Here is a 142,335-nt window from a genome sequence, read left to right as displayed (position 1 = left end):
TCTTTAGAGCATGTTGCTACCTTTAATAGGCATACAACGGAGAGGGGATACAGCCACTGAGAACATATCTCTTCCTGTTACAATGGAAAATTCCCGGTGAGTCGAATGTGTTCCAGTGTAGAACGTAAACCATACTTATCGACAGCTGCATTAGCAGCCCTATATCCTCCTCCATATGCCGGGGAAGTATCGTTGGCGATTTGATGCATGAAAAAGTCACCCAGTTTATTTTCGACAATGGACTTTCCACCTTTCTTTGATGATGATGATGAGTAAGAGGACGAAGCTGCTGATGTAGATGGCATGGCATTAGACCTTGGCATCACTTCTGACTCAAGCCACATGTATGACAGCAACTGACAGATACCTTCCTCTACCTCAGGGTCAAGATTCCGGTAGCCTGCACAATTCAAAGTTAATGAAGTGATGTACATCCAGATGATGATCCAAGGAGATTGGGAAGGGCATCCTACCTCTGAGGCGTAACCAGCCATGCATCAACTCATGGGCAAGAATAGCACCTGTGAGTAATCTGAGTCCAGCAAAAAGATATCAAAATAGTAAGATATGAAAACGCTTCTTCCTCTTCTTTTCCTTTTTAGCAGAGGTAGATCTTGTTAGTTAATATGTTTGTCAGCTCGATAAGCATAATTGGTTTGATTTGGATCCTAACATGGTATTGGCCGAAAGTCCTTGGTTAAAATGTTGGCGACCCTATTTCTGTAAATTTCGTGGGTTTTGCAGCTTAAGGCCTGTGGTTGTTCACTATTTTTCTGAGTCCGTTTGTGTTTGAGCTTTTTGGACAATCGTTCAATACAGAGAACAAAGAAAAGATTCAAATTGCAATGTCTCTTCGAGCACGGCTAAAAGCAAACTTAATGAGTGTGGCCTACGAAATCTCCAAACAAGGCTATCAAGTGGACATTTTCTTATTGTTCTAAGATTTCGACCATTGTAGATGGATTATACACAAAAGCATAATGCAAAGATTTTATACCCAGTGCCAGTGTACTCTGATGTCACAAGTATTTCTAAGCATGGAGACTGAGTTTTTCTTTTTGCTTTAAAAATAAAAAAAATAATAATAATAAAAAAAAAAAAAACCACATACACAGAAAATGCATTGGTTTAGAAAATATACAAACCCCTTCTCTAGAAAAAATAAAAAATGGCGAAATTGTCATTGACCATCACCTTGGAAGACCATAGAGAACAAGAATGGCTGTAACTTCACATTTTCGAGTCAGTTTTTGGTGTTGGGTTTTCATTCCTACCTGTCGGTGGACGCCAAATCTCAGCCTTTTGTGTATCTGAATGACAAAAAATAATAATCACAGGTAGAGCAGCTAATAAACAATCAGCACCATTACTCGTTATCTTCTTTCAAATTTAAGAAAAGCAAAACCAAGTGGTATAAGATTCTGATTACATACACTGGTGACTGTCTGCTCTTCGGAAAGACATAAACCCCTTGTCTCAGGCATGTGATGAAAGCCCTGGAAAGAGCAACGTCAGAATCTGAGAAATTCCATGAAAAAGTAGATAAAATACAGACACCAAGAGCTCATTTATTACATTCTTCTCCCCAACAATGGCTTCATTAAGTGCTTGTCTTTCAACCAGAAGCATTGGAATTTGCTGATCTAATTTCATGTTCAGTCCTTCATAATAATCTCTTATGGCATGGTAAAGGGGTTGACAATCACCAGTATCCATGATAGCAGATTCCATGCACTCTAAGCATAAACGTCGCCCATCTTCCAGAGAGTAGTATCTTGTGTTCCAAGACTTCAAGGAGACAAAAATAGGGGGGAAAAGGTATGCAGATCAATTTAAATTAATATTCATCTCTTCCAATTAAGAAAACATTTTGGAGATAAGGTAATAGAAGAAAAAATGTTCTACATCTTGGATGATTACCTCTAGACGTTCACAACTACAGCAACGAGCTGTGTTATCATGCTCATGTGATGGACAATATTTTTGAGACCAAAATGGATGGCACCTATACTCGATCAAACCAGCAGCATTTGTTGGGATCTGAATTTTTTAATATTTAAAAGTAAGATTGTAGATAAAATTCATGATGGTTATCAAAGATCCAATATAAATAATCTCAACTAGATGGGAACATGATCAATATTTTTCAATCTAGCTCTTCCCATGGGAGAGGTTAACTAGCACTCCTGATACTCGACATTACAAACCACTGTCGGCATGCACCGGTCAGGTGGCAACCCAGACTTAAAAGATTGGCCTGAAATGGTACTTTGATTACATAATTATACAGGTAGGACACAACTTTTTGATTGACTGAGAACCAACAGTATGGCCAGAAGGGGGAAAAAAAAAAGCAAGCATTAAGCAATATAGATTGAATCAAGTATAGTAACTTCTCTTACAAATTGGTGGCAAACTTCACATTTGGGATGGGTCAGCTCTTTAAAACAAGACTTGTGATAAGGTTCCCTTCCTGACAAAGAAAACTTGGATCAACAGAAAAAACTGTAAGAGCTAGATGAAGGAGAAGCTGTATCATCATTACTGGAATATTTAACCTCTAACTTTAAAAACCTGAATAATAGACCGATACGATGGGAAAATTTAGAGAGACAGAACAACTGATTACCTCATGCTCAGTAATTGGGTAATTACAAGCACGACAGCAGAAGCATTCCGGATGGAAAAATGTTCCCATGCAGCCCAGATAATTGCCATAGCCTATGTCACGTTTGCAACCACCACATGCCCTGCAATACACAAAAAGACATGACAAATCAAATTCAAGATTGTAAAAAGTTCTGAATCTCAGACAATCAATTGAATTTTATATTGTTATTGAAATGGTTATGCTGATATTTGACAAATCCTGTAGCAACTATACCGAAATAAACATCAATATGGGATTCAAGAACACCATGTATGACTAGATAATCCTCGTCACAACTGTCAATTAAAAACCAAAATGTTTGGCAAACTGCAATGACTTCATCACCCAAGCGGCAAAAGTAAGTTATTTTCTAGGAGAGCCCAAGGGAAACAAAAAGGTGATAATCCAACAAATTTGAACATTTTCCAGAATGTGTGACAAGTAATGTGATATGGTCTTACAGATATGTTTGTATATATATATATATATATCTGTGTGTGTGTGTGTGTGTGTGTGTGTGTGTTAATTCTCATTACTGATATTCATGAATAAATAAACTTTTCAGTTCCAAACTGAGCTATATGTTCATAAAAAATTTTATAGACTGGGAAGAACCAAAGAACTTTTAACTTATCAAAATTAGAACCAAAGAAATTTTAATGGCAGAAGATCCGTTAATTTCCAAAATCAGGTGGCATGAAAACTGCCTCGTTTTGGGAAACAGAAACCAGTCATAAACCTCATCTTACCACTAGGACTTGTCATGTTCATGACGCAAATAATTATAACTATGACTGAGAAATCTTACCTAAATTTCCTCGGATGATATGGTACAGGAGAATAAGGAGGATATGAAGATGAATTTAGGCTACCCTGAAGTGCTCTAGCAAGCTCTTCGTCAATGTTAGTCCGCTGACCATATCCTGGGGAGAAAGAGTTGGGGGGGGGGGACTCAATTGGGTGCGAGTGTAACAGAGAAGCAACATTTCTTTCAGGTATTAAATATTGTTAACCTACCATTACGTCTCTTCAAATCTTCAGCCTGGGAAAGTGCATTTGCATGATCTTGTTCTTCTTTTTCCTTCTGAGCCCCAGAGCGATCATTCTGATTACACTACTAGAACTAGTAACAAAATCTTTCTTATATAAAACAAGCAATGACGTAAGAATTTGAGCACCATAATGTGATGTGAATGAAGTCGAGTTCCTTTTATGGGTTAAAAATTAGCATTGCCATTGAAAAGATTAAGAGACATGTATACGAAACCATTGTATTATTAATCAACCACAATTTCTCAAAAGCAGAAACAATCATATCTTACAGGCTATGGTAAGTATTCTTATCCTGTCCACCAGCTATACACCGATTATGTGTAGACATATTTAACACCAAAACAATTGGGAATAACTTGCTGTGTGGTCTAGAATCCCAATGACTAATTTCTGCGCGACGATCCATACAATGCTGCGAACTTTTAATCCATGTAACATAAGAATGATCGTCATTCCAAAAAATCTACACTACAATAACAAAGACACCACTAGGAAACCGCGGTTAAGATGAAACATTTATATCGTTAATAACAACGATTTATTTTTAAAGAGTTCAGAAAATTGTGTAACGCGGTTTCATGCACGAGTGGGCTTCTCCAAGTAAGCAAATATGCAGGAGGAGCTTCACAGAATTTTGTTGCATAATCTATGACTTTGCAATAAGAAATATCAGCATAGTAAGGAACTGTTTACCAAGGATCTAGGGGGTGCACGCCAAATCAGGTTTTCCTCGTCAAGGAGCTCAGGATGATGGGCACCACCTCCACCCTCTCCTCGATTGGAAAAATTCTTGAGAAACTTAATCAGCCATTTCATAATGCTAGACTTTCTCTCCCCGTTTGAAGAAATAAAGTCCCCTGCCACCACAAATTATTCCAACCCAACCCCCAACCAAAAACAAAAATTCAGTATGGTAAAAGGGGGGAAAATCACCACGTACAAAATGCTGTAATTATTAGAACTCAATACGATTCAACTTATATAATCCATATACGTTTACATCGAATATATGTGGGAATGCATTCAAAACGATCCTTTCGCGGTATTGGTAGCAAGTGGAAGAAGGTATACATAAATTAATTGGGTTAGGGACAAGTACCGTAAATACAGGGCTGAGATATGTGGTTGACACCAGAGGGAGCCATAAGGACGGAGAGCTATGTGGAAGTTTCCCCGGAAGAGCAACGGGGGCAAAAGGAAGCGCAAAAAATGTGAAAAAGACAGAGAGAGACAGAGAGAGACAGAGTGACTTCTTTGTAGGATATGAAAGAGAACGAGGATCAAGGCAATCGACATAGTTTATAGTGGCTGGTTGAAAGAGAGAGATAGACAGGGAGAGAGAGAAGGAATATGAGAGAGGGAAAGGAAGGAGTTCAAGAGGAAAAGAAAAAGATGCTTCGCTTGGAAAGAAAATGAAGGGAAAGTAGAGAGAGAGAGATCGGATCGCTGAAAGTTGTTGTTCGGTAAGGAATCTGCTGAGGCGGACAAAAATAAAGTAACGGCGGAGGCCCGAGAGAATCCCTCTGCTTCAACTTCAAGATGATTTTCTCAGAGGGAGATGGAAAAGAGGAATCGATCGATGCGGTCATATCAATCATTTTCTCTCTCCTCCTTTCTGATCTAAATTTTGGAGTGATTTTTGCCGGGAAAAAGAAAGACTTTGAAAAAAGTGCCCATGATGTTACCTTGAAATTGCACAATTGCCATGGACTACCTTAAAATTCAGAAAATAATATAGTTATTTTGGCTTCAAATTAACAAACTATTCCGATCGAGGTTATAATTGTCTCCGAAAATATTTATAATATAATATGAAGTTTCCAACGTGAAACATGCAGTTTTAATGGATTAATTAAAGTTAAAATGATATTTTGATGAATGTGAGATAAATTTAATTTTTGATTATTTCATTTACACAAGTCTTTATATTGAAATAATTATTTTTTTATAAAATAATATAAGGAAAATTTGGTTTTGATTATTCATTTTAAATTTTTCTATGAGATTATCTATTTATTCATTATATGCTATAAGTAATTAATAATTAAAAAAATATGTAATTTTTTTAATAATAAATTTATTTTATTTTATCATATTTTACCATTCTATCTATTATATGTTAATTAATCATATTCTAAACAAAAAAAGTGAAGGTCTAGTATTGTGCATTAATGGTTATTTAGAAAATATAGGCATTTACTTGAATCCGTGCCCCCCAAATATAACCTGGTAAACATTACTTTCGTTCAACTTGAAAGTAAACATGGAAGCAGATAGATAAATAAATGATAAAATATATATTTGGTGTATCTACAGCAACTAGCAAATTTAAAAATGATTTTGATGTTCACTGTACCTTAATTTTAAATATTTGAATTTTAATTAATCCATTGTGATGATATTTTAGAGTCTAATAGCTAAATATGTAATGAATTTAACTTTTAACTAATCCATTGAATGCTCTAAGAGCATTGTTAATAGATTATGCATATGTAAATGATACTTTTGATGAATGTAAAATGAATTTAAATTTTAGCTATTCCATTCACATAAGTCTCTATATTAGAATCGCTATTTTTTTATTATATAACAATAAAATATTATGAGATAAATTTGACTTCAACTGTTTACATCAAATTTTCACAATGAATTATCCATTTATTTATTATATAGTAATGAGTAATTAATAATTATAAAAATATTTAATTTTTTAATTATTAATTTATTTTATTTTATCATATTTTATTATTCTACCTATTATATGTTAATTAGTAATTATATTGTAATTAAATTATCTAGATGTTTGTGGATATAGATGGAGAGAAGAGAGAGTGTTATAAAAAATAATAAAATATATATTTGCTCATTCAACAGTAACCATCAAATTTGAATTTTGGTTTACAAATACTATAGCTTAAAATTAAATTATTTGAATTTGTATAATTCGTTGTGAGCCCTTTTTCATCCCTAATAATAGTTAAAAAGTACATTTTTTTTTGCATATAGATAATTCATTGAGAGTGCTATAAAGGGTGCCAATTAATAGAACAAATTATATATTGGCTATCTGCCAGCGGGGAGACACGATGCTTAATTGAGTCATGATATCATTGATATGTACTTACGTTGATTATCATATGATACTGATAGGAAAGAATAATGTGCTAGCTTTACAACCATGTCAATTCCCTTTTATAAGGCAGTATTATCTATAATCATATACCTCATCTGAAAAACAGCCTTTTAGGCTGTCGTATCGATTAATTTCTTAATAAATAAATTATGAATAATGTTATACACACTTATGATTATATTAAGTGTCACATATTTTTTTTTTTTAAATGAGATCCATCATTAAAAATTAATTTTTATATATAAATCTCATATTTATTAATTTTATTTTTAATTATACAAAGTGACGTGAGTTATTTTTAAATTTCTACCCTCTCTTGTCACACGCAAGGAAGTGAGCCTCGGCATTGAGACATAAACGGGTCAGCATCAATGGTAATCCTCACGTGTTATTCCACGATAATTCTTAACAGTTGCAATGACCCGTCATTGGAGAAGGTATAATCTCAAGTCTGAGCCAAACCATCAGACAATTAGAATATTCTGCGTTTTGAACAGCTCTGGGAATTATCTAAACCATACCTGTTGAAAGCTGCTGACCTCGAAACTCTGCTGGCAAAGAAAGTATGAGGGACAATTTGGTAATTATAATCTTTAAGCTTCCAACTTAATTTGCCAAAGGGAAGATGGCGATCAAGCTGTTGGGGTAGTGGACCGTAGATGCCATGTTTTAGCTAAAAGCAAGCCACACGTATGTAAGAGAGCACCATGCAGATACCTTCCTTTATTTAGGCTATTTTCCAACTATGGTATAGCTTTTATCGTCAGAAAGAGAGGTCGGTTGGCTTAGAAAATATTTATAACGTACGTAAGTAAATTATTCCACTTGACAATATAATCTCATTCAATTGATTAATTGAGTTTTATGGGTAATTTATTAAAAACCATCTCAGACTATTATCATGTTTTAAATTATATACGAAGAGAGTACTATACAAAATTAAATCCACATAGATATGAATAGGTAACTTTTTTGCTTTTAGCTAATTATTACTCAAAACTTAAGCCTACATCACATTAGCCATCACACTCTATGATAATAAAATTTTATTATTTTCTATTATTTATATTTCTTTAATTATTTTATTATTTTTCAATATATTTTTATTTTCATAATGTCTAATAGTCTCCAACAATTATATTCATTTTCATCAATTGAATCTAACAATCTATAAAATTAGCATATCTAGTTGACAGTTTTGTAAATGTTAACAAAAAGAGTTATATCAATTCTCCTTATAACCTCCTTGCTTGAAAATACATGTCAATGCTCTTAATGGCAATAATATATTTTTAAATGGCTGCACTTAAATGTCTGGAAATGAAAAGAAGCACTGGTAACCAATAAGCAGCTTGTTCAACATATACTCTTAATGCAATGAATTGAATCAATGAAATCAATAACAGACATAAACAAATTTCAGGCAGTAAACAACCTACTGCCCACGTAAAAATTTTGGATTGGCTTCAAACAGTCACAAACAATGACACCATAATGTACAATAATGGAAATCAAGATCTGCAGGAAGGTAGATGATGCCTCCACAGCAAGCAGCAATTATAATGTACAACATCATGAGAACAATCGAGCACGTCAATACTGCCATATAATGACTAAGAGAGAGATTATATAGATTATAGACGAAAACAATATACAATTAAGGTCAAATATTTGTATCTTTCACTTTGCAAATTGGTTTCACTAGAAGAAGTGAGAGCTAACTGTTTTCGCCCCAGCTGATAACAACAAAATAGATTTACCGATCGATGACTTTGAACCAGAATTGTCTTCCAACTATCTCTTTCTTTGGTGGGGTTGCCCAAATAAAAATTGGTTCAACAACAATGGGAGCTGAACATTCCTGAAATGTTCAAGCCTCTATACTATCATCCACTGATCCATAAAAAGGTTTTCGAGTTGTTGCTGATCTAGCCAAAGGACTTGAAGCTTGACCTTAGAAACATATCCATTTGTGAATTGATCTAACCTAAAACATAAAGCTAGAGTTGCTATATTATTTATGGTATGTCTTGTTATATAGCATCATGTTTAAGGTTTCTGACATCATCTGCCTATAAATTTGAATCGATATAAGGTCTTGATTCTTACCCTTGATAGGGGAGCTTTGTATGGCAATTAGAAATAGTGCAGCACTGATCAAAGAGCTCTGTGTAAATAAGAGGATATAAATGAACCCAAGATGCAATAAAACTGAACGAATTTATGAAAATGGCAAATTAAAGATGTTGAAAATGGCGAAACAAAGATGGCAACGTGGATGATGGAAGAGTTCAAGCAATGCCAATGCGAGTGGATGGAGGAGTTGCATCAGTGATGGAGGCACAATCACAACAAAAAATGATTAAGAACGAGTTGTGAAGAACAAGGTGTGAAGAAGAAATTTTCCTCAATTTGTGAAGAACGAATTAGCCCTAGGAAGAAGAAATTTCAAGAGAGTGGAGAAGACGACAGAAACCTCACTAGTGACGGAGAGGAGCTGGCGATGGGGACGACCTGACAACAGGAATGAGATAGAAAGTAAAAGCACATGAAGAGGGAGAGGACACGAATAAGCCGCGGGAAAAATATATGAGGTAGGGTATATGAGGAAATAATTTTTAAAAAATACATTTCTCTGCTATGGTGCCAATCATATATGACTTGTGGGATAGATTTATTGTAGCTCATATAGTGAATAAATTTAGTTTGACTGATTTAATGTGACTCAAATAGTGTTGATATTAATTAAATTCATAAGTTCATTGATATTTGGCTAAGCCAATACTGATACTATTATGGTATTTAAAATGGATGTATCTTTCGATTGGGCAACATCATCCCCTTTTTTCTTTTTTTTCCTTTCAAATCGCAACATCATCCTTTTAAATTTATCGAAAACACACAAATCTAGACATGTGTCTTTTTTGGAAGGATGGTCTAGCATGCAAAAACTTAGGGTGCTACCTGCATATGTGGGGGCAGGGGCACCCCTTCCTTGTGCACACTGCCCCCGCATATGTGAGGGGTGGTATTTTCACCCAGCACTTGCCCAGTGGGAGGTGGAGGCAAGGCGAACATCCCATTCGTCTCGCATCCCGCCCACTTCAAGAACACTAATGCTTCATTGGGCCTAAAAATTATTTTTGGATCCAAAAATATTTTTTAGACTCAAATTATTATATAATTAAATCCTAAATTAAAATTTATATATATAATAATTAAAAAATTGATAATATAAAAATTATGTTATTAGTTTTTAAATTTATTAAACTTGTTTACAAGAGTCACAAGAGTTTGAGACTTCTTCATAAGATTGCATATGACATGGGCACAGTAAGTCCGACATTACTCAAGTAAGACTCTTGTATGATCTTGGAGTTCTATATAAAGTTGGTGTAAGGTGCCCATGCCATATACAATTTTGTGAACAAGTCTTATACTCTTATTAACAAGTGTGACAAATTGCAATATATATTTTTATATATAATTTGTAAAACATAAATATATATTTATAAATATAAATATCGAGTACGGGGCGGGATTAGGCCCTGCTCGCCCCCCAACCCTGCTTAGAGGATTTCATGCAGGGGCCAGTTGCATGGGCGATGCAGGATAGCCCGTCAACCCATGCAAAGGCGGGGCAGACGGGGGTGGGGTAGTGAGAGTGGGGTCTGCTGCCCATCCTAAGAAAACTCATTGAGGAGGCTATTTAATTTTTTATATTTTTTAATACAGTTTTCTACTTTCAAATCATTTTTAAAAAAAAATTATAATATTATTAAAAAATGATTTTTTAATTATTAAATAAAAAACAATCAATGGATAAAATGTTGAGGTACAATGTCTCGGTGACACAAATATTTTCTTTTTGGAATGGTCAGAGCCAGAGGCAGCCCATCACAAAATTCCTAAAATGACATCATCTGAGATTACGATTAAGTCCAATAAAAGCATTGGCAATGGCCTCGCCATTGCCATATGCAAGTGTAAAATAGATATAATTTATACAATAATTGTCTGCAATGACCTAGTCAAACTTTAAAAGTTTGACATAAATGCTACTGTGATTGTAAGCTACTCGCCAGACTTGGAGAGCCACTATACCGAGTCCAAAGATTAAATTTATCATTTTTCTTCTACCCGCTCTCCCTTCTTTCCCTCGGTTTTTCGTTTTTCCCAAAATCTTTGATTTACCTTTTGGCTTCTCCCGAACGAACTGCTCCACCCTTTCTGCCTTCTTCTTCAGTCGCAACCTCAAATCAGGTCCACCGGTCGCCTTCTCCAGCAAACGCCATCGTCTCCGAGCTGTCGAAAGTAAGTCTCTCTTCCTCTCTCTTCTCTCCCTCTTCTCTGTTGCAGTGGCTGTCCGTCAGATACTCGGCCCTCTTCTCTGATTTACTGAGTAATGTTCATAAGCTTTATTATTCATTAAATCATGCCCTATTTTGCCCAGCCAGGTCGAATTAGTTGGAAGGCATCAGCTTGCTCCACGATTCACGCCAACGATTCTTCCTCCACGAATCCGACACTACCGTAGCGTCTGTTTGGGTAAATGCATAGTTTCTTTTTTTTTTTTTTTTTTTTTGAAGATGAAATGGTATACGGTAGCTTTTTGATTTTATTTTTTTCCTGCCTTTGAACCCTGATCTTGAAGTGCTTGGACCCTGATGTTGTGTTTGACGTTGCTTGATCATGTTGTTTGGGGTTTTTGCTTGACATTGTTGTAAATGGACTGTTGTTTGGTTATTTTATTTTTCTTCAATGTGTTATGCAATTCTTGGTCTGTAGTTGTTGGCATGAACTCTTGGTTTGTAAAAAGTGGATACATATATGAGTAGAAGATCTGTTTTTTACAACTCTCTTGAATTAATTTAATGTTTGGACTGTGTCAGTGTTTAAAGTTACAAAGCAGGAGTTCAGTTAGGTTTTTTGGAAGTTGGTTCATGCCTCTATTAATATGTAAATAGAGCATAATCGCTCACTGGTTTCACCGGGCCTGTTTGGTTTGGGAAGGAGGATTTGGTAAAAGGAATGAAACTCATATTTCTCTTTTTAACTGCTGTAAACCAACATATATCGGATATGGGTTTCTGGTTGTATCGTGTCATTTTCTCTCTTCATAAGGAAAATGTAAATGAAAACATCTCGCCCCTCAATTTTTGAATACTCATGAATATGTATTGATCATCATCTTTCCTTCACCTATTTCCCTTCATATGTGATTTACACCTACTTGGATATGTCTCTCCAAACAATGCCATCTACCCTTGCATTTTTACATCATGTATCCTTCTATAAAAATGAAAACTCCCGGTCCATATGTGATAATCATTTATTGTGAAAGGATCAATAAAAATAAAAACTGGTGTCTAATTAAAGCTCATTTAAATAATTGGTTAATCAGGTTAATGTCAAGACTTGCATAGTATAGTTGTATAGAAAAATTGCCTGTAACAATGTTGCATATTTGATTGAAGCAACATATATAACCTCATACTTTTTGGTGTGTGGTTTAGAAAAATGCAGTTTGAGTCTGGTTTTTGTTGTTGATACTTCTCACAAGTGTTTTTCATATGAGGTTTTTGAGATTGCTTAAAATAGTTTGGATTAGGATAAGTTTTCAAACTGAAAAACACAGAAGGGGGAAATTTTCTAGAAGTATGGGGGCAAATGAAGGAGATAGAAAACTGCCTCAAAATTTTAAGACATCAAAAGAAATATTTAATGCTGTTTGCAGAGCAATTAAATATAATTAACTGGGCAATAGATATGCTGATACCATTGGAGTTTTTATTTCAAATATGACCTTTGATTCTATAATGTGATCAAGCACTTAAATAGCCCCTGCTACAATACAGACATATTATATAAGGATCAAACTATATTTGGATACAGTTCAGTATACATGTATTTGGTTCAAACACACACTTATATATTTCATGCATTTTATTTTCCCTATTTCTTTATACTTGTATTTGTTTCTATATGTTTCTAAATCCCTCATTGATGTTTGTAATTGTATCATGTTTCTGAGAATGCATTCATAGTTTGTATTTTCAGTTAGTATTTTTCTGTCAATTAGTATCTTTTTCTTTTTACTCTTTTTTATCATTTAGTAATTGTATCATGTTTCTGTCAGTTAGTATTTTTTTTTTTACTCTTTTTTATTCTTTCTTTCCTTGTTTGTATGTGTAAGGGCTGACTTTAGTAATGATGTTTTCTATATGTTCTTCAAAACCCTCTATATGTTCTCATTTGGTTCGATGGGACGGTGTCGTAGTACACGAGTGAAAATTTCTACGAGACGGCGCCGTTTAAGAAATCTTTCAGTTGCTATTGGCACGGCAACTCCGCCACATAGTAGTTGCAGCCGTATCAATTTTCAATGCTTTTGAAACCTTCCCTTTCCCATCCCTAGGTCTCAAGTCGTAGTCGTTGAAGGGGAGGATCTAAATCCAATGGCGGCGCAAGGCCAGGGATCAATGGATCCTGTCCTAGTCGACGACATAATCAGACGGCTGACAGAGGTCCGATCGGCGAGGCCCGGGAAGCAGGTCCAGCTCTCAGAGACTGAGATCAAGCAACTCTGTGTTGCTTCCAGAGACATCTTCATTCGACAGCAAAATCTGCTCGAGCTCGAAGCCCCCATCAAGATTTGCGGTGAGCGTTACTTTCCTCCCCTATATTTATTTTTTATTTGGCGATTTTATGTGTAAGCGTCTAGATTTGATGGTGTCTATGAGATTATTCTATGCTCTGGTGTGTTGTATTTTTCAACAGTTGAGTGAATAATTGATCGTTAGTAATAATAATATTGTTCGAGTCTAGGATATGGAGAACACTCGAATATGTAGTGTATATTTTGGACTAGTCATTCCATTTTAGGACTCAAGAAATTTGAGTGCAAGCTTTTTAATGGCCTAAGCTTCCATGATTTTCTTGCTTCTGTTTCTAGTTCTTCAATAGGTGTATGCTCATGTATACCTCCAGTGTACCTGGGCTATGCCCATCTTTATCTTAATAAAGCTTTCTATTACCATAAAAAAAAAAAAAAAAAAAAAAAAAAAAAAAAAAAAAAAAAAAAAAAAAAAAAAATTGAGTGCAAGCTATGGCGAAGTAGTAGTTTGTGGTTTTTTATTTTTTTATTTTCTCTTCGCCAAACCACCAGGCTTTGAGTGGATAAATCTTATTAATGCTGCCAATATGATCCAAAGTAGCATGAATTTACTCTACCTGTTGTTTCCTCTCTACTCCATGCACTGTTTGATGGCTGATAAATGTGGGAATATAAGTGTTTTTTTTAAAGGAATAAGAAATGCTTTTTTAAAAGGAATTCCCGATGCGTGTTTCGTGTGTGTCCTCTCAAATACCCTTGTCAATTCACCAACATGCATGGCGAGAATAGTCCTAAGTTATGTTCTTTGTATGCAGTGGGGGTATCGACTTTCTTATAGATTATTATAGTTATTTCCATAAGTTGAAACTTTGATAGTCCCACACTGGAGGCTTTGATAATCCAAATTTTTAAGAACTGCATTGTAACTTGGAGGAAAGTGGACAAAATGTTGTTTTTGCTACATTTTGGGGGATAGGGGATGCAAGAGCCTGATTTTTGAGACCATAGTCTATTGAATTTGACTCCTTAGCCTTTGGATTGATGAGTTTATGATGGAACCATTGTAACCAGTGACATTGGTGGTTTTGAGTAAGCAATTTCTGAGATCCTTGTTATGTCTCAGCTAACAACATTGGAAAGATTGGGACAAGAGATATCCTGGTTTATAATTAATGAGTTTATGATTGTAATCAGTGACAGGTGGTTTTGGAGTAAGCACTTTCTGAGAGATATTTTTGTTATGTCTCAGTTAACAGCATTGGAAAAATTGGGGCAAGATGATCATAATCAAACTCATTTAGTTTTGATCGGATCAAGCAGCCTTGGATCTATGTGTGTCAAACAAACAATTTCCAGGAGGAATGAGGGTTAATTTGACCTGTCTGCTCATGCTCGGGGCATTCATAATTCTTCATATAAGTGTTGTAGTTATCCTAATTTTCTGGATTTCATTTGTCTGACCTCGACAGTTTTCCTTTCTATTTTCAGGTGACATACATGGGCAATACAGTGACTTATTAAGGTTGTTTGAATATGGGGGATTTCCTCCTCATGCCAATTATTTATTTTTAGGGGACTATGTGGATCGTGGAAAGCAGAGTTTAGAAACAATATGCCTTTTGCTTGCCTATAAGATTAAATATCCAGAGAACTTCTTTCTTCTAAGAGGAAATCATGAATGTGATTCTATTAACCGGATATATGGATTTTATGATGAATGTAAACGCCGATTCAATGTAAGGCTTTGGAAGGCCTTTACAGACAGTTTTAACTGCCTTCCTGTTGCAGCTCTTATAGATGAGAGAATATTATGTATGCATGGTGGTCTTTCCCCTGATCTTAACAACTTAGATCAAATTAGAAATTTAACTCGTCCGACTGCTGTTCCAGACGCTGGATTGCTATGTGATTTGCTCTGGTCAGATCCCAGTAGAGATGTTAAAGGATGGGGAATGAATGACAGAGGAGTCTCATACACCTTTGGCCCTGATAAGGTGGCAGAATTCTTAGAGAAGCAGGATTTGGACCTCGTCTGTCGTGCCCATCAGGTCATCACTTGCTCTTTCTTTCTTTTCTATAAGTAGTTTACCTCTTGTACTTGTCAAAAAATAATTTACCTCTCTTGTTCTGATCACTAATGCGACTCATTATGGATTCTTAAATAATTACTTTGGTATAGGTTGTGGAGGATGGGTATGAATTCTTTGCCGACAGGAAACTTGTTACAATATTTTCAGCCCCCAATTACTGTGGTGAATTTGATAATGCTGGTGCAATGATGAGTGTCGATGAAAACTTGATGTGCTCCTTCCAGATTCTTAAGCCAGCAGAGAAAAAAGCCAAGTTAATGATATCAAACAAAATTTGATGGTTGCTATATCATTGCTCTCTTGTCTTAATCAAGGTCAGCTGGTTTTGTGCTTCTTTATCTTCTTTTGGGACTAATTTTGGTCTTGGTGGTTGCTGCATACACACCCATAGGCACATGAGCGTGTGCATGTGAAGCTTTCTTTGTTGCTCTAGCATTTAGGGCTCGTTCGGACACTTAGAGCTGGGAAATGAGATGAGATGAGAAATCTGCGAATAGTAGTAAAATGGTTTGTGAATAGTAGTGAAATGATTTGAGTTATGATGTTTTATTGGGTTTGGGGAAATGAGAGATAAAAAGCTGAATAAAAATATTATAAAATTAAAATATTGTTAGAATATAATTTTTTAATATTATTTTGTTTTTGGATTTGAAAATGTTCAATTGTTTGTTGTGTTTTGTTTGAAAGTTCGGGAAAATTGTAATGATTAGCTGAAAAGGTTGAAAATTTGAAATTGAAAAGTGTTTATGTTTAAGTAATGTTTGGGAAGGAAATGAGATGAGATGGAATCACATGAAACCTATTCCCAAACAGCCCCTTAGAATATCTCAGAATTTTGTGAATAGAAGTGAAATTGTTTGAGTTAAGATACTTTATTAGGTTTTGAGAAATGAGAGATAAAAAGTTAAATAAAAATATTATAAAATTCAAAATTGTTCGAATATAATTTTGTAATATTATTTTTATTTTGAACTTGAAAAAGTAGTTTTGTTTGGAAGTTTGACAAAGTTGTATTGGGTTTTGTATTTGGATAATAATTAGGTAATGATTAGATGAAAATGTTGAAAATTTTAAATTGAAAAATGTTTTGTGTTTGAGTGATATTTGGGAAGGAAATTATGAGAAATTTTGAGAATATATGAGAATGTTGAGTGTCCAACTGAGGCCTAAAGTTCGAATTCTATTGACTTGCAAACCTAAGACAAACTTGACTGCTTACCTGTCACGAGCTGAAGTTCCTACTCTTGAATCCGTAAGCCTGGGCTTATTTGAATGCATAACCTTTCATGAGTTGAAGTTCCCATGTAGCCTAATGTTGACTTATCAACATTGTGTACTATGGTAACATCAAATATTGCATAGGTCTCTTGTATATGTCCTGTGTGCTCGGGCTTTTGCCTATTCTTATTCTCGATAAAATTTTGTTAACTGATAAAAAAAAAAAACAAATAGTTTGATCATTGGAAGAGTCTTAAAAAGGATCTCTTATATGTTAATGGGCATTCTAAATACAGGACTTATTTCTTATTGCTTGGCATCTCTTGACCTGTACTAACATGAAGTTTTAATATTCAATCATCATGTCACGTATACTCAATTATTGCTATATCCATTCTCCTTTGTTAGATTATTTGTTTTTTCTCCTGCAGATATTTTCCCTTTTTGCCTGGGGCATTGCTGAAATGAAGATTGCCGGCTTCATAACTTTCCTCTTAAGTTGAGGAGATGCAAGTGCTATGATTTATACTAATGATGAATCTTTTGAGTCTGAGAGGAGGAAATCAGGTCTTAGGAAGAGGCAGAAAAGTATTATATGCACGTTTAGCTTTCTGTAGCAATTCATCTGTGACACGATGTGTACATATATATTGGGTTAGGCAATTAACGGTTGTGCTTTCCATTGTGGGCAACAGAAATGACCTTATTTATTCCCGAATTCTTCCGTAACTATGGTTATTAACTTTTTGTTCTTTGAAATGTTTGAGAGCTGTTTATCTCTTTTTATCTGAAGGAATTTAGGCTGATTTTGATGCTGAGAGGTAGTAAGTACGTGATTGGATGGTGTTTGTTATTGTTCTTCATATTTAGTTGAGGTGGTAGTAGAGTGAGCAGCAGCTGATGGAGGCGGCCACAGCTGATTAGGATAAATTGTAATCGATTGCTTTGGAGCCTTCTAAAAAGAAGGTTAATTTATTGTATAATGTATAGTATGTATGCCGTTGGTATGATAGTGGCGTGTTGCTGGGTAAGTCGTATACATGACTATTATAACCTTGCCAATTTTAAAAAAATAATAAAATAAATCAAAATTGTTTAACCGTTGTTCACTTTTTCCTCACATGCTTCATATATTATAATTTTGTAAAATAAATGTGGTGTAGCACAAAACGATTATGACAGAATATTGATAGTTTTTCAATATCTGAATAATTAAATGGAAATAATTAATATATTTAATCAAAAAGGGGGAAATCTGCATTGGTTTTCAAATTGTGTGCTTGTGTAATTTTTCGACAACTAGAAGACGGTGTTTTTACTTAGAAAACCCTCCCTGCAAGGATAATGTTAATCAAATGATGCAGGCAAAACATCCTATTTTACTCAAATGTTTGCAATAAGGTCATCTTTATAATTTTAAGATTCATGAAAATTGTATTGTTGTTTTAAAATTCTCCAAAAAGGCATATTTGTAATTTGATAAATGATATTTGCAGTTGTAGAATGTACAAGTGTTGCATAATCTTTTTGAAAAAAGTGAGTAAATACATGACCTACACGAAATTTTTTTTTATTTTTTTAATAATAGACTTGATTTTTTAAAAAATGATTGTATGGTGCTTAACAGCTGTATATAACATTACTTTTATAATTTAATTCTTATGTGATGAATTAAGGTTGTAATTAATATGTGTATCTGCATGAAGAAATACAAAAAGTAATAAGGGGTATATAAGGTTTCAGTTCCTAATTGTGTAATAATTTTGTCGTGTCAAGTCGATTGGAAAATCTTGTGTAGGCTTTTAGGGTTAATTTTAACTTGACTCATTTAAATAAATCACATTACTCAATCTTAACTTGCTAAATTTCGTGTCAAGTTTATAAATTATACATAAAATATTTAAAAATTTGTCAATTCTAAATATTTATTATTGGATTCTCAGATCTTAATTTTAAAATTGTCAAACATTAATTTTTACATTTGCACACCACCGTCTGTATATATTTCTGTATTCTTGAAAAATGTAATAACAGGAAGGAAGAAAGAGATGGGCTCCTTGATAATAAAGGCGCCCAGTTATTGCCCCCCCTTTCATTTTAAATTTTCCTTCCCAACGGCCCAACCTATTTTCTCACCAGTGTAGGGTTTCCAAATCCGAGAATGTTGAAAGCGATCTAGCTTTCCCTTGAATTATCAACAAAATAAAATGTCTAGATTCCATTGCGTAGTTTAATTTTCTGTAAAGCCCGATTTGATCGTGCCCGTAATCGTTTCATCGGTAAAGTCTGCACAAAGGGAAAGAGAGGAAGAAAGAACAAAAAGCGACGATGAATTTATCGGATCCATCAATGGCGTTACTGGCATCGAGCGGAGGAGATACCGTGAAGCTCTTCGATGTGTCGGTCAAGGCCGGCGATCCCTGCACTTTGAGCTACACTCCCTCTCCTGGTTGCCTTGTCAATTCACTCAAGTGGAACCACACCAGTTACTCTCCCCCCAACCTCTCGTTCATAAAATTTTTAATTTATTTTTTCTTGTTTTTGGGTTTATAGGCTAGCTGCCCTTGAATTCCCTTATATTGATCATTTCGAGACCTAATTTAATAGTGTGTTATATAACTATTTGCAACTTCGGAGCAACTGAGCGATTTTTCAGTTAATCCAACTGGGTTTGTGATTGTTGCAGATTTGGTTGTGGCCAGTGCGGGAGATGATAAGAAGATTTCCTTGTGGCGTAAGAATGGGCAGAGCATGGGGACTATTCCCGTTGCTGGAACTGACAGTGGAGACAACATCGAGGTAATTCGGTTGTTCAGTGAAGTAGGCCCTTACATTTACAGTGCTGTAGATATTCGGAGTTATTTTAGGTTTTAAGAATTTCGGAGCTCTTTTAGTTTAGGAGTTGCGGGCTGTTCTTTTAGATTTATTTTTAGGGTTTATAGCGCCTATATCATGTGCTTATGTACTTATAAAAAAAAAAATCATGTGCTTATGTGAATGGATACGTGTGTGCAGATTATCATATCTCTAAATAAATTGCGGTGTCCTTGAAGTAATTTATAATGGCTGTCCATCACAGGCTAAAATCCATGGAGTGAGATAGAGAACTAAGTTCTAACACCCAGCCTAAAAGTTGATGGATATTTTTTCAAGGAAAAGGCTATATACCGTATATTCTCATCTCATTGTGTTGATATGGCCCTATTCATCAACCCTTAGATCAACTCTTATTTTTTTAAAATAATAGATTTGGGGGTTGATGCATGGTGCAGGGTGCTACGTCAAACTAGTGGGATGTGAGTGGGATGCGGGTGTATTATGCTATTTTTTTTTTTTCGATACCAAACTCTGCATTGGTATTATGGAGGACCCAAGGTTCACTTTAGCAGTATGGTCTTCTCAAGTAGTGATTAAGAATGTTTATGTCTCTTATATTTTTATACAAGGTCCATAACCTGAATAGGACCTGAGCCCAGCTTCTATACATTTAATTAAGGAAATGAAATAGAGGATTTTACCAAAACTCCACCAACCCCGTATTCTGTTACGAAAGATGTAAGCTACATTATGCTTGAGAGGTGGGGCCTCCACCTGTCAAAGATCATGTTGTTTCTAGCTTTCTAGGGCATAAATGGAGAGCCGTTGTCCATATATGACTGTTGTGTATACTTTCTTACATCGTGGATCGAATCTTCGAAGGGCTACAGGACAGTATGAGTTATGAATTGAATAGCAGAACACCTGATGGAGGGCATATAAGTTGCCAAATTCTTGCATCACCAAAAAATGATCTGGTCATTCTGATGTGTCTGTGTGGTGTTTTTTTTTTTTTGGGGGGGGGGGGGGGGGGGTTGTTTGCTTTTGTATTTTCTTGTTGCTAGTGAAACCCTTAAATTATAGATTTTGTGACAATACGAGGATCATTGTAGTGATTAGTCCATGGTTGTCTTCATTTGGGACTTAATTCCGTACTAGTTGTGTAGCTGCAGTCTATCTTTTAAATTTCTATTTTTATTTTACAGGAGTCTATAATGGCTATCAGCTTCAGCAATAAGGTATCCCGGTACATATGTTCTGGTGGAAGCGGTCAAGTTGTAAGAATATGGGATTTGCAGAGGAAGAGATGTATTAAATGGTTGAGAGGCCATACCAATACAATAACAGGTGCAATGTACAACTGCAAGGATGAACACTTGGCTTCCATCAGTCTTAGCGGGGATCTCATACTTCACAACCTTGCATCTGGTGCCAGGGCTACTGAACTCAAGGACCCCAATCAACAGGTTATTCAGTTTGTTGTATCTTGGTGCTTTTGTTCAGGTGTTTATGGTATTGAGTTTGGGTTTTCAAGCTGATTGTCTATCTTTGGGATTGTAAGATTAGGTATTGAGAGTGCTCGATTATTCCCGAATTAGCCGACACCTTCTAGTGACTGCTGGTGATGATGGGACCGTACATTTATGGGATACAACAGGTCGCAACCCAAAGGTTTGCAGTGTGTTCTCTCATAATATGAATTGTTAGTAATGTTTAAAACCATATTGTTATTAGTGTTGTATGAGTTGTATGCCTCTTTGACTCATAAAAATGTTGTATACTTTGAAAATTTCATATGCAATGGGTCATAGATAGGCTGCTTTGATTCTGGGAATAAATTGTGTTTTATGCTCAAAAGTATGTGCTACAAGTGTGTTTGCATTGCCAGTTCTGTGCATTTTTCAGATGAATGGAAATAATGATTTGCTACTACACAAAGTTACATTCCGTCATTCTTCATTATGCCTATTGCTTTTCTTCCAGCAGAGTAGCGATCTTCTCCATACACAATACTAGTGGAATTTTGGACCAGTATTCTTGGACTGATTTTCTCATTTACCAACTGGAGCCTTATAAAATCTAGGCATGTTAATTAAGTTGTAAATTGGTATTACCAACCTCTTGTGTTATCCAGATTTAAAAAACATGACTTTTTTGTTCATTCCATTTGTTTTTTGATATTCTTTTTAGGTTTGCCACTGATGGTTTAAGGGGAACAAAACTTTTGTAGGTTTCTTGGTTGAAGCAGCACTCAGCGCCAACTGCTGGCATTAGCTTCTCACCATCCAATGACAAGGTCTTATTTTTATGGCCCTGTTATGTTTTAAATAGTAAGAATGCAGTTTTATTGTACGCTCCGAAATCATGAATATTCATTAGCAGTCAGGATATCTTAAATGTATAGCTAAGCATTTTCTCTTCCAAATCTTTTCCTCGTGACAGATAATTGCTAGTGTTGGTCTGGATAAAAAATTATACACTTATGACTCAGGGTCTAGAAGACCCTCATCTTGCATTTCTTATGAGGCACCTTTCTCGTCGTTGGCATTTAGAGATGATGGTTGGACTCTTGCAGCTGGAACAAGTAGTGGTCGGGTGGTATTCTATGATGTTCGTGGAAAGCCACAACCTTTCGTCGTTCTTCATGCTTACAGTAGTTCAGAGGTAGATTTTGGACCCTGATCTATTTACCTTCACCATCTGTCTGGTTGCTCATAAATTGTCCTTTTCTTGCAGTCTTTCCCATGTAAGCATGTTTGTTGCTATATGCTCAGAAGTTGATTTTCTGTTTGATGTAGCTTTTTTCCAGCATTAACTTAGTGTACGATTTTTTTCCCTAACTTTGAGCTTAAAGAAGTTGTCTTTAGAGGGTTGCTATTTTTGTCTTTTGATAATATGTTCATTAATTTAATTTTTTGAAAGTTATCAATGGCCGAAATAGACATCCAGGTTGCTGTTTTCTATTTTAAATCCAATTGAACCAATACCACAGTCCCTAATATTGGTGGTGCTTCATAAACGTGCAATAATCTTCTCTTGTTTTTGCAAGTTTATGAGGTCTTTTTTTTAGGCCTTTTCAAATACAGATGATTCCAAACTCTACTGCTGTAAATCTGCCCAACCATTTGCATGGGATGATTTGTTTATGGGCCAGTTATTGGGAAAATCTCACCCCAGATACTGAATTGAATAAGGGGCTTCTAATGCTTTAATTTTGAGGCTTAAATTAGGTAAAACTCTGAGAGTTTATGATAGGAATACTGTCTTTATGACAATTGGGTCATATCCGCTTGGCTGTTGGCCATTAAAGAGTTTTGGCTCTAAAAACCAAGAAAGAAAGGTATTTTTGTTTTTACTTATCATTTAAAGTATTTGTCAGGCTGTTACAAGTTTATGCTGGCAGAGGTCAAAACCTGTTATTGTCAATGAAAGTAATTGCACCGCTGAGACTGCTCTTGTTGGAGATGCTGTTGAAGATTCGATACTTATGCCTGATCCACTTCCTTCTGTGACTTCATCAAATGTTCTTCTTTCTACATCAGTATCCAGTTCTCGGAATTCTGGTCGATTTGGTACTTCCGTTGAAGCATCTTCACTGACTGCAGCTGGCTCGGGGTTTGCATCAAGCACGCTCAATATTGCAGAGGAAACACCGCAAAGAAGCCATTTGTGGCCAGGGGGATCTTTGGCTAGATTACATGCTCCTCGCTCTAGTTTTAACTTCAAGGATGAAATGGAGGTGTTTTCCCCTCTGGTGGATGTTCAGCCAATTACACCCTCACTTGACAAGCTGTGGGAAGACCGTGAAGGAACCAAGAAGGATCATCTTCTTCTTGATAAGAAGCCTTCATCTCTGTTGTTTCCTCAATCCAGTAGGAGATTCCCTATTGCAGAAGATAGTGGTGGCGATCATCCAATATTCGATTGGAAACCCAGCTTGACTTCCAAACAGGTCTGGTACTCCCTTATGGTCTTAGTTCTATGGATGACCGTGCACTACGTGAAATATTGAGCTTATGAATTTCAATATAGAGCTTGAAGTATCCTGACCTAGATGCTCATATCTTAATTTTATGCCGTTTTAGTCATCAGTGATTATCATTATGAACTAATGGGAAATAAACAATATTTTTTTGAGTTGGAAAATACTTTATAGTTATAATTGATGAGATAGCTGCAAAAGTTTACTTGTTCAGGTGTCTCTCAATTTGCATTGGCCTAAAAGCCATTCGAATGGAAGTTGTAAGGTTTGGTGTTGTAGAGTATAATCTGCATCTTGATTAAACCTTCTTGTTAACTGTCTTGTTTCTTCTCTATTCTTTTGAGAGACCAGTTGAAATTCCTGCGAGTATGAGTAATCTCATTCCATTATTATTGAACCACGCAACTGCAAATTGATACCTAAATATATAGACTGAGTATGGAGTGTGGTTGCACCTGTGCAGTATGCTGGTTTTTTTATGTTTTCCCAGGATTTTACTTATATTGTTTTGCCGAGTATGAGTAATCTCATTCCATTATTATTGAACCACGCAACTGCAAATTGATACCTAAATATATAGACTGAGTATGGAGTGTGGTTGCACCTGTGCAGTATGCTGGTTTTTTTATGTTTTCCCAGGATTTTACTTATATTGTTTTGCTTAGTTTGACTGCCCAGCAAAGGTCTGGGTAAAACCTCTATGCCTTTCGGTAAATTGAATATTGTTAATGGTGATTATGTTTTATCACTTTATATAGGATGACAACCAATCTTCCTTCACACTGTTGGGTTCAACACCTACCCCATCTTCAAAAAACGAAGACTCTTCTATCACTCCTCCTGAAGCTTGGGGTGGTGAGAGACCGTCTGAAAAATATGCTCACATGCGTCAGCCAATCACTTTGCCATCTCGGTTTGGGATGCTGGGTTCTGGTGGTCAGTCATCAGGGTCAATGTTTAGTGGATTACAAGACCTTTCCTCGTCAACAAGTCAGATGAGTATTAGCTCCTTCACAAATTCGAACTTAACTCATGTGAACTTGCGCACCAAAGATGTTTCTTCAAATCAGGAGATCTCATTGGGATTTCCAGATAACCTATCATCTAGTTCTGTGTCTCTGTCTCTTGCTACAAAAGGCATTTCTGGACAGGTCAACCTTGATTCACCATCTTTGGCCCTGCCTCGAAGATTTTCTACATATGCAGAGAGAATTAGCACTGCATCTTCCTTCAGTGATGGGACATCCCTTTCAGTGGGTTCACCAAAAATGAAGAAAACGGGAGCTGAAACCAGGGAAGAACTTTTGAATAGCTTGTTGGCAAAATCTGATACAGTGGTTGCTACAGAGGCAGGAATTCTTCCATCAATGAATGTATGAATGCCGCATGCATTTGATAAATTTTTGTGTTCTTGAATGTGAATGGCCAGGTGCTTGCCTTTATAGAAGATTGCAAGCATTGGCTGATCATCTTTATGCTTTATTGTCTTGGATACCTGCAACATTGTGCTTTGGGTAAAGCAGAAGTGTCCTCTGGGTCTTAGTTGATATGTGTAGTTTTAATTATGTACTGTGTCATTCAAGATGCAAAATGGTGTTGGAATACATGATGAAAAACATCACATCGATTCGGGCGAGTTTTGTTCTGCTTTTTTTTTTTTTTTTTTTTTTTTTTTTTTTTTTATCGTGGCCGTTAATAGAGTTGCATTTTATGTTTACAGGGAGGAATCTCACAACCCCAAAAGGCCCCACAACCAGATGCACAGCAGGGATCTTCCTTTACTCTCCAGCTTTTTCAACGCACTCTTGAAGAAACTCTCGATTCCTTTCAGAAATCCATACATGAAGATATGAGGAACCTTCATATAGAAATTCTTAGACAATTCCATATGCAAGAGGTAAAACTGGCATCAGTTTCAGCATTTCCATTGCTTGCGTACTTTCACCGAATTGACTTCTGGAATTATTGAGCAGATGGAAATGTCGAGTGTTATGAGCTCAATTATGGAAAACCAAGCTGAATTAATGAAAGAAGTCAAGTCACTCCGGAAAGAGAACCAACAGCTCCGGCAATTGCTGTGAGCATGGGGAAAAGATTGTGTTATTATTGTGGTTTTTGTCTACCCTTGATGTTTATTTTTTGGGAGAATTTAGGGCCTACATGTTGCTTCCATCCATAATTCACACTTTAGCGGTGGCCTCTTAATTGATTTGCGCTAGGATTGCATTTCTCAGCAATAGCAGTGGAGTGGAGCCTGACATCGACATAGAAAAGTGAAGTTTAGAGAGAGAAAATCAATGGAAGAAAGGTACTCATGTGGGAGGCGAAGATCTTTCGAGCATGTACGTACAGAGGTGAATAGTTCAGCTTAGGACTGGAAGCTTTGAATTGGGTGGCTTTTATGACCAAAAAAAAAAAAAAAAGTGTTCATATTGGTATCTAAGCGGTTTGTAACAAGGTTTTTATTCTGTTTTTGGTGGAGGATATGAAGCTCTGAAATTTATGTATAATCAGTTCTACTTTGGTTCTGTCAAACGTGATAGTTGAGTTCAGTCAAAATGTTAGTACCATTGATCCTCGCGATTAAATCATTAGATTGGGAATGGTGTTCGGACAAAACTGAAAATAGACTGTGTTGGCAGTTGTGGGTTAGGAGTCCAGGAAGGAAATAAAGAATTATATAAAAATAAATTTATAAATTAACATGAATAAATGTAAAATTATTTTTATTTTAAACTAAAGTAAACGAATTATATAAAGTTTTATTGTCATATATTTACTAAGATTTGGGTAGAGGTGTCAAATCGTGTTAACGGGTTGTGTTTGTGTTGTGTCAAATCGTGTTAACGGGTTATATAGGTCAATTCTAACCCGACCCGTTAAGTTTATCGTGTCAAAATTTCAAATCCTAACACGACCCATTAACATAACGGGTCGTGTTGTATCAACTCGTTTTGACCTATTAATAAATATTACGAAATATGTTTTTTTTTTTAAGTAAACAAATAAATTAAGAAAATATTACGAAATAGGTTAATACGACACAATACAACTTATTTTAAATTATTTATATAAATGGGTTGAATAGACCTGAAATTAACCTTTTTAACCTGATTAAATTTAGCATAATTTTATATAAATGTTAAAATTACAATATTTATAAAAATTATAAAACTAATTATAAGTCTAAAACTACAATCCAAATAATAAAAATATCGAAATTGAAATTCTAACAATTTTATTTTTAGATATAAGGGTATAATTGTAACTTTAACTTTCTTAACGTGTCATAACGGATTATAACGAGTCAAAACGGGTTAATCCGTTATTAACCCGTTAAACAATCGTGTCTTAACGGGTCAATTCGTTTGACCCGAACCCATTAAGACTAAACCCTAACTCGTTATTATCGTGTCGTATTTGTGTTGGATTAACGGGTCGTGTGACATATTGCCACCCCTAGATTTGGGTCTGCTTGTGAAAGGGTGATTTCAGGAAGAGAAATTCGTATGGCTTGTCCTTTTTTTGCTTTTTAAAGACAATCTCGTCCTCTCCCATTATTACACGTCTGCAGAATATGACACTGCGTGCACTAGAACAGTAGAACGACCTAACGTTTCTTAACTTGAACAATTGAAAAGCGACGATATTTACAGGACCAAGGAAACATGAAGCTTTGCACAAACAATTATTTCGAATTTGAGTTGATATACGTAATTACATATTTCAGGAAATTGCGTTAAATATTTGCTGACTCATCAGGAAATTACCACAATCTGATGTCCTCTTTGATAAATCGAGCTAGCAATTTGTATACAACATTATTCAAGTGGGTCCACCTTAAACCGTAGACCTCCGAGGGTATCTGATGGTATACCGTCTCCGCCACAGCTGATACATCACCGTATGGAATGAATCGAACGGCTGTGGTAACTCATTCCACACAAAGTGCTTACTCGCCTCCACGCCTAACTTCCTCATTTGCTCGTGCCGATCTCCGTACGTGCGAACCAAAACATGCTTCAGTTCCTTGACCACTCCCAGGGGTACAAACACCGCGATCTCCTGCCACCTCAGCACATCCATGAACGGCAGGTCCTTAATCGGATGGTCGGTAATCACTGCCGGCACGCACCCGAATCGCAATGCCTCTCCTATTCCCGAAACATCTGCTCCGTATTCGAACAAACAAAATTTACTCGTCGCTAGTCTCTCCTTATAAGTAAGCAGATCTGACGGCTGGGATTCGATCAGAAAGTCGGGATCGTTGACCAACTCCTTAACCAAAATCGACTCTTTTATACCGCCGTGCCTGAAATAACACAGAAAACTGGCGGTTTTGTTCGCCGGAGCGTACGGGGCCTGAGAACTAGCAAGTGGAGGAAGGGATATGTCCTTGTGAGGGATAAAGTTACCATCGGGTGTAGGGAAGCACGAGATCTGGACCGCGTTTTTCTTCAACTCGACGAGATTTCGGTCCGATTCATATCCCAAACCGGCACAAGAGAGGTAAAAATGGTCGGCACCAAGCGTACGGTTCCAGTACGGTATCGTTTCCTTGAAGCGTCTAATGACGCGGGCGATGGAGCGTGTGGAGAGATTGGAGGAGAAAGGGACGAAGAAGAGGTGAGCCTCTTCGGCGTCATGGGTGACAAATGGGCTGTTTTGAAGAGACGCGTAGAAGAGTGATTCAGCTGAGGAGTTGAAAGTGAAGGCCTCGTCTGGGGTGTAGATGAAGATTTTGAAAGCTTCGAGCATATTCTGGTAATGGGGGATGATTGTGGTTGGTGAGAGGTAAGGGGAGGTTAACTGAGACAGGAGTTTGGAGTGGACATTTGTGTAGGTGAAGAAAGAGAGGCATAAGAGGAGAGAGAAGGAGGCGGTGGACATTTCGGACAACAAGCAAACAAACCCTCGTACTGGATTGACTAGATCAGAAAGAGCTTTGAGCTTAGGTCGAGGACGAACATAACACAGGACCGGAAGCAAGGTCTCAAACACAACACAATTGACTTCTTAGCGTCGGCGCCGCGAAACTTGTCCGCTTAGGGAGTTGGTTTGACGATGGTCCCACACGCTCGTAAAACCGGATTCGGACATCCCTATATTTTGAGGTTTTGTTTCTCTTGTCAGCTCTATCTAGCAAAATTTATATATAAATACCAATTATAAAAAAATACCAATTATTTTTATAAGCCATTTTGTATATTATCTACTTATTAAGATTTTATATATTACAAAAGTTTAAATTAAACTATATTGCATATTAAATCTTACCATATAGATGTTCAAATGTGCATTCTTCACGTTAACCGTTTGGTTATACAGATGAGATGAAAATGTTTTAAATAGTAATGAATAAAATATTATTATAATATTAATTTTGTATTGAAATTTGAAAAAGTTAGATTATTTATTATATTTTGTATGGAAATTTGAAAAAATTGTAATGATGAGTTGAGATGAGATGAGATTTTTAGTTTTGGTTAAACAAACAAGGAAAGTCATTATGTGTAAATCTTTCACTCGAGTTAATATAAAAATATTAATCTTTTGACTTTTTTTTAATCGTAGCAAACTAAGAGTTAATCATGAAGAGTCACACAATAATTTACCATGATGAGTAATGTTATATACAATTATAAAGTGTATAAGTGCCATACAGTCATTTAAAAAAATAGCAAGGTCTATTATTATTATTATTCATGTAGATTACGGATTTATTCACATTTTTTAAAATAATTACGAGATACTTGCGTACTCATGATTGTAATTATAATTTCTCGATTAATAGAATTTGAAATGTATTTTTATTGCATAGGCTTGATGAAAAACATTTTTTCCATTATTTCTTATATTTGGATGTGATATTATTCGAATAATAAATAAATTTGTAATTAATTTGAGGTAGTATAACAATACTCATTGTCTCTTTGGGTCTAATGGTTGTGTCAAAACCTTTTTATTAGCTGAACGTTTTTGGAATCTATTACATGATGAATGGTTTGTTGGTGCGCGCGACTTGTAAGTTGTAACAGAACCGGGTATGCGTGCCTATTCTGTTATAGCAATTTCCTGCTGCTATAAGTTTTGGAACGGCTGCAAAAAATCAACTCGTTGGGTTATCTTTGGGCTATGGACTTAGCGGTTATTGGTCCAATCCAAATTATCCAATAAGTGTAGAGTCCTGTCAAGATCGACCAGTCTTATGGAAAAGTATCGGCCAGCAGTCATACCCTCGTTCGGTTGATGTGGTCCGTCTCCAATCGATCAAAGCCTCGTTTGATTATATAGATTAAAAGATATGAATTAAAAATTAAATAAAATATTATTATAATATAATTTTTATTTTAAATTTTAAAAAAATTAAATTATTTTTATATTTTATTTAAAATTTTAAAAAAATTATAATGATTAGATAAAATAAATTAAAATATTTTATAAAAGCTAACCAAGCTTTATGCGTATTACGTCCTCTAGTTTATTGTGGCCTTGTTGTCTCTAATAGCTTTGGATGGTCAATTAACCTCAATGAAGATAGATCTCTATTGAAGTGTGGATACTAAAATTTTGAAATGGTTGGACAAAAATTTTGAAGTGATTTTTGTGATTAAGGTGGCACAAGCCAAGTCTACAATATGTCCTAACTCTTGCTTTTCATGTCTCGAAATTATTTACCCCCAATCATTTATCTAATTCTTCGTTTTAAAAGCAATCAAAACAAAGAAGAACGTTTAATAAATTTTTAAAAAGTTTATTTTCTTCATAAATTTTTTATTTTATTAATCTTTCTTAATTATTATTATTATTTTTCATTTTAAAAAAATTATTATTACTTATATAATATCTAATAATTATTATACAATTAAAATATAGCAAATAATAATTATACAATTAAAATACAGCAAATATTTAAGGAGAGGATAACGAGAGTTACTAAGAATTTTGTACTCTAAAAACTTTATTCTGTATTAAAAAAAAAAAAAATCGGATATTCGTACGGCGTACCGGTCAGCCTCTGGTCCGCGGCGTTCCTTCCAAACCACGAAAAGCAACGTTTAGGGCTCGAGCCTCGTGTCTGATCTCATAAACCTCATATTCTAAATCCAATTTTTCAAGACGCATTGACTTCATAGGCAACAGATCTTACTTTCGCTCTCTCTACAATGGACGAGTCCTACACAAGCCTCCCCACCAGTCATCTGCTTGGCTCGGTTCCTGTAAGTTCCGTTCCGTTTCTATTTAACTTTTCTAATATTTCAGTCATAGACTGCCCCTATAAGCGGGTAATTCTTTGTTGTTTCAATTTTCCTCTTCCTGTCTTCAATTTATAGACAATTGATCTAGTTCATGTACAGAGAGAGATCAACCATGAAGTTAATGAAATGGTTCTACGATACAAATGAAGAGTTTAGACTTTTCTGTCAAGTAGCCTGAACATTTGGATGAAGAATTTTTATATAGACATTTCATAATTTCTCCCATTTGTTTGTCGCAATTTATGCATTCACCCCTTGCCCAACTGTTCAAATTATTATCCTATGACTATATTTGGCGATTCGTTAATTAATGACAAAGTTATTAGCCAAAGTTACCAAATCTGTAGTTTTGCTGTAAATTATTATCTATATCAATTATATATAGATACTTTTATTGAGATGGATGCCACCAAGGCAGGGCCCTATGGGCTGCTGCGACTGTTATCATCGTAAAAGTTCTATTTTTTGGTGCGTAGGCTGCGATCAACGAAGAAAAGAATGCTTCAAACTATGAGGGTATGGGGTTATATGCAATTGTTTTCTTATCAACATTTTCCATTGAATCTTAGTCATTCTCTTTTCCTACTTTTAAAAACTTATTTCTAAACTCGCTTGCAGTCCCTGGAGCAAATATGCAAATATTCCCTCCCAATAACGGAGGAGAAAGAGGGAAGGGTTATCAAACTCTTGGAAGTCCACCTGGTATGGTTATTAATTTTCAGTGATTTATCGGGCAGCTGCATATATATGATTGTGAGGTTTTTTTGGACATGTTGGATCTTCCTTCCGTCTTATCTACCTAATGAATGCATTGTACTTATAAGACCAAGTTGATTCTCAATTCCAAATGCCCAGTCATTTTGTAATGCACCATTGACCTAGTTGTCATGTATGGAACTGCAACCATTTCCAAATTCCAATGTTCCTACAACATTTGCTTCATGTTTAATGATCTCTCAGTCTTCCTATCCTTGCAGAAGGATTTGAGCAACAACCGGAAAATGGCTGGAAAGGGGTGTTTAGTATCTCATCATACACACAATATTTCAATGTCGATACAGACATTGTCTTAAACAGACTGATGAGTTCTTTGTATCCCATTGGCGGAGACTTTTTTAGCAAGATTGATGCTAACCCTGACCTGTGAGTTCTGCATCTTTTTTTCTTTCGTTACTCCATTGAAAAGTTGAAAGTAACAAACTTTCAGAAATTTTTATTTTTATTTTTTAAAGTAATGAACAGTTGTTATCTGTGTGAAAATTGTCTGAATAGAATTTCCTCTGATATTGCAACATTTGCTGCAGGGTTGTGAACTATTATGACCAAGAGTTCATTTGAAAACGTGGTTTCATACAAATACATACTGAATACTTGTTTGGGCAATATGAAATCACAAACTGGATCTAAATATAGTCAGGATAAATGGTTGGACTGAAGCTTTTTAAGAACTAAGAAATTCCACTAGAAATAACAAGATTGGGGTAAAACAGACCAAAAAACTTGGGTTAACAAAGTTACCAAGTCAATGAGAATGCTTCTTTGTTTTGAAAAGATTTGCTGTGGCCTGACTTTTCTTTTCTTTTCTTTCATTTTTTTTTTTTTTAAATTTTCGGTAAATAGGAATTTTGTTGATGATAGAAAGTAGGCATAGCCCAAAAGAGCAACACCATGCATCATTGTTTAGGGATACAAGAAAGTCATAAATATTCATATTGTTTTTCTTTTTTATAAGCGATAAGATATTTCATTGATATGAAGATAGGCATAGCCCAATATTCATATTGTTAAAATCTGTTACAGTCAACCAATGGAATTAAGTATTAAAGAAAAATATTTTAAGCTCGTCCATTGACTGCTCGCGATCTTCATAATATTTGGTTTTTAATTTCTCTCCCTCCAAAGGCACCACCATAGATGAATCGAGACCATCTTGCAAATTGTTGTGATTTGTGAGTTATCATGAAGGCTCTCCAATTTGCTAGAAACTAAACCAGCCTTCTTGGCATCACTCAAGCTAACTCGACCCTAGCAAAGCTATCTTTCCATAGAGTCATGGCAACTTCACAATAAAGTAAATAGATGGTGACAGATTCCCTAATCTTTTTGCTCATACAAGACCAATCCATAACAATATTTCGGCGTGTTTTGAGATAGTCTAACGTTAGGAAGTAGGGTGGTCTGTCCTTTCATCTGTCTTTTTCTTCCCTCCCCACCTCCCTCCCACGTTCCTTTCTTTTGTGAGTGACTTCACACGCCAATACTTGAAGAACCATATCCATCTATTTAGGGAGAAATGAACCAAGATTTAATACTCAAATATATCATTATATATATTTCAATTTCTTTTACATAGTAAGGGTTGCAGTGATTGCTTGAAAGGTAGATTGCTTGATGTGGAACAAGTTATTTTCTCAATAGTGGTGTCTCATGAGCGGTGTTGGTTGAAGATTGCTGCACTTTGAGCTTTCACCATGCGTCTCATGACCCTTTCTTCTATTGTTGGTCTGTTATATGCAAATTTAATCACACCTGCAATGCCGCTTTTTCATTTTTCATTTTAATCTATGCATGAATCTAAATTCTCACAATGGAATTCTACGAGTTCTTTTAGTTTATTTTTTCATAATAAAATAATTTTCTGGATATTTGATTGTTCAAGTTATATGGATTTTAAGATTTTAAGGTTTGCTTTCTGATTTTGACAAAGTTACAGTCATGTGCATGTAATTCTGTGACTTCTTTCAATGAGTGATATAATTATCCTTAGAGAAGTTAAACCACAACATTTTTTTTTGATAAATTAAACCACGACTTTCTAGCTTATAAAGATGGGCTATCTACTGAACATCCGAATCTTTTGAAAATATGATTGTAATTTATAATTCTTTTTGGTGTTCTGATGGTTAGATGACAAATATGGTACTGATCTCACGTGAGAGCACCTTGTATTTGAGCCTTTTTTTTAATTTTTTATTCTCTTGATGTGGTAGATATGGGCTTATCTGGATATCCACTACATTGGTATTTGTGCTTGCTGCTTTTGGAAATTGTGCCACCTACCTCATGGAGAAACACAGTGACAGCACTACTTCATGGAACTTTGATGTGAGCTACGTAAATTTGGCAGCAGGTTCAGTCTATGGCTATGCAATTGTGGTGCCAGTGGCATTTTACTTCTTGCTCCAGTATCTAGGTTCAAATGCCAGCCTTGTTCGATTTTGGTGCTTGTGGGGATATTCTCTCTCTGTCTTTGTTCTGGCCTCGGTAAGTTGACAGTCTTCTTTGCTTCGCTATTGGTTTTCCCCCTCCCCCTTTTCCTTTCTTTTATAGATCAATTAGAGGCTAGATGCCTTTGGTTGACACATGTTCCCTCTGGAATATTTTTTCTGCATTGAACCGGAATGACTTCTGTTAAGCTAAATTTAACTGCCTTCTTCAGGGTGATTGGTGGACAGTGGACACCTAGAAGTCACCCTGAAAAGATTGATGATCATCTAGGGGAATCTAATACTCATGCTTTGGAATATTTTCCAGTTTCTGTTGCTCATCCCGGTCGAGTTTCTTCGGTGGATCATTATAATTCTTGCTGGTACTGCCTCAGCATGCTTTGTAGCCCTGAATCTCAGGTCGTATACAGCTGGAAGTGATCTTTCGTTGATGGTGGTTGCTGCATTTTTCTTGCAATTGGCTTTGGCAATCTTCATCAAGGTCTGGTTCTTCCCATAAGCTCATGCATTGGGGCCTGTGCGGTGACCAGATCTGAAAACAGTGTTTCCTTTGGTCGAGATGGGGATTCGCCGGAAGGAGAGTTTACTGTGTGTTGGGATTACTCTTACTCACTTGGTTGCATTTGTAATTTAGTAAAGAGTCTCGACTCTTGAGCCAAAGAAAGGGAGAGAGAATTATGAGGAGTTTAGTACCTTTGATGAGTGGGAGTGTTTTTTGGCACCGGTTTCAGAAACACCAACACTACCGAGAGGAGAGAACGATACCATTGAAATTTACCACGTTTTGACCTTGTATAGATATACTCCTTATTTTTAGTACCCTCGAGCAGCAAGCATTCAAGGCAAATATAATTATCAACAAAGCTTGTGCTCGAAGCTGAGCACTCCCAATGGCTGATTCATCCTATCTTTTAAAATATATTATTAAAATTTATTTTTTCTATATTACATATTGATTTTTATAATATATCATATATCAACTTATCTATTTTTTTCATATTATTTAAATATTATCATTTTTAATATTTTTTATTCATTTCTGATATTATCTCTAACTATTAATGATATCTTCATATTTTTTGATATTTACAATATCTCTCTATGTACAATATCATATAATTATATTCTATTTTAAATTAATCTAAATTTATAAGCTAAACTAAAATATATATTAATTTAAAAAATAAAAAAATATAGTAAAAATATTCTTAAAATATATTATGAGAATGTCCGTTAAAAAAGAGGCCTTCCCAGAAAGTTCTATCAATGAACAAAATACTGTCTATTACCCCCCCCGCCCCCCAAAAAAAAAGGGAAAAAAAAATATGTCCCACCGGAGGATCTGGCTTGCCTCCAGTTTCAAAGTAACAAAACATCTCCTGTTAAGTGTTAAGACTTGAACGGCTAGCATTGTATGTTGGTAAGTAAAATTTAACCATGTTGAAAAAGTACTTATAATTTTAATAAAAATAAATTTAAAGAGACCATTGTTATGTTATTTATATATTTGTATATAAATATTATATTAAAAATATATATAAATATATTTGATACTAGTTACTATGTTTAAGTTATAAATAGATGGTTTTTATTATTATTAGCGTTTAATGATTAAATAAATAATTTTATTTTTATATTTTGGTTAAAACAATTATAGTTAATGCAATGTATTGGGAGTAAAGTTTAAGTTATTGCAAGTGCAAGCCTGGAGGACAAAATTTCTTTAATTTTTAATATTTATATTTTTGTAAGTGCAGCACGGAAGACATTAATATATATTTTTTTACTATTTATAATAAATAATATATTTATACATCAATACATAAATAATATAGCAAAAACAAGAATCTTTAAAATTAATTTGTAGTAATATTTTGATAAAAATTAACAAATAAAAAATAAATAAAACATGCGGCTCTCCAACATAGCACTAGCACCCTCTTTTTCGTTTAGGAAAACACTAAGGCCACTGCTGGTGGCTCCCGCTGGCCCAATTTTTTTTTTAATTTTTTCTTTTCCTTAATGATTAAGAAATCTTTTTTAATATTATTATAATTTTTTATATTTTTTTAAAATGTTTAAAACTATTAAAAAATGATTTAAAAAAAAAAAACAAAAAAACAAATTTTTTTTTTTGCCTAACGGTGGCTCCCAGCGGGAGCCACCAACGGTGCCTGTAGCACCATCCTTTCATTTAAAAGATGCAACAATAGCTCTTGAATCTTATAATAGGAGATGTCCTATTACTTTGCAACTGGAGGTAAGCCAAATCCCCCACCGGAAAAGTGCCAAGTGTAAACCATTCTATTAACAACATAGCATTCAGAAGGCACGATTCTTAACGATAAGTCATAAAAAAGGCTCAAACAAACCAATTGTCAGACAAAATGGTAATACTACTTTAACCAAAATGAGGAGGAAAAGAAAATTAATTAAAAGCATTTACATCGATATGCAGGATTCTCTACATATAGAGGGATCACAGTAGCAAAATGTAAAGTTTTTTTAAAATACAAAATCCAATGGAGTTATATTTTGAGAGCATTTCTATATATTTTTAAAAATATGTATTTTACAAGAACTATTAAGAGTGCTCTATGTGCGAAGCTTGTTCGAGTGTAAATGAGTTAGATTTGAGTCATTGACTACGAAAGTTGTTGGAGCATATAGCCTCTCATATTGATAGTATGGAGTTGAAATCTAAAGAAGAAAAGTTAAAGGCAGAGAATGAACCAAGGAAGACTTAAAAATACTGTCATTTTCTGTTATACAGTTATTTCTCTATATAGTATAAATATTACAAGACCTTCATGTATTTGATATTGAGTAAACTCATTTTGTTCAGATCAGATTACACAAACTCTCGTATTCTTTCTCTGTTTTCAATTTTTATCCTCTGTTCATCAAGTTCTCAACATGGTATCAGATTGAAAAATCATACTTACTTCCGCATATTTTCTTTTCTCTTCTTGCGATCTACATTGCAAATTCTGCTCAGGAATTATCTAGAGAATCTTGCTTTTCTTGGTAACATGATAGAAGAGAATTCTCTTAATTCTTCAGAATCCTCTTGTATCCTTAAACCTTCAGATGATTCTTCTAGCCCATATTATCTTCATCCTAGTGATAATCCGGGTTCTCTGTTAGTTTCAAAAGTCTTTACAGGAGACAACTACATTGCTTGGAGTCGCTCGATCACTATCGCACTAACGATCAAGAACAATGTAGCTTTCATTGATGGCCCCATTATTGCTCCTCCTACTAATCGACGTATTAATCATACTGCTTGGCTTCGTGCTAATAATTTGGTACTCTCCTGGCTCATGAATTCTATTTCTAAATATATTAGAAATAACTTGCTTTATATTGTATTTACTGTAGATCTCTGGAATGAGCTAAAAACAAGGTATTTGAAAAGTGATGGACCAAGGGTTTTTCATCTTGAAAAACCCCTAAGTTGTTTAGACCAAGGTTCATCTTCGATTACAGAATATTTCAGTGCTTTTAAGATTCTATGGGATGAGTATGTCAATTATAGGCCATTCCCAACCTGTACATGTAGCAAGATGGCTTCTTGTATCTACGATCTATTCAATTTCTTGCTACTTAGACAGCAGTCAAATTACATATTGAAGTTTCTTGTAGGCTTGAATGACTCTTATGTCTCAGTAAGAATTCAATTGTTACTTGTTCCATTGCCTAGCATGGCTAAAGTGTTCTCTTTGCTGCTTCAAGAAGAAAGTTAGAGACAATTGACTAATTTCACAAGCACTGACACACATGCTTTGTTTGCAAAGCATTTTACTCAGCCTAATTAGACTACTCAGTCCAAGTTTTCTAAGACAAGTTGAAGAAGTCCTCACTAGATTGTACTCATTGTGGCTATAATGGTCATACAATTGACAAGTGCTTTCAATTGCATTGTTATCCTTTTGGATGGACTGGACCTAAGGGAAAAAGAAATCTTCCCTCTGCACATGTAGCCATTTCAACTGAAGAGGTCTACATTAAAAATAGTAATGAGAATCAAAGGTTTAGTTTAACTGCTAAAGAATTCAATAAACTCTTAGCACTTGCCAATTCGAGTTTTTCTACTCAGAACATTGGTACATCTATAGCAACAGTAAATCTAGCCACTACCCCTTAATTTTCTACTCATTTTTCTGGTAATCCCTTTAATCAATGTAATTCAGTCTCTACCAAGTTAAATTCTGAATTTTCTTGGATCCTAGACACTGGTGCAACAGATCATATGATTTGTTCACCTCTATTATACTCTAGTGGGTTTGGATGTTGAGAAGTGTTGAGGAGAGTTGTGAATAATAATAAAAAGTAAGTAAAAAGTAATAATAAAATAATAAATAGTAATAAAAAATAGGTAAGAAGCAAAGAATAGTAGTAAAAGTAGGCAAAAAGTAATAATAAAGTAATGAATAGTAGTGAGAAGTGTTGAGGAGAGTTGAGGTACTCCTAAACTAGTTTCAAATTCTATAAATCTTCCTAATGGACAAATTGTTCCAGCATTATATACTGGAACTGTAAGTCTTTCTAGCAGATTACATTTACAAAATGTCTTGTGTGTTCCTAGCTGTTCATTCAATTTATTATCTGTTTTTAAACTAACCAAAGAATCTAATCTTTGTCTATCTTTCTTTGATTCTCATTGTCTTTTACATGACCAATCAATGAAGAAGATGATTGAGATTGCCTTTGAAAAACAAGAACTTTATTACCTATCTCAAGCTTCCTCAAAAGCTAATTCCTGCCAGCAATAACGGTTTAATTCTACACCAATTTTTGCATTAGCTATTACTCACAATCAGTCAAACCTTTGGCACTAAAGATTAGGTCATGTCTCAAATTCTAGAATTCATTCTCTTAGACAAATAGACAATTCAATAACATTTGATTGTACAAATGTCTGTGAAATTTGTCCACTAGCAAAGCAGAAAAAGCTCCCTTTCCCTGTATCACAAAGTATGTCTAATAAAGAGTTTGAATTGATTCATTGTGATATATGAGGTCCATTTGCTACTGTCTCATATTCTGGCTTTAAATTTTTCCTAACTATAGTAGATGATTTTACATGATGCACTTGGGTGTATATGCTTAAAAATAAATTTGAGGTTTTACTGCAAAATTTTTGTAAAATGGTTGCAACTCAGTTTAATACTTTTGTAAAAACCATACGAATAGACAATGGTTTAGAATTTATACTTACAAAATTTTATAGTAAAAATAGGATTTTACATCAAAGAAGTTGTGTGAAACTCCACAACAAAATGAAGTGGTTGAAAGGAAACATCAATATTTATAAAACACAGCTAGAGCTTGGATGTTTCAAGCAAACCTACCTTTAATTTTTTGGAGTGATTGTATCTTGATTGCAGCCCATATTATAATTCGAATTCCAACTCCTTCTTCAAAACAAAACACCTTTTGAAATGTTATTTCACAAATCACCAAAATTTTCTCATTTAAAGGTTTTTGAATGCTTATGCTTTGCATCTACAATTACTAGTCATAGACAAAAGTTTGATCCAAGAGCAACCAAATGTCTATTTTTAGGATATCCTTCTAATGTCAAAGGTTATAAACTCACGGACTTAAACACAAACAAAATCATTATTTCCAAAAATGTTGTGTTACATAAAACCAACTTTCATTTCAAACTCTTCCAACTAATTCTGCCATACCTACTTTTTTGTTTCCTCCTCCAGAATTTCAACATAATTCCTCTCATATAAATAATTCTATACCTTATATCTCTTCTAATCAAAATAATTCCTCAAATAATCCTCCTGTCCCTTCTGATCAAAATAATTCCTCAATAATATTGTTCATTCTGATCAAAATAATTTCTCAATGAATTCTAGTGAATCAGATTTCTCTCATATCAACAACATTCATCAAACTAATTTAGCAAATCCTATTCCTACTGATTCACATATCAGAAAATCATCAAGAATTAAACAACCACCAAAATTTTTGTAAGATTACTATTGTGGTAATGTGTCATTGTTTCCTCATGCAATCAACTCATCTGCTTCTATTGGTTGTTCCTCTAACACGGGTAATCTCTATCCTATATCATCTTTCATTTTTGTCAATAGACTTTCAGTATTACACAAAGCTTTTTTAGCTTCAATTTCTATTACCAAAGAACCCAAAACCTATCAACAAGCTGCAAAATCACATGAATGGCAAGTTGCTATGAGAAATGAACTCAATGCTTTAGAGTTGAACAAAATCTGGAAATTTGTTACTCTTCCTAAAAATAAAAAGACCATAAGTTGTAAATGGGTTTTTAGCGTGAAATACAATGCTGATGGAACTATAGAAAGACATAAAGCAAGGTTGGTAGTTAAAGGTTACACTCAACAAGAAGGATTAGACTTCTTTGATACTTTTTCTCCAGTGACAAAACTTACTTCAATTCGATTATTGTTAGCTGTTGCTACTATTAAGGGTTGGTATATTCACCAGTTAGATATAAATAATACTTTTTAACATGGTGAATTACATGAAGAACTTTACATGGAAGTGCCCCATGGTTTGGATGTTAAACAGCCCAATACAGTTTGCAAATTGTTAAAGAGTCTTTATGGTCTGAAGCAGGCCTCTCGACAATGGTTTGCAAAACTCTCTTAAGCCCTTCTTCACTATGGCTTTACTCAAGGCAATTCTGATTGCTCACTTTTCATTAAGAAATCTGCTACTTCTTCCATAGCATTACTAGTATATGTAGATGATGTTCTACTAGCTAGTGATAGTCTAATTGAGATTCAGCAACTCAAGGTGTTTTTGCATGATAAGTTCACAATCAAGGACTTGGGGTAGCCGAAGTACTTCTTGAGATTGGAAATAGCCAGATCAAAATATGGAATCTGTCTTTGTCAGAGAAAGTATACTTTAGATATACTTCAAGATACAGGTCTAACAGGTTCCAAGCCAGCTGCATTCCCAATGGAGTCTAATCTTAAACTTACTGCGGATGATCCCAATCTTTATGAAGATGTCTCGGGTTACAGAAGATTAATTGGCAGACTACTTTATTTGACAGTCATGAGGCCTGATCTAGCCTATTCTGTTCAAGTCCTTAGCTAGTTTCTTGCTAAACTAGCAGCGTCTCATTATCATTATCTAGCTGCCATGCATGTGCTTAGATACTTAAAAGCAACACCAGGACAAAGGTCATTTTTTTCTTCATCTTCAAATTTTAAGTTAAAGGCTTTTTCTGATAGTGATTAGGCAGGTTGCTTAGACACTAGAAGAAGTGTTACAGGGTATGCAATCTTTCTAGGAGACTCATTAGTCTCATGGAAATAGAAGAAACAAGCCACAATTAGTAGATCATCTGCAGAAGCAGAATATAGGGCTCTTGCAGCCACAATATAGAGCATTATTGGCTAAGAATGATCAACACTAACAACAAATCAGCTTTGTCCAGTGCAACCAATCCAATACAACATGAGAGGACTAAGCATATTCAAATTGATTGTCATCTTGTTAGAGAAAAATTGCAGCAGAATATTATAAAGTTTTTTTATATTCCCTCAAGATTACAACTAGTAGATATCTTTACAAAACTTCTGGATCACTTCCTTTTTATCATAATTTGTGCAAGATGAACATTATAAATATACATGCTCATCTTGAGGGGGGTGTTGGAGTATTGCCTCTAGGGCTGCAAATGAACAGAGCTGTTCGTGAACAATTTGAGATCGATTCGTATAAACTCGACTCGGATTCGGTTCATTTAATAAATGAGTTGTTCATGAACATTAATATTGGTTCGAATATTAAACGAGCAAAACTCGTATAATCTCGACGCGATTCGGTTTAGGCTCGTGAACAATATTCGTATAAACTCGATTCGACTCGTTTTGAACTCGTCACAATACTCGTAATATTTATATATATATTTACATATATACTTACATGTATTCTTTTATTATATATATTTTATATGCTATGTATATTATTTTTTATACTTTGTATAAGTAATATATATAAAAAATAATATATGTTGTTATTTTAAGTTTATGTATAGTAACATGTTTTATTATTTTACAATAATAATTTATCTAGTTCATAAAAGAATTATTTAGTCAAATATAAAAATTTTATAAAAATAAACAACTCTAATTGATTGCGACACTTTCTTAACTAATCATATTTTGATTATTTGGCCATATTTAATATTATATCAATGATAATCGAATATTTAATATTAAATTAATATTTTAATTATGTAATTTTTAAATGACTTTAATGTATTAGGCATTCTTGATGCCATATGTATTGGAAAGTGACAATGAATCAATGTTACATTGATATCTAGTTAAAATTGATTAAAAGAAATAATCTCATTTATTTATAAAAAAAAAAAAAAAATCTCATTTGTGCTTCAGCCAACCAAAAATAAAATAAAATTATGGATCAGATTTTAACCGAGTTCAAGTCGAGCTACTCGAGCTCGTATAAACTCGTATATTTTTTGTACTCGAGTTCGAGTCGAGTTCGATCGTCATTTATTTTATACGAGTCGAGCTCGATCAGAAATTTTCAATATTTTTCGAGCTCGAGTCGAGTTCGAGCGGATATATATGCTAAACGAGCTCTTGACCCCCTGCTCGAATTCGACTCGATTCGGTTCGTTTGCAGCCCTAATTGCCTTTGCCTCTCATATTGACAATATAGAGTTGAAATCTAAAGAAGAAAAGTTAAAGGCAGAGAAGGAGCCGAAGAAGACTTAAAAATACGGTTATTTTCTGTTGTACAGTTATTTCTCTATGTAGTATAATATTACAAGACCTTCATGTATTTGATATCAAGTAAACTCATTTTATTCAGATTAGATTACACAAACTCTCGTATTCTTTCTCTGTTTTTAGTTTTTCTGCTCTGTTCATCAATTTCTCAACAAAAGTTGCCAGAAATCAAATGGCAAGTCCAGCAAACAGTGGCAGGGCAACTAGCTCCAGTAATCATGACTTATATAAACGCAATATAGATTACTTCCCCTGTATTCGGGTGAAATCTCAAGAAGGTGAAAGCAAACGCATGCGACCTTTCTTTTGACACGGTTCCCTCCAACCGGGTCCCAAACCCGCGGGGATTTACAAAAGCACCTATTGAGTACTGACCCCACCGGCCCACCCCCTGCTGGGTTGGGTTCACAAGTGAAGTTCCGCCCAACATCACAGTCGCCCTGGACCTGCTATCCGGTTCTTGTACGTGGCAACGCTCATTGGATCTCCAAACTCGGTTCAGGCCACCCTTCCACCTGCAAGCCAGCGTCCAAGTCGACGAAACTCGTTTATGTGGGATGTCGACGACCCACCGCAAAACAGATATTTCAAAATAAGCTTAACTTTTGATGGGTTCACATTCTAATATCATCATCCTCATGTAATGCTGTTAACACCTAAGCACTAGATATTATGTGTGATGAATTGTTATTATGGTTACTTTGTTTTTTCCTTCAATTATTTTTACTATCTGAATATATTGAACGGAGGAAAGGAGGCCAGGGGATCAAATGCAATTTTACGCAAGGTTTGATTCTTAAATTTAAATGACAGTTTTATTTTGTTGTTGCTCAAAGCATTTATTAGGTCACCCTTCTTTTGAAATTTGTAGATTATAACCATGGCCATTCCACAAAGTGTTGGCGGAAAACCTATCAGTCTTGTGACTACAAGAGATGAGATTCCTGATGCTTAAGGTAGGGTGGATTTCATAGCAATCGGTGGTCTTTTAAACATTTTAACTATCAGAATGTGAATTAATTTTAGACCTATGTTAAAAGTCAGCCTTTACATTTATGTGCCAACTTGACGATGTGATTGACCTCATAATTCCAAGAGGCAGCAATATACTTGTATCTCAAATCAAGAATTCTACTAGAAATCCAGTTCTGGGTCATGCTGGTTAGACATGCTATATTTATCCTTTGTTCATGATTAATCTACAATGTCTGCTGGTTCAAGGTCATGCTGGTTAGACATGCTATATTTATCCTTTGCCAAGTTTACATTGACAAGTCTGCTAACTTGGATATGGCAAAGCAAATTGTTTTGGATGCAAAAGTAGATAATCCTTCCGCCTGTAATGCAATGGTAACTAATTTAGTGTATATTTTTTGCTGATAGTCTCAGTTCTGATGACCTTGAACCACATTTCTGTGAGTTTGGATTTATATTATTTGTTGTTGCTCTTTTGCTATTCTCTGGAAACACTTCTTGTATACAAGGATTTGTTTCAGACCGAAGGGGTAAATGAGCTAATTGTTGACCTTCGAATTGAAGGTTAGGCTTTCCTTGCAAACCATTTTTATTTTACGTGTAAAATAAATGGGACTTTTCCTATCCCTACTTTTGGAAGGGAGGCTGGGGGTGTTTGTATGTGTGTCAAATTTCTTTCATCAACTGAGGCCAGTCTTTATTATCTGTATTTCATTTCTCTTTTTTTTTTTCTTTTTTCTTTTTGGACGCGCATTACTTTGGCCAAATATTCTTTCATCACCTTCAATAGAAGCTTGAGGATGGTGTCCAAACTAATTTTCTTCCTCATATAAAGACTGTTTGCTTTTCAGAAGTCCCTGCACATATTACCAGTTTGATACTGTTCCTGCCCTTTTTAGAAGTCTTCCAGTTTGGTCTGTTTAGCACTGGGTTTTCGCCTATTTTTGTCATGCAATATATTAATGTATTAAAGTTTGCTTTTATTTTTTCAAACAAGCAAAACGCAGAACATGCCTCTAGAAGGTCCTACCGTATAGCCAATTGATGTGCTTCCTCTGCACTCTGCAGGTGTGACATTATTTGGAGGACCGAGGGCATGCTTCTTTCTGAATATTCCAGAGGCCCGGGCATTTCATTACGAGTACAATTCAATGGCTTGCACCGTGGAATTCAATGGATGGAATTCAATCATTTCCATCAACATGGGAGGCATGTTAGCATTTTCATTTTAATACGAAACTTATCTCTCTCTCTATCTGTGCATTCATCTGTAGTTCCTCAAGATTGAGAAATATTCCTGGTTGTTTTTCTCCTATTTTGGCAGTGCGCATACCGATTGTATCATTGCAGAAGACCATGCAGTTGCTGACGTTTTTCTACGTCAAGTTGGCAGGTTGGAATTTGTGTATACATGAATAGATATAGTGCCTCTGCGCTCCGATTCTTTGTTTTATTTAAACTACTGAATTCCATATGCCGAAATTTGTTGGTAGTCCTGCTGTTTTCCACAAAGCAAGTACCAAATTTTGTGATGTTTGTGCAGAGGTATGTCATCATTTGTCAAATTTCTTTGAAAATGAGTTGTCATTATTCTTGTATTTGATTCTCAATGGCTGAATACGTTGAGATAAGCACAAGCCGCAATCATGCTCGGCGTCCAGTAGGACTTGAAGGATTGCTAACAACAAGATGGTATGAACTCTACTGATTTTTGTTGGTAAATGTAATGAATTGAAAATTCTCTCATTTTGGCCCTTCAGTGAACTACAGTATACACGAGAAAGGTAAACGATGCAGCTCCACAAGCAGCATGCATGTCTTGGCAGGAAATCTAAAAGGGTAATAAATATGTTTTGCCACCTTAAAAGATAATGCCTTGTTTGTTGCGAATGCAGGATTCTCAGAGGAAGTGGACAAGTGGTTGATGGTGATAAAGGGGTAGTTTACACCTACAAGGACCTCACAAACAAGTCCTGAGTCCATGGCAACGTACTCGCTCAATACCCCGCAGAGTAAAGGAAAAAGTGGGGGTTTGGGATTGAAGCGTTTTACTGGCTGTCGTTTCTTACATACCCGTCGTGTGATATCGTTTCCTTAGTTCAACTTAACTTGGCAAATAAAATAGCTGACCATGTTGAATCATCATCCCTTTTTGGCCTGGCAATTACCTTTGCAGTCGATATATTGACTTTGTTGCCGGTCTCCCTAGAGTGCATTTGATGGTTATAATCCGGAACCATTGAAATTCTCCGATTTATGGCCATCTAGAAATTCATAAAATTACACTTACAACCACCTCAAACTTTTACTCTATTTGCAATTAAACTTTACTCAACTTGAAATATTAAGTGGTGATTTCTTCCGGATGAAAAATATGTGACATGACACAGTGCACGGGTTTCAGGTATCTCGCTTATTAACTCTTGAACTGGCCCCCAGTGGCAGTCACACCAGAGGCAACACATGATATCAAATGAGATTTACGGATGGGCTATTCATCGCAGACGATCTAAATGATGACTTTGTAAAGGTCTCCGTCCAAATCAATGAATGAACATTGATAAACATGGGAAACCATTCGAGGCTGCAGGCTCCTACCGCTGAATGGCATCATCTGATTCTGTTTCCCAAAAGGCATCCCCGAAGCCAATGTATTTTCTTCAGAGAATTGGAAGGGTATAAACGTAAAAGCATTCATAAGTGGCCTGTAAGCATTCCAACCAAAAAAGATGCTCTGGGCGTGATACAACAACAAAGCAACATCACCAATAGTGCTTTAAACCTACCTCTACCAAGCTAATTTGACCATCCTCGCCCAAAACGTTGTGTTACTGAGAACATTGAAAAGGACCAGGGGAACTTCAGGAGTTATTCATGCCTCACCCGTGTACAGTGAGTTTTTAAATCAGGCAGTACTTCCTTTTTCGTATCAAAAGCAAGTTAATCTACTTCTCAATAAACGCCTGCCATTTGTAGATCTCTAAAGCAGAAGATAAAACAAATCAAAATGTGATCCCTGATTTCTCGTCTACCAAAGTTGCAGTATTGTGCAAAAATTCAGGCTTCAATGAACTTCTTAAGTTTCTTCATCCAAATCATTTCTTCTCTACTGTTCTTGTTGATCATATACTCGTGTAAGAAATCAATTGTGCTGGGCTTGATTCCTCTCATCTCTAAATACTTATGGAAAGCCTTTTTCAGGTTCTCATCCAAATCACTGAAAAGACAGATAAGAGATTTAGATATAAACCATAACATTGTACTAGTGATATACAAGAAAGAACATTAATGCTTACTGGAAGTCAGGCCCCCTATAGGCAATCTCATCCTCAGAAATTTCTGGATGTTTAACTGACAAGCAATCAATCACAATTTCATCTGGGTAAGCAGCGCAACTGAACTCTAGACTAGGTCCACCCTCCTTGGAGACAACGACAGCGAGCGGCAAGCTAGATTGATTGGCCTTTTCACCATCATCATCATCAGCAGCAGCTTCACCAGTAACTAGATCAGGCATGTGAACTTCAACTTCTATGCTTTCACCTTGATACGTTCTTTTCAGTGTTAGCGTTTGAAACCCTGGATTATCTTCAATTTGGAAAGGAAAACTGGTTGGAATCTCTTCGACCTATTAAAATATAGAATTCTATCAGAAAATTCAGTGAAAGAAGAACATAAATACCTATGATAAGATCCAAAAACAATATTTTACAAGAGCATCAATATTTGAAAGATCCTAAAACAGCATTTTAGAAGAGCATCGATATTTTAAAAACTTCGCACCAGAGGAAATTTCCACAATCACGACTTCCACATCTAATTAAAACGATAGTTGGGGATTTAAAACTTCTTTTGCTTTGTTCATTTATTCTCGCATTAAAAATTACATCTTTCATAACTTGATGCACAAAACTCGAACCTTCTTTTCTTTTCCCTGCCTTTATTCTCGTCAGCAAAACAGAGAAGGAAACTCCTATTGTTACAAAAGATGTTCAAAATTACGGAACTGAAAACAGAAGTAGCCACGACCCAAAGCTATAGCAGAATCGAATGGATACCATACTTAATGATGCGGACTGCGGAGGTCACTAGTTTGGAATTCCACCTTCCACTGCCATTAGACCAAACTCCCTCTTACGAATATAAAAAAATCAATAAAAAAATAAAAAAATAAAAAATAAGGGATCAATCACTCAACCCTGCATAAATAGATTGAAAAAAAAAAAAAAAAAAGGTCTAGACGATTGTTGTCTTCAAACCTGATAATATTAAATCATGGCATTTAAAGCTTCATTTTCTTTCCATTCCTTCCCTCTTGGAGCGGCCAAATTACCCATAGTTTTTTTATTTTCATTTTTCTTTACGATAACCTTTACTCCAAAAGACAGACTAACATTAACTCTCTCTGTCACCTGGTGAGTAAACGTACAGGCGATTAAAATTTGAGATATCAAACACGACCATATGATAATATTAAGGAGGATTTTTCATCTTCGATTCTTCTCTAAAAAAGAACAAAAAGGCTTAATATATATATTCATTTCCCACATTCTCTTGTCAACCAAACAGCTCATAAAGAACGAAAAAAACAGCAAATGCTACTCACCCGGTCGTAATCATCGGTATCCTCCAAACATTTGATCTCTGACTCAATTATCCGGATGAGGCTTTCATCAGCACTCGGCCTCTTCGTAGCAGAAGAGTAGTTAAGGGTAGGAACCAAAAAGCTCAGAGTGGGGCTGCGAGAGAGATTGGCGTGGTTTATGGCCGTGAAAAGGGCCGTATGGCAACTTCTTTGTCCCCGAACAAGTCGACTCACGACTGGAGCAAAAGAAGAAACCGATTTGCGAAAAATGGAGGTGAAGGCCATTATTCTTGAGTTGCAGGAGAAAGGGTTTAGGGTTTAAGGTTTCAGCGACAACGTGAAGGGCATGAGGTTGGTTAGGGTCTAAAAGGTAGGCTTGGAGTTGAATCCAGCTACCTAGTATCAAATAAAATCATCGTTTTCTCTGTTTTGTCTGAACAGGCCCAATCCATTGGTTCACAAAACAGAACAAGCTAACAGGCCCACGGAGACTCTCTGGTTCTCAAAGGCTTCAGCTTGTTTGTACAAACTTCACAACCGTCGGCAATTTTTCTTTCAGAAACACTTTGGGGCCCGAATTTGGGTCCCGAAATAGTGTCTCGAATAGGTTTTATTTTATTTTATTTATAAGTTAGTGATTAAATAAGTATTTTTAATGATATTGCGAAATTTTTTATTTGAAAAAATATTTAAGAATATAAAAAAATGAATAAAAAATTAAAAAAGATTTTTTTAGCTTGTTGAGGGAATTTTCGGATTACATCCTTCGTTGGATGTAGCACCACTTTTTTTCTTTATTCATTTTGAATCACAAGTTTTTGTTCCAATAAATTCTTGAACTCGTATAAAACATTTTGAGAGAATTTAATCTGTATATCACATTTTAATTTATAAAACTACTTTAAATATATCACATCAAGATTATAAATAATAAAAATTAAAGACAGAATAACAATTCTCGCGCACAGTTCTTTCATGTTCCATAACGTGGATTGGAAACATCAATTAGTGTATGTTTCAATTAATTGAAAGTAGCCAATTAAAAGTTCTATAGGGCCCTGTAAATATGAAGAATTTGGTAACAAGGGCAAGCTCCACATTTTTCCACATTTAGACTGTTGGTGCCGCATTTGATGTATGGATGCAGGATAATAATCCAAAATTCTTGTCCCATTCCTTTAATATTTTAGTTTGCTTAAAATTTTAGAGAAAAAAAAATGAATATTTATATGTTAAAAAATGAATTTCGAGCCAAATTGCTCAAATCCATTAATTATGACGATGTGGTTAGAATATGACACCTCCGGACTCTAATTCGTCTCATTTGTACCCGGTTAATGTAAATATCATTCTTCCCAGGTCGATTCTTTGTCCCTCAAGCGTATTTGGCTGGTAATCATATTGGCTTAAAATTTTTGAGAATTCATTTTTTTTTCCCTAATTTTAAAACCACCGAGGGTTTTATATATGGTTTTGTGGGTGAGAGGTCATAAATTTGAGTTTTCATGAACAATGTCAAGGAGATAAAAAGTTAGAGGAATTCTACACATCATCCTACACCACACATTTTATATATTTTAATATTATTTTTTATTTTTATTATTTTTTATTTTATTTTATTCTTGTTAAACTAATTGAGTTGTTCTATTTATCATTCATACATTACATATTTATTATAGAAAAAATAAAAAATAAAATAAAATAAATATAGTGTGTAAAGTGTGAAGATGTTAAATAGATTTTTCTTAAAAGTTATGCCCATTTAGTATCCTTGTCCACCGATGAGGTTGGAGTCAAGCCGCAGTTTAAGGCTATCTAAGTGTAGGCCTCTGTTGACACGCTCTCAAACAAATATAGGAAGCTACTACGATCTCCATCTGTCTCTCCCTTCTCATCTTTTATTTTTTTATTTTTTATTTTTGGGAAAAAGGAGAAAAAAAAGAGAGCACAAACTGTTGTTGAGTTGTTCACAATCCGAGGTTCAAAAACCGCCCCTACATGTAAATGAGGTTGCGCATGGGATGCCCCATTTTACGAGTGAAATACTCGAAAGGCATGCTAGTTATTCTTCCCTATATTGTAACATATGTTAAAGAAGCATCAACATTCACGACAAGGCGAGAAGCCTATTCTCTTTTCCATAACTCGAGTCTTAAACAAGCAAATAAGTAAAGCTGGAAAAGAAGAGTACCACCGGCCGAATCTATGCTGCCAGCTCAGGTGTCTCCAAGAACATCTCATCGGATAACAAACTCTTTCCACCATTCATCTTGGATTCTTGATAAGTTAACACCTACACAGGGCTCGACAGATCAACAAATAATTTATTTCTTTGTACGCTCAAATCCTACATATTTTTTCGTTTTATTTTACACTTCCCACCAATGTGCATAAATATGTCCTTCATAAAACTCACTGACCCTCCCAACATTTTACCTCACATCACCCAGAATTGCAGAAATTGACAAGATACACGAATTTCACAAACATTCTCTCACATGACTATCTCGGGCTTCCAAATGTTAGATTTAATTTCTTTGTGGGGCAAAACAACACCACCATTACTGTAAATTTCATCACAAACGTGCACATCTTCTCCAAGAATGGTCATGTTCTCTAAGCGGGCCCATTGCCCAACTGTGGAGTGCCATCCAATGATACTGCTGGAAATGCAAGCATGCTTCTTGATGCGGACTCCCCGCATTACCGTGTAGCGAGAGAGCCTAACTCCTGACTCAACAACACAACCGGAGCCAATTGCAACATCAGGCCCAATTAGACACCCTTCGCCAATTTTGACGGTCTCGTCTACTATAACATTCCCCACGATGTGGGAGCCAGCAGCCAACTTTGATGGAGATTTCTTTTTCAATGAGTCTAGGTAGAGTCTCAGCCCTGTAATGTAATCCCTCGGCTGTCCAACATCCATCCAAAATCCTGGAAGCACCATAGCATACAGCCTTTTCTCTGCTGCAATCTTTGGAAAGACCTCTTTCTCAATTGAAGTAGGCCTTAGTTCAATTCTATCCAGAACTGAGGGGTTCAATAGGTAAATTCCAGCATTGATTTTGTTGCCAACAAATAGTTTTGGTTTTTCTACAAATTTCTCAACTTCACCAGTAGATTCTTCCATAACCACCACACCATATTTTGATGGCTCATCCACCTACAAAATAAGAAGAAATGATTCTCAGACGTCTGTCTCTGTGTTTCATGATGTCTTCAAAAAATATCGATGTGATATTTAAGTTTTACCTTGGTGACCATTATCGAAGCTTCCCGTCCATGGTGTTTGTGGAAGGCAATCATTTCCTTAAGTGGATATTCACTGATAACATCACTGTTAAGGACAAAAAATGGCTCACCAGAATCATCTATTAGTTTGTCCCTAGCAAGAGCAAGAGGACCAGCAGTGCCAAGTGGCTCGGTCTCTTGTGAGCATGTGATCTTGATCCCAAGCTTTGCTTCAAGGTCCTTCAAGAAGTTCAACATCACCTGCAGAAATGAGGAGTAAGCCCATTAGTAGTCCTCCAAACTTTAGCAGAATTAATCTCTTGAGCATCAAATATCCATTCTACGATTGTAGTGAGAAGAAATCCCTCATTTCTTCACCTCTGGTTGATAATTGATAGCCAAAACCACTTCACTGACTCCAATAGCCTCCAGAGCCTCTATCTGGGAAAAAGTTCAAAAGACATGTCAACCTACAGTTAACACAAACAACAACGAGAAGATAGGGAAGGTCGGGAGAGGATACAAACTTTATTACCACAAGAGGGATGCTCACTGCCTGACCAAGGAGCACGATGGTACTTGGTCAAGCATTTGAACTTTTCTTAACATTTCGACTATTTTTAAATTTAACACAAATGAGATGCTTCTCAATCATAAATCTCAAACATGAAAATTAGAAGAAATGTTTGTCTAACAAACCAGTTCACAGCGAATGCTTTCAATTGACAAATTATACTAAAGAGAGCAATTTGAAGACAAGCTTTTTTCGAAGTTATGGATATAGACGAACATAAATTACTTTCAAAAGAAAGAGAACTCTCTCAAATTTATACCTGATGAAGGATCATTGGTTTGTTAGCAAAATCAACGAGCGGCTTTGGGAAACTTAATGTCAATGGCCTTAGCCTTGTCCCAAACCCTCCAACAAGAATAAGTGCCTTCATTGTGATATGTCCCTTGCTTTGCCAGTTGATTACACGGTCAGAGTCTTAGCAAAAAGTCTAGTACAGAATGGTAACAAATGCAAATCGTCATATGAATGGTTGATAAATTTCTCCAGTACTCTCCTATATCCATGCCAACAATAAATGCACTCATACAGAATTCTCCATTGGCAACTGTAAATCTAAAATGACAATGAAAGAAATCATAGTTATCTCACAGGACGACCAAGCTGTTGAACCTGAGCTGACAGGTGTTGAATCAAGCTTGACAAATGAATAAGAGGTAGAAAAGAGGAAGGAACACCGGTATATTGCAAAACATGTGTCATACGATAAATCCTATGGCTGAAAAAAGTGTGTGAAAATCCATTGAAATGATTTAGCAGGTATTGTGAAAACCAAGACAAGTTCCAGGTAGGACACAGGCTGGAGCTTATATGAGGACACTTTGTGATCAATTACTCGATACAAGACATGGAATGTAATAAGGATGTAATTGCAAAAATAGCTATCATGTAAATGGCAAGCAATTCTCAATTAGGGCCTTGTTTAGAGTATGACATGAAATGTAAGAACTAACTACAATCATGTGTCAAATAAACAGAAATCAAAATACAACTTCATCTACTGATGTAACAGACAAGAACTTTGACATAACTATTTCTTTTCACTGGAAATTTATCTGAAGAAGGGGAAAAAAAACATAGTGGCTAATCCGAGCAGAATCGGAATGCTAACTTAAAAAAAAACCATAATTAAACAAACAAAATATTGTCTGCAGCAACAATCATTACCAGATCTGACATAATATGCAAATTAGATTTACTAACGCAGCTTTTTATCAAATGACAATGAGCTCAAAATATGCACACAATTCATCAAAATACAACGAAGATGCGAAGCGAAAACAATCAATGCAAGTAATTCACAACTCAACAGGAAATCAAATTCCAAACACACTGTAAAATTAACCAAAACCTCACAAAAAACCCAACCAAACGATTCCATGCAGAGCCCAAAGCACCGTTGACATAAAGAATTCGAAGCACGGATCCGAAGAAACTTCCCAAATGCACACACTAGCAACAAAGTTAACGTAGAATATTACCCTACATTTCACCAGATCGAGATCCTGAACGCAGCCTAAACTCAAGATCAGGGAGAGTGAAAAAAGAGTCGACTCGCTAAGTTCCCCTCGCCCTCTTTCTCTCGCTCTCAATCGCCCCCAACGGTCGGTACGGTCGGGAAGGGGTGTGATGTAACTTTTTTTATTTTTTAAAACGTTATTATCAATTTCAAACGAATTAGGGCTATAACTCTAGATTCTCATTCTCATTAAAATTTTAAACAGATATCTTTTATATTTATGTATTTTTCGTGCATTAAGATGGATCTTTTTAATTTCAAATTTTAGTTAATTTCTACTTGCTTTACACCACACGTGCACGTAAGTTTCGCACCTTGCATACACCCAGCCCCATCTTGCAGCAGCAAACCGAACGGATAAATGCCCACTTACAAGCATATCTCTATATCTCTAGCCGCCCCTCCACGTTCAAAAATTAAAAAGAAACCGAACCCCACACGTTTCTGAAATTTTACCTCCGACCGTATCCATCCACAATGCCCTTTTGAACCTCCCATAACTGCCTCACAAAACACACCGGAAAGCCCAAACCGCCAGGGAGCAGTTTCCACGCCATGCACGTTATCCCTCTTTTTTTTCCCGTCTAAGGTTTTCCAGTTATCTGATCTATATATAAAGGCACTTGTATATTTTTTCTTCTGCATTTAGAAACTGCCGCTACACACATTTTCTCCAGATTTTCCTCGCATAATCATGAAGCCTTCACGGTGTTGTTTTTCTAGACCACGGCAGTTCCTTGTTCATCGTTGCACCACTAAACCACCACTGACCGAGCACTAGCATCCCCAAAGCCAAGCCTCTCCTGTTGGCGTCCCTTCACCACCACCACCGAAGTAGCCACTGCTAAACTTCACGCCGCTGCCAAGACCTCCGGTCCTCCACAATACTCCTCCTCCCTCTTACGGCGTGGCACCCCCACGATCTCACCACCGCCCACGTCCTTGTCCTCGTCCAAGCAGTCCCCTGTTTTATTCAGTAAAAACAGAGCACCTTAGTTCCCTTTCCATGCCCAACGCCTCAACCTCTCCGAGTGCCACCTCTCGCTGCCTACTATAAATCCAGACCGGGAGAAAACCACCTGCATCACACACAGAGCACACCGCCGCGTCCCGTGATCCAGCCGAGTTGCACCGCTTCACGCGACGAACCACCATGCACGAACCAGTGGCAACGACGATCCAACGGGGCTACAGTTGTCTTGGACAGCCACCATTTCTCTCCGGAAACCACCCAGAATCCGCCAACTGTGCCACCCCTGTCCGCCGTATCCGTCTCAGTAAGGTCCCTTTTTATCTACACGATACACTCTATTTTGTTGTGCCTCCGGTTTGTCCGAAAATCACACAAAATAATTTTAAAGTGATTCAGCAAATTGCTTACGTCCACTGGAACCTCTTTTATAGAATTTATACGAGATTTACAAAACACTCTACAAAATTCTATTTCTCTCTCTCACGTTCATCTTCCTCTCTTTTACCCACTGCTTTTTATCTTCAGAACTCTCTTCTATTTATAGGAGAAGAGCAGCCCACCTGTTGCAGCTTCTTCTGACTTGGGAGAGGGTGGGTGGCCTAACTATGGTAGGTGGTGGTGGGTGGTGGTGGGTGAGCATGAGTTGGTGGCTGCAAACCCAAACTCATTTCACACTCACACTTACACTTGGGTTGATTTCAACAATCACCCCCTCCACCCAAGTGTGCCATACCAGGATGTTTACAAACTGATTCATTCTTCAAATGAATGCACCACATTCTTTGACATGAGAGACTTCTGCTATCGAATACGCTCCAATGCACCCGAGGGTGCTCAGCAGTGTTCAATACTGATCAAGTCCAAACAGTGTTGGAACTTGATCCCTGTGACGACCTTCGTCAACATATCTGCTGGATTATCTTCAGTGCCAATCTTCTGAAATTTGATGTCATCTTCTTCCAATATTTCACGTACAAAGTGAAATCTGACATCTATATGTTTTGTTCGAGAGTGATATACTTGATTCTTGGCCAAATGAATTGCACTTTGACTGTCACAGTAAACGGTAACCTCTTGCTGCTCAAAGCCCAAATCTGTTACCAATCCCTGTAACCAAATAGCTTCTTTCATGGCTTCTGTTACAGTCATGTATTCAGCCTCAGTTGATGATAGTGCAATTGTTGACTGCAAAGTTGATCGCCAACTAACTGGTCCTCCAGCCATAGTGAACACATAACCAGTTGTCGATCGACGTTTGTCAAGATCACCTGCATAGTCTGAGTCAACATATCCAGTTACTAGACTATCTTCACTCTTCTCGAACCTCAAACCAACATCTACGGTCCCCGCAATATACCGTAGAATCCACTTAGCCGCATGCCAATGAACCTTTCCAAGATTATGCATATAGCGACTAACCAAGCTAACGGCCTGGGAGATATCAGGTCGTGTACACACCATGGCATACATTAAGCTTCCAACAACACTTGCATATGGTACATTCTTCATGTAGTCTCGCTCTTCATCGGTTTTAGGAGACTGCAATGCACTGAGCTTGAAATATGGGGCCATAGGAGTACTCACCGGCTTCGTCTTCGAGTCGATGTTGAATCGTTGCAGTATTCTCTTCAGATACTGTTTCTGAGTAAGGTGAACTATACCTTTCACCCTATCTCTGCTGATCTCCATTCCCAGTATTCTTCGTGTTTCTCCTAGATCTTTCATTTCAAACTCATTACTTAACTGAGTTTTTAAGCGATCTATCTCCCCCTTGCTTTTACATGCAATTAACATATCATCTATATATAAAAGCAAATAAATGAAAGATCCATTTGCAAGTTTTCTGAAATATACACAATGATCGTATTGGCAACGAGTGTATTTCAGATCCAACATAAAGCGGTCGAAACGCTTGTACCATTGTCGAGGTGACTGCTTCAAGCCATAGAGAGACTTCTTCAGACTGCATACCCAATTCTCTTTGCCAGCTTCTTTGAATCCTTCTGGTTGAGACAGATAAATCTCCTCTTCCAGATCACCATGTAAGAAAGCTGTCTTTACATCAAGCTGTGCTAACTCAAGATCATATTGTGCAACCAAAGCTAACAATATCCGAATGGATGAATGTTTCACAACAGGAGAGAATACTTCACTGTAGTCAATTCCCTCTGTCTGAGCATAGCCCTTGGCTACCAACCTAGCTTTGTATCTCACTCCATTTTTAGCAGCTTGATCATCTTTCTGATTGAAGATCCACTTACAGCCAATTGTCTTCTTTCCTTTTGGAAGCGGCACAAGCTCCCAAGTCTGGTTCTGGTGAAGAGACTGCATCTCTTCATTCATCGCCTTTGTCCATTCAACTTGTTCACTGGACTGTACGGCTTCTCTGTAAGTGGTTGGGATCTCACCCCCTTCAGCTGGTAATGCATATGTCACATAGTCTGAATAACGTATCGGTACACGTTTCTCTCGTCTCGGTCTGTTGGTTGCTATTGACTCAGGTTGACTTGGAGGTACTATGACTGGATTATCAACCTCATCTTGTCCATGCTTTCCCAACTTCTTTGAAGTAATAAACTCCACACTCTGCGAATCATCTAATGTTTCGCCATCACTGCTGCCTTCACTGGAATCTTTATGCTTATGTGACTTAAGCATCTCAGATTCGTTGAATGTATCATCTCTACTGATGATTACCTTTTTGGACTCTACACACCAGAGTCTATACCCTTTTACACCGATACTAAAGCCCAAGAATTTTGCTTTCTTGGCTCTAGGATCAAGCTTACTTTCTTTAGCATGATAGTAAGCAGGACATCCAAAAATGTGTAAAAAGTCATAATCAGTAGCATGTTTACCTCTCCACATTTCAATGGGCGTCTTCCCATTATTGGCAGCTGCTGGTAGTCGGTTAATGAGGTGACAGGCATAGGTCACAGCTTTAGCCCAAAATTGTTTACTGAATCCAGCATTCAGCAACATACATCGCACTTTCTCTAATAAAGTACGATTCATTCGTTCTGCCACACCGTTCTGCTGCGGTGTACCTCGTACCGTGAAATGTCTGACAATTCCCTCTCTCCGGCATACTTCCATGAAGGGGTCTGAAGTGTACTCACCTCCATTATCAGATCTGAGCCGCTTGATCTTCCTGCCGGTCTGAGTCTCAACCATTTTCTTCCAATCAAGGAAGATTTTCAGCACTTCATCTTTGTTCTTCATCGTATACACCCACACACGACGAGAATAATCATCAACAAAAGTTACAAACCAATGTTTACCTCCCAAAGATGCATTTTGGGTAGGTCCCCAAACATCGGAATGCACATAGTCAAGAATTCCCTGTGTATTGTGTACTGCGGTTCCAAACTTGATCCGCCTCTGCTTCCCCAATACACAGTGCTCACAGAAAGACAGTTTACATGTCTTGGCACCTTTGAGTAAGCCTTGCTTCACCAGTGTTTGCAAAGCTTTTTCTCCTGCGTGTCCCATACGCATATGCCAAAGACTGGTGGTGTCGGCATCAGTCTCATCTAGCTTCTCACAGCCTGTGGAAGCTCTTCCATCAACAGTACTTCCTTGCAAAAAGTACAAGTTTCCTCGCCTCAAACCCTTCATTGCCACCCGAACTCCCATTAGTACTTTGAGAGTTCCATCTTCAATGGCGATTCTGAATCCCTTTGAATCCAGAGATCCCAGTGAGATGAGATTCTTCCGCAAGTCCGGAACGTACCGAACTTCTGTCAGAGTCTTGACGCTGCCATCGTGCAGCTTTAACCGAATGCTACCTACTCCTTGAGTCTTACAGGCACTATCATTGCCCATAAGTGCTGCTCCACCATCAATCTTTGTGAAGTCAGTAAACCAGTCCCGATTGGGACACATATGATAGGTACATCCGGAATCCATAATCCATTCATCGGAACGACAAATGGATGATGAACTTGCCAAGGCAAAATCTGACTCGTCATCTCTGTCCACGACATTGGCTGTGTTGGGTTGATTCTACTGTTGTCCCTTCCGGTTGGGACAATCCTTCTTCCAGTGTCCTTTGTTGTGACAAAAGGAACACTCATCTCTGACGAGTTTTCTGCCGACTGATGAACCACGCGATGTGGCTCGGGTTTTCGAATGAAAACCTTTCCTCCTTCCGAGATACCTTGACTGTGGTCTCCCCCTTGCTGTTAGCGCTTCACTTGATGTATCTTGATGTACCTGTTTATCTTTTCTCCGGTACTCATTGCTAATTAAAGAGCTACATACATCTTCAAAACTAATCTTTTCCTTCCCATACAATAGAGTAGTAATTAAATGCTCATATGTATCAGGCAAGGAATTCAACAGTAGTAAAGCCTTATCTTCATCTTCGATTTTAACATCCAAGTTTAACAAATCAGCAAGAATTTGATTATAATTATTCAGATGTTCAGACATTGAAATACCTTCACGAAATTGGAATCTGAAGAGCTTCTTCTTCAAGTGCAAACGGCTCTCAATGCTCTTCTTCATGAATTTATCCTCCAATTTCTGCCAAAGTACCCTAGCATCTGTCTCTCTCATGACAAAATACTTTTGTTCTTTGGTAAGGCATAATCGAATTGTACTACAAGCTTGAGTACTAAGCTTCTTCCAACCCTGATCAGTCATATCATCTGGCTTTCCTCCCAACGCAATATCCAACTCTTGTTGGATCAACACGTCCATGACTTCACATTGCCACATGCCGAAGTTGCTTGTTCCATCGAACTTTTCAACTTCAAACTTGGCATTTGACACAGTGGACCGACGTCCCGAGCTACTGGCATGTTCAGAGCTCCTGTCTCTTCCAGATCCTTCCATTTGAATTTTAAAAAATTTAGACTCAAAATTTCAAAATTCTAACCGTACGGATGAGTCCGGAACGATCCAAATAGTAAGAAAGCACTATTTGATTGTTGAAATCGGACTCCGAATGGCTTAGATCAAGCCGAAATTGGATCTGAAAAACGGACGGTTGTGATCTGTCTGGAGCGTGGGATGCACGCGCTGAACAGTGCGCGTGGGCGGCGAGTAGGCGCGTGGACTACACGCGGTACAGTACTGTCTGCGAGTGGGGAGCGCGTGAGGCGTGTGTCAGTCACGCGCTGAACCTTTGTAGGGCGCGTGGGAGCGCGTGAGGGCGCGTGGGCGCGTGTGGTTCAGTCGTCTTCTTCCTCCGACGCGCGTGGAGGCGCGTGGATGACAGCAGTGCACGCGCGGACCTTCTAGGGGCGCGTGTGAGCTACTCCGACCTCCGTTTTCGATTCCGTTTGCGGCAACGGATTCGTCTCAACGCGAGGAACACCCTGGAGTTGTCAAAAATTGATTTTGAACAACTTGAATTTTTGGACAGCTCGAACCAGAGCTCCGATACCAATTGTTGTGCCTCCGGTCTGTCCGAAAATCACACAAAATAATTTTAAAGTGATTCAGCAAATTGCTTACGTCCACTGGAGCCTCTTTTATAGAATTTGTACGAGATTTACAAAACACTCTACAAAATTCTATTTCTCTCTCTCACGTTCCTCTTCCTCTCTTTTACCCACTGCTTTTTATCTTCAGAGCTCTCTTCTATTTATAGGAGAAGAGCAGCCCACCTGTTGCAGCTTCTTCTGACTTGGGAGAGGGTGGGTGGCCTAACTATGGTAGGTGGTGGTGGGTGGTGGTGGGTGAGCATGAGTTGGTGGCTGCAAACCCAAACTCATTTCACACTCACACTTACACTTGGGTTGATTTCAACATATTTCACTGCCCTCCTTCCCGACGTAAAATTCTCTCATCACTCTCTCTCACTCAGTGCGCAGCCGCCAGCTTGGGGGCGTTTTATCCTTGGCCGCCCAGCTCCGTCGCAGCCCTTCCTCCCTCGGTGAGTTTGGTTCTGTCATGCGCATGTCCTCATGGTTTTAGTTCTTGAGGCTGTTAGTTTCAACTTCCTTATAAGCCCATGCATTTTATCACTATTTTCCTAAAATACCCGCTTCTTTGGTGGATTTTATAAGTACAGTTTGGTTTTGCGAAAGAGTTTTATTTTTAAGTTATAACCTATAAAGATAATTGAGAGTTTTGAAATTTGCAATAGTGATTGTTTAGGTTGGTTAGCTGGTTTTTACTCCTGGGTTTTTTTTATTGATCCATTGTATATCCCAGAGTCTAGATGTAATTATAGTTTTCTTGTGAGGCCTATCAATAAAATTAGAATTTTATTTTGTTCCTAAAAAAAATTATAAAGATATATTGTTTTTAAGTTACAACCTATAGATTGAAATATAACCTATGAAGATAATAAAGAGAGTTTTGAAATAATATATTGTTTTAAAATATGAATTTTTGAAGTGTAGTAAGTGCAAAATATTATTTTTAACCCCTTTAGAAAAGAAACTAGTTAATTATATTTTTATTAAATAAAAAGTTTTGTTGTTTATTTTTAATAGATTTTTATGTAATTATATTACCTAGTATTAAATTCTTATAGTTAGACCTCAGTGGTAAATAATTTAGAATTTAATGTTTTAGTCAGAGAGATTAAGTAGATATCGATGAATTGAAGAAGTGATGATATTTTAGGGATATGGAAATTTTTAGGTATTGAGGAATTAAGATAGGTTAGTTTTAGCATTTTAGGTTTGAATATCGAAATACGTGTTTGACTGAAAATTTATGAAAATTATGTGATTATTTTATAGGTAGCGATTATTTTGTTCAGCTTTGTTAAGGAGATTCTGAAAAGTTAAGAAGTCCAAGTAAGTGGAGTTCATATACTTGTTTTGTATAAAGAAATGAAATGAGATTGACTTTAAAAATATACGTGTTTGTTTTTTAGAAGAAATCTGAAAACCACCTCAAATTTTTGTTCTGCATATACATAAATTCTGATAAGAGAATGTGTATTCTATTATGACTGGTGTAGATATGAGCCAATTTTTGTGCATTCTATTTCTGAATTGAGTAAGAGTGAATATGAGTCTTTTTAAAGAGTTCTGTTTTGATGAAATACAAATGTTCTTACTCATGAGATTTAAAAGTTTTGCTGTGAATAGATGAAGATGTTTTGATTCTATTTTATGTCGAACATGTTAAATGATTCAAATCTATTCAGTACTTAGTTTTGATATAACGTGGCATTTAAAAACTTTGGTATGAGACTCTGAATCTATATTCTGATATTCTGATAAAAGCCTGATTCTAATGTTCTGTTTTTTTTCTGATACGACCTGTCATGGGGTATAATAGTGACATACAGCCCCATCATTGGTTTAATAATAGTATACGGCCTCACCAAGGGTATAACGTGGCAGTCTCGTCTACTATAACATTCCCCACGATGTGGGAGCCAGTGGCCAACTTTGATAGGCATTTCTTTTTCAACGAGTCTAGGTAGTCTCAGCCCTGTAATGTAATCCCTCGGCTGTCCAACGTCCATCCCAAATCCTGGTAGCATCATAGCATATAGCTTTTTCTCTGCTGCAATCTTTGAAAAGACCTCTTTCTCAATTGAAGTAGGCCTTTAGTTCAATTCTATCCAGAACTGAGGGGTTCAACAGGTAAATTCCAGCATTGATTTTGTTGCCAACAAATAGTTGTAGTTTTTCCACAAATTTCTCAACTTCACCAGGAGATTCTTCCATAACCACCACACCATATATTGATGGCTCATCACCTACAAGATAAGAAGAAATGATTTTCAGACATCTGTCTGTGTTTCACGATGTCTCCAAGAAAATAACGATGCGATATTTAACTTTTACCTTGGTGACCATTATGGAAGCTTCCCCTCTATGGTGTTGTGGAAGACAATCATTTCCTTAAGTGGGTATTCATTGATAACACACCGTTAAGGATAAAAAATGGTTCACCAGAATCATATATCAGATTGTCCCTAGCGAGAGCTAGAGGACCAGCAATGCCAAGTGGCTCGGTCTCTTCGGAGCATGTGATCTTGATCCCAAGCTTTGCTTCAAAGTCCTTCAAGAAGTTCAACATCACCTGCAGAAATGAGGAGTAAGTCCATTAGTAGTCCTCCAAACTTTAGCAGAATTAATCTCTTGAACATCGAATATCCATTCTATGATTGTAGTGAGAAGAAATCCTTCATTTCTTCACCTCTGGTTGACAATTGATAGCCAAAACCACTTCACTGACTCCAATAGCCTCCAGAACCTCTATCTGGGGAAAAGTTAAAAAAACATGTCAGCCTACAGTTAACACAAACAACAGCGAGAAGACAGGGAATGTGGAGAGAGGATACAAACTTTAATACCACAAGAGGGATGCTCACTGCCTAACCAACGAGCACGATGGTACTTGGTCAAGCTTTTGAACTTTTCTTAACACTTCGACTATTTTAAAATTTAACACAAATGAGATGCTTCTCAATCATAAATCTCAAACATGATCAAACACAAGATTCCATTAGTGAATCTTGACAGAGAATCTTTGAGGAATTCTCAACCTCCCGAACTCAAAAATTCAAATGATTCTAGAATCTTTTTACAAGGGTCGGCTTCTGCTGCAAGTAAATTGCTAAACGCGGCCTTACACTACAAGCATCGAAACTCACCATTTCACTAAACTTTAAAACGCAACAACTAAAACATTAAACGCATCCCTTATTACAATTTCAACTCGCTAAACGACCTGCCGCCTTCAATCTGAAAGCCAAAACACATCTTTTTATTAAAAACCCTTCTATTAACTACATGTCGCAGACCCACTCGATTTCCCTCTCAACAGAATCCGTTAAAACAGTTATTTTCCCTTCCTTCATACTTGATTTGCTTCTTCAATAGCACCAAGTACTCAGCATCGACCACTAACCAAAAACTGCCAGCCACCATCCTTTTTTAAGCCTTGCTCCCAAGCACCTATGAGTCGTGACAACTCGCTAAGTTCCCCTCGCCCTCTCTCGCTTGCTCTCAATCGCCCCCAACGGTCGGTTCAGTCGGGAAGGGGGTGTGAGCTGTAGTGTAAGGAACAAACAGAGAGGAGGAATTCGAGAACAAAAATGGAAATGAAACTAGATGAGAAAGGAACACTCAAAAACCATTCATTCATTTCTTGAGAAGAGTTTTTGAAGAAGAGTCTCATTTGTTTTTGCATATGAGATGAGATGAGTTGAGATAAAATTTGAAAGTTGAATAAAATATTGTTAGAATTTATTTTTATAATATTATTTTTATTTTAAAATTTGAAAAAGTTGAATTGTTTATATTTTATTTTGTGTGAAAATTTAAAAAATTTATAATAATTAAATGAAATAAGAAAAGATGAAATGAGAAATTTTGTAAAAGTGAACGAGTGTTATAATACTCCTTACAAAATGACTTCAACAAACTTTCTGATGATTTCATATGAGAGTAAAGGACCCTATTTATAATACTCGAGGCTTGAGGCCTTCACCACCTGCTTACATTGAAACGCAGTGCAATTACACATAAAATACACTCATATCAGATTCATTACATGATAATGAACGCACCGTTTTATTTATTTGCTTAACAAACACTAAGCGAATCGTTTCACAGCTTCCCTTTTAATTCTTCACGGTGCAATTATATTAGAGGAAAAATATAGTTGCAAGCATAATTGTGCACTAATCTGTACACCAATATGATGTGATTGGTCAAAAAGTAGATTTTATTGAAAACAGTATTAATTTAAATTTTAAGTATGAATGAATCAGTATTGGTACACAGATTAGTGCGCGACTGTGCTTATATGTAGCAAAACTCTACATTAAAATGCAGTGCAATTACACATAAAACACATTTATATCAGACTTATTACATGATAATGAAACGCACCGTTTCATTTATTTGTTTAACAGACACTAAGCGAATCGTTTCATAGCTTCCCTATTCAAATTTGTATTTGTAACTCATAGGCCTAAGTTACGGCATCTGTTATGTATCAAATTTCTGTAAATATTCTGTACATGATACAAGTCGATGGAAATACTTTCCTTGTCTAAATTCTACAGTCCCACATGTGATGTATGGATGCAGCCTGCGGGATAATAATCCAAAATTCTTGTCGCATTCCTTTATATTTTAGTTTGCTTGAAATTTTAGAGAGAAAAAAATATGAATATTTATATGTTCAAAAATGAATTTCTAGCCAAATTGCTCAAATCCATTAATTATGATGGTGTGGTTAGAATATGACACCCTCAGACTCTAATTCGTCTCATTTGTACCAAGTTAAAGTAAATATAATTTTTCCATATCGATCCTTTGTTTACAATCCGAGGTTCAAAAACCTGCTCCTTTACATGTAAATGAGGTTGCGCAAGGCATGCCCCATTTTTTTTTTTTTTAAACAAGCTTAACTGCATTAAACTAAAAAGATTATACATGAGGAGAGGGTGGGTTCCCCAACAAATGCTCCAAATTAATAAATAATAGAGCAAAATGGTAGAAAAAGAAAAAGAAAAAGGTTTATTTGGGACCAATTTCTTGGTCCTTACCCATGTCTTACAATAAGAGGTTGTCTTATAAAAAGATAGAAATAAAGTGTTCACATAAAAACAAATAATAGAACCATCGCTGGTGTCGGTAGATCCTCCGTTGGGAGCGATAAAGATGGCAGGTGTACTGTCACTTGTTATTTTGAGATAATTTTTAGAGAGGTTCACAATCCCTCTTGCAAGATCACAAGTTTGGAAAAGCAATAACATAGTGTAGTAGCTGGACTCTGAGCCAAGTCACTGGCATGCCCGATTTTACAAGTGAATACTTGATAAATTGCAAAAAGTCGAAGTTTAGTAAAAAAAAAAAAAAAAGTGACATACTCAAAAGGCATACTGGTTATTCTTCTCTATATTGTAACATATGTTAAAGAAGCATCAACATTCACGACAAGGGCGAGAAGCATATTCTCTTTTCCATAACTTGAGTCTTATTCTACAAGCAAATAAATAAGTAAAGCTGGAAAAGAAGAGTACCACCGGGCGAATCTATGCTGCCAGCTCAGGTGTCTTCAAGAACATCTCATCGAATAACAAACTCTTTGCACCATTCATCTTGGATTCTTGATAAGTTTACACCTACACAAGGTTCGACAGAGCAACAAATAATTTATTTCCTTGTACACCCAAATCCTAAATATTTTATCGTTTTATTTTACACGTCCAACCAATGTGCATAAATATGCCCTTCCTAAAACTCACTGACCCTCCCAACATTTTACCTCACATACCCAGAATTGCAGAAACTGAGACTTGCACTTCGTAGAGAATAGAAGATAAGAACAAAACAAAGACATTTCAGATGAAATAACTTACAACTTATAGACAAGATACATGAATTTCACAAACATCCACTCACATGACTATCTCTGGCTTCCAAATTCTTGATTTGATCTCTTTGTGGGGCAAAACCACACCACCATTACTGTAAATTTCATCACAAACGTGTACATCTTCTCCAAGAATGGTCATGTTCTCCACGCGGGCCCATTGCCCAACTGTGGAGTGCCATCCAATGATAGTGCTGGAAATGCAAGCATGCTTCTTGATGCGGACTCCCTGCATTACCGTGCAGCAAGAGAGCCTAACTCCTGACTCAACAACACAACCAGGGCCAATTGCAACATCAGGACCAATCAGACACCCCTCACCAATTTTGGTGGTCTCGTCTACTATAACATTCCCCACGATGTGGGAGCCAGTGGCCAACTTTGATGGGGATTTCTTTCTCAATGAGTCTAGGTAGAGTCTCAGCCCTGTAATGTAATCCCTCGGCTGCCCAACATCCATCCAAAATCCTGGTAGCACCATAGCATACAGCTTTTTCTCTGATGCAATCTTTGGAAATACCTCTTTCTCAATTGAAGTAGGCCTTAATTCAATTCTATCCAGAACTGAGGGGTTCAACAGGTAAATTCCAGCATTGATTTTGTTGCCAACAAATAGTTTAGGTTTTTCTACAAATTTCTCAACTTCACCAGTAGATTCTTCCATAACCACCACACCATATTTTGATGGCTCATCCACCTACAAGATAAGAAGAAATAATTTTCAGACGTCTTTGCCTCTTTTTCAACACGTCTTCAAGAAAATATTGATGTGATATTTAAGTTTTACCTTGGCGACCATTATGGAAGCTTCCCCTCCATGGTGTTTGTGGAAGGCAATCATTTCCTTAAGTGGGTATTCACTGATAACATCACTGTTAAGGACAAAAAATGGCTCACCAGAATCATCAATTAGCTTGTCCCTAGCAAGAGCCAGAGGGCCAGCAGTGCCAAGTGGCTTGGTCTCTTGTGAGCATGTGATCTTGATCCCAAGCTTTGCTTCAAAGTCCTTCAAGAAGTTCAACATCACCTGCAGAGATGAGGAGTAAGCCCATTAGTAGTCCTCCAAACTTTAGCAGAATTAATCTCTCGAGCATCGAATATCCATTCTATGATTGTAGGATGAAGAAATCCCTCATTTCTTTACCTCTGGTTGATAATTGATAGCCAAAACCACTTCACTGACTCCAATAGCCTCCAGAGCCTCTATATGGGGAAAATTTCAAAAGACATGTCAACCTACAGTTAATACAAACAACAGTGAGAAGATAGGGAAGGTGGGGAGAGGATACAAACTTTACCACCACAAGAGGGATGTTAACTGCCTGACCAAGAAGCACAATGGTACTTGGTCAAGCATTTGAACTTTTCTTAACACTTCAACAATTTTTTAATTTAACACAAATGAGATTCTTCTCAATCATAAATCTCAAACATGAAAATTAGAAGAAATGTTTGTCTAACAAAACAGTTCACAGGGAATGCTTGCAACTGACAAATTATACTAAAGAGGGAAATTTGGAGACAAGCTTTTTTCGAAGTTATGGATATAGATGAACATAAATTACTTTCAGAAGAAAGAGAACTCTCTCAAAGTTATACCTGATGAAGGATCATTGGTTTGTTAGCAAAATCAACGAGCGGCTTAGGGACACTTAGTGTCAATGGCCTCAACCTTGTCCCAAACCCTCCAACAAGAATAAGTGCCTTCATTGTGACATGTCCCTTGCTTTGCCTGTTGATTACACGGTCAGAGTCTTAGCAAAAAGTCTGGTACAGAATAGTAACAAATGCAAATCTTCGTATGAATGGTTGATAATTCCTCCAGTCTCCTATATCCATGCAAACAATAAATGCACTAATACAGAATTCTCCATTGGCAACTGTAAATCTAAAATGACAATGAAAGAAATCATAGTTATCTCATAGGACAAAGCGATTGAACCTGAGCTGACAGGTGTTGAATCAAGCTTGACAAATGAAAAAGAGGTATAAAAGAGGAAGGAACACTAGTATATTGCAAAACATGTGTCATACAATAAATCCTATTGGTGAAAAAAGTGCGTGAAAATCCATCCAAATGATTTAGCAAGTATTGTGAAAACCAAGACAAGTTCCAGGTAGGACACAGGCTGGAGCTTATATGAGGACACTTTGTGATCAATTACTCGATACAAGACATGGAATGCAATAAGGATGTAATTGCAAAAATAGCTATCATGTAAATGACAAGCAATTTAACAGGTCTGAATTATCACTCATTGAATAGAGGATTGAAACGTTTGATTTGTCCCATAAAACTTCCTTTGCCATTTACCTCAAAGCCCAAAAAACTTGCAAACATTTCAGTGTCGCAAACATTTGTGTTTCATCATTCGGCTTGCTTCTGAAAATATTAGTTGAACCAATAAACAACAACTTGAATTTCTCAAGAAAGGGACAAGATTGGCTTCAAGAATCTCAATTCTCAATTATGGCCTTGTTTAGAGTATGACATGAAATGTAAGAACTAACTACAATCATGTGTCTAACTACAATCATGTCTCAAATAAACAGAAATCAAAACACAACTTCATATACTGATGTAAGAGACAATAACTTTGACATAAATATTTCTTTTCACTGAAAATTTATCTGAAGATGGGTAAAAAAAACATAGTGGCTACTTATCAAAAAAAAAAAAAAAAAAAAAAAACATAGTGGCTAATCCAAGCAGAATTGAAATGCTAACTTAAAAAAAAAAAAAAAAAAAAACCATAATTAAACAAAAAAAATATTGACTGCAGCAACGATCCTTACCAGATCTGACATAATATGAAAATTAAATTTACTAACGCAGCTATTTATCAAAATGACAATGAGCTCAAAATATGCACACAATTCATCAAAATATAACTAAGATGCGAAGCGAAAACAATCAATGCAAGTAGGGGTGAGCATCGGCCGGTCCGGACCGGCAAAACCGACCGGACCGGCACTGTTTGGACCGGACCGGACCGAATTGGGTCCGGTCCCTTTTTTAAGGGACCGAAAAGATTCGGTCCGGTCCCGGTCCGGGAGTTTTTCACCCCGGACCGGACCGAATAGAAATAAAATAAAATAAAAAAATATTATTTATATATATTATTTATATAATAGTATTAGCATATTACTAATATATATATAATAGTATACTATATGTATATATATTAAATATATTACAATATAATTACATAAATATTAAAAAAAAATGTCATTAAATATTAGCATATTATATAAATATATAGTTATCACTATTACTATTATTACATATAGTTATTAGTTATAGTATAGTTATTATTACATATATTTATTAGTTATAGTATTATTACTAATAGACTAATAGTATTAGCATATTACTAATATATATATAATACTATATGTATATATATTAAATATATTACAATATAATTACATAAATATTAAAAAAAATGTCATAAAAAAAAATAAAAATAAAAATAAAAGTCAACCTTGGACCGAATGGACCGACCGGACCGGACCGGACCGGTCCTGATGGAGTTCGGTCCGGTCCAGGGTGGGAAAACCCTGGACCGAATAGGTCCGGTCCGGTCCACAAAACCTCCCCGGACCGGACCGAACTCACCCCTAAATGCAAGTAATTCACAACTCAACAGGAAATCAAATTCCAAACACACTGTAAAATTAACCAAAACCTCACAAAAAACCAAACCAAACGATTCCATGTAGAGCCCAAAGCACCGTAGACATAAAGAATTCGAAGCACGGATCCGAAGAAACTTCCCAAATGCACACACTAGCAACAAAATTAACGTAGAATATTTCATACCTTAGATTTCAACAGATCGAGATCCTGAACGCAGCCTAAACTCAAGATCAGGGCGAGTGAAAAAAGAGTCGACTCATTAAGTTCCCCTCGCCCTCTTTCTCTCGCTCTCAATCGCCCCCAACGGTTGGTACAGTCGGGAAGGGGTGTGAGCTGTACAAAGAGGGTTGGTTGAGCTCGGGCTCGATGGATTTCATATTTATAAGCACACGCATAACGAACAGACGAGATTTCATTCAGACCAATAAAAATAAACCAACAATAAAACAAAGTAAAACTAACATGTTTGGATTGGCCTTTTGACTGTGGTTGAAGGAAAGGAACAAGGCTGGCATTGTTTGGCGAGCGTAATTTCATGGGTGCTTCTGATTTTTGGCTGCTGCTTCGCCTTTGCTTTTCTGGGAAAAAATTCGTACAATTACGATACTACAGATATCGTCTACCGAAATGAATGAAAATCGTACCGCGACAACGCGTTAAAAACTTAAAACTCTTCTTGTAGTAAGCTGTTTGAGGATCTTGATTGTGTACGTTTATGTGAGATAGATATATTTGGGTGTCAAAATGCATACAATGTAACCAACTGTATTACATGTTCAATAAAAATTAATAAAATAAAATTTATAAATTGATATAATTTTATATGATGCGTTAAATTTATTTTATAACCAAAATAATTTTACGATTCAATATGTCATATGATTTTTATAAAATTATTTTGTGACTAAATCATTTATCTAACCAATATTGATGACATACGTTAAAATTTCCCAAAATAAACCTAAAGATAACTTATCACACTAAATTGGACGTGACATAGATGAAATTAATGAGAAAAGTGTAAGGTCTGTCAAAAGCAAGCTATTATCACTACCTATACTTTTGTTAAATATACTTTGTACCTATTGATATGATTGATTTTTTTAGATCCATTAAACCAATCCAATCAAACTCTTGCTAACCAACATCAATTATTAAGTACTTATTGATCATATTTTGTAAATCTAGCCTTTTATGGCAGATTTTGGGAGTGAGATTAGATGAGAATTTTATAAATAATAATGAGATAATTTAAGTTGAATATTTTTTAAATTTTGTAAAATGAGAAAGAACAAGTTGAATAAAAAAATGTTATAAAATTAAGATATTGTAAGAATATAATTTTATAATATTATTTTTATTTAGAGATTTGAAAATGTTGGAATTTTTTTTATTTATTTGAAAGTGTGCAAAAGTTATGATGATTAGTTTGAAAATTTTATATTTAAATTATGTTTGAGATGAGATGAGATGAAATGATATCATGATAATTTTTTATCTCTTCTTAGGCACCAAGCATGCCCTTATAATCTATGATGGATAAATGTTGTACTATCATTTTACATGTTTATATCTCTTATATGAAATTCTTAAATTCTATGTATCAAAATTTTGAAGAGATTTTTTTCGCAACTTTAACACAAGATTAGCAGTAATCCTTTTTCAACAAACATTAATGCACTAATTTTTATCAATATTTATGTCCAGGGAGAGGTGAACACAGTTTAAAAAATATAGGAAAAATGCTACTTTCATGAATTTTTGGGTCTCAATTGGATCTTGCCATTTCTTTTACTCAGTGATTAAGAAATATTTTTTTAATGATATTAATATTTTTTTTAAATGTTTAAAGGTATTAAAAATTTATTTTTATCGGGACATCTCGTGCTATATATCCTGCTCAATTGACTTCTATTTTTTATTTGCTAGAAAAATCATGGACCGCCTTTTAATAAATATATATAATTTTGTTACGTACAAATAAAGCCACGTATTAATTTATGTATTAATATTGATTTATTTACTTTCAAAATTTAAATTAGTATTGTTTTTAATAAAATCTACTTTTTAATCAATTACATTAGATTAATGTACATATTAATGTGCAGTTGTGTTTGTAACTAGATTTTTTTATATATATATATACGTATTAAGCATCAATGCAGTCAACACAAAAAAAAGCATTATAAGTTTTTAATTTTTTAATTTTTAATTTTTTTTTTGGATTTAGAGTTTGTTTAAATAGTTAGACGAGATGAGATGGTTTTAAATGAAAGTTGAAGATTAAATAAAATATTGTTAAAATAATTTTTTTAATCTTATTATTATTTTGAGATTTAAATTAAATAAATATATTGAGATTTTAAAAAAATGAATTATTTTTTGTATTTTGTGTAGAAACTTTAAAAAATTATAATGATGAAATGTGTTAAAATCACTTCTCAATCCAAATTGGACTTAATCATAGTTTCATAATTTAAACAGCAAATAAGTAAATTTGCACACATTCAGCCCTTCTTTTTCATTTTGTATATAATCAGGCAAGACTGGAAGACTATGCAACATTGCAAATAACCTAATTATCATTACACGTGTTGACCGAGCTTGAGGGCGTCCCCTTTGACAACATATATTGCAAGTTCCATGGATTTGGTTTTGCTCCATCTCTAAGACAATGGGCAGGCGGGCGGCCTAAACTTAGGTACAGTACCTAATTAGTAATTACCTTTATATATATATATATATAGGAAAATTATATACATTATACTATCATTTCACTTGTATCTCACTAAGTGAAATATAACATATTTACAACCATTAAATGATTATTTATTATATGTTTCTTTATGATCAAAAGATAATAAATGCATCATATCATATATAATAAGATACAAGTAAAGTGATGATGTAATTTATAGTATTACTTATATATATATATTTATATATATATATGCATGAGTGTTATTATACCAAATAAAGACGTAGCTGAGATGTATTAAAACTTTACCAACATAAACCAAAAGTAATTATATATTATAGGCATAATTTATTATACACCATATTATTATCTCACTTGTAACTTATTATATATAATGTGACGTATTTATTATTATTTTATAATAAAAAATATATAATAAATAATAATTCAATAATAATAATTGTCTGAATCTGATTAAAAAGAATGTTCGTTATATCTATTTAATTACGGGTAAGAATTCACTTGAAAAGCCCAACTAAATTTTCAGAAAGTAATATGGCTATCGCAGCCCATTACATTGACAGATAGAAACGAAGGGAAGCCCATTACTATTATGAGCCGAATGCCCAACACACTATGAGAACTCCTGGAAAACGACGTCACTGCATATACCCTTGTCATTTTTTCCCCTCTTTCCCTCATATATTCTTTCACAGCAATGTTACATATAATTGTGGAATTGTAAATATTACATAATCGCTTTGAAAAAAAGTGAGGTTCACGAATAAAAAGTTAGTTTTTTTTTTCATGTGGGTCCCATATTAATTCATTTTTTTCAAAGCGACTGCATGCCGCTTGCACAATCACGACTGTAAATATCATTTCTCATTCTTTTAAAAGAAACTCTACCATGCCGTCCCATTGTCACCGTTCAAGTTGACTGCTCATCCATTTTCTTATTTAATGATTAAGTGAGTTTTAGTGTATTAATGTATTTTTTATTTTTTTAAAATATTTAAATATATTAAAAAAATATGAAAGGAAAAAATAATCAAAAAATAAAAATACTAAAATGTACTCGCGGTAGAGTAGCAACGCTCTTCTTTTAATCTTCGGTAATCCGTTCTGTGCATCGAACATTCACACTACTAGGAATTGAACCATTCCACTAGAACAATGATTTTTTTTTTAACAAAAAAATGATCATTTGTATATAGATTCACAAGTTTCATGCAAGTCCTATGAAAACAAATGAAATTCACTTAAAATATATATATATATATATATATTACAGTAAATATCACTTTTTTCCAAATGGTTTAGCCACCCAAACTTGTATATGGTTATACTTCTTGAAAATATTCTAAACATATGTGAGAGCTAGTTGCTGGAGTTCTTTTAATATCTATGTATTTTTCACATCATCGTTGCTGCTGAGAGATCGAAATAATCAAACTGTTTCACAGCATCCTTGTAACGGTAAGCAACTGGTTTTAACCTTTCCGGTAGTATCTAATGTTTTTTCCCCGCCTGTTTATACCTTCGTTAATGATAAATTGCGATGCACATACTGCATAGGGCAGGACGCACCGTATGGTCATGTATTGGAAACCATATTTGACTGCACCATCCGACGCTCCTGCTAGATTTTTCGATCGAATGTAAGCCTGGACTCGACTTCAAGTCAACTAGTTAGAGTCGCAATACGTCGTGCACTTAAAGGCAATGGGGGATGTTCATTAATTCTCTGTTTATTTTGATTGGCGGGGGATATTGCTCTTGTCAAAAGGTAATTTGCAAGGAAATTTTGCAGTTCGGTGGGACTAGAGAAGACGATGACTGCACGAGTCACGTTGGCCTTCATTCAACGTCACAGATGAACGGAAGAAAAATTGTAAATCAAAGGTTCCTCGTTGAAGCGTCCGAGTCAAGTAAAAATAAAAGAAAAAAGAAAAAAAAGAAAAAGAAAAAAGAAGAGATAGTCTAAACAATTAGCCCTCTATCTGCATCTCTTCTTATTTAAGTGCCCGGAATTGTAGACATAACAATTAGCCACTCGTGAATCATACGCCTGTATTCATGGCACCCTCAAATGTCTGTTTCATTGGGGTAGTAGCATGGGCTACCTGTATCTTGTTCTTTGAAAAATATGATGCAGCTGAGTTAGTGGCAGCATCTGAATCATCTGCTGCTCTACAACTTGAAAGGAATGCTCTGCTTGATACTGGGTGGTGGTCGAGTAATCAAACTGGCAATAACTCAGATCATTGCCAGTGGGATGGTATTGACTGCAATCCACGTGGAAGTGTCATAGCGATGCACAGAACTTACGCCTCTTTAGGAGGTAAGTTGAAACTCAACTTCTCTTCCTTCCCAAATCTAGTCCGTCTTGATCTTGTTGGAAACGAACTTCAGGGAATCATCCCATTTGAAATAGGTACCCTATCAAAACTCACCCACCTCCATCTGGGCTTCAATAATCTTATAGGTGAAATACCTCCTTCATCTATTGGCAATCTTAAGAACTTGGTTTCCTTGTCCCTCGAGAATAATAGTCTTACTGGTCAAATCCCTTCTTCTATAGGCTGTTTAACTAATTTGAGTTATTTTTCACTCAGTTGGAACCAAATTAATGGTTCCATCCCCATGGAAATAGGAAACTTGAAGTCTTTGAAAAGTCTGCATCTCGCATCTAACAATCTTACTGGTCCAATCCCCACCGGTCTAGGCGATTGCTATCTCTTGAAAGAGTTGTCATTGAGCCGCAACTATTTAGATGGAAGCATTCCCCATCACATCATTGACCTTAGTCATAATTTTCTCAGTGGCGAGATACCGGTTGAACTTGGGCGTGCAAGCTACTTATCAATCTTGGATTTCAGCTTCAATAAACTTACCGGTAGCATTCCTCCTCATTTCAGTTTTATAAAACAAGTCAACTTGTCATACAATTCTTTGAAGGGTCAAATTCCAGTTGACTATGGTTGGTATTATAATCGGTATCATACACCAGACACATTAATTGGCAATGAGGATTTATGCGGCCACTCAATGGGTTTCCCTCATTGCCCTCCAGCTAGGAACAATTCGGTGGGACGCAAAGTAAAAATTGTGGTTCCCATCGCCATGTTTCTTGGATTCTTTGTTCTTTGGTGCTTTCTCTTGTTACAATGTGCAGTTAATAAAACTCTACCCGAGTCAACAAAAGCAAAGAATGGAGATTTATTCTCGATATGGAATTACGACGGCCATATTGCATATGAAGACATCATTAGAGCAACCGAGGACTTTGACATTAAACATTGTATCGGAACCGGTGGTTATGGTAGTGTTTACAGAGCAGAACTACCTAATGGTAAAGTGGTTGCCTTGAAGAAGCTTCATCGTCTAGAGGCAGAGAACCCCACTTTTGATACGTGTTAGAAAGCACAGCGGAAAGTACCTCAAGGCCAGCTTGTAAAGTTGCTCCACAAGTTTCTCCAGATTGACAAGAGTTTTCACTTGGTGGTAAAGCGTACTACGTAGTATAAAACCAGAGTAACGCTTTAACAATCCACAGCCTAAATACTACTTAAGAGAGCACAAAAGAAAGAGAGAGTTTTTCTTCTTGCTTCTTGCCTCTTGTGTGCTCTTGAACCAAAGAGGGGGGAGCTATTTATAGCCCCCTACACAACATGTAACATATGGTTGTGTTAGGTAGAATAGGGGACTAAGTGGAGTGTGTTAGGTAGAATAGTGAGATGATGGGTTTGCCCATGTGGGCGGCCCCCATTCATTAACATCTCCCACTCGCACACAGTGGGCATGACCCCAGGTCAGCATCTCTCTAATGTTCTCAATCTTATTCATACAAGTAAATAGGCCGTGCGACCACCAAGCAAATCTATAGAAAGGTGGGAGTACATACACTAAATCTCTCCCAGAGAAGACTAGCATAGTAACATCCCTAAAGTGTTTGGTTATGTCCTAGACTCATTCGATCGCATCAGTTCAAGCATTTTCGAAACCCTCTTGAGTTTTAGAAAAACTCAGAACAATGCTCGACTATCTCTAAATCATTTCAATATGTTCACAACCTTAGTTGCTACCAATATGTAGCGTCATAGTTGACGTCAGCAAACACTATTGAAGATGCGATATCAAAGAATCTTCCTTTTGCACTCATATCATTCAACTTTGGTCAAACCGCTTTCCCAGCAATGCCTCTTTAGACCGTATTGATCATGGCCATAGACAACAAGCCAAAGTAGCAGACATCATAACCTCCATCTTGTGACATAGTCAAAAGTAAAGGACACATGAAAATGAGACTCACACAGTGAGAAAGAGGGAAACCATTTACTCACTTACTCATTTGGTCGCATAAGCACATTTAGTATGAAACACATGTTACGGTGGATTTCTCTTTCTCAAAGAGCATATGTCTATATCAACACCGTACAGATCTTAGTCTAGTCGCTTCTCAAGCGTCTAACCTGAGTTCCTCCATTTGCCCGCCTCCAAGGCGTCAAAGAGGATCTCACATCTGGCTAACCACAGGCTATATAGGTTGTGGGGTAACCCATGCATAGTCCACTCATTGGACCTTATTTTAGCTCCCACTAAAATGACATATCTTTGTGTCAACTAACTTATCCATTTGGACAAGTATCTTAGAACACAATGTCTCATCTCTACTCGCTTCTTAAGCGCTAGAGGCGATCGCTCGTGTGAGTGAGCCGATCTAAGCCTGTTGACATATCTTATGTGTGAAGACAATACGATAAAGACAATTTACTGAATCATATTGTATTAATATCCCAAAGGAAAGGTTACATCTCAATGTCATTTGAAACACAAAAAACATTTTACAATTTACGCAGTCCTAGATTCCTAACATGAGCCTCAAAGACATCTCTTGCTATAGGCTTCGTTAAGGGATCAGCAACCATGCGACTCGTAGAGAGATGTTTCAGAACCACTTCCTTTTGCGCTACCATGTCTCTGATGTAGTGATATCTGATATCTATGTGTTTGGTTCTTCCATGGTACTTAGAGTCCTTAGCATATGCGAGAGCAGCCGTGCTATCGCAGAATATTGTCACCGAATCCGAATAATCCGTGCCAATGTCTAAATGCTTGAGGAATCTTCGTAACCAAACAGCTTCTCGAACTGCTGCAGAACAAGCTATGTATTCTACCTCCATAGTGGATAAAGCTATACAAGGTTGTTTCTTGCTGCTCCATGTAATGGCGCCATTATTGAGCAGAAAGACATACCCAGTGGTTGATTTACGCTCATCTAGGTCACTGCCCCAGTCGGCATCACTGTAACCTTTTAGCTGCAAATCTGAACCTTGATAGCACAGCACATAATCTGCAGTTCCTTTGAGATATCGCATAATCCTTTTGACTGCTTTCCAGTGAGCCAGTCCGGGGTTAGATTGGAATTTACTCACTAAGCCAACTGCATAGCATATGTCAGGTCGAGTACACATCATTGCATACATCAGACTACCAACAGCATTAGCATAAGGGACACGGGCCATCTTTTCCTTTTCTATTTGAGTCTTAGGACATAACTCTTTAGATAAGTTCTCGCTTTTTGCAACAGGGGTGTCAATGGGTTTACATTCATTTATTAGGAAACGCTCGAGGACTTTCTTTATGTAAGTCTGTTGGGACAAACACAAAAGTCTCTTTGAGCGATCTCTGTAGATCTTAACTCCCAGAATGTATTCTGCTTTACCCATATCCTTCATCTTAAAATTGAAGGATAACCACTCTTTTGTGGCGACTATCAACCCTTTATCATTTCCAGCTAGTAGTATGTCGTCAACATATAATGACAACATAATGAAACTCTTCTTGGATCTTTTGACATAGACACAATGGTCCTCTGTGATCATCGTAAACCCATTCGAAAGAACGGCTTGATGGAATCTGAGGTACCATTGCCTAGATGATTGTTTTAGGCCATATATAGATCGTTTGAGCTTGCACACTTTGCGCTCTTGATCTTTGACCACAAAACCCGTTGGTTGATCCATATAGATCTCCTCATCTAGTTCTCCATTGAGAAATGCTGTCTTAACATCCATTTGGTAGAGTTCCAAATCCATGTTTGCTACTATAGCTAGAATCAGGCGAATTGAAGCAAACCTCACAACTGGTGAAAAAGTTTCCTCATAGTCTATACCCTCTTGCTGGGTATATCCTTTCGCCACTAAGCGAGCTTTGTACTTATCTATTGATCCATCCGACTTGCGTTTGACTTTTAGAACCCATTTGTTCCCAATAGTCTTACGCCCTCTCGGTAGATCAACCAGATCCCAGACCTGGTTTGTCTTCATAGACTCAATTTCATCATTAAAAGCTTTCATCCACTCATCTTTAGTAGAAGATGAGAGAGCCTCATGAATTGTCATAGGCTCATCATCATCATGCGGAGCTACCATAAAAGCTTCCCCTTCAATCTCAAAACGACGACGGGGAATACTTTCACGTGTGCTTCTACGAGGCTGAGGTTGTTGTGATTGATTGACAAGCGGTGTGCTCCCACTCGGATTTAAGTTTCTTTTATCATTTGTAGGAGCTCGAAGAATTTCTTCCTCATTCTCAACTAAATTCCTTGGAGCACTTTCCTCTTGTTCCACAATCTCATGAAGTTCCAAACTCCTATCAACCTCACCTCTACTTGGAAATTCATTTTCAATGAAGTCCACATCTCGTGATTCAATCTCAGTTACACTTCCATCAGTTTGTTCACCTATTAACACATACCCTTTAGAGTGTTCTGAGTACCTTATAAAGATACACTTCTTCCCTCTAGGGCCTAATTTCCCATACTTATGAGAAAGATCATGAACAAAACCCGTTGAACCCCATGGCCGCAAGCTACTCAAATTGGGTTTCTCGCCGGTCCATAGTTCATATGGGGTGGAAGTTACTGATTTGGAGGGCACTCGGTTAAGAATGTAGGCAGCAGTCAAAAGTGCATCCCCCCAAAAAGAAATTGGTAGGTTTGCTTGCGCCATCATTGACCTAACCATCTCAAGCAGTGTTCGATTTCTCCTTTCCGCCACGCCATTTTGCTGTGGCGTACTTGGCATCGTTAACTGTCTTTTGATTCCTTTTTCATCACAGAGCCTTTTAAATTGCTCAGAGAGATATTCTCGTCCTCGGTCAGTTCTTAGAGTCTTTAAACTCTTATCTAACTGATTCTCGACCACTCTTAGATATCGCCTAAAACATTCCAATGCTTCAGACTTATGGGAGATTAAGTAGACATGACCGTACCGTGAAAAATCATCTATAAAGGTGATGAAGTAGACACCTCCGTGTCTTGCCCTCACACTCATTGGACCACAGATGTCTGAGTGGACTAATTGCAGTGGAAAAGATGCCCTAGTGGCTTTTCCAAACGGTTTTCTCTTAGCTTTTCCCATTAGACAATGTTCACACGTGGGCAAGATGACCTTAGCGAGATTGCCTATCAGGCCTTCTCTAGCTAATCGAGTCATTCTATCTTGCCCTATATGGCCAAGCCTAGCATGCCATGTGTATGAATCCAAATTATCAATTGATGAAGAAAGAAAAGCAATGGATTCATTTATATTAGAATAAACCAAATCCAATATCACCAAATGAAAGGAAACATAATTGTTTTCAAATACAATTCGAAAACCAAGTTTCAATAGAGTAACAACTGATAGTAAGTTTCGTCGGATCTCGGGAGCATATAGCACATTGTGAAGGAAAAGAGTGCGGCCACCCCGCAAGTCCAGCTTGTAGGTACCAAGTCCCAGTACCTCCACGCTAGCTCCATTCCCCACCTTGATATCACGGCTCCCAGTTGGAATCCGGCAATACTCCACAAATCCGACTCTATCTCGCGCTATGTGCTCGGTCGCTCCTGAATCAACAGTCCACAAAGGATAGGATTCAGCAACCATCACATGGCTAGTTACAAAAACAATGCGAGAAAAGTCAGAGTGTACCTTCTTCAGCTCAGTGCAGTCACGAGCGAAGTGGTCAATCTTTCCGCAGTTGAAACACTCTAATTTTGACTTGTTTTTCCCGCGCTTGCCCCTCTTGGTGCGCTGAGAAGTTCCTGACACTTTTTTAATATGTCCAGCAGCTACTCAATTCTTGGACTTCTTGCGCTTAGGCCTTGATGCCTTGCGCGAACCAGCATTAGCCACATAGGCCGTATGATTGGGCTTAGCAACCTCTAGGCGCTCAGCCTCCAATTCCAAGTGACGCGAGACATCATCAAAGTTTTTGATATTCTCGTTATGCGTCAGGTTCTGGCTCATATTGTCCCAAGAATTCAGTAGTGATCTTATCACTGCCTGCACTTGCTGTTCATCTGTCAGGTTGTTTCCTGCCGACCTAAGTTCGCGGATCATAGTTGACATAACCCTAAGATGCTGCTTCATCGTGTGGTCAGAGCGCATCTTATAGGAGTCAAACCTCATGGTTAATCCACGCAACCTAGTGGCTGAAGTTCCACCAAACTTCAATTTCAAAGCATCCCACATGCTTTGGGCAGTGTCATAGACCTCGAACTCACACATCAGATCATTGTGCATGCTGCTTAACATAATTATGCGCACGCACCGATTTTTCTTAGCCCATTGGGTATAGACTTGTTGATCTATCTTGTGTTGTTCCGAGTTCCCTTCCTCGGGCTTAGTAAGAGTGTGAGATAAGGCCTCCAAGACCTCTTGCTCATCTAAGACATATTGGATCTTGCGATGCTATATGTCATAGTTTTCCCCATCTAATTTCTCCCCTTTGTTTAAATCGGCAACAATACTCTTGGATGCCATTTCACTACAATGCGCAAAGACGGGATATTATTCACACACCTAAGAAATCTGTCGCGTCCTTTCAAGTTAGAAAAAGAATAATTTAGACATGTCGCAAGATCGAAAAATCGCTAAACTTCAGAATCATCTCTTGCGCCACAATATCCAATTATTAGATTTCTAGCTCAATTCCCGCGCAAATTTTAAAAACCGAATATGGGAGAATTTATCATCATAAATATCAACCATACTCCCACTATCTTAAGTAGTCATCTAGACCTAGTCACATGTAAAGACATAACCTACTAAAATCCGCAGTAACCTTTTGGGCCAGTCTACAAGGACAGCTTCCCAGACCATGGCAACCTGTTGGGCCAGTCTACAAAGATGGTTCATATGAGACCGTTACAGTCAATTTTTCTTGTTCCATCAGTGCATTTACAGTTCTTACTGGGGTCACCATGGTCTTTTGGCTATTCAATGCATTTACAGTTCTTACTGGGGTCACTGCAATTCTTTCAGCCTATCATTCACACTGACAATTCTAGCTAAGACCACTTAATGGGATTTTCTATTTTATCACTGAAAGAAATAGAGACTAATGTCCAAACATTCAAGTCTCAAACCCAGCTTTCATAGATGATAAAATAATCATATTTCCACATGTTCAATACACACATACATGTTATCACATTTAATCTCAAAATTAAATAAAAGATCACATGTAATATAACATTATGGAAAAAAATAGCATGAATATAACCAAATATTCACATGTTATCATATTTAATCTAAAACATTAAATAAAAGATTACATGTAATATATCAATATATCTAAGCATATATTGAATCATGCCAAAAATTTTTTTTTTTTTTATTATTATTTTATTATATTTTCGGGTTTAAAAAAAAACACAAAAAAACAATACTGGGCTTAAAGAGCCCAGCCCCTTTCTTTTTATTCTGCTTAAACCCAAAACAAAAAATGGCCCAAAGGGCCCAAGCCCAGCCCGACCCATAGAGGATAGATGACTCAAGTCATCTTCTTCCTCCCGCGAGTTACTGTTCACGTGAACAGTAACGCCGAAAAAAAAAATTTCCAGCTGCTGCTTCTGGACATCACCGGCGCCCCCGATTGCCGGAAATCGCTTCCAGAGGAAGCTGGGTGCTGCCGCAGCACCTAGGTGGTGCTGGCAGCACCTCACGGTGCGCGCTGCACCGAGCCAGCGCTGCTCTGGTGCGTGCAGCACCGGGCCGGCGCTGCTCTGGTGCGCGCAGCACCGAGCCGGTGCTGGCAGCACCCCTCTGGTGCGCCCAGCACCGAGGTGGTGCTGCATGGTGCCCCCACGGTGCACGGAGCACCGTGGGCACCTGCTGGTACGCGCGGCACCGTGGTTCGCGCACGGTGCTCGCAGCACCCCTCTGGTGCGCGCAGCACCGAGGCGGTGCTGCAACACCCCTAGGTGCCTCCACGGTGCACCATGCACCGTGGGCTCCTTGGGTGCTTGCGGCACCGTGGTGCGCGCAGCACCATTGCAGGGGTGCCGCGCGCACCGTAGCACCACCATGCTCAGGTGGTGCGCGCCACACCACCATGCTCAGGTGGTGTGCGCTGCACCACCGGATGTGGGGTGGTGGTGAGCGCTGCACCACAACAGCGGCTTCGGCCAAAAAAAAAAGAAAAAACTTTTTTTTTTTTTTTAAAAAAAAAAAAACTGCAGCACCATATATGCGCAAATAAAAAACACAGTTTACATGAAAGAAACTGGAAGCAATTACTAAATGGCTCTGATACCAATTGTTAGAAAGCACAGCGGAAAGTACCTCAAGGCCAGCTTGTAAAGTTGCTCCACAAGTTTCTCCAGATTGACAAGAGTTTTCACTTGGTGGTAAAGCGTACTACGTAGTATAAAACCAGAGTAACGCTTTAACAATCCACAGCCTAAATACTACTTAAGAGAGCACAAAAGAGAGAGAGAGTTTTTCTTCTTGCTTCTTGCCTCTTGTGTGCTCTTGAACCAAAGAGGGGGGAGCTATTTATAGCCCCCTACACAACATGTAACATATGGTTGTGTTAGGTAGAATAGGGGACTAAGTGGAGTGTGTTAGGTAGAATAGTGAGATGATGGGTTTGCCCATGTGGGCGGCCCCCATTCATTAACAATACGAGTTTCAGGAATGAGGTAACGGTGTTAACAAAGATTCGACATCGAAACATTATTAAGCTTCATGGTTTCTGTTTGCATAAACGTTGCATGTTTTTGATTTACGAGTACATGGAAACAGGAAGCCTTTTTTGGGTCCTAAACACCCATGCTGAAGCTGTACAACTGGATTGGTGCAAGAGAATGAACATCATCAAAGGCATAGCAGATGCTTTATATTATATTGCATCATGAATGCATTCCAGTAATTCTTCATCGAGATATATCGAGTAATAATATCCTTTTGAATTCTAAATTGGAGGCTTTTGTCTCTGATTTCGGCACTGCTAAACTCCTCGAATCTGATTCTTCAAATCAAACATTAATCATTGGCACTTATGGCTATATTGCCCCAGGTGATTTGTTCTTTTCTTGATATTATTTATTCTGTCTTTTTTTCTTGCTTCTGGTTGTTCTTTTAAGAGGATGGAACGAGCCATGGGAGACAAATGGTTTGACAAATACTTTAATCAAATGCTAATGCTAATTGGATTACAATATTATTTTGAAAAATGTAAAAGAAGAAACAAAAGAAAAAAAAAATTACATTTTAACCATCTGTTTTTTTTTTTATTGCAGAGCTGGCCTATACCATGGCAGTTACTGAAAAATGCGATGTTTATAGCTTTGGAATGGTTGTTCTAGAAATATTAATGGGAAAACATCCAGGAGAATTTCTGAATTCATTATCATCATCACAATCTCAAGACGTCATGCTAAATGAAGTATTAGATCATCGTCCACCACCTTTCAATCATCTGGTTGCAAATGATATTTTCCTTGCTGCTATGATAGCGTTTGCATGCCTACGCACCAAACCAAAGTCTCGCCCAACAATGAAATGTGTGTTCCGAGAACTTCTTTCTCGCAAAAAGCCAATAGCCAAGCCCTTGCATACAATTTCAATCTGGCAGCTCAGAAATCAGGAAACATATCTGGTTGGAGAGAGTGAAACTCTGCCATGAAATGTTATTGGTGGGTTACATTCAGCATCTTATCGTTTGATAAACTTGTATGATAAAATATGTTGAGTTTAAAGGTTTTGACGTAAGCATTGAATGGTTGGTTTGAAAATAGTGTGACGAGTGAAAAAAGCAATAGACATGTAGTGAACGTGATTTAGCTAACATTTATCTATGTTTTCAGGGCAGCGATCGAGAGCCTTCCTCACTAAATTAACAAAAACACGACTTCAAAAATAGAACCCTCTCTCATAGTCAAAACAATGCCTACTGCCCACAAAGCCACAGCTTTGCGCTCTCCTGACTCTGTCATAGCATAGTTAACTACTAGGAATGTAAGGTCGCAGTTAAGAAATTTGCCCTCCACGCCCAAAAAGATAAGAGCAAGATATAATTCAAGAAACCCGAAAACACACCTAGTTACATTTCAGTTACAAAGGCAGGGATCTGATTTTACATAAAAGTTTGTGTTTTTTCCTCTACACCCACAATTACATCAGAGTTCAAATTGAATGAAAAGAGAAATACACAATTGTGCTGACAAAGCTATACATCTGGGAATCGAAGCTTCCTTCTTGCAATGGCGTTAAAGATAGGGGCCAGCAATGGCGAACATGTTAGTCATGAAAGAATGAGTACATGCATAGATGTATAAGTATACAAGCTATTGTATGTACATATACATAGTACTCAGTAAGTTACCAATCTAGATAAATGCTACCTACAAAATTGTGCCAAGACCTCTAGCAAGGGAGGAATTCAGGTGGGAGATTCAGCGAGAAGAAGGGTATGCCACCAGCCACAAGAAACATTTTTAGGTATACAGCCATCAATTATAACTTGAGAAGGAATGTTGCGGTCGATCACATCTCCCAAACCAAGCTGTCAAATGCAAACATGGACTCTAAATTAGTAAAACCTTATGTCAATGTAGTACAGTGCCCTGGTAATGGTGTCTTGATCAATTAGTCGAACGTTATTACCTGGCCATATTTGTTCCATCCCCAGCAGAAAACTTTCCTATCCTCTTCAAGAAACAAAGACAGCAAGTCAACAGGTATATCAGTAACAATGAAATTTTAACCATGAATTCATACAAATTTGATAATCTCTCACACATGATAAATTCTGTCACACAAGACCAATGAGCACAAGTTATTTTTTTTATAGCTCCAATAAACCCCCCAGCCCCTCTCCCCCAAAAGCCTTTTTCAGAATGGTTTTCCAAAGTCTATGCACATTGACTGGTATTTATTTGGCGTTATGTTGACTCAGTATCCCTTTACTAAGACATTCTAAGTATCTGAATTTTACCAAAGACTATTAATCACTTTGAACATGGACATGACAAGCCCATTCAAACTTCTAGTTCAGACCAAGTAAACATTTATGCTTAATTTCATGGCTGACCAAAATGTTGAATAGTCTTTAACAAATATCCAGATAAACTAGAGACATCTGTTCATCAGCAAACAAATGGAAAGCACAACAGAAATGTCCGTGGAAGTTTCATTGAACTCCCACACCTTGATTTGGTATTGATGTGTCGAAGGCTGAAAGGGGTGGTTCTCCATTAGCACTTAGCAAAAAAGAATAATGGAGGGCTCCAGAAGTTCATGGTGGTGTACCTGTGATTAAGGCACTGTGCCGAGCCCCACATGATACAAATTTTGCATGCATATTTTCCAAGCTTGGAGCATCCAGTAGCCTTGGCAGAGTCTGGTTTGAAAACTCAAATAATATAGTTAATTGCATAAATTCCATTCATATTTGGGCCAGACTCCCTTTCGGTAAGTGGATTTGACATGTAAAATATTTAATGGAAATGGAGACTAAAGAGTTAAGCGAATATTTGAATTTAGGACCAATGCTGTGATATCATGTAAAATCATTGATTATTCTAAAAAACTTCTTGTGAAGTGGTAGATTTAATTATTTAATTAATTTTCTCACAGTAACAAAGGTAATATAAAAAACACAGCAAGATGTATATACCTCGGCTTGATCAGCACCCGTTCCCAACTGCCCAAACTGATTCCCACCAAATGAATACACATCACCATCGGCAGATATGCAGACAGTGTGCCACAATCCCGCAGCAACACCCTCTATCCGGATACCAAGTAAGGAAGACACACAAGCTGGGCTTAACTCATCATCTGTACCATCTTGACCACACTTTGACAAGAGCAACATGACAAAGCAAACAGCTTTACTCCTTTAACATTGTTAATAATAATAAAAATAAAAAAAAAGGGTGCAGCAACAATGAGAGTTAAAAAGAGAACAATATTGAAAAGGAATATTGTAGATTATCCCTTTCTAAGTGAACCTCATCTTGACAAAATATGGTGCTTTTTCTCCAAATTCCACTTTACCTACATGTTAATCCAGAGAAACGTCCGAAAGTTGGGACTCCGCTAGTTTCCAGGATAATTATGGGGATTACATGTTAAACATGCCAGCTGAAGTAGAAGAGCATATACTGGGGGTATTTGATTGCATGATTTTGAAGACAAAATCCACCATGTTTCGTGGTCAAAAAATCAATTGTGTAGAAACATTAAATGAATGATACCATATACCAGCCAAAGCAGTTGACAGGATTCAATCGAGTTCTTTGTGCTTCATATCAACTAACAAGAATGGAACTAAGGTTGCCAACAATATAAAATCTAATATTGGCAGCTGGAAGAGAACATTCCATGGCTGACGTGATGCAAACAGAATGGTTCAAATGAACTTGCTGCAGTTAGGTACATTAACAGTATACAAAGTGGGAAGTATACCATGCGTAGGTCACAAACTGAAGAAATAGATAAAATTTCAAACTGATATATCAGAGAGGATCAGACACATGCTCATGACATGATACTTAGTGGTAACAAACATAAAGACTTTTAGACAAACTACCGGAGAAAATGTTACCGAGAGATACTAATAAATACCTGTGTATTTGGATAACGCTTTTGTGCTTTTAAATAAAGAAATCTTGCTTCTAAAAATAAAGATAAGTACTTGTTTATATTTTTTTTTTATTAGGAAACATACAGATAAGTTCTGTTGCTTTTTAATCAATCACCTCTTACATTCAAAACAGAGAGAGAGAGAGAGAGAGAGAATTTCTGAATAATGACTTCCACAGATGTCAGTTTTAAAGGTAATTGATCAACCAAAGATTAGTAGGCAGATTGGAGTCAGTGTAGCACATAACTAGATGACCTATGTTGGTTGACCATGTTGAACTAGAAATCAGCAAATTTTTCTGGAAAAGATCAATAAGGCAAGAGGCAAAAAAGCATTCAACAAAAGGAATTCACTTGTCCAGGAGAGCTCACCTGTCCATACAGTCCCCAACCAAAAGCAAGTAGCGCTCCAGCATCTGTAATGCAAAAATGACTTATGGAAAATATCAGTCCATGTCATGTTAGCCTCATTTAAATGGGAAGGAGAAACAAATCAGACACTGCAGTGAGCAGAATATATAGCTAGTACCACAAATTCTATGAAGCATATCACTATATGAAACTCAATTTCCAACCAACATTTCAGTCCAACTCCCTTCTGAACTCATTTAAAATCATGTCAGACATAACAGCGGATTTGCAGAGCTGAGCCTCCAATTCCAATGATTCACCCCCTTACAAAACATAGTACACCAATATGAATAATGTAGAGGTGGTAGTTTAACTTAATAACATATCATTATCTTTTACCATGCCGACCCTTGATTCATTATTAGTTTTTGAAAAATTAAAGTTTAGTTGATCATTTATAATGTACTGCATACAAAGCACAACCTTTTAATTGGTGAGGTGATCTCAAACTACCTCACTACTATTTACTACTATTCACAAACTATTCACCACTTTTTTACTATTATTCATTACTTTTTTTTTACTCTTTCACTATTATTCACAGATCATCTGAGATCACCCCAACATCATAACTCTAGTCAATATCAAGACAAATAGTATTCATGGTGAACAGTTAGGTTAAAAAGTTTCCTCACCAAGATTGATGCCCACCATTTTAGTAAGCTTGATAAAGATCATTTCTCTATTAATCTGAAATAACATTTTATGAGCCTCACACTCTCAACTGGAATTTTGCATATGTAAATATGCTTAGCGCTCTTCACTCAGTCATTATAAATATATATATATATATATATTTATATATATATACACCACACTATCTCCACAAGTTATGAATTGTTTCAGATTCGTGTGCTATCATAATGTTTCAATAAATCTTACAACTCCTAGTAAGAACCTGTATTCACTATGGAAAAACTAGTCTCTCTTTTCTAGACTTACAGAATACAGCAACCTCTAACATCAGCCAGGGAAGATGCATGCATGATCTGGTGATCAGATGAGTTAAAATTTCAAACTGACTATATCAGAGAGGATCAGACACAACTGCTCATGACATAATACTTAGTGGTAAAACTACTTCATATGCATACCTGTGATTACTGCACTATGTCTCCCTCCACAGGCAATCCCCTTCACATAACTTCCTGGAACTCTAAAACCCTGTCCCTCAGAACTCATGCTTCCTCTTGAGAGTGATATGGATCTATCTTTTCCATAAGGAGAGGACTCTATACAAGGTACGGGATGAGGAGAGGACACCATACGTATCCGGGAACCCAAACCAAGCTGCCCTTCGCCTCCATAGCCCCAGCCCCACACTTGTCCTATATCTGAAACTATGGGTGATCAGTATCATATGTCTTGATTTAAATGATTGACCTTCCACCACAAATTTCATACCATAAACCAACCCAGGTCCGATGGCCACAAAAGAAGAAAAAAACTACAATCAAAATTGTGACTATGAGGCAACAGTTAGTGAGAACAGAGTTGAATTACCTGATAATGCTAAAGTGTGGCGCCCCCCAGCAGCAACAGCGGCTATCCTTACTCCAGGGTTCAGCGTTACAAGGCATGGGAAGGCTGAGAGAGTTTCATCACCTGAAGATGAGCTTTCAGCTGCCTGCTTTGCTGAAGATACTCTTCTTCGTTTTGTATTTTCTTCTCCACCTCCTCTAGCATCAATACCAGATATAGTTCCTCCAGTTGATCGTGACCCTTGAGAGGGTGGACTTACTGTCAGAGAACCACCTCTACAAGTCAGAAAAGAAGAATACAAGACTTTCTCCATTTTCATAATTCATGGGAAAGATGCAAAGCTGAATGTACCTTGCTCTGTCAAAAAAGAACTCTGCCTCTCAAATGCATCCTTTTCGTAGCAACCCCCCAATGTTGGATCTACAAAGACCTTTCCAGAGGGAACACACTCCTTCCATCCCCACGTATATACTTCTCCACTCTCTGTATTCAACACAAGAAACTCATTCTCTAAATGACTACACAGCGTACGTTACGCAGGGAACTACAAGACATATGTTTATGTTGGTTCTCTCTTTTATACTTCTCGTGAACTTGGCTTGCACACCTTGGCTTCTTATATAAATAAAAATAAAAAATTAGTTACCAACTGATTGGATGCTTTTGCCAGCTTGGAGATTACTAGCAGAAAATAATTATTTCTGGGCATATTTCTACACCCCTTGATTCATTAACCCGAACAGAGTCTCTTTTTTCTTTTTTTCTACACTGAAATGACGTAAAGAATCAAAATTACCTGTAACTGCAACACAATGGGCCCAACCTGATGCAGCTTTCACCATAGAAGCTTCAGCTGGAAGAGGGAAAGACTCCGGAGTTTCCTTCTCAATTATAAAGTTAGTTCACAAACAAGCTAAGAAATAATAATAAGTTGAAACTCAGTGAATTAGAGAGTGAAATGAAGCAGTACCCCGTGCTTCCCGGATGTCACATAGCTTTGCCCCAGATCATCTGTTGAGCCCCATGTTATGAGCTTTCCGGACTCTGGTCACAAAAGTAGAATCAGTAGAGTGCAGCTAAATTTAGCAAATTGCTACCCGTAAAACTTGGGTCTATATATGCAAGAAATTTATGTGAACCGCGACTGAAGCATTAATTACGACTTACGAGAAGGATAAACCGGTCCCACTATATTTGAAATTGATTTTAAATATAATAACGTATTGAAAAATGAAAATTCATTTCCGAGGGCGATTATAGCAGGAAGAATTACAAGGTGCCCAAAAATGGTGCTCCAAAGCTAATTTGGAGGAAAAGATTGTATCCCACAAGACGTACGTTTTCAAATTTTAATATTCAAAAGAAATTATTTTTCATGAAAAACTCAAAATAGAAAATTAACAACCAAAGTACTCTTCTCTTAAGCATTTTAAAGAGTGGAAATTTTATGTATGAAAGAGAGAGGTGGTGTAAGAGCAGATTAAAAAAAAAAAAAAAAAAGAAGGAATATTCCCGTATACCAAAACCAAAACGTTATGTGCCGAGCATTCCCTTTTCATTCTTGTTGCCACATTTTCTCGACAACCAAACAGAGTCAAATGCACTAATAAACCAAATCTGCTGCCAAATCCAAATCAAATAAAACCCCAAATCTAGTGTAAAAAAATAAAAATAAAAAACTAAAAAAAAAATAAAAAAGCTAATGAACCCACATTACAGGGGAAAAAACGAATATCAAATAGTGACAGAGTGAAAGAGCACCGGAAATGGCCATGGCGAACCCACAACCCCCTCCGCAAACATCCTTCCAGGAGTCCCCGAAGGAGCCAATGGTCGGAGGAACCCTGACTGCAACCGGAGATGTCAGCGGAGACCTCTGTGGTAAAGCTCCCGGAAGGTAGCCCCACATATACACTAATTTCCCTTTAATCTCCTCCTCCATTTTCACGGCCTCGGCGTCCCCCTTTCCATCGCCATTCATTGCTTTTACGCAGGAAAAGAAAATACGGAAACAAGGCTGTTGTGTGGCAGTAATGGTTGCTCCCTGACAGGATTTTCTTGAGGTTTCTGTTTGGGGAGAGAGAGGATTTTGAGGTTGGTCATCGGTGGACTTAGGAGGACTCTCTTACACGGTGCCCTAACCTGTCTTCGCTTGGTACATTAAAAAGGAGGCGTATCATTTTCAGGGACAAGGGGATGCCACGTAGGATGCTCACGTGGTAACATGAACACGTGTCAGGATTATAACCGTAGATGGATCGGTCATTGCTAGCCATTAGTTGACCAGAAGTTTCTGGAAGGTCTCATTCCCTCCGAGAACTCCAGAGCCACGCGCGTGGAGCTGGCGTGTCTGCTTTCATTTCATGACACGTGTCTGCCTCGGACGAGAACCCAATCATTGCCGTAGACAAGTATAAGGTGAAGGATGGGGAAGGTACCTGAAGGGCCGTCGTACGTCACTAGTGGGGCCCTCCAATTCACCAAATTTTCTTCAGACGTGATATTTATAAATTAAAAAATTCACAGTTTTGTATGATTGAGTAGCTGGCACGTGCCTCGTGGAACAAACGGTTGAAACAACATGAATTGCGATGAATCTGGTGAAGATTATTCGTAATAACATGTCTTTTATGGTTCACTTATTAAAGAAAAAACCTCCATTTTTCCGTTCACATGATCATGTTAATGAATATGACAAACGTGTCTGTCTTTTCATACAGGAACGTTGTTAATTTTACGTGGAAATATAAGAATGATTTTGAATAAATGAACCGCCAATATTAATTATAATAAATAAATAAATAAGCTTGTTTATTCTCCTTCTAAAATTATACATTCATTAAAAGGATTATTAGATGTCATAATTATCTTTTAAACTCATGGTATTATCTAACACATTAAAAGGGAATAAATGGTCTATCTTTTTCAAATTGTATCACTATAACAAAATTACTTATTTGTGATCAATTATTTCTCACGAGAATGACTATTTTCTATTAAAATAGATTTGTTTTTTTTTTTATAAATAATCATTTTTGTCTCAAATAATTCATCACAAATATTTATTTTTCTTGTAGTGCATCTCAACTTCTTTGAACTATGACAAAGACATATCACCATATATTTTAGGCATGAGGATATTGATATGTATAACAAGCCATAGTACTATATTTAATGACTATTTAAGAAGATGCTTCATAAATGAGGTGAGATAAGAAATTTATGTATATTAATTAAATGATTTGTGAATAGTAGTAAAATTATTAAAGTTAAAATATTTTATTAGATTTTGATAATTAATGAGAGAAAAAAAATCAAAATATTATTAAATTAAAATATTTTTAAAATATAATTTTTTTAACATTCATTTGTGTTAAATTGATTGAAAGAGTTGTATTTTTTGTGTTTTGTTTAAAACTTTTAAAAAATTCTAATAATTAAATTAAAAAAAACACATATTTGAAATTGAAAAATGTTTGGGTTTAAGTGATATTTGAGAAAAAAAATTAGATTATGAGAAGTACTTTTGAAATGAGATGAAATAACTTTTCCAAACAAGCGCCCTTAATAATATTACACAAAAAACTCATACGAATATTAGTAACTTATATATGTAAGATATTTCACTTTCTCTGCATATATCTCTCCCATTTTAAATTAAAAACTTTGAAAATCCTAATCCAAACTTTTTTTTTTTTTTATTTGATGGGAAATCCTAATCCAAACTATATTACTGAAAGTGAATATATATTACCTAATTCCAATTCTACCTCGCCACCAAGTGATACATATTCTCTATCGAAGTTCTTATCCAAATTAACCCGTGCATGAGAGAGGAATATTAATGATACGTCCTTATCTATACAATACATGAGAGTTACAAGACACGAAGAGTTACAAGATGAAGAGTTTAACCCCAAAGAAAGGTTATAGCTTTACAACCTAGCTAGCTAACTTCTCGTTAAGTGGGTGATTAATGATCCCCTAATCAGAGTTCAAGTCTAGGCTTAACACCTGAGCCATGCACCAAAACATCCGTAAGTACCATAGAGAAATGAAAAAGCAAACAAAATTGTAAATTAATAATGTAAATGATACATTTTTTATGTCGTTCATATTAAAAGATTTAATTGGTAAGAAAAAATTAATCAACTTACAAACGGTAGGACTGCCACAATATATATATACAGCATGAAATCCCGGCCTCAGGATTCATCGATCCAACCGTCTGAAGGCCACAAGTTCAGACTTCGACTGGACTCGTACTACTTCGACTGGTAATTCATTGAGACTCAGCTGCCCCACAAGCCTAGTCCAAGAAGAACAACGCTAATTTGGAAGCTTCACGACTTAAAAAAAGGGCTAAACTCATAAAATTGGAAGCCACTAATTTTAAGTGGTGTATCAAGTACGGATCTGTGAAGCCACTCGTTCGCCCAATGTTCTGTACAAAGACACTACGTTTGGGCCTGGTGCACCATACAACATGGTGCCCCAATTTATCAGAACAGAACCCCCCCGTCAATCAAACGGGTCCCTCCTCTCAATCATGTTGATGGGATCACTTAAATTATATACACCATGCATCATGTGGTCATGAAGGCATGCTCAATGATTGTCTATAAACAGTCCCATGCATGATAGTTGTTCTTGTTATTTCTGTTTCGACCTGATATATATGGATCAGTAAAACCAGTACTAATAAGTAATAAGACCATGACCTACATAAATTATCTTCCTCCAAATGAGATGGACATGTCACCAATACCACCTCCCATTACATGAATATAATTCTTATCGTTAAAAAAATGGGATCCTCTAATAATACAATCATGTGTCCCAGCAAAGAATAAGCTCAATTCCAACCAAATTCTAGTACTATCCTTCCTTTGTATTTTCCTTCATCTTTTATATTGTCCAATATAATTACATGTACAGGCAATAGGCCAGCCGGTAGGGTATCCATTTTATCGTATATCTTGTTTTTATTTCAAATTCCTTGATACAAGACTTATTTGCATTATATATATTGTTCACTGTAAGACTTGAATAAATTTATGGGCCTAACTTATCTAATAAAATCGGTTCAATAAGAAAGGTTTCCATATTGCTTATAAACATGCTCAAATCCTTATTTATAAACAATGTAAAATTTATTCCTCAACACCATCTCTCATGTGCAGGCAAATATTTGTTCTAGTTCTTGTTACTGGATAAGTAGTATAGGCTTTCATTCGTCCTGTGGCAGGCTCTGATATTATGAAGAAATTTATAAGCCTAACTCATCTCATAAAATCGGTTCAACAAGAAAGGTTTGCATATTGCTTACAAATATGCACAAATCCTTATCCACAAACAATACTGAATTTATTCCTCAACAAGTTTAACATCCTATTATTGTGCAATCTCATTTTCTAATCTCGCAAATCATTTGAGTTTTTTTTTTTTTGGATGGGTAGGACGAAGGTATATGGATGATTCTATTAATGTTAGGTTGCCAGTGTTATCATGTATCGAAATTAGATATTTAAGTCAAGTTTTATTATTGAAACAGTTGCTCAGTTGTGACTAATTATTTTATGTAAAAATAATTATTTTTTATTAAAATAAATATATTTTAATCATAATAATCATTCCTATAGCATATTATTCGTAACAAATACTCACTTTTTTATTTTTGTAATATTCAAGTTATTTGTTTTGGTAACCGACATGTGGTTAGAAAAGGGTCTAATTGTACTTGTACGGTACTGACCCTACATATGTATAATCGATCGAGTTGTTGATCTTCTGGACGTGAGTGGGGGATGGCCGGCGGCCGTAACATGTGACTGATCGTTCACGACTACGTACGGATTTCAGGTGGCCCCCTAATTTGTTTAATTTTGGGACACAATCATATGAGATGGAGTGATGGGTCCCCGCACGATATTTGGTACCGCAGATAGAAATCATATGACGGGACACCTTGATCGTGTTCTATGGTGTCGAATAGATCGAGGCACCCGGCCGCTTGTTTAAGGGCAGGTTTAAAAATTTAAAATTTTTATTTAAAATTTAAAATTTAAAATTTTTATTTTATTATTACATATTTTTTAAATTTCTATACAAAATATAATAAATAATTTAACTTTTTCAAATCTCAATATAACTTTTTTAAATTTTAATATAATAATATTATTAAAACTAATATTTTAAACTCTCATTTCAAATTTAAAATTCTCATCTCTACTCCCAAACCTTCCTTTAGCAATTCTCATAATGTCCTTCAACTTGTGGATGGTTAATTTGTGAACTTTAATATTATTTCTATATTTACCAATCCGCCATGAAAATAAGATTTATTTTCCTCGAAATTAGGGCATTCCAAGTCATGTATATATACTCATTTCATTACAATTAAGTTTTCTTAAAAATAAAATAAAATATTTGGACTGATACATGTCCTTTGTTTTTGGGACTGATACATGCCTACATCATGTCCTATTAGAGTAATAATACTCTGCAAGCTCAGGTGTGGATTGTGGAGTACTCGATCGGAGGAGTGGCGTCCGGGAGCATACGATATTCATATATTATCAAGGCTGTCTTAGTTATAGATGGTAATAATATTATTGATAATAATTATTAGCAAAAAAGCATTAGCATTTAACTCTTAAATATTTTTTCAATTGTAATGAGTCTTATATATAAGAGATTATTTACTTTAAAAAATACTTACAATTAACAAAACTTTAGTAATATTGTAAGCAGATGATACAAGATATATAATAGGAAAGAGTTTTCTGGCATAATTAAATCCGAGTGGTTTTCTAGCATCGAAGAAACTAACTTATAATAGAGGATGGTATGTGATGTAAACGTCTTTGTTTATTTTACTTTATTTTTATTTTTTTTAAATGCAGTTTTTTAACATTTTTAAATATTTTTAAAAAATTCACAACATTAATAAAAAAATACTTTTTTAATCATTAAATAAAAAAATTGCGTCGGAATACATTATAGGAACCCAACTTTGGTGGCCGGATTTAACATTTATGTTGTTTTATATATGTCCAAAGAATCTTTAGTACATGTTTTTTTTTTTTTTTTTTTTGTTTCTGTACAAATACAACAGATCGACATAGTTAATAAACACATAAATTTACTCAAAAATATATATCATGATCCGGAAATTCGTATGGAATTGATCCAGGGTTACAAGTTGGAGGTACCGCATGCGCGCAGAATTCCGGTGTTGGCCAACGGAACATGAAAGCCTTGGGCCTAGGATCATACATTTGGAATTGGCTTCTCTCCCAGTGGCACACGCACATATGGCGATAACTTATTCCATGAGAAGGTAAAACAGCACATACTTGTGACCCCATGCATGCCTTTAGAGCCTTCCGGCCTCATGAGGAACCCCGACCCCTTCCAGTACTACACTATATATAAAAATATCCCCCCAGTTAACAATACACACAGCTCCATCCCCGGCCAGAAACTGAAACCAAAGTTTCTGCATGCATGCATGCGTACCTTAGTGAGAGAAACAATAAAAATAAAAATGGAAAACCGGAAAAAGAATGGCGTTAGCTTCTTTCAGATGCCCCTTCACTATCCAAGGTACAGTAGGAAGGAGTACTTGGAGATGCCCGAGTGGAAGCTCGACCGGCTTCTTGCTGAATATGGGCTTTCTACGCATGGTGACTTGGCTTACAAGAGGGAGTTTGCAATGGGCGCCTTTCTGTGGCCTGATTGGAAACATTACGATTCGAAGTCTTCTCCTTCGGATCACTTCAAAAATAGTACTTCTCCACTTTCCAACAAGAAATTTAAATAAAATAATTATACGTATAGTCGTAGAATGTTTAAGTGCAACACAATTATTTTAAAAAATAATAAGATCTATTATTAAAAATTAATTAATTTTTTCATATGAGTCTCATATTTATTCATTTTTTTAAAAACGATTAAGCAATACTTGCCCGTTCCACGACTGCAAATATTATTTCTTATTTAAATAATCATAATTTATGCATCTATTATACAAATATCACTATATATCTTTCATGAGCTTCCTCATTGTCATCTTGATGTCTCTCCTCCTCTTTTGTTTGAAGAATATGGAGTAGGGACCTTATTAATTTGTGTGTTCATATTAAGTAGTTACTCCATTTTTCTATAATGAATGCAGGATATTTGTTTCATTTTCTATCTTCTATTTTTTTTTTTGGTTAATTACATTTTGCTCCTTCAAACTTTCACTCAATTTACAATATATCCCCAAAACTAATAATTACATCAAAGTAGACCCATTTACTTTCAAAACTTATCAATCCCCCAATTTCGTCTACGCCAGCAGCGTCAAATGTAATGAAAACATTCATAACTGCATCAAAATTATCAGTTTGGGGGCCACATCGTGAATTGCGTGAAAATTCGAGGGGGTAAAGTGAAATTAAGCCTAATTAATAAGTCTAACATAAAAAAGAAATATCAATTTGATACAAAATAAATTAAGAGAAATATATGGTCTAAAGTATGTTGGTTAAATATATGTAGATTTCTATTAATGTGAAAGAAATGGATGTGCATCAATGACTTTTTTTTTAATTATATATTTTTTTAACTTTAAACAATTTTACTAAGAGTTCTGCTGCATACAGTTACTTTTGTGTCTTTTTTACGTACTCTACAGATGTAATTGACCAAAATAGTTATTTTATATTAAAAAAAGTGACGTAACTAATCACATTATTAGAGTGTACAAAAAATACATAGAAGTGCTTGAAAATAGGATTTTTGTTAATTAACCATTTTTAACAATAATAGAAAACATTAATTGCAAACAGTTTTATTAATATTTTAAGAAATATTTATAAATAAATATGAGTGACGTGTATTTTATCGATTTGTTATTATTAGAATCATCAAGAATATATTTGAATAAAACAATGCAATTTATATAAAATTATGTTAGAGTTAATTTTTTTTCACTCAAATAATACAGATAAATTTATACAGAATAATATATTCATGACATGTATTTTTTAATAGTATAAATATTTCTAAAATACACAGTTAACTTCACTGTGCCCCCTTAAACTTTCATGAAAGTCAGTAGTGCTTTTATCTTTACAATGAATGTTATGCACGTAAACAATACGTAGAGACACTTTCCATTACATTTGAAGTTGTTGGTAGACGGAAACGAGGGATTGATAAGTTTTGAAAGTAAGCATGTGCATTTTGATGCAATTATTAATTTTGGGAACGCATTGTGAATTGAAAGAAAATTTGAAAAAATAAAATGTAATTAACCCATTTTATTTTCTAATCAGGTTTGAAATATAATAATTAATATATAACAGGAATATATGAATGAGAGGTATGGGACCCCGACAAGCCACATTTCACAACTAGTACATCACTACGAAAAAGAAAAAGAAGCGAGCACAGGAAACAAATAAAAATAAAGTGACAGATTTTGTACAATCTAACAAAAGGATTGTATCCCCGTGGCCTACCATAGGCCAAGGTGGTTGATATGGTTGCATTTTGTTTTGAAATGACTATTGGGTAGATCCACTTCCCGTCTTCACAATCCTGTAGCAAAGTATGACAACTCTTATAATAAAACCAAAAATAAAAAATCCTAACTCCATGTGTTATATGTCATTGTAAAACTCTACACTCTTTCAAATGAATATGCGTGGTTCTCGTGATAGGGGCAAAAAAAAAAAAAAAAAAAAATGGTGGAGCTCAAGAGTAGTGGCATATTGAGACTGCCAAGGAACTAAAGAAGGGTTGGTGATCATCAAGCACCAATGATTTGTAGTTTTTGCTTTACTTTTTAGATATAAGATGGACATATTGCAGTTTGAGCTAACTTTGGGAGATGCCGAAACCTATGTTGGCGCATGGGACCCACACGCTTGCTTAAGCGTGGCCATGATGGTCAAATCTGGAAGATCTAAGGGTGGGAGATTTTCTAGTCCAATGCATGTGGTAGAATGAGCTTCGGGAAAGGGGGATGCATGTGGCTCATGCGCCTTTTTGTCCGCGCGTGAGAGATACGCGCGAGTGATCTTTTTGATAAACTGTAGCTTTTATCCGAAGGATAGGCAGCTTGTGAGCCTTCTCGTTCGGTGCATGTGTCTCGGAGGTCGCCGGAAAGCTACAAATAATCCTGTTTCGGTCTTGGAGGAAAGGCGATAACAGAAACAACTAAAAAACTGGAAATAGCTCTATAGATGTAATAGATATATAAGGAAATAGGAGAAGGAGGAGGAAGCTCAAGCTCCCCATTCTCTCCGGCAAGAAAAGGTGCACTGAGATGTTTGGACATGGGGTTTTTGCTTCTGGAGAAAACGGGTTCAAATCTCCTTTTCCTGTTTCCTTTTCTTTCAAACACCATAACAAAGTGAGTTTTAAGCGTTATTTTCTGGAAAATATTGCCTCATATTTGTTTCTTTCCTATACATAACATGCATGTGTATCACCTTAATTACCGTCATGTACAACTCTCTAACTAGCGACACCTATGCATACTCCATCGCAATACAATTATTATAAATATGCCTGCGCATAAGTGTATGTTGTTTTTTCTTTTTATCCTGACTAATTTGTTATGTATTTATATTAGACACCTGACTAATTGCTTGTGTATTTATATTATTGTCTAATATAGGGATTGTTTTCAATTAAATCTCTAAATTAAAGAAAATGGAGGTAAAAGCTTACTTAAAAAGTGAGGTTCTGACAAATACACGGGTCAAGTGCATGTAGGAGCACAAATACTTTCTTTGAATCTCGTTATCAAAGATTATGACTAACTTTATTGGATGGGTTATTCAATTCTCAAATCGGTATATATAATATATGCAATCCACATCACTTAAATATATAAGATTCAAAATTTTAAAATTTATTTTTTAAATTAAATTATTTCATATAAGCATTTGATTAAATGCATGTTTGAAATTGTAGTAAAAAATATAGTTTATAACTTTAAGACTTATAACTTATAACTTAAATAATAAGTTCTACTATTAAAAAGTTATTTACTGTTTAATAACCATATGTTCAAAATACTTTCAAACATGTTAGTTTGTTTGAAAACAAATTAAAAAAATATTTTATGAAGTAGAAATGACGATCATTTGAGTTTTTAAAGATTATAATCATATTTTTAAAAGTTTAAAAATTATAATTATCTTAAAGTTGTATAGATATTTTTGTCTATTGACAATCTTTTTAAAATTCAAATTATATTTCACATTATCCAGAAAAGCACGTTTAAAAAAAAATATATCAAACGTACTTTTTAACTTATTTGAAATTAAAAGTGTTTTAATATGTAATACCCAAACGATCTAATTTTTTCATTAAAAAATTTTTAAGAATATTTAAACACTTTTTAAGACTTTTACTGCAACCCCAAACAAGCCTTAAATAGGCTCTAAGTTAATAGGAGTTTTTTATTTCCAGATATTCAATTCGCAACTTGCTCGGGCCACACCACACTGGACTAAATCACAATAGACCATACTCAAAACGTTATCCAGACTCGATTACATGAGCCCAGAACTTGGGTGAGTTAGTGGGACTTAAACCTCAAGCAGAGGGTTACCAATGAGAAAAGCGTCGGCGTGATAACAATGGCTGAACACGGGAGAACCTAAGCCAATGAACTAGCGGGGGCAACCACGGCGGTGTTGTTATTTGAGAACAACATGCATGGAGGTGAGTAGATTTGCTTTACAGAAAATAACACCACGAAGCCATTCGATTTACATGAAACCTTCAAAGGTGCCTAAAAATAATTTTACTAGATAATTTGGTAGCGGGAGACAGATTTCAACTCTCAGAAAGAACATATATATATGAGACAGCTTTCAGGTATACTTGATTGTAAGGCACCTCACTACAATCGCCTTCTCATGCGCCTGCTGTTAGGATTAGCAGATTCTGCTTCAGCCCCATCTGCCGCAAGATCTTGCCCAAATGTACTGCTGCCACTCCTCTTCCTACTTGACAGAGAATTCGAGTTCTCGTCCATTGATGCAAATGTTGCCAGCAGCTCTGACAACAACGAGGGGCAGCTCCCCTCCAAATGCCTGAACGCTTCAGATTTCATTACCGCTGCAAACATGAAAGGACATTAGTAGTTCAAAACTTCAACATACTCGACAAGGAAAATAGCATTTATGCACAAAACTAAGGAGTTTCCCTTCACAAAAGAAAGTCCAAAAAATGCCCACGGAGACCATGTCTTCAAGGCAACATAATATTGTGTAATTAAATGAGGAACACTCTTTTGTACAAAAAATTCATCGAGTGTCATCCAAACTTCTTCTGGACCAAATTTTTAAGGAAAACTTATTTTGACTAGTTAGGCATGCATTAATAAGGCTCAAGGATACCCTAGATTAAGCTGTACCATACAGTATTCCCACGATAATACGCACCTCCCAAGTTTTCTGCATTTGCAGTGAACTTTAAACAGATAGCCTTAAGCTGTGGACAATGGTGCTGCTCAGCTAGGGCAAGAATTGTCGCCACTGTGTCTATATTAATTACTTTACACAATTCTGATTCACATAATACTTTAAGTCGATCCAGATTGTATAGGTCGGCGGCAGCCAACAGATGCTGAACCATGACACTGGATGAGCAAGTAGTTGTGCTCTCAATTTCTTCTACGTCAGGTAGCTTGTCTGTGTAGATAAATAGAAGCATCGCCTGGAAAAAAAGAAAAAACAGAAAAAGGCTCAACTGACTCGATATACCTGCACAAAACAGAAGCATTCATACATAGATAACATATAAGGCTCAATACTTCCAGGAAAGCATACAATAGATGACCCATTTCAAGAAATTTAGTCCAAAGTTCAACTAAGCCACATAATGAAGTAACATCATCAAAGCTTAATTCTAAATGGCCATTTTGCCATTTTCTATCAACCAAAGAAGTATAGCTAGCCAATGTCAAAGCGCCACAAAATATACAGATTCATTCCTTAGCTTTTTCTCCCTCTCAATTGTTCTTCTTGACTCAAAATCAATTTAAAATGTTCAGGGAGAAAGGAAAAACAAATTTGAAAATAGCAGCAGCAACCCAACAACAAGAGATCTTAGGAAAACAACTTAAGCTTCAATACTGATAACTTGTGGCCTTCACAAGTTTGAGAGTTCCTCTAGCATCATATGCACCACAAAATGCACAAGGGGATGATCTTCGAAAGTTGTGTGATGCTCATCTCTAGCACACCAAAAATACAGCCTAGACTAGTAATACTTTTTAACGTCAGACTAGTAATAACTTTTAACCTAAAAAATATGACTTCTTGCAGGTGGCCATATCATTTATAGTCGCCAAGATCTATGATGCTTATTAAAACCGGTCTGCCCAAGCGGCAAAAGTGTAACTCACTTGTACAAAAAAAAAAAAAAAAAAAAAAAAGTGGAGATAGTTTCTCCTAATTTATGTGTCAATGATCAAATCAGTTTTCTTCCTTAGCATTGTAATAAAAAGAATCAATACAGTAAAAAAAAAAATGCATTACCTTGAAGATGAAGGGATCAATGTCCTTTATGACAACTTTATCTATGTTTGGATTTCCAACAAGTCCAAAAAACTGAGCTCTAAATACAGGAGAACGGGCGGCGAGTATCAACTTATGAGCTTTAAACATTTCATTGCCAACCTGAAAAACTACGTCACAACCAACTTCAGATTCTATCAAGGTCTTAAAACCTTGACCCATGTCTGAGGGTGGTACAGAAATAGCACGTAGTTTTGGGCACTCAAGATGATTTCTGACAACTCCAACCTTGCAGTACATGACAAGGCAGTCATCCTTTAAATAATCAGAAGCTTCTAAAAGATTTCTTCTAAAAAATCGTTTGTATCCCCTGAAATGCAAGTACAGCAGCCATGAGGTAAAAGAACAAAAATCTCGCATCCCCCACCAAAAAAATGAATAAATAAATAAAAATTGAAACATCTGAGGGGATGGTCAATAAATAGAAATAAAATGCAAACACGCATGAACTTCAAAACTTAAATTATGTAACCAAATGCGTCCCAAATAGCATAGAAAAGGTTAAAATATTGGACTAATGTTGAGTATGGCATTAAAAAATATTTGTCCCATTGTAACAACAATTTCACTCTAAATCTTTTATAAATTCCACCATTGAGTGCTTAAATTCTCAATTCCACCTCTGGCCACCTGTAAACTTTAACCAAATCTATATTGTGCCAAGGTTCTATAAGTGATAAAATTCAAAATTATCCCAAAATCTATCACATATGTAAAATAACTAAAACAGAGAATTTTGGAGTATGTGCCCTCCATGTTTTCGAAATTTGGTGTTTTTTTTTTTTTTTTTTTTTTTTCTTTTCCATAACTCAGCTTTCAAATCCCAATCTTCCTGCAATCCTGTTACAACTCATTTCCATTTTTGTTCAAGGCTTTTCAACTTTAGCATTTCCATCAATCTATGTCTGTGCCTCTTCCCCATCTTCAATGCTCTAATATTTGATCAGCTTTCTTAGACTTTCAGCCTCTCTGTCTTTATACAAACGTAAATCTACTAACTACTAAAACACGTAGAATTATCACCCAAAGGTATATTTTTATAAAATAGGACAATAACCTAACTAATAATTTTTATTATCTCTAGTGATAATTTTTTTTTTTTTTTTGAAGTAGCTCTAGTGATAAGTTTGGAGAACGTGGCGAGTCTCTCAAATTGATATAAGCTCAATACGAGCTTGAATGAGTGTTTATTCCATCGTAAAACAACCTTCTTTGGAATATAACGTACAAACACAATTTAACACAAAACTAATAACAATTGTAGCCACTAACATAGATTCGAAAGCAAAATGTTATCATTTTCCCAACTATACCAACACCCTCGATGCCACCGTATCACTCACCATCCTCCCCCCCCCCCCCCCCCCCCCCCCCCCCTCCCTCTCTCTCTCTCTCTCTCTCTCTCTCTCTCTCTCTCTCTCTCTCTCTCTCTCTCTCTCTCTCTCTCTCTCTCTCTCTCTCTCTCTCTCTCTCTCTCTCTCTCACGCACACACGCTCACGCTCACTCACCAATCTCTCGAACTAACATAAAACCCTCTCATAAAAACCAATTACTCGCTGAACTGAACCCGAACCATTTACAAGTACCAGATCGCCCCATCTAAAGATCAATTCCCAAACCGCAATGCACGGAAAAATAAAAACAACGGCAATAATAACAATCAATTATGCAAATCAAAGTAATCCATTACCACATGCTGCCTCTGTACTTGAGCGTGTATGGCCCGCTCTCCAGCGCTCGTTGAAAGTGGCTGTGCACCTTGTTGTTCCCGTTCCCGCTCTGGTCCAACATGGACAGCTCGAACAACGCCCTCACGTCCGCGCCATCGCTCGCGAGCGCAATGAATACCGAAACGTATATCGAGTTGTCCTCGGGGTTTTTACCGTCGGGGTAAAAGTAAATCGCCCAGTCGTAGCCGCCCACCGTGAAGGTGTCGCTCATTATGTACTTCCCCACGCCCATCCCTTTGGCCAACGAGTATCCCTGTACGGTAAACCGGTGCGACCCGTTCACCGTCTCGCTTGCAAAAATCGAGCACGTGTCGTCGCCGGCCTTGGAATTCGCCGTGGAGGCCATCAACGCGTGATTTGCAACATATATGGAGGGAAATTCCGGGATTACCTGAATGGAAAGATATGCAGCTAAATCAAAGCCTAGGGACGGAGAATTGGAGCAGCTATCGGGAATTAGGGTTTTGCTGGAGAGGAGCAGAAAGTAAAACTGTGACGTAAAAATAGGGCGTGGGAACTGGGAAATGAAAGGGAAGGGAAAATGGAGTTGTAGACGGCCTATAAGCAATTTTCTTTTTTTTTTTTTTATCTTTTTTTTGGGTATTCTGGTACCGGTGTGTCTGCCTATTCATTATTGGACTAGTTTAGTGGCCTTGGTGTGCTGGTGGGCGGCTGGGTAGACTGACGTATTAGTTATTACGTGTAAAATGATTGGACTTTATGTCCTTATAATTTTTCGGATTATTTTCCTAATATTATTTCCAGCCTTTTTCACTACAAACTAGTTTTTTTTTACCAAAAATGAAAAAAACATTTTTCTTATTAAATTATTATAAGAGATTTGCTACACTTCAATTTACATATTATATATATTTTTTAAATTAATTCAATTTTTCTACTTATTATTCATATATCTAATATTTAATAAAAGAAAAAAATATATATAGACTTATGTTTAAAACTTTTCTTACATTTTAAGTGATGTGCGTTGTGATTTAAAATCTAACGTTATCTTCTTCTTTTTTTTTTTTTTTTTTTCCAAGTCATATGCCAACTCTGTGGAAAGATCGTTATCTTTTTTTAAAATTTCCAACTTATAATGCCAACCCTGTGAAAGATCTTTTGTTCCAATGGATTTGTATTTATCCCAATTTCTTACGCAGAATTTTCAACTATCAAAATAATAACTATGGGATTTTCATAATCAATCAATCTTATGATATTCATCGTGGATTATAATTAATTGTAAAAAATATTTTAACTATTTTATTAAGAAAAGTGCTCAAATTATAAAAGAAAAATTTTAAATTAAAATGATTGTATAAAATATGATATATCTATTTTATAATAAAAATTAGTTTTACTTTATAACGTATTATATATACATATTATAACTTTATTAATACGATATAATCCACAATAACTTTAATATTATTTCTTATTTGATATTAAATTTATTTTATAATAAAAAGAAATTTATTTTATTATTTTTTAATATTCGGTTTTATGCCTTTAAATTTAAAAATAATATTATTTTTATGATAAAGTCGTGGAATAATGGTTGATTATCCCATCTCTCTCTAAATTAAAGCTAATCTTTCCGACCGCTGGAATTGGAATTGGAAATGGTGTTGGCCTTCTAATAGATTGTACTTAGGTGTCCGCGACACGTCAGCCAAAATCTATATGTTGCCCAACCCGGACGGACTCCAGCCACGATGCCACGTGCATAAAATTGCTGCTCACAAAAAAAAGACCAATATCTTCATCACCGACAAATGCCCAACGGTATACTTCCGACGTACAAAAGCGGCAACATCATTTGCTCCCGGGTCTCCTCGGAGCATAAACTCACTCGCACCGCGTTCACATTACGGTTACACCCATAAATCTCCGATCGTCTCGTTCGCTGATCATCCAAATCCTATCAACTCAGCGAAAAAATCACCCGCTCGCACTCTCACTCTAACTCTATCCCCGAAAGCTCACATTCTTCGATGCCACTCTTCCATTACGGTGCGATGATTGAAAGAGATCCGAGATCTACAAGCTCGTCTTAACTTCTTCCAATTCATATTTCGAGAATTCTTAAAATGAAGCCATTCGGAGGTGGGGAAGTCTTCAAAACCCCCCTGATTATCAAGATCTCCGCCTTCTTTGTCCTCGCGGTCACTTCCTTTTACTTGGGCGAGCACTGGTCCGATGGGTACCAGCAGCTTATCTTCTTCACCACCGCGCGCCGAGCCCCTTCGGTCTCGATCTCACCCAACCGCGACAAGCCGTTTAATGTCTCTGCCCTCATTCATGAAAACCAAACCCAAACCGTCCCCGAAAAAACCCTAAACACAGCCCCATTCTCGGTCCCTCCCAGTTCGCATCCTCCGCCTCCGCCATTACAGCGGTTCGGGATCGTGAATGAGAACGGAACGATGTCTGATGAGTTTGAGGTCGGGGAGTTCGATGAGGGTTTGGTGGAGGATTGGAGGAACGAGACGGAGGCGGAGGGGGTTGATGGTGATGTAGATTCGTCTAGGGTTAGGGTTACCAAGTTTCAGCTGTGTCCGAGAGCTATGAGCGAGTATATTCCCTGCTTGGATAACGAGGAGGCTATTAAGAAGCTGAAATCGAGTGACAAAGGGGAGCGGTTCGAAAGGCATTGTCCAGAGGAAGGTCGGGGATTGAATTGCCTCGTTCCAGCACCGAGCAAGTACCGCACCCCGATTCCATGGCCGAAAAGCCGGGACGAGGTATTGGTTTCTTTCCGGTTACCCCCTTTTTGATTGGTTGTCTAGTCGCTGCTAGGTTCAATTGTAATTCTATATTGAAAATCTTTTGGTGGATTTGCTCAAATCTCGTCACCCTTTTTGCATACTAGGGGAGGGTTAGACAGTGAGTCGAGATGAGAGTTGAATAAAATATTATTAGAATATTATTTTTTAATATTATTATTGTTTTGAGATTTGAAAAAGTTAGAATTATTTATTGTATTTTTTGTGAGAATTTGGAAGAACTGTAATGATGAGATAAGATGAAGTGTTTTTCGTATCCAAACCTAGCCAAGTCTTCTGATTTATAATGCTAATCCAACTTAATAAACAAACACTGGAAATTTATTTTGAAAGGTATTGCTGCTGCCAAATACTTTGTTGCTGAGTAGCTCTGATTCCTTGGCAACTTAGCATGTTTATATTGGAGTCTGCTAATAAATATGCTGGCCCCTTGTAGGTGTGGTTCTACAACGTTCCTCATACTCGTTTGGTTGAAGATAAAGGGGGTCAAAATTGGATTGCCAGAGTGAAGGATAAGTTTAAGTTTCCTGGAGGTGGTACACAGTTTATTCATGGGGCAAATGAATATTTGGATCATATATCTAAGGTTGTTATTTGTTAAAAGTTAGTTGGGAATAAAATTGATCAGTGTATCTTCGTATTCTGATCTTCAATTTTTTTTTCCATCGGTACATGCATGTAGATGATCCCTGAAATAGCTTTCGGTCATCATACCCGAGTCGTCTTAGATGTTGGCTGTGGTGTAGCTAGTTTCGGTGCCTATTTGTTATCACGGAATGTCATCACCATGTCAATTGCTCCCAAAGATGTTCATGAAAACCAGATTCAATTTGCTCTTGAGCGTGGTGTGCCAGCAATGGTGGCAGCATTTGCAACTCATCGTTTATTGTATCCAAGCCAAGCTTTTGACTTGATACATTGTTCACGGTGTAGAATCAATTGGACTCGTGATGGTATGTACTCTTGTGTCTATATATTTGGTTTAATTCTTGGTAGGTACAAAAAGGAAACCTGATCAAGCATTTGAGTATTTACAGATACTTTTTACCTTTTCTTACTTGCTGGTTAAAAACTAGTTAATGCCAAGTTTTAATGTGTATAGAACTCCTACTGGTGAACTTCTGATGCAATTTTGCATCAGGGCACCTACTCTTATGAAATATGTGACCGAGTCCCTTTTTTTTTCAAGGTTGATGTTATATCCCTCCTAACTCACGTGATATCTTTCATTTTTGTTTTTATATTAACTTTATCCTTCTATTACTTTGTGATGAAGACGGAATATTACTGCTTGAGGTAAATAGGATGCTCCGTGGAGGAGGATACTTTGTTTGGGCAGCACAACCTGTTTATAAGCATGAAGAAATCCTGGAAGAACAATGGAAAGGTATCGCTACCAACAATTTTAATTTCTGCTAATCTTGTCGAAAGCGGTTGGTTGTGTTTAGTTTTAACATGGGCATGTTTGGACACTTGGAGTATCTCAAAATTTTGTGGATAGTAGTGACAGGTTCGAGTGAAGATGTTTTATTGGGTTTTGGAAAAAGAGAAAAAAAAATTGAATAAAAATATTGTAAAGTTAAAAAATTGTTTGAATATTATTGTTGTTTTGAAGTTTGAAAAAGTTGTATTAGTTTTTGTGCTTGGATAATGATTAGGTAATGATTAGATGAAAAAGTTGAAAATTTGCAATTGAAAAGTGTTTTGTGTTTGGGTAATATTTGTGAATGAAATTATGAGAAGTTTTGAGAATTTTGAGAATTCTTTGCCTGTCCAAACATGCCCTTAAACTTACGAGAGTTAGGATTTTGAAAGACAAGTGCATAAAAAGCTGCTAAATTGTGTTGCATGTCTATTTTTCCATTTTTTACTATAAGTAATTTGACAAGGCCTGCTGGTCTCTTTGTGTAATTCTGACCTGAACTTAATTGAGTTACGTTTGGCTGTGTTAATTACCACCTTGCATATTTATCTTTCAGAGATGCTTAACCTTACAACTCGTCTCTGCTGGGATTTTGTGAAAAAGGACGGATATATTGCAATATGGCAGAAGCCATATAACAATAGTTGCTATTTAAGCCGTGAGGAAGGAACTAAGCCTCCATTGTGTGATCAAGATGATGATCCAGACAACGTTTGGTATGCTCGCTATTCTACCCTTCTAATTATTGCCTGTGATTTGATAATTTGTTAAACCTAATATAACATTATTCAATATTTGAGGGGAGTATTTTTATGCAAATTTTCACTAAAGAAAAGTGGATAGATTGGTTCCCTGCCATTTTGAAACAATTCTTTGTATGGTTAGTATATAAGGGTTTTTTGCATTAAGAACATGTATCAGTCTTATCTTTCACTCATCCTCTATCAGCCTCACCTTGATTCTTCTTGCTGACCAATTAATATGGCCTTCTTCGGTTTTCTATTATCCTAGGGATTTCCCCTTCACCATGTTGCTAGAATTTTCAATGGCGATTTATTACTTAGATCTTTTCACTTGCCCCTGCACAAAAACTGTGTAGGTATTTCTTGGGTTTTCTTTTCTGGCCTTAATCTTGAGGACATATGCTTGAAAGATGTTGATGATCTTCTAATGGACAGTTAAGATTTATGTGCTTATGACTTGAACAATTTGGTATAGTGGTTTTGGAAAGCTTCTTAGGCATCCTCAGTGAACTAGCTTCTTGTTGCTACTGCTTTTGAGGTCATTTAGTTGTCTGTAATAGTCTCTTTTGCATAATCATGTTAGGTATGCTGATCTGAAGTCATGCATCTCTCGACTTCCAGAGAATGGGGTTGGAGCAAATGTTACCATGTGGCCTGCACGTTTACAAACTCCACCCAGTAGGCTTCAGAGCATACAGATTGATGCCTATATATCAAGAAAGGAGCTCTTTAAGGCAGAGTCAAAATACTGGAATGAGATAATAGCTAGCTATGTTCGTTCTTTGCACTGGAAGAAGATTAGATTAAGAAATGTAATGGACATGAGAGCTGGCTTTGGAGGGTATCATAATTATCTCATGCTCTTCTCTTCCATTACAAATTAATTTTACATTTCTTATGATTGATCTTATAGAAACTGGCTTTGGCAGATTTGCTGCAGCATTAATGGAACAAAATCTTGATTCTTGGGTTATGAATGTTGTTCCTGTTAGCGGGCCTAACACCTTGCCTGTTATATATGATCGAGGACTTATTGGAGTTTTGCATGATTGGTACTTCCGAAAACTGTTTCTTGCATCTATTTCAAATATGTATGTCTATTGATACTGTAGCTTTTACATATATGATGGATACTATAGCCTGATCAGATTGCTTAATCATACTGGTCATATACACCCCAAAATGAACATTTTGGAGTCTTTAATTGATCAGATTTCTCTTTGAATAATTTAATTAATGGTTCAGATTACTGGATATCTGACATGATACAATGATACCTACCTCATATATGTACCTCCTTTTATCCAATATTTTAATACATTTAACTTTTTTGGATAGTATCTGCAAAATACTAGTTATATGGCATCAAAATTAACTACAGTTATCGATGATCCTTGAACTAAGTTTCTGTGGCTGAAGTATTCTTGCATAATATTATCCAGGTGTGAGCCATTTGATACATACCCAAGAACCTATGATTTTTTGCATGCAGCTGGTCTCTTCTCTATTGAGAGAAAAAGGTACGCCCAAATCTTGTAATTTTTCCTGGTAGATGATTTCCATACTTCAGCTGGTATATGCATTCGGCTTTTCCTGTCTTTTCTTTTGTTCCATAAAGCCAACTGCCTGACAAGTATAGCGGCATGTAGAATTAAGTAAGTTTGTGCCATGCTAAGAATTTCAGATCTTGCTTACAATTAACAACTCAACTGAGATCTACTCTGGAGGATTATATTATTGCTTTAGAAAATGATTTTATGTAAACAATATTTAAATTTACTTGATAAAACAGGAAATATAGAATGATGTGAAATGCCATGGATTTATAAACCTCAAGTGTATCTTTGGGTATATGATGGATTTTGCTTATGGTATGGGCTGGGATCCCCTGGGGTTAGGAGTTGCTTTTCTTATCATCATTATTGATACGATTTTTCATTGTGTCAGATGCAATATCTCTTCAATCATGCTCGAGATGGATCGGATACTGAGACCTGGTGGACATGTGTATATCCGTGACACTCTTGCTGTCATGGATGAACTTCAAGAGAATGCAAAGGCCATGGGTTGGCATGTCACATTACGAGATACGTCTGAAGGTCCTTATGCAAGTTATAGGATCTTGACAGCTGATAAACACCTGTTGCGTGGGTGAGGTGGTGGAAATTGTGAAGCATGTTTATTCCCTGCTGATCCGTCTGAGAGAAGATGGGCTAACCAGGCTAGTGTTTATCTAACGATAAGGTCTTTAAAGCATTGGAAATTAAGACGATCACTGAATGAATGACAATTACGTAGAGAGAGGGGGGGATAGAGAGAATTGCTTTTATTGGGTGGTGTATTGACAATTGACATTTGGTATGGCTCATATCACGATGCGGGGAGCAATATCTAGGCAACTATTGGCCCAAATAGCAGTGCAAGGCGTAATGCACCTGTAAAACTCCATGTCACGTTTTATCCAAGTTTTCCCAGGCTAGTACATTTGTTAAATTGTTTACCCAGATTTATGAGATACGTCCCCCTTATTTATTCGTTCGTTTGTGCATATTCTTTATATTGGTTATTGTGCATCACTATTCAGAATTATTTACTTTTAATTTCTGGTTTGATTCTTTCTTTCTTTTTTCTATTATTACTCTTAATTGTAATCTTTCCTGATCATTTGAAAGCATGAATAATTTATGAACTGTTATTATGTGGTTGGAATACAATAGTATGTCATTTTGTATTTGTAGTATAAAGCTAAGCCCGACTGATTCTTTAGCTACTAATCCAACCATATCTGACACACTCATTTTTTCATTCGACTCGATTGGTTGTAATCATGCTTTGATGCTCAAGGCTATGATTTACCTATAACTCGAGTGGAAAAGGTTTATTTCTTCTCTATCTTAGATCTTATTAGAGGAAGAATGCACCATCTTTCGTTACGCACCCTCATTGCCCAGCATTCTTTGCTTTTAACATTTATCTACCATTGAAATTTATCTAAAGTCTACTGCCACTCATCTTATCGGACCCCTCCAGATAAACAGAGAATGAGAATTTCTGGGTGTACATTTGCCTGCTGGTGATTTGCTTGTCAATATGTGTGTCTATTTTTGTGCCCGTCGGGAGACGCAACACGGACACGAAATTTTGAAATTTTTGGCACGAGTCGTGGGCTTTGGATGAACGTTGACTTTTGATTAAGAGACCATAAAAGATTCAAACAAGTCAATTACATATTCGCTTCACAATAGATTTGGCGGGGGTCCAGCATATAACATCCAACAATCGTATCCTGGGAAACATCAGAACAAGTTGGTGCTAATTACAACTTTCAAGCGTAACAACCAAACTATCCAATGTATCCATCAAATCTTGGTCTCCGCATTTGCTGGCCTTGATTGTGATTCTGCCGGGTTATAATGTTGGACGGGCTTCCTAACCTCAAGTTCTGAAATTGATGTTGAGCTTGTGAGATTGTGTGCAAGCTCCTGTGCACCTGTGGACGAGTTGGGTGGGACTGATGGTGCCCGCCATTGTGATTTGGGTTCCAAACAGGTGGTCTTGGAATAATACTTTGTGATACTTCTGGTCCAACTAATGCTGCTATGAGCGAACCCTTATTCTGATTGGCAGAAATAAGGGTCCGGTAAGTCCTCCGGAATGCTTCAGATATTAGTGTCAATTTACTCATGTTAACTGCCCTTGCGGAATTTTCTGGCTGCTGAAATGGATCCTCAATCTAACCACCAGTAGCACGAACAACAAAATCAGTAACAGTGGCAGCAGTAAAAATTGTTATCATAGAAGAAAACTTCACGCCATACGAAAAAACAATCATTTTTTTTCCATCCATTTATACACACATCTATCCACACACACACACACACACATATATATATAGAGAGAGAGAGAGAGAGAGAGAGAGAGAGAGAGAGAGAGAGAGAGAGAGTTACAAGTATCGTGTAAGTTTTGGGGTACCATCTCATATTGCTGTCTATGCGCTCCCACTGGCCTGTAAAGGGACAAATTCCTAGCTCTGATGCCGTCAATCTTGTGTCAACAAACTGCAAAACATAAAAGGTGAAAATGCAATGAACAGATCTCGAACACACCTAATGGGGGTAAATAGGTGTTTAATAAAACAACAGAAGAATAACCAATTTAAATATCTAACAAATTAATATCTAACCAACCTAGAATCAACAAAACATAAAGTATAAAAAGTAAAAAATAACACAAGATTTTGCTGACAAAAAGAAAACTTTTCAAGAACTATTCATATGAAAAATCGCTTCAGGTGTTCAGCCACAACCTATAAATCCACTACAGAACAAAGATATTACAATTAGTTTAAATTCTCACAAAACCTTTAAAGACTCAAACACCAGGCTGTGATTCCATAAACAAACCCTGCCCGATCTACTGGAACTCCATCAGCACCCCTGATGGACTCACCAACACATCGCCAAGCACAACAGTTCTCCAAGAATAAAATGATCAATAGATCAACATGGAACTTTGCTTGACTGCATGTCATTCGTGTGTCTAGCAAAAAGTAAAATGTAGATCTCGTTTGACCGAACGACTGCTGTCTGACAAGATCTGTCCAAGCATTGGTTGACCATGTGTCTCACGAGAGTCCAGCGAAATCAGTGGTTCTTCAGGTTTTATACAATTTTGAACCAAACTAAATCCAAATCAATTACAACTAAGCTTTGTCATTAAAAATGTATGCCATTACACTTTTTTTATACACTAACACAGGAGCTTTATGGACACAATTAGAGAGTTAATATAATCTCCTAGTGGGAATTCTATTCCTAGATATGAGAAAGATACTAGTAAACTTAGGCCCCGCTTGGTTACATAGATGAGATGAGATGAGATGAGATGTTTTAAATAGTAATAAATAAAATATTGTTATAATATAATTTTTGAATATTAATTTTGTATTGGGATTTGAAAAAGTTAGATTGTTTATTATATTTTGTATTGGGATTTGAAAAAGGTGTAATGATGAGTTGAGATGAGATGAGATGAGATTTTTGGTTTTGGCTAAACAAACAAGGCCTTAATCAAACTATAATAGAAAAGGGAGTTTTACCAAATTATATAAATCTCCAATACATACTCACGACAACAACAGTTGGCTGAAAATTTTTGCCACAAACTTATAATTCAACTTTGATGGATTAGGGGTGTAATGAATTTATTTCGAACTGTATTGAGCTCATCACACAAATGGCTATTACTATGATTTTTCATCAAGTATTAAGGTAGAAACAACTAATGAAATGATTACCTTTTCAAGGAATGAAATGAAAAGTTCAGACAAAGAACTTCGATTCACTCGCCTGAACTTGTCTTGTCTGAACCTTCTTATGTTAGCGGCACATATTTCCTTAATGCGTATCTCTGCATTAGTCCTCACACCTGCATAAAGCATGTTGAAAGACGGGTCTCATGACTCTAGTTGTCTTCTAAAGTAGTCAATTGGTATTTAGATTCACAGATTGTGTGAAGGTACTTCTGAATATTCTCAAGAGCTATGCCTTTTGGGTTCTTCAATGAACTTTTCGATTGCTTATAAAAAAAATATTTTCAGTAATAGTAAAAACACCAAGGCTCATAAAAATCACCTAGAATAATTTTTAGTACTTTTCCATTGGTCATTTCAATATGAATGTTAAATCTCTTTTGATTCTCTTTCAGTAAATTGAAGTAAAGAACATCTAACCCCATAACTAGAATGCTATTATCAGTTTAAGTCCTTGCCCAAAAATTCTATTGACGCCCAAAAAATATGATGTACAGATACAGCTAAGTTTCTGAAGACATTGCTTTTCTTATAAGCATTTGTTCTACTCTATTTTTCCTAATTCCTCACAACATGGTGTGCCATTAGGTACTCCCAACAACTGTCATATAGATCCATATGCTTAACACAATCCTTAGGACTACAACTTCTCTCAAGGAACATTAAATTTAACTAAATTCAAATTACCTTAAGATAGGATTTCTACTTTCACACACCTGAACATTTATTAAGTTAATGCTGTTATTATACTACGACAAGACTCTTCTGATGTTTGATGGCTTCTCTTCTACGAAAACTGCACCATTAAATTACCATTATTCCTCTCTTTCAGAAAACTAACTTCAACATCTATGCCTCCCTTGCCCTAACACTCCACCAATCCAATCATATGGCTTTGATAACAGAAGGGGAAACCAAACCCCAGTTCCATCACCTTTCTGATGAAACGACAAGGTATATAACTGTGGCAGTATAAAATTTAGAAAACCAACCCAAAGTACACCGAGAAACAACACAAATCATTTTTTTTTTTTGATAAGTAATAAAAGCTTCATTAAGATAAAGATGGGCATAGCCCAGGTACACTGGAGGTATACATGAGCATACACCTATTTAAGAACTAGAAACAGAAGCAAGAAAATCATGGAACATTGAACACAGCAATATGTTTCTTACAACCAGATAAACTGTTAGGGCACTGCCATTGTGAGTGTGAGATCAATAAATAATGTCTTGTATCAATTTTATGTCCTTGGGCCTTTGGTCCTTTTAAAGCACCAAAATAAATTACTTTTGAACAGTATAAAAATAGGAAATGAATTATAAGTTTCACGCAAAAGGTACAGCTCAGCTTCTGTCCCCACCATTCTAAGGAAAAAAACTAGAAAGATATTGATGCTTTGTGCATAAGATTGAATATTAAATTACCTCGAAGATCATTGACAATATTTCCCGGGTAAATATCTTTGAGAGGTGGTAATATTGCAGGGACACAAGTCTGAAACAAAATAGTAAAAAAATAAATCTTCCATTACTTATCAGAACTGAAACAGTAAATTTCAACATGCAAGGAAGCAAAGACAGGGAGCCAGACCAACTCAAGAAGATTTAAATAAATTAAAATATGCAAGTCAGAAGAAGATTATACCGTGGAGTCTTGAAACATGACGATATTTAAATGAAATAGACAGAACAAGACAGATGCAACAGTATAAAAGACAAGAATAATTTTTATTTTTTATTTTTTTAGCATTCACAAACAAGGTCCAAAAGAACTGTCAGGATATACTTCGTGGAGCAGCAAGGAAACCTCTGGCTGATTTTCACTATTTCTTTTTAAATTTTACCAGAAATAATGACCAAAGATTACCTGAAAATGAAAGATCACAAGCAGACAGAGAGAGTATGAATTGAAGGTCCCAGCTTTTGAATTATTTATGCCATGTGCTTTTGCCCATTCCTTGACCTACACGAGCTAGAATAATGCATCAAATACTTCCACTCATTTTCACAACATCAAGTATTGTTTGAACAGGTATGTACCAGTAAAACCATATCGTGAAAGCGCCCATCTATCTCACTGATCCAAAACAAGAGTGTGGACTTGATTTGGCCCTGTATGTTATCAATCGACATATCACAAGAGATGCTTTGGTGGCCACTCTCAAATTTTAGAATTGGAACTCTTGCATTAGGGATCAATTGCAACTTTCGCCATCCACCTGCAGATCAACCATGTTATAAAAAGAAAATAGAAGCATTGTAAAAAAATCAAACCAATTAAGAAGAGCATGGTCAAGCCCTTTAAAGGATAAGTGAACCTGCGTTGTATCAAGCACCTATATTCCTTATTGCTTTTTCATATCAACTAAGTATTACTGAATTTAACCCCTAGGGGTTGGTTCAAGTGGTAAAGGCGTTGGTCTTGGTGATATGCTCCCTCCAAGTCTAAGGTTCGAATCCTGTTGGCTGCAAACAATTTCTAGGGGCTATCGAACTAGAGGGAACTTCCCCTTGAATTATTCAAGGTGCACTTGCAGAAAACTCATTTCCGAGGGCCTGTGCACCCCCGGGATTTGTCAAAACTTTGTTCTTGGACACTCAGTGCCAATAAAATGTATATATATATATAGAAAAATAATTGGGGAGTTTGGATGAGCAATAAGAATGGAACTGAAGGACCCAACTACAAAAAGATGATCAAAAGGCCATTTTGAATAATAATTACAAATGAAACCCTAGATTCTAAATTACCAGAGATCATATAGTGGCCATTGTGATACGATTCACAGAATTTATGAATCGAGCTTGCCATAACAGGTCCCAAAAGCACAATAAATGACATGATGGATTCAACATGAGGAGCACATACCAAAACGATGAATAAAGAAGAAACATCATTCTTTTAAGTCCCAAATCCCAACATATATCCTACAGATGCAGGTAGTTTACTTTCTATAGATGCACTGATGGGGAGGTGGGGAGAGAGAGGAAGGGGCAGAATTATTGATACTTAAACTCAAAGTAATTACCTCTCTGTCTCAAAGCTATCTGTACATCTCCCAGCAATTTCTTTCTGCGATTTTTCCCAGCAGATGAAATACAAGAACCATTGGGCAAATCAATAGAAATATCCAAGTCACCCCATCTTGTGAACAGACTGGAAACAAATGAACCAAACGGCTTCACTGTTGCACCTGTTTGAGCCAAATCATGATTTCTATTGTTACTCTAAAAAGCTCTTACCATGGGGCAACCTTATCCCCCGTGATACCATGCTGACTCAACAAATGAAATGTGGAAATAAGAAACGAGAATGAAAATTCACTTATTGATGTATCTAAAGGAATATTCTCTGTTTTATTTTTACTGGGGGACAAAACTAGAATAACCCCATCCTGGCCACCTTGATCAAGCCAGAAAAGGGATCTCCCTAATGGATGACTGAGCCTCAAATTAGTGTGCCAGCCAGCTTAAGAGATTCTAATCTCTATGCATATTGGGGTGAAGCTTCCTTACCAAGAGCAACATTTATAACTACTGTAATTCCTTTAAGAAAAAATCAGGTCATCAAGACTGAATCACAAAATGGCTGGAGACAAGTTACATTCAATAAGAAATAGATTCATTCACAGAAGAGTAAAAGTATAGGTTCCCGAGAATTCTGCGTATGCAATTTAAGTGTATAAAGTTCTAATCAACAGAAGTTGTTCAATTTTCCAAATAAAAGAACAAAGTCGTTATTACTTTTGGCACCAAAACTAATCACTGTGATTGTAAAAAAATAAAACTTTCATGCCAGCTCCCTCTTCATGCTTCTAAGATCCAACTAAGGATCCAGCAAATATGATCCTAAAGGTATGTGCTCATATCAACATTATTGAACTCAAAACAACATTTCAACATCTTAAAGAAAATCATAGTCACCATATTGTCTTGGCCCAGCAGAGAAACATGGCCGTCATGGAGAAAATACCTTAGGTTCAATTCTAACCAATGATATCCCAGCCCTTGCCACGGGGTCCTGGACCGAAAAACGGTGAACAACATCTGGCTTTCTTACTAATGACAGTTTACAATCTAAAAGATCAACTGAAAGAAAGGAGTAATACAACTTACATCCCACCAACAGCCTATGGACTTGGAATCATTTTTTTACTAGTCAACTGTGTAATTCCAGAGTATGAAGATAGACCAGAGTTAGGATCTCCTGAGATGAAATTGTTTTCCTTCTTTAACACGATCCATTCAAAAGGATCGATACGTGAGAACATTCATATGTAAGTGCAAATCATGAAAATATTTCTAATTTTAAGTAGTTATCAACTATAAATTATCAACTACAAATCGTGAGTAAAGACTTTTTTTCCCTAATCAAACCATGAAAATTCAACATAAATACCTCTCAAGCTTTCCACAGATTCGATGACTCTTCGCAGTTCATCAATAACTTGATACCGTTTCACCTGATCCTCATGCAGGGGCTGGACCACTCGAAGTATTTCCCTGAGAACATGCTCCAATGCACTATCGGCACCCATATCTTATTTCTAGATCACATTAGAGACGCAGTTGCATGTGTCAAACTCATGCATAACAATAGCATTCAATAAATCAACCACTACACATGTAGAAGCAGTCAAGAGTTCCACCTAAGCTAATACCTTACTCGAATATAAGAAATTCTTCAAATCAAACCTCAAAAGGCCCTTGGTTCAACGAACCTAACTTGCATTTTGAGCATTTTGATCAGACCATATATTCTAGTGAATACTGTTCGCATTACTTAGCCAGTAGGTTTCCTCTCGCTTCTTTGAGACCTTCGACGATGTACGGGATTGTCGGAAAGCAACAAAAGCAAAAGAAAAAGGAAAAGGAAGAGTGGGTCAAAGTTGGTTCACAACTCACAAGGTTGTACTCTGGAGTCTGCAGTACAACACACGAGCGTCTTTTCGTCGAGGTTTCTTTTTTCCTCGAGCCAGAAGTAGAAGGGTAAGGATTGTAATAATGAGGTTGGCGGAGGGAGTCGCAGTCATTTATGATAAAAGAAAAAAATATAAAAATTAAAAAATATATATATAAGATATATATTATATAGTGTGTGAATATGATAAAAAAAAATTTCTTTATTATTTCATTTCCCATTTTTCTATTCGGGAATCAAGCACGATGTAAAGAAGAAGAAAAAACCTCAAAACTTTAGTATTTTTTTTTTTTTTTTTTTTTGGCTCCTGATTACAACAACTGAACTTGGAACTAGGAAGTAAAGCATTTATCCATTGCATTGCATAAGTTTCGTACGATGATGTGGACTATGTGTTCTTTATAGCTGTATGTGTGATGGACAACCACGTTCTCTTGTTGTAATTGGTAAGTCAATCAAAGTCAGTGTGAAAAGATTTATCTGTATCGCAGTGCAATGTAATCTCTTTATACAAGTGCAAGGATTCTCTCTCTTTGAAGGGCAGGTGAACAGCTTGTTACAACAAATTTATGTAGCCAACCCTTAAGTTATTTGTAAGAAAGTAAGGATGGTTATAAGATGTAAGATTTTAAGGTATATCACTTCCTATAAATTGACCGACTACCCCCCGATTTTATTTATTTGTGTGAACATAAAACGGTCGTATGAAGTCCACGCTGTCTTTCAAAAAAAAAAAAAGGAATTTTATTCCTAAAACTTAAGATGGAAATGTCAATCAAAAGATTGCAGAAACAACAATTATATTCCTTATCCTAACACACAGAGTTAACTTTTTCCCTTTTCCACTTAGGGGAAGGAGACTCGGTTGAATTTGTCACAGCTGCAATGCAAATATTTTGCTACTTCCTTGACAACTAGGCCTGTGCAATGACCCGTCCAAGCAATATATTGGCCCGAACCGAGGTTACCCATGAACCAGCTAAACCAGAAACAATCCGATCCGACTCGGACTGGTTCGGGTCGGATAAAACTGTCGGTTTTTTTAGAAACCCTCACACCCATCTCCGCACCGACACCACCTCCAAAGCACACCAAACGCAGAGCCCCAAAGTGTCTCAGAGTCTACTCCACTCCTGGGTTCCCTTCGTTTCTCCCCAAAGATGCCGATAACTTCAAGTGGGCTTCTCGGATAATTGTATAATGAGTAATTGCGTGAGGCCATTGATACGGAGCAAGACAAATCCAGTGGTTCTTCTCCATGGTTTTGACAAAGAAATTTGGAGCATGAGAAACGGAATATACCTCATCAAATTGACTTGATCTTGGAGCTGCGGCCGAATAGTGATGGTGAACAACGACGAAGAACGCCACTAGCTAGGGTTTCTGCAGCAGCTGAAGTGTATGCTTGGAGTATACAGTTGCTTGGAGGCACGATTGAGGAGAGAGATAGACTCTGTTGCTTGGAGGCGCGATCGAGGAGAGAGAGAGACTCGATTTCTGCAGGCGTGATCGAGGAGGGAGGGAGAGAGAGCGAGAGGTCTACATTTTTATGAAGAAGGGAGATACGGCCTACGGGTTTATTTACATGCTTCGGTTTCGCCCGCTTGTCATACTTGGATGACCCGCTTCTGATTTTAAACCGCTTTTATCGGGCTAGTAGTGTCGGGCCTTTCGGTTTGAGCGGGCCAGACTCATTTTTGCACAGGCCTATTGACGACCATATATATCATATATGCAAAATGCAAGTATTTTTAAAGCACTTTCTTGGTTATTCTTTCCCTAGGATAGTTTTGTGATTTTTTTTAGTGAACTTTTCCAGAATGGAACAGAAACTTCCATAAAAATAAGCATATCATTTGCATAACAACTCAAAACCTAAGAAAACCTGGTACTCAGTCCATGCTCAAACAGTAAAGCTTTAATTATAGAAAGACGAAGACACAAAAGACTAATCGCAACATCTACTGCAGCATGATGAAAAGCTAAATTTTCAGTGTAACAGACAAGTTGAATGCCATAATTTTGATTTATCAATTCTTCTGCTATGTCTATGGAAAGATGTGTACCAGAAATTATGATCCAATATATACAAATAATGGTGGTATGCAACATATATTGAGCTTATATAAGAATCATTGCAACTCAGAAACCAACCATTAAGTACTTGTGTGCAAGACAGCAATGAAGTAAAAATACGCCAAACAACCACTAATGGCCATGATCGTTTAGGCAACCCACAACAAATAACACATCAGATGCAACTGGAGTCTATAACTGCATCAAACATAATTTACGTATGACAAGCAATTCAAGAAGTTTTTTGTTGTGCATTTGGGAGGGAAAAAAGGCAAATTTGCTCAGTTAAGTCTCATGCTGGCTTGAAAACCATTCGCGGTCATTCCTCCATCAACAGAGATGGTCTGTCCGGTGATGTAAGAAGCAGCTGGTAGGCAAAGGAATGCTACCAAGGATGAGAGTTCCTCTGCTTCCGCAACACGCCGAAGAGGAGTTTTTGAGACAATCTCTTCCAAAAACTTTTTGTTTTCAAGCAACTGTAAGAAATGAGTACAGTTAAGCTGTGAGAAGTTTCTGCAATTTAGAAGTCTACCCGGTAGTGTAATTAAATAGAGTTTTGAAAGTTCGAGAAATTTTTTTTTTTCCAAGCATCAGCAATTATCTTTATGATTTAGTGGACTTTGGAAAGCACAAACTCACGTGGTAATGAAAAAAACATACAAGTTTCATAGGGCTTTTTTTGTTTCTCTCTTTTCCCATGACAAAATCCAGAGCCTGATTTCTGGTAAATTTTACTAGACAATTCATATTACACAATCTTTTTAAAAAAAAAAAAAAAAAGCAAAAAGAGATTTTATTCCTGCCCATTAGAAAAATAGGTGAAGCCCAAGTACACAGGACATGTGTGTGAGAAAAAACCTAGTTAAGAGCTAGAAATAGATACAAAGAAAATGTCTGTCATTCTACAAGTGGCTGACCCAAATGTCTTAATAAAACCACATCAGGCAGATGTCCATTAATGCTGTTGGACAAGGACTGATATTTTATGGTTTGGATAGGAAAAATGGCAATCGTGATATTTCTTATAAGTTAAATGACAATCATGATAATTTCCTTGAAGTATTAATTATGTAACATTGATTTATGCATCAGCCAACCCATTTCCAACAGGTTAGTAGTTCACAATGTATCTCTTCTCTGCCCAACATGTATGGCATGTTTTCTAAAAAAAAGGCACCGTGAACTTTTCTGAAGTAATATATGGAAGAAGATTCCCTGACAAATGTAATCATAATATAAAAGTTAAAGTATGTATAATATTCTAAGTGGGAATGCGGAATCTTACGTGTTCCACCAGCGAGGTTCTGGTATACCAGGGTGCAACACAATTGGTCCTAATATTGTCTTTTGCCCATTCACAAGCCAGATTTTTTGTAAGCTGGTTAATTGCCGCTGTGGATAACATGCCAAAGACCAAATTCTTTCACCTTTTTCACACCGCCAAGTCTAACTATAATGATTAGGCAAAATTAAATCATACCAAAAAAGCGTTTCACCTTTACTTGCTGCATAGATGGATCCACTACCAATACTGACCAAACCCGCAACAGATGAAATGAACACAATGCTTCCCATTCCGGATGCTTTTAGAAGAGGATGTGCAAGTTGACACAGGTGGTATGTAGATTCAAAGTTGGTAGCCATGAGTGTAGAATATTCTTCAACCGTGTACTCAATGGTTGGCTTTCTGATGTTTGTCCCAACATTGTTTATCTAGACCCGGAAGATCATAAAGAGTAAGTCTCAAAAATCAGTGGTCATAGATAAATTTTTTAAATCCATGCTTTTATAGTTGGTGAATATAAACATCCATTACCTCAATAAAATTGGTAATATTTGCACTCCAGTTCAATAACGTGAGAAAATAAAGCTACTACGTAATTATCTGTTATTAACATTGAAGTAGAAAATTTTGGAACCATTTAACAGCTGAAATATGAAGTTGGGAGTGCTTAAATACTTTCTCAGACAGATTAAGCCCTCAATTGGGAAGGAAAAAAAAACCAGCATTAACTAAATCAAGTAAAACTTTCCATAACATCCTTGATCATGTCTCTAACCAAGTTTTTTATTTCTACCTCGGTTTTCTGATCAAGTGCCTCTAGAGGTTATCTGAAATTTGGGTGTGACATTTTACACTAGGTAAACCCTTTACCCTGATTGCATCGAGGGTTCTTTGAACAATGCGATATGTCACATGGGTAAATCCTTGAACCTTTCCCCTCTTACCGCCCTGTTTGGATGTTGAGATTATCTCATTTCCTTTCCATACATCACTCAAACACAAACACTTTTCAATGTTAAATATTCAACTTTTTCATTTAATTATTACAACTTTTTTAAATTCCAAAACAAAAATAATATCAAAAAATTATATTCTAATAATATTTTAACTTTATAACATTTTTATTCAACTTTTTCCCTTCTTTCTCAAAACCTAATGAAACATTTTAACTCAAAGCATTTCACTATTATTCACAAATCATTTCACCACTATTCACACATTTCTCATCTTATCTTAACATAGGTCAAAAGATTCTAGTAAATTGTGGCCAATGATACGTCACACATGTACTGGCAGTAAAAACCACAAGCCTCACTCCTTTGCGTTATGGAGTGTTGCTACTACTACTATTATTATATTATTTAAAAAGAAGGGAAAATCATAAAGCCACACCATTTATCTCTTCAACCAATGGCTTAAGAACCTTTGGAAGCTGCATACAAGAACATTAACAAATAATATAGGTCAATTCAGACCCAGTACAATTAGAATTTATTTTCTCGGACCGTTTTTTTTTTTTTTTTTTAAGCTCAAACTCAAGTACCTCGAACATGATTCATTATACGATGGCATTTATGTGTCACGTGTCTCATGTCTGCATTGATGCAATTTTTTTTTTATATAAAAAAAAAAAAAGAAAAAAAAAATTGAATTTGAGCCAAATCAAAATTGTACACAGACCCTAAATCCACTAGGAATTGTGGGGAAGGGAATATTGAATCGAAGGGAAACTTTTTTGGGGACTTACAAGTATGTTGAGCTTGCCATTGAAAACAGAAGCGACTTGCTCCAGTAGCCTCTCTCTGTGGGCACGTGACGACGCGTCGCACACCGAGCCAGAGACCACGAAACCCTTACCCTCCCATTCCTTTAAGCACTTACCGAGCTCCGCTTCGTTCCTAGAACAAGTATATACGGACGCACCAAAACCAGCTAGCTCCTCCACCGCCGCATGCCTGCCACCATGCCAAGATATATCATATCACATAAAACCGTTAATCGGGGGAGGACAAAAGAAAAAATAGACATTTTCTCCGAAAGAAAGAGAGGGGAAGAGACCCTATGCCACGAGTGCCACCGGTGACCAGAGCGGTCATTCCCTTGAGTGACCATCTCGCTGAGCCTTTAACACCGCTCCCTGCCTCTGCCATTTGATGCTCGATAGCGCTTTGACAGTTTGGTTGCCTTTTTATTGTGAAGCGTTGCTCCGGTTTTATCAATTAAAATCAACGAGGACTGGTACAATAACCGTCATTCACAATTCAATTTACAACTTTATCATAAAATAATATTATTATAAAACTCAAACAAATTAAAACAAAAATAATTTATTAGATAGTTGTGAGATAGTGGTAATTTTATCATTTCTCAAAATTAGTTAATTATGCAACTAACTTTGATTATCTTGAAGAATAATGCTTAGTCCATCCATTCATGGTTTTTCTTTTTTATTTAATAATTAAATAAATATTTTTTTAATAAAATTGTATTTTTTTAATATTGAAGGGTAAAAAAAAATGTATAAAAAATAATAAAAAAGAAAAAGAAAAAAAAAAAGGCCATTTGGCCATGTCAGTATCATCCATAGGCGGCGGTGAGTGTAGCACCACTTTACCTTGAACTTTCTATCTTTAATTTGGCCATTTTCACGTTTACATATAATATATAGTTTAGAGTAATATTTGGTATAAATTTTAAATAAATAAATTTTATGTAAGTCTTTTATAAGAAAAAAAAAAGTAATTCTTATTAATAAATAAAATATTTTTTATACTTTTTAAAGTGGAGTTTATTTTTTTATTTTTTACTTGAACTTGTACGGAGTTTGTTTATTTAAATCGTATATAAATAATTTCTCTATAATTAATTTAATTCGATTGAATAAAATATAAATAACACGTGTTCCTTACGAGTTTTTCTACGAAAATAAAGGAAAAGATACCGCTGTTCATTTTTCCACCTTCCTTTCCCCTCAATCTCGCATCTAATTCGGCCCAAAACGTGATGACAAATTATTCTGTGAGGGGCCGAATTGGGGGTGGGCCCACAAAAGCCTATTGCGCAGAATACTGATAATTTCTATATTTTCGTCCGCCGCTGATGGTTCCATGTGCACGTTCAAAAGGATAACATGCGATAATTATTTGGATTCTCACTTCTTTTTAGTGACTGTGGCCGTGATAGTGTTTCATGAATATGAAGATTGAGCAACACGAACGACAAATTGTATCCCTATGCAATTTATTATTCTCTAAAAAATAATTTTACTTAAAAATTTTTACAACATTCACTTCACATAATTTAATTTAAAAGATAAATTTTACAAATTAAACTAACGAATTCAATTTGTAATTGCTCGAAGTTGACAAAAAAACAAACCAAGAAAAATTCATATATCAAGCAAGAAATAAAAATAAAAGGAATCGTTAATACCTATATATATAGTACCATACGTCCAGTTTTTTAATTTAAAAAAAACCACGTCATAAGGTGGATAAGAATATATATATATATGCTTATTTCCAAGTCCATTCTCTCCTAATTTATATCATAATTACTGTTTTTGTTCTTCTTTTTTTAATCAGTTTTTCTAGTCTATACCTTTGTAAAGCTCCATTATTAATGCTGATATTTAATGGTGTTAATTTATTGTTGCCCCGATCGATCTGTAGTACTTCCTTCCTTAGGCCCCATATATCATCAGTACTAATTAGCTGCAATATTCCCTTATCCATTCTCTTTCAACCGAAACCTATCATCATGTACTGCTATCTGCATCAGAGAATTTATTATAAGATAAAATAAAAGTTAAAAATTAAATAAAATATTATTAGAATATAATTTTTATTTAAAAATTTTAAATTATTTATTATATTATACGTGTCTAAGTAGCTCTCCCACCCCATAACGAGTAGTACCCCCGTACACAAGTACTAAACCTTCCTCGATCGCTTCCCTTTCCGCGTTAGTCGAAATGCATGGCCACCATATATATGCGAGCAGTCATGATTAATCGAGCTAATTATCCAAATTTATCCAATATCTCTAGAAGAGTACTCTCTCTCTCTCTCTCTCTCTCTCTATATATATATACACACACACTCTAGTAATTGGTATTTTTGTTTTTGTATAAATAATGTAAAAGATACGGGATTAGAGATCTTGATCATGAGTTATCGATCTTTCTAATGATGCAATCAAATTCATTAATACCCACTTTCTTCTAATTGGAAGATCTTCTCGTAATATATATAGATGATTCAAATTACTGCAATATAGCCAATAGATTAATTTAGCAACCGATCCATCTGACCAGGCGCTTTATATTAGACTGGTACTGTTTGTTAGAATCTATTGCATGCGGAGTAATATATTTCTCCTTTCTTTAATGAAAGTTTCAAAACTTAATTCCTCATTTCCGTTTGGATTACAATAAAATTTAAATGAATATTTTGAATGAAACAGATGGAGACACGTCATACGCAACCCATGTGCACAGATCGATCAGCCACTCCACGTTACTACTCACTCGCGGGCATAGCCAGGCCACACACACTCAGACCTCGCTAACTGTTAAACCCAGCTCTTTAACCCGAGACACGCCAGACAAAAATATATTACGACTCTGTTGCACAAAAAGAGGCTCTTCACAGCAACCGAAGACACTAATTACCTGACTTTCACTGATCTCCACTGTGCACAACCTTTCTGTAGTACCCGAGATAACACGGAGAATTCGCCTCTAGAATCACGTACAAAGCATCCTTTTAACGGCAAAAATATATTGGGCAACATAAATTCCTTTTGTACTTAACAATGTATCCCTTGCTTTCACACCAATAAGCTGCCCTTTTATGTCAAAACTCAAAAGCGATGTTTCATCAATTTTCCTTTTATGGAAACGTTGAAAAACACGCAGTACTACCAAGTACTCACCTACCAAGTACTCACCGTGTATTGGGGAGGACCCGTCGGTGTCAATATACAGATCAATCACAGTAGTCTCACAGATAGCTATACACTGCGATCACAGTAGTCTCACAGATAGCTATACACTGCGATAGCTATATCAGTACGTACAACCGGACAGGATCTAGGGTTTTCATGAATAACAATGTTACATACAGTCGTAGAATTGTAAATGTCGTGCAATCGTTTTGAAAAAGAATAGGATCCACGATTAAAAAGTTAATTTTTTTTCATGTGAGTCTCATATTAATTCATTTTTTCAAAATGACTACACGCCGCTTGCACAACTACGACTGTAAATATCAATTCTCTTTCATGGAAGAATGAAAATATCGGACCTTTTTAGGCCTCTAGCTAGGGTACTCTTCGATCGGCTGTTGAGATCGTAATATACAATAGTACCAAAACCAATAGCAAAGAATATTACGCAAATATATATATAAGTACTGCTAAAGATGTGATACGTTCTCTCTCTGTCTAAATAATAATAATAATTTTCGTTATGTAATTGTTTATAGTATATATATTTGATTCCATAGGGATGGTGGACACTGGACTATTTGGATGGCCTCGATCGAGAGGAAAGTTTCGGAGCAAAACTGACGGGTTTGGACTTTGGGAGGCAGAGATGTGGGTGTAATTGCGAGGGCAATGGATTAATTCGCCGATTGTAATGATAGAGGTTAAAAGGGAATTCACGTTGTGTGATCAGATGTACGTCGATCCCTTTCCCTTTAGTCTTTTGGATGTAGCTCAACTTACTTTTAAATGTCAGGACTTGCTTCTCCCAATTTTTTCACCCCTGGCCTCCAAAACGCACGGTCAAATCTCTCTCTCTCTCTCTCTCTCTCTCTCTCTCTCTCTCTCTCTCTCTCATGTCTGAACACGAAGTAAAATTGAATTATGTAATTTGCATTCAATGTATCTAGAGCGGGATCACGCTTCTCGTCTCATTAACCCGTTTGTTAAAAAATCATATATAGCACGTACATCGATCACTGAGATAATTCAGAAATTATGTGATCAGTTTTTCATGAAATTAAAATTAAGATGGGAATATATAGCTCTACAGAACACAAGCAACTTGATCATATATATATAGCTGGTAAGGAGAATATCATTGCGTTCGAAGTTGAAGGTTTGCATATTTTGAATGAGGTACAGCTAGGAGCTTGCTATATTCATGATCTCCTCCTTAATTTGTCTCAGCTCTATCAACCATGAAGGCCACTAGTCTCCACCTTGTCATTTCATGATCACAAGAAGAAAGTGGAAGATAGTCACGCAAACCTCTGATTATTACACCAACCAGCTAGCTCAATATTGACAATATTATTAATTAAGAATAAGTGATCAGGTCATTGAAAATTAAGCTTTTCATTTCATTCAAAATTCCAAAATATGCAGATCGGTTACGTAGCGTCCTCCTGTTAGCCATAAGATCAACATCGAGAAACAGCTATCTAGGAATTAAGGAAAGAGAAACAAACATTAACGATTCTTCATTCATTAAACAAAATGTAACTTGAGCAGGTACATAAAATTGCACCTGACCTTACTTCAGTTTAGGTGGATCACCAAGCCTGAGCTCAAGATCCAAGTCCTCTAGGCTGTTAGGCTTGAGTAGTACTCCAGTTCCCTTTGGCTGAAGGTGGCCTCTATCATCTGAACATGCCTTCAGAAAGAACGACAGTGAAGAAACAGCAGTCTTTGGTCGTTTGCAACTGACTGCCTCAACCCGACCACAAGACCCAGTTGGTCGGTTTTGGCTAACAAAAAAATTCCTGCCGACAGAAAAGTCAATTTCAACATAATCAGCATTTCCCGGATATATGGAGTGATCTTCTTCCCTTATATTATTTTCCACTCCTGGTTTGGATTCTGATGAGATACTGAGAAGTCGAGCCCCCGCGGAATCAGACCAAGATCGAGAAATATAAGACGTCGACTGATCAGCAGATGCAACAGTACTAATTTGTTCCCTAAAATTTTCTGGATTATTTGAGGCTGAAACCCTTGAAGACGATAGAGCACCTGATATAACAGTAGTGGGGCTAGATTTAGGGTCTCGATGGCTACGAAACTTGAAGAGCTCGTTTGAAAACTTAGCCCCGAGTGACTTAGAATGATTCGGATCTTGATTTTGATGATGGCGGGCTTCATCATTGAGGGACCAAGGAGATTGTTCCAGCCTTTCCCTATCCCTTCTATGGACATTCATGTGACCACCTAGGGCTTGGGCAGACCTGAATTCTCTACTGCAAAAACTACAAGAATAAGATCTCGGAGGCCATATGCATCCCCCAAGAGGCCCGGCTACATCTTCTGCAAAAGCCTTTTCTTCCCATGAATTGTTAAAATAATTCATTGCTGGTTGAGGATACGACTGTAACAATTTTTTCCTCTTCATCCACATCCAATACGGAGCTTCTTCCATGATTATTTGACCGTAAAAGTACTGGTAAACTCAGGTAAAAAGATAGGAATGGGGTTTTGACGGAAGCTTCTCTTGAAGAGTGATCAGAGATCGATATAAGTTTCAGGAATACATTTGATCCGTATTCATAATGAATACCTGAGAGCAACTTGAGAATCTATGAGCAAGAGAGAAAGCTCATCCGAAAAGGTCGTGTAGTTATAACATTTTTGCCTTTTGGGTTTGCAGCTTTCCTTTGGCAATTCCGTGGAAACTATTATTCGCTTGGCTTTTAGCTGATTTCATACACAGTCGTTGTTGTATACGGGGTATTGCTTTTCCAATTCAAAAATGTTACCGAGATATGGGTCCTACATCCTCGGTGGATGTAGCACTGGTCTTTGCAATTCCAGTCTCCAGAGGCCGGCCGGGTCCTACTTCAGCGAGTGTCACGCATTTGATTTGATCCGCATGCATGCGTGAAAAGTGAAACAACAAACGTACGGTCATTTATGTGAGAAAACAAATGTTGTTTAATGACCTGCACTATAATTATCATTCATTTAATCTACAGATCATGGCTGAAAGTTTCAATTTTGATAACATTAGATATAAGCATACATGCCAATTCTATCAAATCTATTCGATAAAAACGTAATTTTTTTAAAAATAGATTTCAATTTTATTTATTAAAGTTTGTACAGATCCATATTAAAAGAGATATTTTAATAATTTTAAAAATAAAATTACCTACATATACATTACTATATAACATTGCTCTTGCTAGCAATATTGCAGAAATGGTAGGCAATTTAACTTAGAAAAATAAAGTATATAATTATTAAACATACAGAACTATGTAATCCTATAAGAAAGGAAAACAAAAAACAAAAAGATTTGAATTGTAGGGAACCAGTAGTTTGAGTGAGGAATGCTGAAAAAAATTGCACTTTTATGGTTCAGCGTGCGCAGAAGCTGGTCCGGATTACCCTGCTCTTCTTTGACAGGAGTTTCGTGGGGGAGACTGGTTTGAAGAAGAAGATGAGATCTGGCTTCTCACGTTGTCCTAGAAATTATTTTTTGTTGATATATTAATCAGATGAAAGCAATTTTAGTGCGAATGATATAAAACTTCTTTAAGTTTCTTGTGTGCCCAGCATCAGCCCAACCGGTTAGAAGTGGAATTCTTAGTCTATTTGTATTATAGCATAAATATATTATTTTATAATAATTAATACATAATAATATAATATCAAATTTAACTATAGATTATATAAGTTCTAAAATTTTTATATGGGTATATATGATCAAATTTGTAAAAATGTATTTACAGAAAGAATATATATTCTAATTTATTGTGCCAAAAATGTATTTATTATTAATATATATATATATATATCAAAAGTACATTTATATCCATAACTTAATATTAATGCTTATATTTAAGATTAAAATTTTATATTATATTAATGAACAATTTAGCATATAATATAATATATCAATATAAATATAATATAAAAAACTACAAATTTATATCAGTCTGGTTCGGTTTAAACTTGTTTTTAAAATATAAAAACTGGTACCACACCGGTTTAGAACCGGTTTTTATTCTTAAAAGCCAGTATTGCACCGAACCACTTAAAAACCGGACCAAACCCATCAGTCTGTTTCAACCGGCCATTTTTTGAATTTTTTTTTTACAACCCTACATTTAAGTTTTTATTGCACACATTCTCTCTACGTCGTATATGTGTCTACATATATATATGGTTGAGAGTATATATATTTACATTATAAAAAAAATAAGTATTTATGACAAGTTGTTTGAGATAAGAATAATTATTTGTGACGAGAATAATTTCATTATGATAAAAAAAATAACTGACCATAGATAAACAAATTTCTTGTAGTGATATATATACATGCACTACGAAAAATGAATAATTATAACAAATTATATACGATAAAAATGACTATTTATAATAAAAATAGACTCATTTTGACAAAAGAAACTGCTAATATAAATGAATTTTGTTGTAATGTATATGTATATATATATGGATGTGTATTTATATTATATGATATATATTATATATCAATTAGAAGATCCTTTCAGTTTAATTCAGTGCAACCGAACAGAAAATCGCAGTGAAATTAAGCAGTGCTCAGACAAGATCATAAATCGAATTATTTGCGAAAAATGTGAACTTTTTGGGGTGGACCGTGCAAGTGTTTTGTTTAATTTTGTTATTTTACGTCACTCTTACCATCGTAATTAAACCCTTCGGCTCAGCATGAGGTTGGATGGGATAGAATATTGCATGTGCGGCTGTTAATTTGTTAGGGCCGGTTAATGCCCCAGATCACATATTAATACGGGCCTGGGAGGTTCCTAGTGTTCGTCGATGGTCAAGAGCCCTTACTCTCATATTAGAGCATATATTCTATATATAAAAAGTGTGTATAAAATGAAAAATCTTGTTTTAACGGTTTTTCTTCACTACAACAAAAATGATTTTTTGGGACGAAATTACTTTGGGACGAATTGAAAATCGTCCCAAAAAGTGGGATTTAGGAACGAAATTTGAATTTCGTTCCAAAATGACGATGGTTATGCCATACCGTTCGAACGCGTTCGAACGGTATTCTTAGGGACGAATATTTTTGTCCCAAATAAGTTAACCGTTCGACCGTTAATGATTAACCGTTCGAACGTTTAATTTTCACCGTTTGAACGTAATATTGGCGCGATAGGCAAAATTATTTTGGAGGGAAATTGATAAACCGTTCGAACGGTTAATATTAACCGTTCGAATGATGCATATTCACCGTTCAAACGTTATTTGAATCGTTCGAACGGTGACAGAGTTTTAATTTTTTAAGTTTTTTGCCAAATTATATTTAGATTAACTAGTAATTATAAAAAATTGGTTAATTAAATAATATGAATAATCTAAATTAAGAATTAGTTTAGAAAATATAAAACAATACCATTGCATATAACTTAAATACTGAATTTACAAAACACAAAATATTGTCCATACAAAAAACAGGAAATAAATAAATAAAATTTATCATAAAGTAATTAAGACCCCAAGTCTTTGCACACTTCCTCGACTGCAGCTATACGTTCCTCTATTTGTGTCAGTCGAGTACTGATGGTGACCTGAGTCGCAGACATGGCAGCAAACTCTGTACGAAGCTCAGACACAGCAGAATGGATCTCCATACGCACTGCATCGATCACTGCTGATGTCTGCTCGCTGATCGCTGCACGCACTATGTCAGCCATCTCCTCACGAGTAACACTGTGGACTGATGCCTCGGCCCGTGTAGATGTCTCTGCAGCTGCAGCTGAGACTCCATGATCTCCCGGCTGTGCATCTCTGTGAGGATCAACTGGTTCTGGAACATGTGCACGAAAACGCAGTCTCGAGTGTCCCGTGCTGCGTGAGAGGGTGGTGCTGTTTATCGGTCCCATCGGCTCCCGTTTACGCTCAGCAACATCTGGCACAACACCAGCACATAGTAGATATCGGGTGATCAGGACTCCGAATGGTAGTATATCCATCGAAATGTACCGAGATTCTGATCGAATCCTATCGAATATATATCCCACCAAGTCGATAGGAATGCCACGAGCGACCCGTATCATAAATTTCGTCCGATCAATGCCAACTTCTGTCTTGTGCTGCCGAGGGTCAATATTATTGGCAATTATCAAATTTAATATCTTAAAGAAAGAAGATAAATCTGCCTGTTTGATGCTCTTCGTCCCGTCATACGGTGGAGCATCTGGACCGACAACCAAATCCCTCACCTCGTGATCAGCAAGGGTATCGACCTCATCAGTATAAACTGATGCCTCCTCCTCAGCTGTCTCCGCCTCAACTGAAGGATCAGACTCTCTAGGCACCACATTCGGATATGCATCTGGCAGCCTAGGAATACCGAGATGCTCAGCAAGTCCATCTCGTGAAAATACAACGGGTACTTCTCGGACAGTGATACTGTAGGCCCCAGAATCATCTGCGCTGGCACTGCCGAGTTCTCTATAGAACTCAGCAACAATGTCAATGTAGGAGACTGGCTCCCATGCTTCCTCCCGTTCATCCAAGATAGGTCCCCAACCACGATCACTGAATATTGAGGGCAATGAATGACCCTCCCAGATAAGACTCTGGAAATCAGAAATCTTCACTGGTCGCTCCAGTGAAACTGTCCTCTCCCGAACTGGACCACTACTACTCTCACCAAGATTGCGTCGCTTACGTGCCGGTCTAGAAGTAGACATTATAATCAACCTGAAATTTATAATTACAAACTAGATATATAACATTAACAAGAAAAATACAATAAAGAACTATTTACAGTAGTTTGAAACAAACAGCAATTTAATAATATTTGCCATTCTGAACAACATTATCAACAATAAATATGTCACTCAATATCAATATTAATAATATAAATATAATATTAAACACCGTTCGAACGTTTACCGTAACGGTCGAACGGTTACAGACAAACCGTTCGACCGTTTAGTTATATCGTTCGAACTATGTAACTTAACGGTCGAACGGTTACAGACAAACCGTTCGACCGTTGATTTATATCGTTCGAACGTTTACTGTAACGGTCGAACGGTTACAGACAGACCGTTCGACCGTTAAGTTATAACGTTCGAACGCTAAGCATAGCGTTCGAACGATATTCGTCGATCGGGATTCCAGGCCGAGTCGACTCGGCCATTGAAATCCATGGAATCCTTCGATTCCCTGGATTTTACACCAAAATAAATGCAATAGAAACCTAAATAAATGTTCCTAACATGGATTTATGCAAATCTACCGATTATTTTGATGTATAAATCGGTTTACCCTAACTTAAACAATTAATCTATCAAAAACCTAAATCTAAACGGTAAAATGCTTTAAAAATGAAAAATACCGGTTGTTAGAGGTAGGGGCTTCGAGTGGGCACTGTTGACGGCGGCGAAGACGGCGTTCAACGGCGGAGATCGACGGTTTGGAGGCTTTTTCACGGAGGAAATGCGTGAAAATGACGTCGGGATGGGCTTATATATGCAGTACCGTTCGAACGGTACGTTATACCGTTCGAACGAATTAACTAAATATTGATTGCCATCCCTAATTAATCGGTTTTCAAATATTTAAATGCAATATTCCGTATTAATTATATTAAATATAATAATTAATTCAATTATAATATATTTTAATTGTTAAAAATATTAAATGCAATATATTTAATGCACTTATATATTATTAAACACTATGTATTATATATATAATTTTTTGGCAATTTATAGTATATATTATATTATATTTAATTAAAATATATTATACTATTGAATATTATATAGTATATAGTATAAGTTATATTATATAGTATAATTAATATAATATAGACTACTATATACATGAAGCCATGTTCATGTATTTATATAACATATATATTATATGTGATATTAACTAGTACCACATATATATATACTAGTATAGATGACACTATATATATTAATAGTAGATATTCTATTATTAAATATCTACTATTAATATTATAGAAATAAACATTATATATATGCATGTGATACATATAACCCTATGCTATGATACCATATATATGTTATATATAATAGGTTAATATATGTAGTACTTGTTGATTATATTAGATGTAATATGATATTTTATACTATATATGTTACTAAACTATATAATATATGTTTGATTATATATTATATAGTTATATTACTATGGCTCTAAACTATAGTATATTTAGAAATTATTATATTTAAAGGTATAGTGCAAAAAAAATACAATAAGCAACAATATAATTAAACGTTCGAACGGTTTACTATTGGCGTTCAAACGTTTAATAGTACGTTCGAACGTTTATATTAACGTTCGAACGTTAAATTAGCGGGGGAAATTATTCCTGCTAATCGATTTGACGTTTGAACGGTATAATATAACCGTTCGAACGTTAATTATTAGCCTTCGAACGTATATTTTCACGTTCGAACGTCAAATCGGCGGGGGAAATTTTTCCCGCTAGTCGATTTGACGTTCGAACGTTCATTAAACAACCGTTCGAACGGCAATGTTCTGCATTTACACGACAGAACCTCACAATCTCGGACTCGTTTCAGTCGACCGAGCATCACTCCCACGCTCATTTTGTTCCAACCAACGCCATTATTCTTCAATCTAGCCCTCAAATATTACAAACTCCTATCAATCTCTTATATTTTCGGATTAAGAGGTTGTTTTTACCGTTTGGTGAAGAGTTTTTACCGTTTGGAATTTTTGAAGCTTTATCTCTCCAAATCAGGTATTCTCCTTAAATTTGACCTCATTTTAGTTTTTATATAAGTGTTTTCGTTTGCTTACATGAGTTAGTCATATATTTTGCTATCTTTTGATGTAATATGGACTGTATTACTTGGGGTTTTCGGAGGTTGAAGACGAGTGATTTCTGGATGTAAACCGTTCGAACGGTACGTGTACCGTTCGAACGACTGTATAGGAGATCGAACGGTCACGAACACCGTTTGAACGATTTCTTGGGCAGTGTTAAAATAATTAACATTTTAAATGCAGGAGTGTAATTAAAAATTAAATATATATAATCTACATTTAATAATACTTAAATACTTAAAAGATTCAAATAATCAAATGAGAATGAATTAAATTACAAATCATCTAAGATTTGTTACAAAACTTAATTATTTATGATGTTGAATTATTTGTTTGATACATGTTAAATATTGGCATATCTTATATTGCTTGTTCATCAATATTAGCCTTAGACCCGTTCGAGAGTTATCAATCCGCCTTAATTGAAAGATTGATAACTCTTGAATTGTCCAGAGTGGACAGTTTGGAATTGTAAGATCATTCTCGCAAACTATCGAGCTATATCTGTTATACGTCCAGCATTAAGATTTTGGCAGATTTATCCCTTGTTCTCCGGATATGCAGTTTCGGTGATGTTGTATCGACGATGGATAAGTCGGTGCACACAACCAGACGAGCATATTTGGAGAACTATGGGGATATGCTGCCGAAATTTTGTTGGGCGTGACAGATTATAGAGGATAGGTTTGCGACTATGATCTTACAGTTCCGAATGGGATAGGACCAACTACCCGGTGTAAGGTGGCATACTCCTTGATTGATACATGATACATGCTTGTTTGTTGATGCACACGTGCTTGTTTATAATGAAGATAGTCAGCATGGATAAGAGTTGGATGCGAGTTAGCGATCGTTTGGGTCAGAATTACAACGTATATGCTGAAGGTGTTAAGAAATTCTTAGAGTTTGCATTGGGTACATGTGATAGTGATGGACGTATTAGATGCCCATGTAATACATGTAGGAATTTGCGCTCTCATAAGATAGACTTGGTGAGAGAGCATCTGTTTGTAAAAGGTATTGACAAGGGTTATACTGATTGGGTCTTACACGGGGAACCATATCCAACTTCATTCGATACTCCACATGAAGAAGAAGCTATCGATGAAGATGTACAACCAGATGTTGTTGGAGATGAGTATGATGAGGATATGGAAGAAATGTTAGGTGACATCGGTGCGGGAATGTTTATGAATGAAGGTGGCACGGACACATCAAGTTCAAATGATGGGGGTCATAATACTTTTGCACGATTGTGGAATGAGTCACAACGTGAGCTATATCCAGGATGCAGAAGACACAGTAAGTTGTCATTTACCGTAAGACTGCTACACATAAAATCAATGTGCCGATTATCAATTAAGGCTGTCAATATGTTACTCGAGTTGTTTAAGGAGGCACTGCCATCAGATAATACACTTCCTCGTAACTTCTATGAAGCAAAAAAATTGAAACGAGGACTTGGATTTGATTACAACGTAATACATGCATGTAAGAATGACTGCATATTATTTTGGCAAGAGAATGAGCAGTTGAACGAATGTCCCATATGCCACGAGTCAAGATGGACATCTGACAAACAAAATGTGCCGCAAAAGGTAGTACGCCACTTTCCATTGACACCTAGATTACAACGATTATATATGTCACGTGCAACAGCTGCAGACATGATATGGCACTCATCAGCCAGAGTTAGAAACGATGATATTTTATCACATCCTGCTGACTCTCAGGTGTGGAAGGAATTTGATAAGGAGCATACATGGTTTGCAGAAGAACCACGTAATGTGAGACTTGGGTTGGCAACAGATGGATTTAATCCGTTTGGGAACATGAGTACTAGTCACAGTACTTGGCCAGTCGTACTTATGCCGTATAATCTACCACCGTGGAAGTGTATGAAAGATCCATATTTCATGATGAGTTTGCTCATTCCAGGTCCGAGATCGCCGGGAAATGATATAGACATACACTTACAGCCATTGATTGCAGAATTGAAAGATTTGTGGGAGAATGGGGTTGTCACATTTGATTCATCAACAGGCAAGTCGTTCAAGATGCATGCTGCGGTTTTATGGACAATAAATGATTTTCCAGCATATGGAAACTTGTCAGGTTGGAGTACTAAGGGGAAAATGGCATGTCCAACATGTAACAAACATACTAAATCTGAATGGCTCACTTACGGGAGAAAATTATGTTTCATGGGTCATCGTCGATTTCTACCTGGTGATCATAGATGGCGGGGAAATTCACAAATGTTTGATGGTACTGTTGAATGGGGCCAACCTCCACCATATTTGTCTGGTGAAGATTTACTTGCACAATTTGTAGATGTTGGTTGTAATGAATTTGGTAAAAAACAACGAAAGAGAAAACGAGCTACTTCTGAGTTGAATTGGACTAAGAAGAGTATATTTTTCGATCTTCCATACTGGTCAAAGTTAAAATTACGGCACAGTCTTGATGTTATGCATATTGAAAAAAATATATGCGAATCCGTATTGGGAACATTGATGTCAATTGAAGGAAAAACGAAGGATACATTAAACTCAAGGAAGGATTTGAAGCGGTTGGGAATAAGACCGGAAATGCAGTTGCAAGAAAATGGTTCGTCCGTTTACATGCCGATTGGGTGGTATACATTGTCAAGGAATGAAAGGGCTACTTTTTGTGAGTGGATAATGAAAATTAAATTACCAGATGGTTATGCCTCGAATTTGACAAGGTGTGTGCGAACAAATGATTGGAAAATAACTGGGTTAAAAAGTCATGATTGTCATGTCCTTTTGCAGCGTATCTTGCCTATTGGTATACGTGGGTACTTGACTAGAGACGTGCGCGTGGCTTTGACTGAGTTGGGTTTATTTTTCAAAGACTTATGTGCACGGACATTAAATGTAGAAGCTTTGGATCGAATGGAACGGGAAATTCCCATCATATTGTGTAAGCTAGAAAGTATTTACCCACCGTCATTTTTCGATGTCATGGTTCACCTGGCCGTCCATTTGCCACGTGAGGCTCGACTTGCAGGACCAGTTCAGTATAGATGGATGTATCCCATTGAACGATTTCTTGGGAAGTTGAAACGAACAGTTGGTAATAAAGCTCGCCCAGAAGGATCAATTGCAGAAGCATATATTGATGATGAGTGGCATACCTTCTGTTCCAAATATTTCCACGGAGTTGACACTAGGTTTGATCGGCCAGAAAGAAACTTTGACGTTGACAGAGCAAGACAACGAAATGTGTTTTCCGTGTTTTCCCAACAAGTACGTCCACTTGGTGCAGTGCGTGGTTATGACTTATGTGGAAGAGAGTTTGAGAAAGCTCAGTGGTACGTGCTGAACAATTGCCCTGACATAGAGATTTACTTGAAGTAAGTATTAATCTTTTCTTAATTTAGTATTCGCTCATTTACTTTCGCAAAATTCTAATAATATAAAATACATGTCGTAATCATCAATTTCAGTGATCATATTAACATGCTCAAGGAACTAGGAGTAAATGATATAGACCGGAAACATGAAGAGGAGTTTCCGAGATGGTTTGAACAACGGGTAATGACATTACATATGCGACACTTCATTCAATACAAATAGAAAATATTGATTGTTTTTTTTATTGATATAATAGACGTTTTACTTAATATGTAGGTTGTACAAATGCATGCCAATAATCCAAACGATATATCAGATGAATTGTATGCATTAGCGCGTGGCCCATCGAGACGGGCTACAAGATATTCTGCATGTATTTCTCGTGGTAGTAGGTATCACACAATAGATCGAGATCATTATAGGAAAACACAAAATAGTGGTGTCCTAGTTGAGGGAAGTCATGATGGAGAAAATATTGATTTCTATGGAGTGATTGTTGATATAATTGGAATGAAATATTTGGGGGAGCTTGCAGTGTATCTGTTTAAGTGTGATTGGTGGGATTTAAGCAATCCTCGAACTGGAGTCCGTGATGATGAATATTTCTTGAGTATTAATACATCAAGAAAATGGTACGAGGATGATCCATTTATTTTAGCTTCTCAAGCATCTCAAGTATTCTACTTAGATGACCCGAAGTTGGGAACTCAATGGCGAGTAGTACAAAAATATGCTCCAAGAAATATATATGATGTTATCCCTCAGGCAGAAGGGCGAGATGAAGAAGAAGATGATGCCTCTACTCAAGAAGCATACCAAGAGAGTCAGCCCGTCTTTAATTTGTTTGTGGATTTGAGCCAGTATGAGATGATTCCATTGAATAGAGAAGATATTGAGGCTGAAATTGTTGATGCGACACTTGAGCAAAGTGTTGATTCATCTGAACTATCTACAGAAGATGAGACTGAATTGTCAAATGATACTGATACAGATAGTGATTGACGAATTATATTTTCACATTACGTGATGATGAGCACTATTTTACTTAATGAATATTGTATCAGTTTTTTGAAATTATGCCTCCGAAGAGAAAGGAAGTGCGCAACCCATCTCCACCTGTTCCTAGCTCTCCTTCAGACTCACCATTAGAGATTGACTCTACAGAACAAGGTAAAATTCTAATAGTCATAAAAGTTATTAATTAAGATTATAATAGAAAATTGATTATAATGTTATATATCATGATGACTTCACAGTACAATCTCGTCAAGGTCGAGGCACTACGAGAGGCGTGACGTTGGAAAAATATCGTAAGGTGGGTAAGATCAAAGTTAACATTCTTGATGAACATACCGGAGGCGAAGGACAACCAGCAGCTTGGCTTGCATCGCATGTGGGTGCTCTTACACGAACTTATGCACCTTTGGCAACAAGTTCATGGAAGAAAGTCCCCCAAGATGTTAAGGACCTTATCAAGAAGCGTTGTTTGGTAATGTTTAATAAATGAAATTTAATTGGACTTATAATTTTATTTTACTTTAAAGTTAGAATATTATAAATGATAATATTTTTGTCCAAACTTTTGTCTGTAAGGATGATTTCGAAATAAATTTTGGTCGGAGAGAGGAGCGTAAAACTGTGGAAGAGCTTATGAGTAATGCATTCCGCAAGTATAAGGCGAGGTGTCATGAGCATTATAATAAGTTTGAGAATAGTGAAGAAGCACGCCAACATCCTTTTCAAGATGTGCAACCTTCTGATTGGGAAAAACTTTGTGACATGTTTGAGGATTCATCATATAAGGTATAATTAATTTAATTATTTTAGTCCTATTTTTAATTTCGCTTTCTAATATTTTCAATTCTTATGTAGGAGCGAAGTTCTATAAACAAAACAAATAGATCAAAATTGAAGATTACTCATCATGCAGGCTCAAGATCTTTCCACCGCCTCTCTAAAAAATTGGTATTGCTATTCTTTCATTTGTATATAGTTAACTGAATATATCAATCATAATGACTTTATATCTTAACAAATCTTTATTATAGCAAGATTCAGATGCCAATTATGATCTGACAAAATTATATGCTGCATCACATACTAATCGTAATGGAGAGTGGAG

The 142,335-nt window shown here is 36.3% G+C and overlaps 13 protein-coding genes and 2 pseudogenes across 30 annotated transcripts in view; 5 read left to right on the top strand and 10 right to left on the bottom strand.

Moving 5' to 3' along the window:
* LOC122291533 (protein DA1-related 2-like) overlaps window positions 1-5,309 on the bottom strand; it is a 5,406-nt gene extending 97 nt beyond the window's left edge. Inside the window, exons 1-12 of one of the 2 annotated variants that reach the window (XM_043099308.1) lie at window positions 4,803-5,309; window positions 4,397-4,560; window positions 3,668-3,734; window positions 3,459-3,573; window positions 2,630-2,750; window positions 2,403-2,486; window positions 1,921-2,040; window positions 1,576-1,788; window positions 1,434-1,496; window positions 1,195-1,310; window positions 474-532; window positions 1-400 (exon numbers count right to left, since the gene is read on the bottom strand). The exon at window positions 1-400 is cut by the window's left edge and continues 97 nt beyond it. In XM_043099308.1, coding sequence (XP_042955242.1) covers window positions 78-400; window positions 474-532; window positions 1,195-1,310; window positions 1,434-1,496; window positions 1,576-1,788; window positions 1,921-2,040; window positions 2,403-2,486; window positions 2,630-2,750; window positions 3,459-3,573; window positions 3,668-3,734; window positions 4,397-4,560; window positions 4,803-4,848 — 1,491 coding nt within the window. In that variant the 5' untranslated portion in view covers window positions 4,849-5,309 and the 3' untranslated portion in view covers window positions 1-77. Of the gene's footprint in view, window positions 401-473; window positions 533-1,194; window positions 1,311-1,433; window positions 1,497-1,575; window positions 1,789-1,920; window positions 2,041-2,402; window positions 2,487-2,629; window positions 2,751-3,458; window positions 3,574-3,667; window positions 3,756-4,396; window positions 4,561-4,802 lie in introns of both variants that reach the window. The other variant, XM_043099298.1, reaches the window with a different exon arrangement.
* Window positions 5,310-13,119: 7,810 nt separating this feature from the next.
* Window positions 13,120-17,519, top strand: LOC122291525 (serine/threonine-protein phosphatase PP1-like). The gene is made up of 4 exons (XM_043099290.1): window positions 13,120-13,496; window positions 14,941-15,500; window positions 15,632-15,856; window positions 17,192-17,519. The coding sequence occupies exons 1-3, from the start codon at window positions 13,295-13,297 to the stop codon at window positions 15,818-15,820; spliced, it is 951 nt and encodes a 316-aa protein (XP_042955224.1). The 5' UTR covers window positions 13,120-13,294; the 3' UTR covers window positions 15,821-15,856; window positions 17,192-17,519.
* A 1,291-nt stretch (window positions 17,520-18,810) lies between these two features.
* On the top strand, window positions 18,811-26,094 carry LOC122291517 (protein NEDD1). Of its 2 annotated transcripts, none has more exons than XM_043099277.1 (10): window positions 18,811-19,245; window positions 19,447-19,559; window positions 20,783-21,043; window positions 21,144-21,248; window positions 21,808-21,873; window positions 22,020-22,241; window positions 22,957-23,529; window positions 24,318-24,908; window positions 25,280-25,456; window positions 25,533-26,094. In XM_043099277.1, the coding sequence occupies exons 1-10, from the start codon at window positions 19,089-19,091 to the stop codon at window positions 25,638-25,640; spliced, it is 2,373 nt and encodes a 790-aa protein (XP_042955211.1). In that variant the 5' UTR covers window positions 18,811-19,088; the 3' UTR covers window positions 25,641-26,094. The 2 variants fall into 2 exon arrangements, with proteins under 2 accessions (XP_042955211.1, XP_042955201.1); XM_043099267.1 differs by having other exon boundaries at window positions 18,814-19,245; window positions 24,318-24,932.
* A 1,140-nt stretch (window positions 26,095-27,234) lies between these two features.
* Window positions 27,235-28,681, bottom strand: LOC122291509 (probable glycosyltransferase At5g11130). The gene has a single exon (XM_043099256.1). The coding sequence runs from the start codon at window positions 28,447-28,449 to the stop codon at window positions 27,400-27,402; it is 1,050 nt and encodes a 349-aa protein (XP_042955190.1). The 5' UTR covers window positions 28,450-28,681; the 3' UTR covers window positions 27,235-27,399.
* Window positions 28,682-30,543: 1,862 nt separating this feature from the next.
* Window positions 30,544-34,936, top strand: LOC122291505 (protein YIPF1 homolog). Its single transcript, XM_043099241.1, has 6 exons — window positions 30,544-30,779; window positions 31,295-31,334; window positions 31,437-31,520; window positions 31,796-31,961; window positions 33,809-34,082; window positions 34,353-34,936. Exons 1-6 carry the CDS (start codon window positions 30,726-30,728, stop codon window positions 34,542-34,544), a joined length of 810 nt encoding a protein of 269 aa, XP_042955175.1. The 5' UTR covers window positions 30,544-30,725; the 3' UTR covers window positions 34,545-34,936.
* An 11,537-nt stretch (window positions 34,937-46,473) lies between these two features.
* LOC122291498 (uncharacterized protein At2g39795, mitochondrial-like) lies at window positions 46,474-48,764 on the bottom strand. Its single transcript, XM_043099229.1, has 3 exons — window positions 48,401-48,764; window positions 47,091-47,422; window positions 46,474-47,011 (listed from the first exon to the last, which is right to left on the bottom strand). The coding sequence occupies exons 1-3, from the start codon at window positions 48,662-48,664 to the stop codon at window positions 46,852-46,854; spliced, it is 756 nt and encodes a 251-aa protein (XP_042955163.1). The 5' UTR covers window positions 48,665-48,764; the 3' UTR covers window positions 46,474-46,851.
* A 1,919-nt stretch (window positions 48,765-50,683) lies between these two features.
* On the bottom strand, window positions 50,684-70,287 carry LOC122291430 (mannose-1-phosphate guanylyltransferase 1-like). 12 transcript variants are annotated; one of them, XM_043099181.1, is made up of 7 exons: window positions 70,089-70,265; window positions 69,810-69,959; window positions 67,586-67,753; window positions 67,131-67,189; window positions 66,774-67,013; window positions 66,016-66,683; window positions 65,541-65,735 (listed from the first exon to the last, which is right to left on the bottom strand). In XM_043099181.1, exons 5-7 carry the CDS (start codon window positions 67,008-67,010, stop codon window positions 65,708-65,710), a joined length of 933 nt encoding a protein of 310 aa, XP_042955115.1. In that variant the 5' UTR covers window positions 67,011-67,013; window positions 67,131-67,189; window positions 67,586-67,753; window positions 69,810-69,959; window positions 70,089-70,265; the 3' UTR covers window positions 65,541-65,707. The 12 variants fall into 12 exon arrangements, with proteins under 12 accessions (XP_042955088.1, XP_042955083.1, XP_042955096.1 ...); XM_043099204.1 differs by having other exon boundaries at window positions 67,552-67,718; XM_043099197.1 differs by having other exon boundaries at window positions 67,131-67,222; window positions 67,586-67,718.
* On the bottom strand, window positions 62,229-62,866 carry LOC122319277 (annotated as a pseudogene).
* Window positions 70,288-74,403: 4,116 nt separating the features above from the next.
* LOC122291401 lies at window positions 74,404-84,403 on the top strand (annotated as a pseudogene).
* A 270-nt stretch (window positions 84,404-84,673) lies between these two features.
* On the bottom strand, window positions 84,674-91,290 carry LOC122291410 (ultraviolet-B receptor UVR8-like). 3 transcript variants are annotated; one of them, XM_043099121.1, is made up of 11 exons: window positions 90,903-91,290; window positions 90,112-90,185; window positions 89,938-90,022; window positions 89,493-89,624; window positions 89,163-89,399; window positions 88,754-88,999; window positions 87,621-87,664; window positions 86,278-86,460; window positions 85,911-86,001; window positions 85,266-85,309; window positions 84,674-85,164 (listed from the first exon to the last, which is right to left on the bottom strand). In XM_043099121.1, the coding sequence occupies exons 1-11, from the start codon at window positions 91,120-91,122 to the stop codon at window positions 85,042-85,044; spliced, it is 1,479 nt and encodes a 492-aa protein (XP_042955055.1). In that variant the 5' UTR covers window positions 91,123-91,290; the 3' UTR covers window positions 84,674-85,041. The 3 variants fall into 3 exon arrangements, with proteins under 3 accessions (XP_042955055.1, XP_042955062.1, XP_042955070.1); XM_043099128.1 differs by having other exon boundaries at window positions 88,754-88,993; window positions 90,903-91,289; XM_043099136.1 differs by lacking the exon at window positions 88,754-88,999.
* Window positions 91,291-100,885: 9,595 nt separating this feature from the next.
* On the bottom strand, window positions 100,886-105,048 carry LOC122291389 (BTB/POZ and MATH domain-containing protein 3-like). The gene is made up of 4 exons (XM_043099085.1): window positions 104,425-105,048; window positions 102,695-103,043; window positions 101,597-101,870; window positions 100,886-101,270 (listed from the first exon to the last, which is right to left on the bottom strand). The coding sequence occupies exons 1-4, from the start codon at window positions 104,808-104,810 to the stop codon at window positions 101,053-101,055; spliced, it is 1,227 nt and encodes a 408-aa protein (XP_042955019.1). The 5' UTR covers window positions 104,811-105,048; the 3' UTR covers window positions 100,886-101,052.
* A 1,145-nt stretch (window positions 105,049-106,193) lies between these two features.
* Window positions 106,194-111,953, top strand: LOC122291361 (probable methyltransferase PMT11). The gene is made up of 9 exons (XM_043099060.1): window positions 106,194-107,211; window positions 107,690-107,839; window positions 107,936-108,206; window positions 108,530-108,640; window positions 109,233-109,392; window positions 110,003-110,260; window positions 110,349-110,471; window positions 110,862-110,939; window positions 111,367-111,953. The coding sequence occupies exons 1-9, from the start codon at window positions 106,558-106,560 to the stop codon at window positions 111,572-111,574; spliced, it is 2,013 nt and encodes a 670-aa protein (XP_042954994.1). The 5' UTR covers window positions 106,194-106,557; the 3' UTR covers window positions 111,575-111,953.
* A 634-nt stretch (window positions 111,954-112,587) lies between these two features.
* LOC122291367 (protein HESO1-like) lies at window positions 112,588-120,923 on the bottom strand. 3 transcript variants are annotated; one of them, XM_043099068.1, is made up of 9 exons: window positions 119,395-120,923; window positions 119,133-119,280; window positions 117,763-117,927; window positions 116,774-116,952; window positions 116,601-116,696; window positions 116,159-116,228; window positions 114,716-114,846; window positions 113,367-113,477; window positions 112,588-113,152 (listed from the first exon to the last, which is right to left on the bottom strand). In XM_043099068.1, the coding sequence occupies exons 2-9, from the start codon at window positions 119,269-119,271 to the stop codon at window positions 112,763-112,765; spliced, it is 1,281 nt and encodes a 426-aa protein (XP_042955002.1). In that variant the 5' UTR covers window positions 119,272-119,280; window positions 119,395-120,923; the 3' UTR covers window positions 112,588-112,762. The 3 variants fall into 3 exon arrangements, with proteins under 3 accessions (XP_042955002.1, XP_042955010.1, XP_042955001.1); XM_043099076.1 differs by having other exon boundaries at window positions 119,400-120,923; XM_043099067.1 differs by having other exon boundaries at window positions 119,133-120,923.
* An 818-nt stretch (window positions 120,924-121,741) lies between these two features.
* Window positions 121,742-125,235, bottom strand: LOC122291396 (tropinone reductase homolog At5g06060). The gene is made up of 5 exons (XM_043099098.1): window positions 125,074-125,235; window positions 124,763-124,970; window positions 123,227-123,443; window positions 123,016-123,122; window positions 121,742-122,206 (listed from the first exon to the last, which is right to left on the bottom strand). Exons 1-5 carry the CDS (start codon window positions 125,163-125,165, stop codon window positions 122,012-122,014), a joined length of 819 nt encoding a protein of 272 aa, XP_042955032.1. The 5' UTR covers window positions 125,166-125,235; the 3' UTR covers window positions 121,742-122,011.
* A 3,711-nt stretch (window positions 125,236-128,946) lies between these two features.
* LOC122291356 (zinc finger protein 10-like) lies at window positions 128,947-130,755 on the bottom strand. Its single transcript, XM_043099049.1, has one exon. It carries the CDS (start codon window positions 130,418-130,420, stop codon window positions 129,539-129,541), a length of 882 nt encoding a protein of 293 aa, XP_042954983.1. The 5' UTR covers window positions 130,421-130,755; the 3' UTR covers window positions 128,947-129,538.
* Between the last annotated feature and the right edge of the window lie 11,580 nt (window positions 130,756-142,335).

This window comes from Carya illinoinensis, chromosome 1 (genome assembly GCF_018687715.1).
Source record: "Carya illinoinensis cultivar Pawnee chromosome 1, C.illinoinensisPawnee_v1, whole genome shotgun sequence".
Taxonomy (NCBI): domain Eukaryota; kingdom Viridiplantae; phylum Streptophyta; class Magnoliopsida; order Fagales; family Juglandaceae; genus Carya; species Carya illinoinensis.
The sequence above is the reverse complement of the archived record's forward strand: the minus strand, read 5'-3'. Positions and strand labels throughout refer to the sequence as shown.

Excerpts from the sequence above, each read along its gene's own strand:
- LOC122291509 (XM_043099256.1), bottom strand. The coding sequence starts at position 28,449 with ATGTCCACCGCCTCCTTCTCTCTCCTCTTATGCCTCTCTTTCTTCACC.
- LOC122291396 (XM_043099098.1), bottom strand. The coding sequence starts at position 125,165 with ATGGCAGAGGCAGGGAGCGGTGTTAAAGGCTCAGCGAGATGGTCACTC. Across the intron at positions 123,444-124,762 it reads ATGGCAAGCTCAACATACTT|ATAAACAATGTTGGGACAAA; the intron begins GTAAGTCCCCAA and ends TTCCGGGTCTAG. Across the intron at positions 122,207-123,015 it reads GAACCTCGCTGGTGGAACAC|TTGCTTGAAAACAAAAAGTT; the intron begins GTAAGATTCCGC and ends CATTTCTTACAG.
- LOC122291361 (XM_043099060.1), top strand. The coding sequence starts at position 106,558 with ATGAAGCCATTCGGAGGTGGGGAAGTCTTCAAAACCCCCCTGATTATC. Across the intron at positions 108,207-108,529 it reads AATCAATTGGACTCGTGATG|ACGGAATATTACTGCTTGAG; the intron begins GTATGTACTCTT and ends TTTGTGATGAAG. Across the intron at positions 110,472-110,861 it reads ATTGGAGTTTTGCATGATTG|GTGTGAGCCATTTGATACAT; the intron begins GTACTTCCGAAA and ends AATATTATCCAG.
- LOC122291525 (XM_043099290.1), top strand. The coding sequence starts at position 13,295 with ATGGCGGCGCAAGGCCAGGGATCAATGGATCCTGTCCTAGTCGACGAC. Across the intron at positions 13,497-14,940 it reads AGCCCCCATCAAGATTTGCG|GTGACATACATGGGCAATAC; the intron begins GTGAGCGTTACT and ends TTCTATTTTCAG. Across the intron at positions 15,501-15,631 it reads TCGTCTGTCGTGCCCATCAG|GTTGTGGAGGATGGGTATGA; the intron begins GTCATCACTTGC and ends ACTTTGGTATAG.
- LOC122291389 (XM_043099085.1), bottom strand. The coding sequence starts at position 104,810 with ATGGCCTCCACGGCGAATTCCAAGGCCGGCGACGACACGTGCTCGATT. Across the intron at positions 103,044-104,424 it reads AAGTACAGAGGCAGCATGTG|GGGATACAAACGATTTTTTA; the intron begins GTAATGGATTAC and ends CTTGCATTTCAG. Across the intron at positions 101,871-102,694 it reads TTGATCCCTTCATCTTCAAG|GCGATGCTTCTATTTATCTA; the intron begins GTAATGCATTTT and ends CTTTTTTTCCAG.
- LOC122291498 (XM_043099229.1), bottom strand. The coding sequence starts at position 48,664 with ATGGCCTTCACCTCCATTTTTCGCAAATCGGTTTCTTCTTTTGCTCCA. Across the intron at positions 47,423-48,400 it reads ATACCGATGATTACGACCGG|GTCGAAGAGATTCCAACCAG; the intron begins GTGAGTAGCATT and ends ATATTTTAATAG. Across the intron at positions 47,012-47,090 it reads TATAGGGGGCCTGACTTCCA|TGATTTGGATGAGAACCTGA; the intron begins GTAAGCATTAAT and ends CTGTCTTTTCAG.
- LOC122291505 (XM_043099241.1), top strand. The coding sequence starts at position 30,726 with ATGGACGAGTCCTACACAAGCCTCCCCACCAGTCATCTGCTTGGCTCG. Across the intron at positions 31,335-31,436 it reads GAATGCTTCAAACTATGAGG|TCCCTGGAGCAAATATGCAA; the intron begins GTATGGGGTTAT and ends ACTCGCTTGCAG. Across the intron at positions 34,083-34,352 it reads CTGTCTTTGTTCTGGCCTCG|TTTCTGTTGCTCATCCCGGT; the intron begins GTAAGTTGACAG and ends AATATTTTCCAG.
- LOC122291430 (XM_043099154.1), bottom strand. The coding sequence starts at position 52,557 with ATGAAGGCACTTATTCTTGTTGGAGGGTTTGGGACAAGGCTAAGGCCA. Across the intron at positions 52,055-52,446 it reads AACCAATGATCCTTCATCAG|ATAGAGGCTCTGGAGGCTAT; the intron begins GTATAAATTTGA and ends ACTTTTTCCCAG. Across the intron at positions 51,546-51,634 it reads CTTCGATAATGGTCACCAAG|GTGGATGAGCCATCAAAATA; the intron begins GTAAAACTTAAA and ends CTTATTTTGTAG.
- LOC122291367 (XM_043099067.1), bottom strand. The coding sequence starts at position 119,271 with ATGGGTGCCGATAGTGCATTGGAGCATGTTCTCAGGGAAATACTTCGA. Across the intron at positions 116,229-116,600 it reads TTGTGATCTTTCATTTTCAG|ACTTGTGTCCCTGCAATATT; the intron begins GTAATCTTTGGT and ends ATTTTGTTTCAG. Across the intron at positions 114,847-116,158 it reads TATTGTCAATGATCTTCGAG|GTGTGAGGACTAATGCAGAG; the intron begins GTAATTTAATAT and ends TGCTTTATGCAG.
- LOC122291356 (XM_043099049.1), bottom strand. The coding sequence starts at position 130,420 with ATGGAAGAAGCTCCGTATTGGATGTGGATGAAGAGGAAAAAATTGTTA.
- LOC122291517 (XM_043099267.1), top strand. The coding sequence starts at position 19,089 with ATGAATTTATCGGATCCATCAATGGCGTTACTGGCATCGAGCGGAGGA. Across the intron at positions 21,044-21,143 it reads TCAAGGACCCCAATCAACAG|GTATTGAGAGTGCTCGATTA; the intron begins GTTATTCAGTTT and ends TTGTAAGATTAG. Across the intron at positions 22,242-22,956 it reads ATGCTTACAGTAGTTCAGAG|GCTGTTACAAGTTTATGCTG; the intron begins GTAGATTTTGGA and ends AGTATTTGTCAG.
- LOC122291410 (XM_043099121.1), bottom strand. The coding sequence starts at position 91,122 with ATGAATGGCGATGGAAAGGGGGACGCCGAGGCCGTGAAAATGGAGGAG. Across the intron at positions 90,186-90,902 it reads GTTCGCCATGGCCATTTCCG|AGTCCGGAAAGCTCATAACA; the intron begins GTGCTCTTTCAC and ends TTTTGTGACCAG. Across the intron at positions 89,000-89,162 it reads CCACACTTTAGCATTATCAG|TTTCAGATATAGGACAAGTG; the intron begins GTAATTCAACTC and ends GATCACCCATAG.